At 39.6% G+C, this 126,088-nt stretch overlaps 2 protein-coding genes across 3 annotated transcripts in view; both read left to right on the forward strand.

Moving 5' to 3' along the window:
- LOC101879343 (tumor necrosis factor receptor superfamily member 1B) overlaps nt 1-3,769 on the forward strand; it is an 8,342-nt gene extending 4,573 nt beyond the window's left edge. Inside the window, 7 exon segments of the mRNA XM_034068403.1 lie at nt 1-151; nt 901-974; nt 1,966-2,003; nt 2,280-2,296; nt 2,468-2,723; nt 3,296-3,360; nt 3,363-3,769. The exon segment at nt 1-151 is cut by the window's left edge and continues 43 nt beyond it. Coding sequence (XP_033924294.1) covers nt 1-151; nt 901-974; nt 1,966-2,003; nt 2,280-2,296; nt 2,468-2,723; nt 3,296-3,360; nt 3,363-3,586 — 825 coding nt within the window. The 3' untranslated portion in view covers nt 3,587-3,769.
- A 5,882-nt stretch (nt 3,770-9,651) lies between these two features.
- VPS13D (vacuolar protein sorting 13 homolog D) lies at nt 9,652-109,437 on the forward strand. 2 transcript variants are annotated; one of them, XM_034068220.1, is made up of 69 exons: nt 9,652-9,748; nt 10,606-10,683; nt 10,919-11,109; nt 11,448-11,528; nt 12,716-12,832; nt 13,632-13,736; nt 14,070-14,240; nt 15,208-15,308; nt 15,924-16,092; nt 17,488-17,580; nt 18,079-18,289; nt 18,798-18,977; nt 19,431-19,561; nt 20,342-20,406; nt 20,717-20,895; nt 22,035-22,165; nt 22,957-23,089; nt 24,576-26,798; nt 27,156-27,301; nt 28,036-29,070; nt 29,951-30,041; nt 30,576-30,702; nt 31,571-31,751; nt 32,740-32,922; nt 35,477-35,693; nt 36,147-36,357; nt 36,491-36,662; nt 37,088-37,200; nt 37,776-37,985; nt 39,997-40,262; nt 40,427-40,560; nt 41,152-41,307; nt 41,836-42,061; nt 42,877-42,951; nt 43,676-43,882; nt 44,310-44,399; nt 45,604-45,744; nt 46,957-47,079; nt 47,717-47,791; nt 50,173-50,278; nt 50,949-51,101; nt 51,703-51,838; nt 52,808-52,855; nt 53,706-53,856; nt 54,488-54,698; nt 56,374-56,621; nt 57,258-57,449; nt 57,603-57,729; nt 58,692-58,834; nt 59,391-59,521; nt 59,757-59,932; nt 60,060-60,183; nt 61,011-61,246; nt 61,971-62,079; nt 62,470-62,630; nt 63,075-63,183; nt 63,857-64,036; nt 64,300-64,416; nt 64,746-64,895; nt 65,760-65,909; nt 66,712-66,808; nt 68,498-68,646; nt 71,127-71,261; nt 71,597-71,764; nt 85,152-85,284; nt 87,101-87,296; nt 104,074-104,205; nt 107,900-108,140; nt 108,914-109,437. In XM_034068220.1, the coding sequence occupies exons 1-69, from the start codon at nt 9,652-9,654 to the stop codon at nt 109,043-109,045; spliced, it is 13,176 nt and encodes a 4,391-aa protein (XP_033924111.1). In that variant the 3' UTR covers nt 109,046-109,437. The 2 variants fall into 2 exon arrangements, with proteins under 2 accessions (XP_033924111.1, XP_033924112.1); XM_034068221.1 differs by lacking the exon at nt 47,717-47,791.
- Nucleotides 109,438-126,088: the final 16,651 nt, after the last annotated feature.

Consider the following 126,088-nt stretch of genomic DNA (forward strand, 5'->3'; position numbering starts at 1 on the left):
GTCTGCAGGGACTCGGTAACAGGAGTTGTCACAGTTCTACCTAACACTGTTTTGAACCTGCTCCTGACCCAGAGCTCAGCTTCTAACAGACCCGAAATAATAACTCGACCTGTCACTTTGAACTCTGCATCTGACAACTCTCACATCATTGGTGAGCTATTTACACATCTAAAGTCACTTTGGTCTGCCTAGGAAGCAAGTTTATATTTAGTTCTGTTTCTTTTCAAGACCTGTACCCAAACAGATTCTCAGAATAGCTGAATTAATTCAGTATAACAATGCCTGTAGTGAGTTGCATAATATTTACCTGTGCATCTGTGCAACCCCAGTGCATTCTATACGCCTTGTAATTCTGAGGATATTCCTAAAAAGCCCCAAACTAGATTAGACAAGGCATTTCCTGAGAACTGCTACTATGAAGGAGTTGCTAGAAAAGGTCAGATCTCTAGATTCTGGACTGAGGCAAACTTGACTTCATAAAGGTCTTGGTGAGAGGTTTTTGGAGACTTCTGCCAGCCTTTCCTGAGACAGGAATTCCTTATAGCATCCACAACTGTGGATGTGTTCTCTCCTGTTTACAACCTCTCCAGAAGGCATTCAGGAGTATTCTGGGCTGCCTGGTCTTGTATTTAACAAACTGTTGCAACCCTAGAGAGACTGATTTAGTGATTGAGGCTGTCTTTACTTATCAGGACAGGAAAATTCCATGTTATAAAGTGATAGAGACTGAAATGAGAGCTTGGTATCTGACAACAGAGGCATCAAATCTGGATGTCAGACACACTGATGCTTGCAAATTTATCTTTTGTAGCCATAGAGAGAAAATTACAAAACTGCTTCTTTCTCATTGGATCCTTTGTCAGATCAACCTGCTAATTTATCTCTTTCATTTATTTTCAGGATCAGTAGCAGGGCCATTGTTATTGGTCCTGATAATCAGTATTCTGGGGTATTGCTTAGTCTCCCCAAAAAAGGTAAGATTCATGAAGTGAAAACAGCAGTTCTGTAAATACTGGAAGGAATGTCACTACATTTCCTACTAATTTAAGGCCTCTGGTTGACTGACGTTAGTGTCTTAGAAGATGGTGGCTTTGTTTGAAGCTTTTCTTGTGGCTGGATACGGATGAAGTATCATTAATGTGGAGATTATCTGATGTCGAACAATGTATGAGTTTATTCTTTTCCTAAGGGAACAAGGTGATGAGTTACAGGTTTCTGCTTCACTAGCTGGCAGCCCATAGCTTCATGAAACCCTGAGGAGCTTTGACACAATTCCTCTGTTCCATTGGGGTGAAACTCGCAAAAAACTTCACAGAAGAGACCAAAAGAAAACTCATACAAATCAGCTTAAGCACATGAGCTTTGTGGCTACAGAAAAACAACAAAAAAAAAAAAACCAACAAAAAAAAAAAACCAACAAAACACTCCAGGAATTAACATTTTAATTTTTCATAATGTAAAGTATCTTTGTTAAGTTACATGTGGTGAAATTCATCTCAATACAGGGATACAGTGAGGCAAATGTCCCATTCAGATTTCTTTCATTCCTCAGATTTTAGATAATTGTCTAAACATAAAACATCTGAGTGGAGCTGGGCAACTGTACAACTGTTGTACTGCTACTGCAGCTTGGTTAAATATGTTGCACTTCCTCATTTAAATATTAGATGTTTTCATTACCATTAAGCAGTCATGACTAGTTTATTGTCATCAATACCTTTTCCCTCTGACTTCACACTAGAAAAAATATTAATTCATGCAGGGTCCTCTTTGCTTGCTGGTTAACTTTAAACCACTGTACAAAATTAATAAAATACAGCTTTCAACATTTTCAAGCAGTGTATAATAAATGTACATTTGGAGTTTATTTCAGGAGCATAGGGTGTCACTCAGACTAGTTAAGAAAGTAGCTCTTGCAACTGAAACAAATGTGGGTGCTAATAAGCTGTCCTACCTTACTTGCAGTCCCTGTATACTCTCCCCCAGCCACAGAAGCAGATTTGGTGAGTGTCACTCCTTCTTTACATCTTTTCCATTCCTTTAAAAGTTACACAGAAATTACGTAGTCTTGTCTAATTACAAGTAGAAGAAAACTGCACAGCAGAAAGACAACTGTAATGAGAAGAGGCTGATTTGGTCCCCAAGTTAGTGCTTAAGATGTACCTTAAATAAATGGCATAATGTACTATTCTCACTTATGTGAGGCTCTATCAGCAACAAACCATAAGTGTGCTTCAGAAGACCATGACAGGGCCTTTTCTCCCAGTGTAATCCTCTAGGTGCCTTCAGGAAACAGGTTAATTTTCTTGAACAATTAATGAGCTGGTGTGAATTTTACTGTCATCACAAAGCAAATAACAACTATCAGGGGTTCCTTCAGCTGCCCAAGTACTGACCACTTTTAGGTTTTTTAAAAGATTAACGTTTTGCATTTCTCTTTGAATGTTCCAGCCTTTCCCCCCCACAGAAAAGCAGTGTGACAAAAAAGTGAGAAATACTGGATCACAAAACGCCAGTAGTTCCAAACATGAGGAACAGCATCTCCTGCAAACTTCTGGGTTCAGCAGCAGTTCCCTGAATAATCCAACTGAATCTGCAAGAGTCAGTGTAATAAGTAACACGAACAATGAAAAGAAAAAAACTGAAGGATTTCAGCAGCAACATTCAGCTGCAGAAGGATGTAAGCATCACAGCAGAGACAGACACAACTCTGTGAGCTCAGATAAGAATGTATCAGAATGATCTAGAACCACTTGAAATTTGATTATCAGTTATGAGTCTTTTAGCAGAAGTTTAAATAGGATAAAACATCAAACTCATGTTCAGCAGAGAGAGTATTTAGTAATTGAGAAGAAAAAGTGATTGCTTTGTCAGCCTAAAGTAGCGAAGAGTATCTCAATGGAGCAAAAACTGTTTGCAGACTAGGGGATCAGTGTGATCACAGGCATGTACCTGTGCACGGAAGTAAGAGCTGAAGGGAACAGTAAAAAAAGCACATTGCCCAAGGCAGCTGCAGTAGCCCCAGATGGGTAGAGAGCTGGCTCTGATCCAGAGCTCTGTATTAATTTTTATGGCTTTTTGTTTGTTTTTTTTATTTCTGGGATGATTTTATGGTCTCAAAAAACCCTTAAAATGGTAGAGAATCAACTTCAACAGCCTCCCTTAAATGAAGTGAAGCAAGAAGGTATTTAGTATCTATTTTAACATTACATCAAAGAACTGGATAAAAGAATCCAACTGTCCTGTTCTGGGTTTCATTCTTCCCTTTGAATGTGTTTTCTGTTCATTTGACAGGGCATTCTGGTAACGGAGGAATGCAGGTGAATGTGACTTGTATTGTTAAAGTATGCAGTACAGGCTGCAGTTCCCAGAACAGACAAGTTCAACTAGCATGGATTATGGAACCACTCCCTATTATTCCCTAACAGGGGAAGAAATTCCCCTTTCAAGAGAAGAACACCTCTTGAAAAAAGGAACTGAAATGCAGGCCTCAGTGGAAAATGAGGACAATTTACTTCAAGGCTCACTGCCAGAAGAAAAGAAGTTTCCTCTGGGTATTGAAGATGTGGGGATGAAAACCAGTTAAAGGAAATCACAGATCATACACTGACTGACTGATAACATTCACCAAACAGCCCCTTATCTTCCAAAATAATCATTACATTAAATGTAGCATTCCTACAGAGACCTGACATTTCAGATGAATATAGACACTGAGGTTTGGAGGGGTTTTGTCTCTTTGTCAGCTTTGCGAGTCATAGAATCATAGAATAGTTAGGGTTGGAAAGGACCTCAAGATCATCCAGTTCCAACCCCCCTGCCATGGGCAGGGACACCTCACACTAAACCATGCCACGCAAGGCTTCATCCAACCTGGTCTTGAACACTGCCAGGGATGGAGCATTCAGTATCTCCCTGGGCAACCCATTCCAGTGCCTCACCACCCTAACAGTAAAGAATTTCTTCCTTATATCCAGCCTAAACCTCCCCTGTTTAAGTTTCAACCCGTTACCCCTTGTCCTATCACTACAGTCCCTAATGAAGAGTCCCTCCCCAGCATCCCAAAGTCAAAGGATGATCTTTGCAGTTTAAAACACTTGAATGCCTTTTTTTTTTAAATTGAATGGCCAACTCCTCCCCTTCTGTGACACCCTAGACAGATTTGAAAATTAATATTTTTTTCTAGCTTTATGCTGTTTATTTTTCTCCTGAGGCTCCTTGTGATAATAACCTGGGTTCAGGTATGCCACCTGGCAAGAATATGGCTGTGACCAGCACTTCTAAGAAAGTGGAGTTAAAGTTTCAAGCAATGAATTATACATTGATTTTAATTTTAAAAGTACTGTACTCAGTTTCCTATCCCATATCTTTGTGGACATACTTTCCCTCATCATCCTGGATATTTCTTTCATTATTACAGTTTGCTTGTGCTCATTATTGGACCAAACTTCAAAACAACCTTAAGTATAAACCAACATATTTTACTAGATTACAACTATTATGTCTGAACAATGGCATTTCATTAGCTATACAGTTCCTTTTATTTCAGAAAAGAAAACCTAGATTAAATAGTTGTAGAAAGTATTTTTTTCTACAGAGTAAGAGAGTAAGAAAGTAAGTTCCTTTTCCTGACAGCTCTGAAGTATATCATCTTTGTGTCCTTGCTGATTTAATGTGGTTCCTTGATGGATTCTGACCTCATTGTTCATGTTAACCATTGTCCTGGGTTTAGCCCACAACACCATAAACCCAAAATATTTTTCCCTGTGTTCTAGTGAATATTAGAGGAGATCCATGTGAATACATATGCCAGATAGCTCATGCCCATTGACCTCAGGAAAAGAACTCTTGATGATGGCTTAGCGTCATCTGTAAGAGATTGATGCAAGCGTCGGAACCAGAAAATCCTGTTCTTCTTGTGTGACGCTGAAGATCTAACTACCTCTTACACAAAATTATTAAGGTTCTCCTTGAATCAAGTGGGAGTCTTTTGGTTTTGGAAGTCAATTTTCAGGATCCCAATTCCCATAATTATATATTACAGCTGTGACCTACCCAACAATTGTGGTGTCTGTATTCAACCAGAATTTGCAACTTGGCGTGCAATGTCTGAATTATATTGGAGTGAAGTCATAGAGTGGGCATAACTTTTTTCTTTTATGCCATAAACCCTACTGTTGGACTAGATGATCACTGTACTTCCAGCTGAACTAGTGTACCTCAAGAGGAACTAAATGCAGTAGTTATTGCTGAGGCCTTAGACTGAAAAAAGGCATTTTAGAATAGCATTTATTCTACAGCTACAGAGGAGATGCAGGTTTTAAAAATACAAATGTTAAACTTTCACAACAGCTATGAGGTTTATTAATATTACTGCTAGAACTGAGAACTGGCAAACAGGACTTTAATTCTACAGTGAAGAAACCTTTTACAACTCTATATTGAACTTGAAGGGAATATTTAGAAAAGACTTTGCAAATGCACACACTGAAACTATTACAAAACTGAAAGACTTAGGCAAGAACCAAGTTTTATATAGCACTTTCAGCCTCTTGCACTGTGCTGAGTATTCTCATGTCATCTTCCAGTATTAGGACCACACTGAAGAAACAGTGGAAAGTATTTTTAAAAACGTTTAAAAGGAGGATCCTGTTACAGCAGTTAATTTACTGGGTTCCCCAAAATTTAGAGCTGTGTTACAGAAGGAAAACCCAAGTTTTATGTCAAAATAGGAAAAATGTGCTTGCATCTGCTTATAAAAAGGTTGCGTTTTTGTTAACTACATGTGCCTTTAACTTTTCTGATGTCTTCATTAAACTAAAAAAGGTTGTACTGAGGTGGGAGTTGGTCTCTTCTCCCAGGTAACAAGGACAAGAGGAACCGGCCTGAAGCTGCACCAGGGCAGGTTTAGATGGAGCTGAGGAACAATTCCTGCCCCAGAGGGTGCTCAGGCATTGGAACAGGCTGCCCAGGGCAGGGCTGCAGGCACCGTCCCTGCAAGTGTTCACACACAGCATACACAAGGCCTCAGTGCCATGGGTTATCAGTGTCATTGGCAGTGCTGGGCAAAGGTTACACCCGATGACCTTAAAGGCCAAACCAACCCTTTTGATTCTGATTGTATTCTAGAACGGGTTCTTCTGCCCAGGTTAAGCTGCTCCTTGCCCAACGACTGTATCTGATCATGCGACGGCCTCATCACAGGAAGGCTGAACCGCTGAAGCCTGCGCAAGGACGCCCTGGTCGCCATCACCACCACCAACCAGCTCAGCTCCTCCACCTCGGCGCTGGGGAGCACCGCCGTGCCCAAGCCGGCCGTGGCAGCAGGCTCCGCCTCTCTGTTTACTCGGCGAGTGACTGCAGCCCCACGGGCTCCGTCAGCTGAAGATCCCGGCCCGCCCCCCGCTCGCTCCACGACGCCTCGAGCGGCAGCGCGCAGAACTGCAGGGCGACAGGCCCCACAATCCTGCCGGGCCGGCTCCGCCTCAAGGAGGCGGGGAAGGTGCACATCGATAGCTCGGCGTTCCCCTGTCCAGGCGTGCCCCCGTCGGTCGGCTCGGATCGATTGGCGTGCGGCCCGCCGGCCCCGCGCACTGTCAAGGAGGCGGCTGCCACCGGGAGCCCAGGTAGGTGCCGGTGGGAGGGGGGCACGGGCAGCGGAGCATTGGCGGCGCCGGGCCGCGGCTGTCGTTTTCTCCTGCGTCAGCCTCGGCTCGCAGCTCTGCCGCGGCGGCAGGGAGCGGGCCCGGCCCTGGGGGGCCCCTCCCTGTCTCACGCCCCTTGCAGGGCTCCGCCCCGCCACCGGAGGGGCGAGGGGCTGCCCTGCAATGCTTCATCCTGTCTGCTCGGCGTTGGGGTTGCGGCCGGTGGCGGTCACGTTCTCCGAGGCGTGCTGCCCCCGCGCCGGGCCGGAGCCTCTTGAGTCGCCCCTGAGGTTCCCCCACTCCTATCGCAGGCCGCTTGCCGCCGGCCACTCCGCGGTTCTCTCAGGGCTCGCTCCCGCCTCCCCGGGCAAGGTGACCTTTCGCTTGGCCTGCGACCCGCGGTGCGTGCCAGCAGGTCTCTTCCGACACCTGGGGGGTTTGCTTGTGTGGAGAGAGAGAGAAGGGACTGGGTCCTGAAGGCTGCTTCCCACCCTGTTTTGTGAGGGGCCTTTAGGAAAATCCCCCCTCGCTTTGCCCTGACAGGCCCAGCGCGGTTGCTGCGTGCTGGGCAGCTCTGGCCCCGCTCTTTCAGGGCCTCCTCTTCCTCCCTGTTGGAAAAATTGCATCTTTTTTTTCAGAGAAAATGAGCCAGCTGTGAGCGAGGTCCTGGGTTGGACTTCGAGTCTCATCCTGATAAGTGGTCACTGTGACTTGTACTATGTATGCCAAAGAAATAAAATCGCTGCTGTAGAAAGTGTTTTGTTTTGTTTACCATTTGTATAGAAGTGGACTAGGAAGTTACACGGGTAAAAGCCTTAAAGCAGTTAGAAGATTCCCGATTTAGATATGTATGTTCCACAAGTTTAGGTTAAGGGGATGATCTACTTTATTTACAGTTCTTCTGATGACTTGAAGCATGGAATTGCTCATGCAGCAGAGGGATGTTAACCTGCCCTTCTGTTTCTTCAAGATGTTGCCTCTGATTTGCCTCCTAACAGTTGTAGAGGACTTGCTTTTTTCACTTATTTTGTTAAGCGTGACAATGACAAGGATACCTGTAATTGCTTTTGTTTGAACTTCAGCTTTCTTGTCAATTTCATTAGAGTAAAATCTCATGGTGTAGGGTGGTGGCTCCAGTGTACTCGCTTGGTCTTTATCATGTAGAATAATACTATTCTTTTTGAACACTTTTGAAAAAACCTCTTGAAATTTTACAAGGACAAAACTGTTACACTTGCTTAATGTGAAGATACATCTTTTTCAAATGTAACATTTCTGTGGTTTTGATGTTTGTCTTTCTCTCTGCATGACCTCACTTGGAGCATTGTGTACAGTTCTGGTGTCCTCACCATAAAAAGGACATGGAACTGTTGGAACAAGTCCAAAGGAGGGCCACGAGGATGATCAGGGACTGGAGCACCTCCTGTATAAAGATAGGATGAGAAAGTTGGGGCTGTTCAGCCTGGAGAAGAGAAGGCTGCTTGGAGACCTCGTAGCAGCCTTCCAGTATCTGAAGGGGGCCTACAGGGATGCTGATGATGGACTCTTCATTAGGGACTGTAGTGAGCAAGGGGTAACAGGTTAAGACTTAAACAGGGAAGTTTAGATTGGATATAAGGAGGAAGTTCTTTACTGTGAGAGTTGGTGTGGAATGGGTTCCCCAAGGAAATTGTAAATGCTCCATCCCTGGCAGTGTTCAAGGCCAGGTTGGACAGAGCCTTGGGTGATAAGGTTTAGTGTGAGGTGCCCCTGCCCATGGCAAGGGGATTGGAACTGGATGATCTTAAGGTCCTTTCCAACCCAAACCATTCTATGATTCTGTGACAGAATAGTTTCACTTTTGATCTTTAGATAAAGCCTTTAATTATTTGCTTAATTCTGGTCATTTTATTTAACTATATTAATTAATTATTTCCACTCTTTTTTAAAGAAACAAAGGCTTAAAAGAGGCTGCCAAAAATCAAGCAACCATTGTTATGTAAACCCCTTGAATCTTAATATAAAATAGAAAAATGTAACTCTAGAAGTTGTTGTTTTCTTCTGCCATCAGATGTAAGTGCCATACATAACTTGCTTTTTTGTTCTGTAGAACTCAGTGTGATGTACACTGGTTTAGGGGCTTAAGTGGAATTGGACTTTTCTAAACATGGGGCTGATACATTTACTGCATCCTGACCACAAGATACGGCCTGTGTTCTTTTTTCTTTACTGTAATAACATGCTTGATCCTGCCCTTGTGGAAACTAATAGTAGAAGAGCATGAAGGGAAATGTTTACATGTATAACACATGCTTCTCTCATGTGCTTCTTGTCCTTCCTTGATGCAGTAATCTGTGCTGTCACTTTGAAAACCTGTTAAGACTAATTGCTGAGGAGCTGTTTATGGGACTTCGATCTGATTACTTCCTACACTGACAGCCTTCCTGAAAAAAAAAGGTTTAGGGAGGTTGAGTTGTTTCACAGATGTTGTGTAAGAATTCTGCAATAATCCAGTCAAAGGCTGGGCTGTTACTTTAGCCCAGGCTTCCAAAACGAGAATGCTGGCGACTTGAAGAAATTGCTGACAGCAGAAGTCAAGGAGGCCAGTGCAAAATTGCTTCATATGAATGTGGAATTTTAATCTTACCTTTTCTTGAAGAGGACTGTAGATTGGCCTTGTTGGTTATTGCAAGAAGATGTGGTGTCTTGATTAGAAAAAGGATGGAAAGATAAACTTAATTTTCAAATTAAGTGGTCTGTAATTGTCAAAGATCTATATGAAACTCTGATTTGAGACTTAAAGGGCATAGCATAAAGTATTTTTTTATGGTGGAAATCAAACTTAATGTTTTTACTGCTTTTTTGGTCAATTACAGTAAAAATTACAGTGATAGTAGTATGTGAACTCTGCTGAGAGTGTGTGTTTCAGGCAATCATTTTCTTCATGTTTTTTCTTTCAGAGTGAGACTATGGAACAGAAATACAGAAAATGACAGGAAAACATTAGTTGCCCTCTTCTAGGACAGTCATGTTGGAAGGATTGGTAGCCTGGGTCCTCAACACTTATTTGGGCAAATATGTCAATAACCTGAACACAGACCAGCTTTCGGTCGCTCTTCTGAAGGGTGAGGCTTTGGAGTATTTTCTGTAGTATTTGCATATTGTGTTTTGTTTATTTTTTATTTTTTAATTGTTTATTTTGAAATAACTGGAAGGTGGAACAGAAACAATCATCTAATACTGTGTTTAACATTTATATAAACCTTTTTTTGTGCTAGCACTTTACATGATCAGTCAGATCTCTTCTGTGCCTCTCTGTTGCTTTTTATCAACACTATTAAACCAATTTATAAAAAACATTCAAAAGTATGCTTAGCATATTTTATCAGCATGTGTAATTTATATAATATTTGAATGTAATTTTTCTTAATACTGTTCAGTAATTTTCCTGCTAAGGGGATGTGGCACTATTCCATAGTCTTTACCTCTTATATTTTGGTGCTAGTAGTTAAGTTAGTAATGAACACTTCTGGTTTGTCATGTTATGTCCACAAGTCTTGTGCTTTTACAAAGTCCTCAAATCAGTGCTTTTTTTGCTACTGTTATCTGTTAGTTCTGGCAAGAATGTAACACTTCAAAATGTTCTTTTCTGGGCATGCTTTTTGGAGTATTGAGAAAATTCTGTGAAGTATCTCTCTTCAACAGACAATAAGGAGGTTTTTTCTTGGTTACAATAAAGTGCAGATCTAAAACCTTGCAGAAGACGGCTTCTAGATGGCCTCATCAAATAGTTTGAGCACATGGCATTGGAAAATTAACAAGTAGTATTATTAAATAATCATTGGAATTGTAGCATAACTTGAAGTGGCAGGTTGCTTGTTCCCATCCTATTTGGTGATTATTTTTTTTCTTTAAAACAATCATTTTTAGAATGTTCAAGTTGACCATCTCTAACATAAATGTGTTTTTCTGCTTCGTGTAGGTGCTGTTGAATTGGAAAACTTACCACTAAAGAAAGATGCCTTGAAGGAACTGGAATTGCCATTTGAAGTAAAGGCAGGTTGGTATTTTGCTTATGTGTGCAGGACAAACATTTATGAGCAGGCAGTATTGCATAATTTAGAAGAATGTTTACCTGTGAATCAGAAGCTTGAACAAATGAGGTAGCCTGGTTTTTAGGTTATCCAATTCTATTTTAGTTTGTTTGTTTCTTGAACCACTTTTTTCAGTTTTTGCAAGGGTGATGGAGTACATTTACACAGGAATCTAATAGCATCTCTGTTCTGTATATCTAGGTTTCATTGGGAAAATAACACTGCAGATACCTTTTTATCGTCCACATGTGGATCCATGGGTAATATCTGTCTCAAAACTGCACTTAATTGGGGCACCAGAAAAAAAAGAAGATTTTGATGAGGAAAAGGAGAAGTTGCAAGAGAGAGAACACAAAAAAGCCCTTCTCCTAGCACTTGAGGAAAAATGGAAAGTGAGTCACACATGTCTTTCATGATGAAGAACTGCTGTGATAGATAGATTGCATTTTGTCTCTTAAAAAATTCCTAGGAGTTCCTAAAAAATTTGTAACAAGTTCCTAGGAGAACAAATTCATAGGAAGCTAAGTAGAATTTGATTCATACATGCTAACCTGATGCAGTTTCTGCCCCACTTCTGTCATGCCATGTGTCCCACCTGTGTCAGAAATAACTCAAACTACAGGGTTTTTATTTTCTCCTTGTTCACAGTGATTTCAGTGTAACAAGGTATATTGTTTCCAGACAGTTGTTACAGTGTTGGTTAATGCTTTATCCCTATTTTCTGTTTCAGAAAGAGCAACAACAGAAAGGGGAATCCTACTGGTACTCAGTTACTGCATCTGTAGTCACAAGAATTGTAGAAAACATTGAAGTAAGCTTTTGCATTGTAGACCTTTTTCCACTTGTTAAGAATTATCTGTGCCCACTGTGCTTTACATTGTGTAGTCCTTAGAGGAGAAATACATAAATCAAAGGTAGGTATTTGGCAGAGGACAGTCCCTTTTCAGATTGAACCTTCATAACTTCAGTCTTAAGCTAGTCCTGATGGGGACTTCTGGAAAGGAAATGCCCTGCATCCTGCTTTTACCAAGGGGAAAAACAAACTTTTTCCTTTTTTTTTTTTTTTTTTTTTGTTTAACAGTAGGTAGATAATGAATTTGCATGAAATATGATGGCTTTTGCTCACATTTTAATTCTTTGGTTTGTAAGTGCACCAAAATAGTTGAATTGTTTATGAAGCAGAGGAGCATGAAGTATTTTGTTAAAAAGATAATTTGTAAGGAAACAAATCTCTGCTGGTCCATGATTTGGATTATTTCACTGCATGTTGTCGCTCCAGTTCTTATTATTTTTCTACTATTATAAAGATCTGCCATGTATCTCCTAAGTTTCAGAATTACTTGAAAGTATGGCTGTTATACTCTATTGCTTTTTCTAGTGGAAGTCCTAATGTAGTTAATGACATTTTTAGCAACATTTGCATCATTAATCATTTGTGTTTAAGAACTGGAAGCTGTCTAAATATTAGTTGTTAAAGTTTGTCTGCCACCATGAAAGGATTGTCCATCCTTTCTTCTTACATGCAGATAGACTTATTATATTATTTGGTTGCATTTCAGCTCACTAGAGGCACTGGTTTTACTAATGTAAAATCAGTTTGGGTCACCTGGTATTGTTAATAGTTTGTAATTCTGGCCTGTGTTGATGATTCTAGTACATGATTTTAGTCTTCAGTTGGCAGCTACACATTGAATTACAGATGTAATTCAAATTTGCCTCTAAGATGGAGAATAATAGCATAGCAAAATAAAGTACACTACCTTGTGAAAGTGGCTAGCTGTTTTTTTGGGAGAAGGGCGGGGACTACTGGTATCTGAGGAGAAGGCAGAACCAGAAAGTACCAAAACAAAAGTGAGAAATAGGATTTCTGTGAGGTCTAAACATCAGAAATTTGTTGTAGAATTGCAGAAACTAAATTGCTTTGGTATTAATGGATGGTACTACTGTCTGCTCTAATGATGTAAGTAGATGTCTCTAATGGGTTTTTTTTCTGTTTAGTTAAAAATTCAGGATGTCCACTTGAGGTTTGAAGATGGTGTCACAAACCCTTTGCAGCCATTTGCATTTGGCATATGCATCAAGAAAGTATCCATGCAAAATGCAGTATTTGAACCAGTGAGTATAACTATGTATGAACTCATGGCAGGCTGCATCAAAAGAAGCATGACCAGCAGGTCAAAGGAGGTGATCCTGCCCCTCTACTCTGCTCTCGTGAGACCTCACTTGGAGTATTCTGTGCAGTTCTGATGTCCTCAACATAAAAAGGACATGGAACTGTTAGAACAAGTCCAGAGGAGGGCCTCAAGGATGATCAAGGGACTGGAGCACCTCCTGTATGAAGACAGGCTGAGAAAGTTGGGGCTGTTCAGCCTGGAGAAGGCTGCATGGAGACCTCAAAGCAGCCTTCCAGTATCTGAAGGGGGCCTATAAGGATGCTGGGGAGGAACTCTTCATGGGGGACTGTAGTGATAGGACAGGGGGTAACGGGTTGAAACTTAAACAGCAGAGGTTTAGACTGGATATAAGGAAGAAATTCTTTACTGTGAGGGTGGTGAGGTACTGGAATGGGTTGCCCAGGGAGGTAGTTAATGCTCCATCCCTGGAAGTTTTCAGAGCCATGCTGGACAGAATTCTAGGTGACATGGTTTAGTGTGAGGTGTCCCTGTCCATGGCAGTGGGGTTGGAACTAGATGATCTTAAGGTTGTTTCCAACCCTAACTATTCTATGATTCTATGTGGTGCTCTATTTTATGGGTGCTAGTAAATATTTAGTAAAACGGGGAATTTTAATAATCTTCTGGTTATTGTAAGAAATGGATTCTGGGCATTTCATATTGTTGATTGAATATGTAAAAATAAAAACAACATGGCATGTGGTGTGTGTTCTTGACTTTATTCCGCTTTTCTTCTTCAGGTAGAGAAGCTGATGCGTAAAAAACAGTTGGATGTTGCTGACTTCAGTGTTTATTGGGATACCAACTGCACTTTACTGGGAGACCTGCCTCCTGGCCAGCTACAGGTACAAGAGGGAGATTTTGCGTATGGAAAAGGCATTGTAATTTTTGTTAGTCTCCTTCCTATTTTTGAGACCTAATTGACTTAGAATTTGTTGGATCTGGTGCTTTTAAGAGCAAAAGGAGTTTATGGTTCCATGGTATGATGATAGAATACATGTGCAACTCACAAAGGCTCTGCTGTGAAATACCTTGTTTTACCTTTGAAGAGAGAACATGTTTAGGAAGTTTTTTAATGGACTGGCATCCTAATAAAGTATATTCTAGTTCATGAAACCAATACATTCTAGTAGGTATTCTACACTTTTTTAGAGAATAAATTTGCTTGTAACCCACAGGAAGCAATGGATAAAAGTATGGAAAGTCATGATCATAATTACATCATGGAACCTGTATGCACTTCTGCTCTTCTTAAGAGAAATTGTTCTAAGGAGCCTTTAAGATCACGCCAGACTCCACGTCTTGAGTGTGACATTCAGCTTGAGACCATACCCTTGAAGCTTTCACAGGTAAATACCAACTGTTCATTTTATTTTCAGTATTTGAAAAAGAGACTGTTGAGAAGGAGGGTAAATGAGGCCATTGTGAACTCTGTGCTATTAACTGCGTTAGGCTGCTTTGGGTGTCCAGACCAGTTGGTCTCAAGATTTCTTAACTGTCTCTGTGCCGTATTGCACACTGCTCTATGTCAGTTTCTAGCAAAATGACCAATTAAAGAAGGTAGTCCTTCGTGTTTTGGTTACCGCAGTCTACAAATTCAAATTGGTTTGACACAGAGTGTATTTTTTACCTTCCCACATGCTTCAGCTGTTGTATGTATGTCAGTGTTTCTGAAGATTCTGTTGAAAAAATGCCATCTTGTATTAGTTATCTCTAAGAAAACAGATACTGATTCTGACAGTGAAATACCTGTAGGGATCATAAAACTGGGGTAGTGTTTGGAACAGCTTAAATACAAATTACTGTAGTTTAAGATTAGTATTTTCTTAAAGATTTAGTTTTAGAGGCAACTAAAAGGGACATGAACAAATAACAAGTTGTTTGTATGAAACCCAAGCATTCAGAATCATCTTACTGCAACTGATTATTGCAAAAAACCTTACATTCTTATTTGTTCATTATAGTAATAGGAGGGAAATATTTGGGGGTTTTTAGTCTATAGAATATACAATAGTGGCTGATGTTAGGTTGATAAATCTGACATGGAAGGAGATTTCGTTCTCTGTGTTTGTAAATAAACTTGTAAATTGAATGTCACACGTTAGCTACTAGCTACTGGGAGAAGATACGTGATACTAGAGAACCAAATTATGAATTATAATTAACATCAACCTTAATTCTGAAGCCATCTGCAGGTCATTGGTGCAGATAAACCAAACCTATGCTTGGGGGTTTGTTTGTTTTGTTTTTTCTTTCCCTTTGCTTTGGAAAACACTCCAGTATTGCCTAATTGATCTGTGTACTGTTTTCTAAAAGATGCAGTACCAGCAGATCATGGGATTTCTAAAGGAATTGGCGAGAAAGGAACGACAGCTTAAATTCAGGAAGTGGAGACCAAAGGTTCCTGTAACACAGAAGTAAGTATATCTAAATGTGGTAGTGTTAATATGATCTTATAAACTATGCTAGGGAGCCCCAATGAAGACAAGTATAAAAAGGCAGATAATAATCATATACTATAGTTTCAGTTTTCATGTTTTGTTTCCATACCTCATGAATCAGTTTTAAATGTTCAGATGTAATTCAGACTTAAAATATAATTATTCTTACCTGAGGTTTTAAATCCTCTGTCACAGCTTCCCAGAACTGAAATGAAGTTGGAGGTTCTACCCCAAAGCACACATTGTGGTGTTCTGAAATTTTCTTTCTGCAGAGCTTCTCTTAAGATTCTTCTATTGCTAAATAAGCAAGATAGTATCAGTTCAGGCTAGAGGTCTGTGTAACTTAACCTTTCATTGTCTATGCCTGATCCATGACAGCTATACTAAATCCCACTGGATTGGTGGCGACTTTGTAGAGGACCTTCTCTGCAGCTGGCAGAATTGGTCCACATATACTGTCTCTAATGCTGCTGATTTTCCTGGCTAGTTGCTCTCTGTTTTTTCACTGAACCTCTCCTGGACCTATCACCAGTTTGACGTGCATGTGTTTTTTTTGGAAATATTGGTAATAGTCATTCACAAATGTTTCAGCTGCCAAGAATGGTGGATCTTTGCTTTGAATGCCAATCTGTCGGAGATCAGGGAGCAGAGGCAGCGCTCCACCTGGGAGTTTGTATTACATCGGGCCCGAGATGCAGTGACTTACACAGACCTGTATTACACCAAGTTGAAGGGGGAACCACTGTCTGCCGCAGAGCAGGTATTTAGATTTGAGTGAGTTTTCTACAGTGTTGATTAATCATCTTTGATTTGATTTGTTTCATCTTCTCAAATTTTAGATCTGTTCTAGTTTAGACACATCTTTATTTTTACTGCAGGCCATTTTCACTGAAGAGACTGTGCTTTAACTACAACTGATTTTTTAATGTGTGAAACCTGGGCTTGTGGGAGGTGTGGATTCTTGTGGTTTTGTTTTGCTGTGCAAAACACTGTCTTTTTTTTTTTTTTTCAGCTGTCACTGGTTTTCACCAGAAATAACATTAACTGTCACAGAATGCTCATACCAGTCTGTGACATGCTTTCTTAACTCATGTTCTCCATAGACTCAAAAATATTCACACATCTGAAGTGTGTCAGATCACCTATATGTCTGGGTAGATAATATGGAAGAAATTGTGGCTAGTTGACAGTGTGTTTAGGGGTGCTTTGTTGTTTGGTTTTTTTTGTTTGTTTGTTTTTCCACAGTTGATTTTAGGATGGAGGATGTAAAGTGCCCCTAGTACTGAACCTGTGCCCTACTTCAGAACAAGAAAACCCCATGACCTATAATTAGCTGCTTTTTATCCTTAGGAGTATTGGGACTTTTTAGTTAAAACAGCTCAGGGCAACATGTACCTCACCTGTCTCAAATGCAGGTGTGATTCTAATGGTACTTTTATGTAATCTTTACTTGTGCTATTTAGACATGAACTGGAGTTCATTAGGAGTTGGTCAATGTACTGGAAATTTTCTAGTACCTGCCAGAGCAGGAGGCTTCCTATAGCTTGTGTTGTTTGCAGCAGAGCTGTGAAATGTAACAGGGACTGGAAAAATGTCTTTCGCTTTCTTGTTCCATAATATGTTATTTTAGACATGGGTGAATCATAAGCTTCCACAAAGAACTTCTTAATCAGTACAAAGAGAACAAAATGTCTGAGTACCTGAGTATGAATACTACATTGTCCTGATTTACGCAGTTCATTTCCTCTACCTTCTTCACTCAAGACAGAAGCTTTTTTTGCTCCTGGCTATGCTAGGCATTCTGTTAAGTCAGGTTATTTTCCGTGGCTTAAATTTTGTGCTGCCAACTTTGCTTCTGATGTATGAGAGAGGGATATAGTTGGGCAAAGAATTTTTACTAAGAAAATTGTTAAAGTATTTTACAATGCAAATAAACTTTATTTGTAACACAGGGAATGTCAGTGTTACAGTTGCCCATGTGACTTCTGTTTATTTATTCATATGCTGAGGCACTTAGATAATACCATGCATGACATGTTGAGGTTTTTCAGTGAATCTCTAACTTACACAGTGCAGAGATGATGTTTGACATGTTTGTGTATAAGGTGCTATATTCTTTTAATTCATTTACTTTATCATTTTTTGTCTTTTTTAGGCAGAAATGCATCGTATTGAAGATGAGCAAACTTATGAAGAGTTGAAGATACTATATGAGATAGTTCATGATAAAATTCATGACTTAGCTGAGGTGAGGAACATTCTGCATGCAGGGTAATATTTGGAATCTTTATGAGAATTATTCTGAAATTTTTTGTTCTTTTCTGCTAGAGTATTAGCATGCGTTTGCTTTGATTTAGAAGTGTGTCATTACTCATGGAATCATAGAATAGTTTGGGTTGGAAGGGACATTCAGAGCACATCTAGTCCAACCCCCCAGCAGTGAGCAGGGACATCGTCAACTAGATCAGGTTGTCAAATGACTTACTTGATTTAGTGTTTCTAGACTAAGATTTAAATCATGCCATATGGCTTCATATGTGAACATGCAGCAGTTAACTGATAATAGGTTTGCCATTTCTTTGCTGCTGCTCTCCTAATAGGCTAAGGATTGATTGAAAATATCACTGCTGATATACTGCAGAATGCTGAGTAAATAGTAGATAGAACTGCATTTTTATTGTGATGTTTTTGTACACTTGTGATATTCTTACCAGCAGTAATGTGTCTGTCTTCAATGTTCAAACAGAGCATTAAAGAGCCCTTGCCTTATTCCCCTGGAGGGTCCCCTACAGCAGAATCTGCACATGGCAGTAGCACTGGAATGCTGCAGTATCTTCAGTCATGGTTTCCTGGCTGGGGAGGTTGGTATGGATATGCTCAGCAAACATACGAAGGGGAACCATTTGAAGGGCTGCTGACAGACCCAAAGGAACAGTGGAATCCAGAGGACATACTGGGTATGGAAATAAAGAGCTTTCTGTTTCTTTTTAAGGCTGTGAACTGTACCATAGTTATATACCTGTCACAGATGAGCAGAATCACCTCTTTGTTTCTGTCAACTACCTATTTAAAGCTTAATAATTTATTAGAAAATCTTAGTACCTGGTGTACCTGCTTATTTATAGCAATATATCGTATACATTTTCTTCCAATATTATAGGTACTTACGGCAAAGAGCTTTGGGACTTTCTCTGTTCTGGTGACTGGGTATAACATTAACAGTACTGGATTATTGAGGTCTTCATAAATTTAGGTTCACATTACCTTAATTGAAATAGAAGAATTCTCCAGAATATTCAGTTTTGTTAAAGAAGAAATGTTACCAGCTTTATCTTTTGTTTCTATTTTTCTTCCCTAGAGCTGGGAAAATCTTTATTTTCAAATTCAGAGAAACTTTTTTGTTCTTCTGTAGCCTTCCAGAAACTTGGCTTACTTAATGCATTGTTTTATATTTTATTTAACTAGGTACAGATGAGTTTTTTGACCCTGCTGCAGATGCTTCTAGCATGAATACCTTTACGAAGAGAGATCATATTTTTGCTAAATTTAATCTACAGTTGCAGGGTGGCTCTTTCACTCTGTTGCATAAAAAGAAGAAGTTGGTGCACGCCGAGGAGACTGCTTTTATGCAGCTGGAGTTTTCAGGTATTAAATGAATTTCTGTTCTTTCTCCAAAAAGGCCAGAGCTTTGTCTGCCTTCAGTCCTTCCTTTGACTTTTTGTTTCAGTTCTTTAAATGACTATACTGAAACAAAATTCAAACTGAAAACATGAAAACAGCTTGTGGAAATCAATGTGTTAAGTGAAAATAAGTTTTTCCAGATGTATGATTTCAACACAGAAATCTAACTTAAGACACTGTTATGTGTGAAAGAATGGCAACTATAGCAATATATGCTTCACAATCATTTCATGTATTCCAAATGTCCATGTTTAATTATTTTAGTAGAAATAATATATTTTTAATATATTTATTTAATAAATATATATAAAGCTCTTCCAAAAGACTCATTTGTTGGGTGATTTATCTGTCAAATTTAAATAAAAGCTATGATGTGTACTAAAAGAAATAAAATTATTTTATGTGTTTATATTCCAGGTGTAAAGATCTTAGCAGAATCCCTTCCTCGCAGAAATTCTTCCCTTCTCAGAGTTCAGCTTGGTGGTCTTTTTCTGAGGGATTTGGCAACAGACGGAACCATATTTCCTGTTCTTGTTTTCCCAAATCCTGTAGGTGAACAAAACCACTTTAAGTTACTACGTGAGACACATATGTATTAAAATGGTTATATTCCAAAGCTCAACACTTCTTTGTGTCTTGTCCCAGAAAAAAAACCTAAAAGTCTTGGAAGAATTCCACTTAACTTTTCTCCTCCCTTTCCAGAGATCATTCACAGAACTCATGTTTGCTCTGTATGCTTTTAACGTTAATGTTACAGTTAATATGTATTGGGAAGAAGATAGTTTATTGAATGAGATTTGATATTTGGAACTATCAGCATTGCTACTTAATCAGTGGTTGTTCTTTTTCATAAAACTTTTTGGTCCAAGTAAGGTTTTACTTCACCTGTATACTGTTAAACTAAAAGCAGAAATACAGAACTCTTCTTTTTAACTTCTGAATGACTCAGTGAACAGGTTTCAAAGATCTGTCCTGAGCAACCAAAATTTTAATCTAGTTCCATGAGAGTTTCCCATATATTCTGTACTTTGTACTTTGTAGACTGGTATCTGAAATCTGCCCTTCAGACTTAGGCTCTCTCTGCTACAGAAGTAGAGAGTGTTAACTACCTAGTCATAATTCCTTCTCTCGTTTGGCTGCATCAGGGGAAAAAATGCATATAATAATAAATGAATAATAATAAAATAATAAAATAATATAATAATATAATAAATGAATAATTCACTCATAAAGTGACCATAAGACTAATACAGAAAAGACTTTTGTGCTTATATCAGTAGCTTGGTTGATTTTATCTAAACAATCTTTTTCTTTTAAATTCTTTTCAGCAGAAAGAGGTTGGCTGCATGTCTTCCTTTGGACTCCAGAGTTTGTCCTCAGAAATGACTACTCAGAACACTGGTAAAGATTTCGTTATGTGTTTGATGGTAACAAGCATATCAGATCATTCCTACAAAGCACAACTTCAAAACTGAGTGCTTAGGGTTTGAATTCATGCAAATGCTCTTGCAAATAGTAAAGATAAAATCATAGAAGCTTTGTTCAAGCATAAGGGTGCAGGTAAGAAGAATTTTCAGACACATACTGCTTTCCTGGTAGTTCAAGTTAGAAATTAGTTACTAAATTCTGTGGGGTTTGGGTTTTGCTTTTGTCCATTTGTTTGTTTTGTTGTTTGGTTTTTTTTACAACTACTTTTTGTAACTCTATTTGGTTGCAGATCCTGATGCCCCAGTATTTGAGATGCTTTATGAAAGAAATCCAATCCACAGCACTTTTGAGAGGCGCCTGGAAGTCAGTACCAGACCTCTCAATATTATTTACAATCCACAAGCCATTAAGAAAGTAGCTGACTTCTTCTACAAGGGAAGAGTTCATACCTCAGGTTAACCTTTAGTGTGTTTATTTTTGGTGGGGTTGGGTTTTCTTATTTTTGGTGGTATAACATCTTTTACTGTCTTTGATTTTTATTTGTTCTCAGGAAAGCATTAATCTAAGAATCTCCATTTCAAATTAATGCACTGAGTCTTTGCTGGATGTTTTTTCCTCCTGTTATGGCCGTTTCTTTGTTTAATTGAATCAGAGATTTCACTTGGGCAGACCCCTGAAACTTCAGCTTTAAAATTAGAAGTTGCTGCTCTATGCATGGTGGATGTTCATGCTACCTAAATTAAAATGAGTATATAAGGAGGCTGTTTCCATAATATCTCCTAGAAGTTGATGGAGAACAACAGAGTTTTGAGAGGACAGTTAAAAGCAGAATATTTTTTATAGTAATGATACAGAAGAAATTCTGTTTTAACTCCTGTTGTATCCTTTCTGATAGTTAAATTAACTCTGATCTTTGAGGAACATTATTTTTAGATATTAAACATACTGGTTCCCTAAGCTTCTAAGGACAGCAAAATTTAGGAGTTTAGTACCTGAGTGTGCAATGTAAAGTGTCTGCTTTTGGAGTTTTAGTTGTTAAAGTTCAGTTTCTGAGGAGGCAAGAGGCGAGAACAGGGAACATCAAAATATTCTTGAAGTACCAAGTCTTTTTCTGTTGATTTTGGCAAATACCAAAAGATTTAAGTTACCTAGCATAAAGGCTGGGATGATAGTTACCCTTTCTCACAAGACGAGAATATTCTCTAAATGTTAGAGGTTAAAACAAACCAGCCAACCAAACAAGAAGACTTCTACAAACTTCTTACTGTTTAGTCCGAATTTCCTCTGTTGCCATACTTGTGACCTTTCTGTCTCCCTTAAATTAGAATTCAGATTGAAGGTCTGTAAAATAAAGACCAGAAAAAGGTTTGGGAGTGTTTTTTTGGTGGATTGTTTTTTTGTACTTAGATGCTTCTTTTTTCCTCTTAGCCTGGTGTATCAGTACAGCCAGTGGCATTCAGCTGCTGTGCTTTCCTGTTCTCTCTTTCACTACTAAAATTCTAAATAGCTATTTTCTCTCTTTATTTTTTTCTTACCCTGTTCATTAACAGATGAACAAAATTATACTAAGTCAGTTTTGTATCTCTTGTGCAGGTTTCGGATATCAGTCTGAATTAGAAGCAAGAGTGGCTGAAGCTGCCAGAAGACAGTACAACAAACTGAAAATGCAGACAAAAGCTGAAATCAGGCAAACTATTGATCGTTTACTCGTAGGAGACTTCATAGTAAGTTTTTGCCTCAAATGCTTATGTACACTTTTTTGATTTTGCTGTGTGTTTTAAGACTTTGAAGCTCTAAAGAGTGTTTTTTTTTGTTGCTGTTTGTTTATTTGGTGTTTTTTTTAAGTAACTGGGGAGATTTACATGTGGTGTTGCAGTATTCCTTTTGCTGTCAGTCCATTCTTGTGGTGCAGACCTGTGCCGATTAATGGCAGAAAGGTATTTTTCTGTTCTGGATCCCCACATGATCTGATTTCATGCCACTGTATTGGCTCCCGTGTGCACTGGAGCTCTGTTACATCAAACTTATTAAATTTCTGTGTAACTTATTTAGAGATTATTTTCTAAATGAAAAAATTGTTCTACTTTGTTTTTTGCTCATCTGCAGTTCTCAAGTGGTATTAGTATGTGTATCAGTATCATTAATCCCTAGCCTTGGAGTTAGCTGTATTGATGCAAGATTCCTGTTCCAGTGTCAGGTAAAAGGTAGATGCCTTCTTTTAGCTATGCAGGTAGATTATCTTACTCTCCTTGGCTCACAGATGGTGAGTCCCTCTGGAAGGGCTTCTTTGAATCTCTCTTAGGGTGAGATGTTTCACCTACTGAAAATATCTCTTCATGGACTATAATTGGAGTCTCTGGTCTGACAAGCTACCAAACCATAGTATGGCTCAATTTGTGAAGGTTAGCTCTTCAGGTGAAAAAGTGGCTAACTACATTGATTTGTCTGATATTGTTTTTCTTGCATGTGAGGGGAAACTATTTCTTACAGGTTATTATGTCTTCTTAACTTCCAGGAAAACAGCAAAAGCTGGACTGTGTGCCTTGATATTTCTGCCCCTCAGGTGATATTTCCCGATGATTTCAAATTTGTGGATCCAGTGTTAGTTGTTGTAGATTTGGGAAGAATATTGCTTACCAATTCTCAAGGTACAATTTAGAATTGTTGCAGCTTTCCTCTTCTTTCAGTCTTCTTCCAGGAGCTCTTGTCTGTGTAGAAAGTAGAGATGTCTTAAGGTTATTTCCCCTATATATGCCTAGAGTTTCACATCATAATTCTGCTATTGTCAATAAATATTGTAGTAAGATTGGTTTTAAAAATAAAATGGGGGTGTGCAGGGGTTTTTTTGTTTTGTTGGGGTTTTGGGTTTTTTGGTGATTAACTTTTAAATTAAAGGCTCCCATGTGGTATCTTCTACTTCATGAAGGTTGTTGAGCAGATGTGAAGTTAGAGCATCAGGCACTTTACCCTGAGATGAATTTAAGCTTAGAATGGTGTAAGTTGTCAAATGCTTCTGTGGGACAGTGAACGTATCTTTGAATAAGGCCTCCAATTTTGAGTTGCATGGATCTCTGTTCTTAGGATGTCTATAGCTAGCTGAATGACAGTGAAAGAAAATTGGTGTCCTGTGTCTGTGTCAAAGGTTAGATCATTGCTTCTTAAATTACTGCTTTTTTTCCCCTGTTCCAGTAGGAAAACATTGCAGGAAGATGAAAAAGAAAGTACAGTGGAACCTGTAAATAAAATTAGACCTACTTAAAATATAGCTGGACTATATAGTGTGTGAGGATATGCTAAAAAAACCAATGTGGAAGTGATATCTGTGAGATATGCAGTTCCTTTTTTAAAAGTACAGCTGTAGGGTGAGCTGCTCTGTGGTGCAGTGAAAAGCTGAGGTGTGAAGCCCAAAACTGAAGCAGTGGAATATTGTTACTCTGGATGTCTCTGAATGATTTGATCTTTTCTTGCCTGAACTAATCTTTGCAGGGATTCGGTAGCTTCCTTTTTAGTAAATTCTGTCTTATGGCACACTAGAAAACATGCCACAAATTGTTTATGCAAGACTGGTTTGTATTTCCCTGTGTAATTGAGGCATTGGGCTATTCAGAGTAGCTTGAGCTTAAAAAAGAAAAGAAAAAAAGATAAAAAAGATAGTTTTGGAAGGTATTCCTGCTTTGTAGAGCATGATAACATGAAAGTTAATATTAGGGAATAAAGTTAATTGAACAAAACCTGATGATGAAATATATTTATTGTAGTTAAGTTGCTCTTACTTTTCAGTTGGGTTTGAGGATCAAAAGAATTGCATAGACAGAGTAAGGGATTTTATTTTTTAACAGCTTGGATTAAAAGTAAATGTTACAGTTCGTGGGTTAAAAATGAGGCAATAGTGTCTAATAGATTTTGTAACACATTGTGACTGACATCTGCATGCATGTCAATGAAGTGTAGTAGATTTTCTGTTGAGAAAATAAAAGGGACAATGGAAGGAGGGAAGGACTGTAGTGGATATGCTTTGTGTTTAAAAAAAACACAGCTTCAGCCAGGATGATCAGGTAATGATGAGAATTAGCAAGGAGGGAGGAGAATACTTTTGTTTACTTGTTTGTTTACTATTACTTTTCTAATCCACAGAAGAATCTAAAAGGAGTACAGATACTTTTTCTTCAGAAGTCAATGAACTGAGTGATGAGGAATATAAAACACCTCTTGCAACTCCTCCCAATACTCCACCACCAGAATCTAACACTAACAGTGGCATGAAAATGTCTGAATTTACTGAATTAGAAATAAGTGAAGAGCATCTACAAGCACACTTAATGAGTAAAAGAATGTATGAGAGATACACACTTTCATTTATGGACCTTCAGATAATGGTGGGCCGAGTGAAAGACAACTGGAAACATGTTCAAGATAGTGATGTGGGTCCAACTCATGTGGTAGAAAAATTCAATGTTCACCTGCAGTTGGAGCGCAGGTTGATTTACACATCTGACCCAAAATACCCAGGAGCTGTCTTGTCTGGAAGTCTGCCTGACTTGAAAATCCACATCAATGAAGACAAAATACTGGCTCTGAAGAACTGTTGTACGAAGCTGAGTACATCTGAAACTAAGTCTTCTGATGCCCTGCATTTAGGGAAAGACAAGATTTTTGCAGAGGTAGACCAGCTTGGCAGTTTACATGATTCTGTGATGAACCTAACCCAGAGTGTTGTGATGCTAGAGCAGCACACCAGGGAAGTTCTTGTTGAGTCTCAACTGCTTTTGGCTGAATTCAAAGTAAATTGTATGCAGTTGGGTGTTGAAAGTAATGGACGATACATCTCTGTACTCAAGGTTTTTGGCACCAATGCCCATTTTGTGAAAAGGCCATATGATGCAGAGGTGTCCCTGACTGTTCATGGCCTATTACTAGTTGATACTATGCAAACATATGGAACGGATTTTGATCTTTTGATGGCTTCTCATAAGAATCTGAGTTTTGATGTGCCAACAGGAAGTCTTCGAGACAGCAGGGCTCAGTCTCCAGTTTATGGACCACATGATTCACGTCCCGTTGATGCAGCTAGTTTGGCAGAGAGATGCACTACAGCTTCAAGTACTTCATCTGTTAACAATGGAAAAGATCAAGAGTCCCTGATAAAATTAGAGTATCAGTTTGTGAGTGCAGAATGTCCATCAATGAATTTGGATTCCAGTTTGCAGGTGATCTCTGTACAGGTGAACAACCTGGATATCATCCTTAACCCAGAGACTATTGTTGAACTGATTTGCTTTCTCCAGAAATCTTTCCCGAAGGAGAAAGAAGATTCCAGTCCTCAGCCTTTAATAACTGACTTGGAAAAAGATTGGAGGGAACAGGAAACCTTCCAGTCAACTTATGTACAGAATACAGAGGTAGCAGTTGATATTCACTGGTTAAATATACTCCTCCTCAGGACAGTTGGCATGACAAATGGAGAAAAATATGGCAGAAAAATTGCAACAGCCAGTATTGGTGGCACCAAAGTCAATGTCTCCATGTGTAGTAAATTTGATGTAAATGGCTCTCTGGGATGCCTTCAGCTGATGGATCTAACACAAGATAGTGTTAAGAACCAGTATGTTGTCAGCATAGGGAATACAGTGAGGTATGAAAATCTAATTGGTGATGTAGATTACTTGGAATCTTTATTCTTCAGGCTTGATGATGGGAATAGCCTTCCAGATGCATTAAGTTTTACTTTCACAGAAAAGTCAAAAGAGGAGTGTTCTCTGAACCTCAAAATGGCCTCTTTACACTACAACCACTCAGCTAAATTTCTGAAAGAACTAACTCTGTCAATGGATGAATTGGAAGAGAATTTCCGCAGCATGCTGAAAAGTGCAGCTTCAAAAGTGACCACAGTCTTGGCAACTAAAACTGCTGAATACAGTGAAATGGTTTCTTTGTTTGACACAACACCACGATCAAGAGATGTTGCCAATTTAGAAGATAATGAAGGCTATGCCTTTGGATTACAGCCACTCAAAATTGATACTATTAAACTTATATTAAATGTAAACATTGAGTCACCGATAGTTTCCATACCTAGAAAGCCTGGTAGCTCTGAACTGCTTGTAGGCCATCTAGGACAAATATCCATTCAGAATTTTGTACCAGGAGAAGATGAATCTACAAGTGATAGACTGCAGGTTGAAATTAAAGACATTAAAATGTATTCTTTAAATAGCAGCCAGTTTACAAGCAAGAAGGAGCCTGCAATTGAAATATCTCATAAGCTGCATTCTTCTTCAGGTCCTGCTAGTATTAGTAGCCAGGAGGAACCCCATTTTACTCGTCATGACTTCTTTGAATCATTACATAAAGGCCATGGTATGTTAATCAGAGAACATTTAATTATTTTAATATGAGTAGTGGATGATACTAAAAATGTGTATTGACCATAGGTCTGTTGTATATTCTGTCTCACCCATCTTCCTAGAATACACTGCTCAATTTTAATTACAAAGGACAAGTTATTTTATTTATATCCATTATTAGTCTTCTAAACAAAAATTAGTGTCTTTCATGCAGAAGTTTAACATAACATAGTTACATATACTTACTGTAGCATTTCTAAGAGATTCTTAGCAATTTAAGTAGGTACTGTGTTACCTCTGTTGCATAGTCTTTACAGGATAGTCAATTCACTTACTATGATACTGTTTTAATTTGACTTTCTCTTAACAGCTTTCCACATTCTGAATAACACCACCATCCAGTTTAAATTGGAAAAGATACCACTAGAGAAAGATTTAACTTTTCCTCTGAGTAATGAAGATTTGGGAATATCAAGCATTATGAAGATTGAAGGGAAATTTGTTAACTCTCTTCAGGTATAGTAATGTAGTATTTCCATTATCAATGCGTAGAAGATAAGTAATTTTAGGCAAATATCTTCAGGTTTTATATGTTGGTAGCTGAGAAATCAGGTCCTTATACATGTGGATAGAAGAGATAGTCTTAAGTGATAACATCAATGACCAAAATTTAATCTTGTTTTGGAGCATTTTAGACATCTTTATAAGTTAGTCTAACTTTTACTTACCATGAACACCTATCACAGAAGGAAAATAATTGTGTCACTGTCCAAATATGTTTATTTGCAGTTCTAGTAGAAACTAAGAATTAAAAAGCCATTATCTCTAAAAAAGTCTCTTCAGGAATAGAGATTTTAAATAGACAAAACTGAAACTTCTAAAGCTAAGGAGACAATGGCTAAGTAGAATCCATGTATTTCTTCATAATCTCAGCATGCTAAATTAAGGCTAGTTTCTATGAGGAGTTATTTTTAATTAACACTTTCCCTGGGAATACAAGCTATCATCTTCTAGGGTCTTGTATTGTATGTTTCCAGATTGTCATCTTGCAGAGCTAATACAAAACTGGTTTGATTCAGTTTTGCATTGTACCTTGTTCTGGATTATTTTTTTACTTCTGGACAAATTTAAGATTTGTCTGGCTTGAAATTCCATAGTCTTCTCACTTGTGAGTTTCAAAAATAAGAGGTACAGATTTTATTGAGAGCTGTAATGTGAGGATGATTTATTTTTTTTTTCCTACATTGTAGGTTGTGTTAGCAAAACATGTCTATGAGCAAGTCCTTCAGACTCTGGATAATTTAATCTACAGTGAAGACTTGAACAGATTTCCAGCCACTTCTGTATCTTCAGCTTGTCAAAGTTCTCCTTCAACATCACTTCCCAGTACAGGCACAGAATTCTCAAATGAACGGAAAGAAAATGGTTTATTCAGCCATTCTAGTTTTAATTCTGTTCCAAACAAGTTGGTAGCTGTCAGGGAAACAAAATCTTTTACTCAGATTCAAGCAAACTTTCATATCTCAGAGCTCCAGGTGCAGTTAAGTGGTGACCTTACGCTTGGTGCACAAGGCCTTGTCAGCCTTAAGTTTCAGGATTTCGATGTTGAGTTTGCTAAAGATCATCCTCAGACTTTGTCTATTCAGATTGCCCTGCGTTCTTTGCTAATGGAAGATCTTCTGGAGAAGAACCCAGACTCTTTGTACAAGAATCTCATGGTGTCCCGTGGAGCACCCAAGCCATCCAGTTTAGCACATAAAGAATATCTTTCCCAGTCTTGTCCCTCAGTGTCCAATGTAGAGTATCCAGATATGCCCCGTTCCCTACCTTCCCATATGGAAGAAGCGCCTAATGTCTTTCAGCTGTACCAAAGACCAGTTTGGTCCTCCCGTAAGAAGCAAAAAGAAGATGCTGATTCTGAGTATCCTCTGACTCCACCTCCTTCTCCAACAGCAGACAGATCCAAGTTGCCTTGTGGAAAAAGTAACTTTGATGATTCATTGGTTCATATCAATATATTTCTAGTGGATAGGAAACATCCTGAATTTTCTTCACGCTATAACAGACTTAACCGTAGCGTAGACGTTGATTTTAATTGTCTAGATGTCTTAATAACTTTGCAAACTTGGGTAGTTATACTGGATTTCTTTGGGATTGGATCCACTGCTGATAACCATGCTATGAAGCTGCAACCTGAAGATACTCAGCAGGCAGTCAAATCAGAAATATATACCTTGTCAGCTTCTGAAGCCCAAGAGCCTGTAAACACTAAGCTGGATCTGAAGGTATACTTGAGATGCAAAATAGTAATTGGATTGTCTGTCATAAAACATCTGGTTTATAGGAACTTCAGGTGACATTTAACTTAAATGTGTCATAGTCTTGTGGAGAAATGTGCATAAATTCAGAAACAGTAGACTTAAAGTGTGTGTAGATGTAGTTTAAAAACAATTGTGCAAAAGTTACAGAAAAGCAAAACCTTTGCAGACTGCCTCCCTTGATCTGTGACCCTCAGACCTGTGTATAGCACTTGAAGGGATGCTGAAGTAAGGGTTCTCCATGTTCATCAGTGGAGCTGTTATGGGTAGAGTTTGACACCCCCCATCCTCATCCTGGCTGCTCTATGCCTGAGAGTCTGGGGAGTCTAAGTCTGTGACTCTTCTTTCTCAGAGTCATGCAGGGCATAGACTAATTCGGATCTCTTAAGTGAGATGGCTGCTTCAGTGTTACAGACATGACAACTGAAATTGGCGCTGTGTTGTTCTAGGTACTGCAGATCTTATTTTTATTTAAAAGCTATATGTTTTAATAAGTATATAAGCATATGCATCTATATATGTATGTATAAATGTATATATATACATTTAGTTATGTGTCTTTGCCAAGAGGTCTTGCAGTCTAACATAAAAATGACAAGTCTTGAAAGAGAAAAGGATGAAGTGCTAAGATTTGTTGATGACAATTCTGAATTGTTTGGGAAACCTGTTAATGTGCAAGCAAGGAAGTATAAAGGTTCCCTTCCTCCAGTGTCTCCCAGTCAGCTGATTCTTGTTTGCCATTTATGTCTTGAAATGCAATTGTCTTGGAAAATACAAAAGCTAAAATGATTTTCCATCTCTGAAGTCACGTTGTTTAACACCAACCTGTTCCTTTCTGTTTGCACAGGTCCATTCTTTATCATTAGTACTGAATAAGACAACTAGTGAGCTTGCTAAAGCCAGTGTGTCAAAACTTGCAGCTCACTTGGAAGTGATTGGTGAGTAGGTTGGAGGGCTAAGGTTTTATGGAGCTTGAAATAGGAGGAGGTGTGCACTGGTATTGTGGTTTGAAATGGGGGCTTTTCTAGAGCTGATTGGGATTTTTGTGTGTTTCTGGGAAAGAGGCACATTCTCTTCCTGCTGCAGCTGCTTCTGCTATTTCAGGCTTGATTTTAAGTCCTTGCCTCCTTCTCAGTTGTCAAATCCTTGATCATTTTAGTTGAGGTTGGCCAGAATTTTAATACTTCACTTTCACAGAGTATATTACTGTTTTAGAGGAAAAAAAAGAGTTCTGTTTAAGTTTTCACGTATCATAGTGATGTAATCACGTTTTATATGTAAAGCATAGAGTTATGTTTGGGTTAATACAATCTTTGTAGCAAAAATACATGATTTTCTTTGAACATGAGATTTAATATTTCATTAACGTGATTTCATTACTTGTAACATATTTATGCCACTAATAGAAACTTTAGAGTTTTAATACCTTATTTGTGCTTGAAGATATTAATTGCCTGCCTTTTGTTTTGCAGAGGGAGATTTAGCCGTGCAAGGAAGTATTGGAAGTCTGTCCTTAAGTGACCTTACAGCTCATGGAGAATTTTACAGAGAACGTTTCACTACAAGTGGCGAAGAAGCACTCATTTTCCAAGTCTTTAAGTATGAATTTAAGCTTCTTGTTACTCAGTATTAGCACCATTAATTCCATGCTCCCCAAGAAAATCAAACCAAAACCCAGAAAACCCCACTAAAAACCAAACCCATAGCTGTCAGGTCTGCATGATTCTGCTTCAGATGCTTGTGACTGAAATGAGGCTTTGAACATTTTCAGTCATAAACTTCAGACTTTTTAACTTTTCTTTATCCTGCAATGTACATGGCTTATCAGGAAAAATAGTTTTTTATTTTGTCTAAAGCTGCTCTTGAAAGTATTTAGTTGATAGTTTGTTCCTAGATAAAATACTAAGTTGTTTTTTAAGTTGGAAAAGGTTTTCAACCAATGAAACAGATTTTCCATTGCTCCTTAATTTTGGAATTAAGGGTTTGCTGTCATCGTAGCGCGCTCTTGAAGTTCTACTTCATGTAAAGCAATAGTTCTTACCCTGTGACATTTCATGCTTTTCCACCCCCTCCTTCACCCCCTGGAATTAATCAGATTAGAAATTATCCAAGTAATGTTAAGGAATTTAATTCAAATGTAACAGCACACAAATTCAGAGTGGAATCTACGTAGTATCATGCCACTCTTTGGATGTATGAAATTACCAAAGATATATCTATTAGCTGTAAAGATTAGAGGTACATTCCAAATGTAGAATTTTTCTGTTTGCTTTATTAAAACTCAGTAGCACTTAAATGTATGTAATTTAGAAATAATTAATATAAACCCAGGTTTTCACACTTTGAATTGGGATAGTTTTGATTCTACACTGTGCACATCAGTTACGTTCTCTGTATTACTATCGTTAATAGCACTATTTGTAAAACCTGGCTAGGATAACTAGAGTTTGCTTTCAACCTTTATCAGATATGGGAGGCCAGATCCATTGCTGCAACGGGAGTGTGATATTCGTGTGACGCTGCGGATGGCGTCTGTTCAGTATGTGCACACTCAGCGTTTCCAGGCGGAGGTGGTGTCATTCATCCAGCATTTTACTCAGCTTCAGGATGTCTTGGGGCGACAAAGAGCAGCAATTGAGGGACAAACAGTATGTCTGGTTTTTTTCTGTTCTTTCCTAGCCTGTTTTTCACAGTTGAATTGCAGTATAAGATTTATCTTAATGCATCAACTCAGGTGAGTTGAAATTATGAGGTTTTAGAGTTCTGGTGTTGGTCAAGATTGTTAATACCTATCTTGTAGTTAAAAAGATCTTATTTAGGAGTGTCATACTGCTATTTGAAAGCATAGAATACCAGTTTGCGCATTACTGAAAACTTTGGCACTTGGGTCCTGCAGCATGCACCCACACAGGTATATTCCTTTTTTGTGATGCTGGACAAAAAGGGCTTAAGATTTTATTTTGCCTTTTTCTCCACTGTTCACCAGGTAGTTACAATACCTAAGGAGAACCGAATGAGAAGTCTTTCTTTTATACTCAGGTGTATATCTTTGGTCAAGGGTGATGGCTGATAGACTGAGAAAATCAGATGCCAAACTTCTGGATGATAGATAAATAGTCATGACAATCATAGCCTGTTTTGTACAAAACCTAATGTGGCAGTGATGAATATAGTTAACAGTCTTGTTCAGAAAGTCACTTCTCATAGTTGGAAAAAAAAAGAGTTAATACTTGCCTGTATTAGAATGCTTCATTGTGCATCAGGAAGTTTGATTCTGAAACACCTCTCTAAATTATGCTTTTACCCCCTTTTATGAATATTTTGACTTAAGTAGTCTTTAGGTACTGAGCTAAGTAGCATCAGTTCTGCCTCTTTGTGGTGATGTTATGCTTCACTCCATATCGCTGCACATACTACACAGGTGTGTGCTGTTTGTGTCATCATGTTTTTCTAATTAGCTTATACTCTCTGCCTAAAACAAGAGCTTAAGGAAGTTTTGGGTTTTTTTTGGGGGGGTGTAAAACCTTACTTTGTAAATCAAGGAATTCCTGAACTCAGTGCTAATCACTGTGAAATAATCACCTACTTCCTGTACTTTAATTTTTATTTTTTGTACTGAATTTTTGCTCTTCCCAGGTAAGAGATAAAGCACAGCGAGCTTCACGAGTTCTTCTTGATATTGAGGCTGGTGCTCCTGTGCTGCTTATACCTGAGAGCTCAAAGTCTAATAGTCTTATTGTAGCTAATCTTGGAAAACTGAAAGTCAAGAACAGATTCCTGTTTGCGGGCATGCCGGGCACTTTTTCATTAAAGAACAAGGTAAGAGCATTACTTCTTAATTTAGCAGCTTGGGGTTTTTTTTCTAGTTTTTGTGCATTTCATTCTTATATCAAAATGGGAAATGATTCTTACGCTTTACTGTATATATACACTTTGTGCTACTAGTCATTAGCAGTCCATGCAGTGTTCCAGGTAAGCTGCTGTACCCAGCTGCTCCCTTCTGCACCTTGGCTGGCTCTCTGAAACCATCCAGACAAGGGAGATGGTTCTGTGGAACTCAGTAGAACTGGCCTTATAAGGAGACAGGACCCAGCTGGGTGCATGCCTAAAGGTGGGAGCATAACGGGCTTTCAGCTAACCCTATTTGGAAGCTGCTTCAACTCTTCACCAGTGATATTTCAGCACTGGGAATGGCAGAAAATAGAAATTTGTAGGGGGTGAGACTTCCTGGAACACACTGGAGAGCAGAGTAAGTTTGAATTGTAATTTTTTTTATACTTTTTTCTACTTTTAATGAAGCTGAGCTTGTGTAGTTGCTTTGACTTTTGAAATCTAATGAAAGGTTTCCACTGAATACCTGAAGGTAAGGCTAGGCGCAGGACAGGGAATAGTTGGTGTTGCTGGTGAGGGATGCAGCCATGAAGTTTGGGGTAAGGAAGGTCCATGTTGCTGGCTTTCTATATCTAACCTATGCAACAAAATGGGTAGTCGTTCTGGAAACTCCCTAATCCTGTTTTAAAGGGGGACAGAAATTAGGTAGACCAAACTGCTTCAGCAGGTGTGTGGTGTGTCTGTTACCTCCATCTGGTTTAAATATACTGGTCTTTGCTGTAAGGAAATCTTGGACTGTAATATTGAGTGGTCTTCTGTACTCTAGTGTGCCAGAGTGATTAAAGGTTTGTGGTAGATTCTTGAGTTAGAAGAAAGGATGTATGCATAGTGATTTTATTGCAACTTTAAAATACTGTGTTATGTAGCATTGTGAAAATGTCAGGGTTTGAAATGGGTGGCATTTGAGGTGGTTTTGTTTTTTTTTTTTCATTTTTTTCTCTGTCCTATGTTTATTTTCAAGGATTGGATTTTACAAGGCAATGCATACAAGGATGCAGTTTTATTTGAGGTATTTTATGTCTTTAGAGTAGCTTTCAGGTGATCCTCATTCATTAAAGAAGGAAATATTCTTGTGGAACTTAGCACTTCAAAAGTTTTTTTATACATTAAAAATGATGTTTCTGTTCTAAAGAATGCTGAATTCTATAAGAATAAGATTTAAATTTGCTGTGGTGTGCTCTTTATGCATGTCTGAGGAGCTATTAATTTGTATTTATTGCATAAATTGATGTATTTATAGATGATCTGGTGATTTTTCTTTGCACGTACTTCTCAGTCTTGTCTTTAGAGTGTAAACTTAAACGCTAATGTCTTCAAATTCTTAACCTTAAAATCCTTGATCATGGCTGCAATGAATTTTTCCAATGAATAATACTTAAAAACCACATCAGGCAAGTAAGATTAGTAATTAAAAACCCAAAGGAAAGTTTATGGGTAAGGATTGTACAGTGCCATCAGAAGCTGGATACAGAAAGAAGGTGGGAAGTGGCAGTAACAATACTAGTGGGATGGGTAAAGGGAGCAATCCCAGAGTAAAGCGGCAAGTGGAACACTGAAGCCAAGTGAGTTACCTGCTGGGGCGTGTGAAGCTGAGTAAAATTGAAACATAAAGTTAATAAATTTAAATCAGGACAGACTAAATGAACCCTGAAACTGGCTTCAGAGTATAAACTTAGTGTATAAACTTGTTCCACAGATATTTTTTGGTAAAATAAATTCCTAACGTTGATGGGACTATTTTACTAGTGAACTATATACTCTTTGTAGGTTTTTGCTGCTGGACAGCATCATGAAGGTGGAAAAGCTCCTAAGATTTTCACTGGATGTGTGTGTGTGGGGAAATGTCTAAAATGTTATACATCTATAAATGAGCTTTTCTTTTTTTCACCTGTGGGCATTTTAACAATAAGGGTAGAGATTTGTTCAATCTTAAACTTAGCTACTGCAGAGAAAATTTGGGACACATTTAGGTATGATGATGGAAATATTTAAAGCACATAAAATAACTACATGTATAGAAGTGTTTGTTCCCTTATTCTAATAAAATACCAAGTTGCTGACATGATCTTGCAGAAAAGTCTTGTTTTCACCTTCTGAAGATGTTCTGAAAACCAGCTTTAAATATTTAACAGTATGCTACAGAAATGCTTGACATCTTGACAGCTGTACCTTTCTATTTTGTGTTAATTTCATTTATATGTTTGGAGTTTCTTTAATTTGTTCAACCCCCACTGGTTTTGAATTAATTTCTTATTGAAAGATTTCACAGGATTCTTTTTAAAATGTTGCTGCAATAAACTTTTTCTTCTGTTAAGGTTATAAGAAAAAACTTTGGCTGTCTTTCTACAGTAAAAGATACTGGCATTCAAATAAAATACTTGTTCTTTGACAAGAATTTTTTCAACTTGAACCTGGGTTTATTGGTTTCTTAGTTTTTAAATTAAAAATTTATTATTAATTACAGAACTACTTTTATTAGCAGGATTCAGTTCAATTTTCATCTCCTTTGGGAACTCCCAAACATAGCATGAAGAAAACAAGTGCTGATGAATCAAAAGTAGCAATGGAAGGACTGTTCATGAAAAAATCATCAGGATCAAACATGTCTAAGCTGAAGAATGAACCTGTGCTGAATATACTGAGTAAGCAGCAAGGGCAGCAACCAAAGCTCCCTGTTGCACCCAACCCTGACAGCCCAGGTGAGTGGCAAACACTAGAAACCCTACACAGCTGCTCTTTTTTCTTGTAAAATAATGCAGTGAAGTTTTGCTTGTATCTTATGTGGCACTGACAAAGTAAGGTTCTGGGTCTAAAAGTTGTAGGTTTAAAAAGAAATTACTTGTTAGCTTCAAGGTTGATTTTTGCAGCTTAATGGGTTAGGGAATTGTAGTTCAATTTCTGGAAGACCAGTTCTGCAGTTGGGCCATGTTTTGAGATGCATATTGCAGACATTTAAGGGGTACAGTTGGACTTTTAATTAAGAGTTTACATTTACCTTTGAGTGAGCTTGGTGTCTGGTAGTTACAGACACTGATGAGTGTGAATAAAAGAGATTAAAGAAATGGATTAACTTCCAGGAGAAACTGTATTTGTTTTGTACAGAGTTGTTTGTTTTTATTTTTCTCAATGTGTTATCTTCTGTGCACTTGCAGAGGATCACATCTGCCTCCTAGACTGCATTGTGGTTGATCTGCAGGACATGGACATATTTGCTGCAGAAAGATATCACAGAGAGTGTTCAAAGGCTGTGGAAGGTACTAATGCAGACTTGAGCTTTCCATCCTACTTCGTGAGGCAAACAGGAGGAAGCTTATTGACAGAACCTTTCAGATTGAAGTTACAAGTAGAAAGAAACTTAGACAAGTGAGTTTAAACATGATCACTTTATGCTGTCAGCCTAAACGCAGTATTTTAGTTGCCTGTTGTTGTATCTTGAATGTGTCACCTGCTGGTTTATACCATCTTAAAATACTGATGTTTTTTTCCTTTGCTGCAGAGAGTTAAGTCATGCAGTTGCAGATGTATCAATACATGGCAACCTGTCATCAGTCCATTGCACTCTGGATTTGAACAAGTATAAGCTGATAAGGGGACTGCTGGAGAACAACCTTGGGGAGCCTATAGAAGAGTTCATGCGGCCTTATGACTTGCAGGATCCAAGAATTCATGTAAGAGGAACCTTATGCAGTAGAAATTCTGTCTTGAAATGTCAGGGGTATTTGTTTGGTGTTCATGGCAGGCTTCTCACCTAAAACTTAAAAAAAGCACCCTAAATTTTAGAAACTACTTATCTATTTTAATAATAGAAGGTACCAGAAACAGTTTGAAAGAATTGTTGGCTTTTTGGAGTTTTTTTTGGGAATAATGATGATGATGTTTTGAGAAGAAAGAAACTCTAGAACAGTAGTGTGAAAATGGATTAACTTCATGTTGAAGGCCACAATGTTGTGAAACGTAACTTTGCCCCAGCAATGGTTAATGAAGCTCTTTGAAGAAGATACAGCAGCTCTTTGTCTGAAATAGCAAGATTTAGTTGAGAAATGAAAGTTAAACAGATGGGTTTAAAAGGAATGTGGGTGTTTTCCACTTTCAGACAGTTCTGAGTGGAGAAGTGTATACTTCTATGTCATTCCTTATCGACATGGTTAATGTGAGCTTGGAACTCATGGATCCAAAAGGGAAAGATGGATGCAGCTCTTTAGCCAGGTATGAATTTTGTTGTTACTGAATACCTAATCTTGAATAATATGCCTACCTAATCTTGAATAATATGCCTACAATCTGAGAGATTGTAGGACAGAAGTTAATGTAATACATGAAATTATGGTTTAATAATGCAATGAAACTGAATTTTTTAATCAGAGTCCAGATTGAGAGTTTCAGATGACCTGAAGGATGGCAGTGAATAGCACTGGTCAGAAGATACTGTGCCTTTTAAGTTGTCCTTCAAATCAGAGTTTAATTATCATTTGATTTATACAAGACAAATGGAATTACATTTAAGAAAATGTTGAGAGAGAAACTTAAAACAACCCAGACTTCTGCTGTGTTGTTTTGTTGGGTTTTTTTAATCCAGACGGTTCTGTATCAGTGGGAAATATTATTACCTACAGTATAGATCTACTTTCTGTCTCTGACATGAGGTGTGATTGTAGTTGGTTTAGAAAATATGTAAATGAAAGATATTGGCAGTATACTATGTGCATTTAAAACAAGGGACTTCTAGAAGTAAATGAGCTAGAGGACTCTTAAATGCATTGTTTTGCTTTTTACTCTCCTAGGTTTGATTTCAAGAAATCCAAGTTGCTTTTTGAAAGTTCTTCAAATGGAACAAAGTCTGTAAATTTGGTTTCTCATTCCATGATGGCATTTGACACACGTTATGCTGGACAGAAGTCTGCTACAGGCACACCAAATGTATTCAACTGCATCTTTCAGTCATCAAAGAACACCAGTAGTCCAGGAGCAATCCAGATCGAATTACACTTCAGGTTGGTAATCCTGAGATTTATGTGTTTGTTTTTAAATAATGACATACTTGATCAAGTTTGTCCTGTTCTTAATATAGCAGTTATTAATATAGACAAGCCTGCTGGCAATGTATTAAAATCTGAAGACTCTTTTGGGGTGGTCAGTGGTGCTTGATGGACTGAAATCTGCAGTTATTCATTATCTAAAGGTTGTTGTATTTTTTTAATCTTTTTTTCCCCCTCATTACATAACCTTTAGGTTTGAATGTGTAGCAGATCAGATGAAGTTCTGGCCTACTAGAATCAGCAGTGCTTAAAGTCTGCCTTATCACGTATATGCTTGCATATTAAAAATAATATGATTTTATATGTTTCACAAAAGCTTTTTCCCAGTGGGTGTCATAGTTGTCTTTCTGAGAGAACTGATTAAATACAGAAATGGCACCTCTTTCACAAGACGGTCTCTACATTCACTTCTGTATTCTGTCCTACCCTGTTTGTTTTTCCTTATCCAGATCCCTTAGAGTGCTTAAAGGCACCACAGTGGATATCTGTTTTGTTCTAATTTGTTATTGAAACCAGAAATACAAAGTATAATGTCAGTATTTAACTGTAACAACATGGTGTTCTGTTGGAGGATGTTAACAAGCAAAGAAGAGGGGGAAGTGATATGGTTAGAGACATTGCTTTTGCTTTTTATTACTCTCAGTGACCAAACTCAGGACTCTAATTCTTTTATAATACCTTCTGAAGCAGTTGCAGGAGTAGCATAAGAAAAAATCTGTGAACTATTTTAATCCAACAGAAAATCTTGGAAGACTTTGTTCATAAAAAAACAACCAAGGAAACTTCAGGCAATTTAGGAAAATTTGTTGTAAAGATTTAGAGAATGCCTGATGGTTTTGAGTACTTCATACATGTGTGTTCAGAAAGACACCCAAGATTTTTATTTGAATGAAACTAAAATGCAATGGGATTAAAAAAACCCCAAACAAACAGGCCAAAAAACTGGAATGGTTTTTGTGTAACTAGTGATCCAGTAGCTGCCTAGATTGGAGGTTAGTTTGCCTAGTACAGCCTAATCTGGTTACAGGTGATAGTTTCAGAGATTTTCTTCCTAACTGTTATGTTTTCAAATTTTAGCCACATAAGCATGTGTTAGGTTTTTACTGGTGAGAGCATCCTTGGCACTAGATGTAAGCTTTTGCAGAGCTCAGTGATAGTGTTATACTGGCTTGTGCCTTTTGGAAATCTCCTGGAGAGCCAGGGAGGTTAAAGGCTTTTACTGTTGGAAGCAGTGCAGGCAGGCTGCTTCTCACAAAGGAACCGCAGTCTTTAGAGATTTTATAGTTCAGAGTGTGGTGGATATAAAATTATTTCATGGTATTTAAGCACATAGGTTATTTCCCAGTTAGCATGACCAAGTGTAATTGGTATTCTATGTAGAGAATGAAACCAAACTCTTTTATCCCCTCTAGCCAGATACTCAAAACGGGATGCTAAAAGTTTAGTAAGGCTGGCTAGCATTTTTTCTGGATGACAAAGCAGCTTGCTGTGCTGCACAATGTTGTCAGGGTGTGAGAGGAAACACATTCTACATCTAATGCTTTAGCGGGATGTGGAGCCAGGCCTGAATCTCACAGGCAGTACGTTAGGTTTAATACTGAACAGATGTAAAACAATACTAAAAAGATCAGTTTTAAAACTGGAGGCTTTGCAAAGTAACACTGATAATGTCAATGTATTAAAGGAACTTTCATAAGTTAATTTCTTGTTGCATGGCTTTTCAGTTTATCTTTTGTATAATTGTTTTGAATTCATGCAGTTAAGATCTGTTGTGGTTCTGTGGGTACAGCGACTTGATGTATTTCAATCTGTTTAAATTATATATGGTTTCCAAAGGCCAGACACTCTGTAAATTAAATATATCACTATGATGTTCTGTGTAGTTCTTACTTGCTAGATACTGATAGTTTTCTCCACCAGTTTAAATATATGCAAGTTCATGTGTATCCTTCTCTCTTCCTAAAAGGTCTACAAAGGATTCCTCCAGTTTCACAGTTGTTTTGAACAATCTTCGTGTATTTCTGATCTTTGACTGGTTGTTACTTGTTCATGATTTCTTATATACCCCTGGAGATACCAAAAAGTGGGAAACTCACCATTCTTCCCGGCAACGAACTTACAGCAGTGAAACAACTGTAGTTCCCAAAGCAGTGAAAAGTGGAGTAGTTACAAAACGTTCATCACTGCATGTGTCTACAGAAAAACAACTGGAAGTAAAGGTTAATGTGACAGGTAAATGCATTCTTTTCTAGTGCCTTTCTTAGGGAGCTTTTCTGATAAGAAGCAATGTGCTAGTGGAAAAACAGGTCAGTTAACGGACCTGCTACAAATACTTAAAATACCTTAGTGGTATTTCCAATTGCCTTGTTGATTATTTGTCATTTTGTTTTGTTAAGGGACTGAATTTGTGGTTGTTGAAGACATGTCTTGTTTCGATACCAATGCTATTATTTTGAAGGGGACAACCGTTCTCACTTATAAGCCCAAGTTGTTGGATCGTCCTTTCTCTGGTAGTTTGTTTGGCATTGAGGTAAGAAGAAATAATTAGGTTTTGTAAAACATCTAAAATTAGTGGAGATTGTGAAGATACTATAAGTATATAAGATGGCTTTTGAAGTTTGTTATTAGCAAGTTTGTGAGTAGGAATTCTGAGTACGCCAAGTGACCTTGCATCCTCTTCAACAGAGCAGGATCACAGTTGGAGTGCTGCAGCCAGTCCTGGGGAAATGGAGCTGAAGAAGCTCTGAACAGCTGAAGAGAGAACAATAAGAGCATTCAGAATTGAGGGTTACATAGTGTGTTTAGGGAGAGTTTAAAAGAACTTGCTTGGAAGAAGAGGCTGGGCAGAGATAGAATGGGGTTAAGTTTATCATTAAAGGGAATATTTGGTTGCATATCAGAATCTCTTTTCCAGAACTTACAGCACAGCTGGGCACTAGAAGAAATTGTCTGGAGAAGTTTTGGAATCTGCTGTCTTAAAGCTTGCAAAGGCATTCTCTGTAGAAAGCAGTTTGTTCATGGCTATAGTCATGTTTCGTGATTGTCAGTCTTTGATTCTGAGGTTCTTGCTAGGCCTTTTCTCTCACTTCCTAATTTTTCTAAACCCATTTGTAATTTGTAGGTGTTCTCATGCCGGTTAGGAAATGAGCAAGAGACTGCACTGTCAATCATTGATCCAGTACAAATTCAGCTGGAGCTTGTTGGGAATGCTTCCTACCTGAGTGGTTCAGGTCTGTTGGATGCTTTCAATAGTGAGGATTTCCCTCCTGTTCTAGAGGTGAGATTAAATACCTGAATAAACTGCATGCAATAGAGGATACTAGACCATGATCTTGCACAGACTACTTTCAAATGCATAAGAAAATAGTAAGACAGATTTTTGCTCAGGTGGAAAAGGCAAAGAAGCAAACATGCAGAAAGTGCACTTAGTGGTAAGGAGCAAGGGATTTCTGGGATACATTATGGAGATCAGTAGTGGGGAAAAAAGTAGGCTGACATGTTAGATAGTTACTAATACCTGAAAGAAAAAGTTTTGTGGTCTGTGTCTCAGTGCTTAGAGGGGAGTCTCTTTTTACCATTACACCAAAAAATTTTTTTATTTTTTTTTTCGCTCCACTGACACATGCTTTTAGTTGTTAGTAAGTAATAATAAGCTTGGTAATTTTATTGCTGAAGGTTTAAAAGAGTGTGGTCATCAGATTCTAATGCTAATTTTTTTTCCTTTGTGAAAAACTGTTAATATTTGAAGCATAAAAGAACAATATGTAGAAAAGGGTAACTGAATCCTATTTAATTTTCCATTTAGATTCACTTGCAAGCACTGGATATCAGACTGTCCTACAATGATGTTCAACTGTTCCTGGCAATTGCAAAGTCAATTCCTCGACAGACTAGCACAGCTATGCCTGACACAACTGTATCAACTGCTGAAAATACTGCTAACCCTTCCAGTTCAGCACTGATGAATGAAACTTCCTCCTTGACACATGAAAACAGAGATACATCCAAACGTGTGTTGGATCCTGTTCTTGGTATGTTTATAACTGCTGGAGTGAAGTTATTTTTTATATCTAAAGGAGGTTTCTGCTGTGTGAAGCTAGACTATATGTTTAACTCAAAAGATGTTGATATCTTCATGTTCAAAGGCCTTCATTAATTTGAATTATCAACGATAACATTATGATGATACTATTTTAAAAAGTAGGGGGTGTTGTTTTTTTTTGTCTTCTCGCAGCATGACACTGGCTTGTTTTACAGTTTATTTAGCATTGCTTGTCAGTGTAAATCATCATGGAGTACTTCATATGTAGCAATGATTTAAAGCAGGAGAAGGGTTACCTCTTCAAACACAATAAACTGATAGTGAAGTGGAAAGCATCACAATTACTAGTCAACCTCTTTAGCAGTCTTTGTCATGCTTTTTTACAAACAAATTTACAAATACTGTGTGTGGTCAGAACCACTGACAATAGTGAGAACACCCACTAGTGAAAAGGCTTCTTCTCTGTTACTGCACTGGAGAGTCATGTAGGGAGTTCCAGGTAATGATGTTCTGAATGAAGGGTTGGTTTACAAAATTGTAGTCCCAGCTTAAATTCATGGAGTACATTGGCTTCCTGTAGGAGAATAAAAATAGCTCATGTACTCCAGAATATCAACATACCAGGTCGGGGAGTTCTGTTTTAGGTTTATTTTTTTTGAAACAGTGCTGACTCATATGCTTTTTCTACAATTGTAATCTTATACAAACAATCCCTATTTTTCATACAGATGTGGCTTGATTTTAGAAATGAACACCAGTAGGTAACTGTCACAGATTTATGGTTATTTAATTGTTCAATTACAGAGGTGCAGCTGGCTCGCCTCCAGGAGTTGGGATTCAGTATGGAAGATTGTCGTAAAGCTCTTCTCATCTGCCAAGGTAACTTCAAATAATCTCAGCTGGCCTTGCAGACTGCCTAACTTCCAACTAAGTAAAAACTTTCAGGCTGTAAAGTAGCTGATGCATAGGCAGTATTTCCTTCTCCTGTTTACTTTGGCTGTGTGTTGGCATGTAATCTTAAGCATTCTCATTTTTCCGTTCTATTGCTGTGTAGAATCTACCCCTGAAAGATTCTTCTTGCTTTTGGGATGTCATATGTGGGGTGTTAGGTTTTTGTCTGGGGGGTTGGATTGTTGTTTTGGGACTTTGGGTTTGGTTTTGTCTTTCTTTTATGGTATACCTATTTCTTGCTATCATCACCTCTTCCGCCTTAGAGCATGTGTTTTCATCTCTCTTTTCTGAATTATATTTTTTATCTACTTCTACATGTAATATGTGAAAAGAGATGGAGCTTTAGTACAAGTGACTTTAGCACTGTCGTATGTCCCACCTTGTTTATAGGCATTCATAATATTAATATAACTTTATATTATGTTGCCACTATGTGCAAACTTGAAAGCACATTTCTTATTGTTAGCAAATACTAATGTATTTGTAATCTTCTCATATATATGTTAGTAAGTAGAAGACATTCAGGGTACTCTTGGTGTCTTGCTATACTTCTGAAGAGAGAGAGAATTAGGTTGCTTACGTATGTTTTTTAAATAAGTACTTTTGTTGAAAATGTAGATAATGACTTATGGCTTGTTTGTTTTTGTCTAAGGTGACTTGAAAAAAGCAGCTACTTGGTTATTTAAGAATGCTGAACCTTTGAAATCAGTTTCCCAGACCTCTTCTGGTCGAGATAGCCAGGGGATTTTGCCTTTTCAGTTCATCTCTGGAGTGGAAATAAAAGCAGAAATTATATGCATTTGCTTTATTGATGACTGCATGGACTGTGATGTTCCCCTTGCTGAGTTAACCTTTTCACGTGAGTATCTTGTTTTGCTGAGCGAGCTGCATAAAATTACTGCCAGTTACTGTGTATGTTCAGCATCATGCTCTAGTTTCTTAAGGCTCGTGAAATTTTAATGGAAGGTATTTTGGTGGTAGTGGTTGAGGGTGGAGTGGGGGTTGTTTGTTTTTAGTTTTTGTTTGTTTGAAGTTTTGGTTTTAAGAAGATTACAGCCTTTGTAGTGGTAAGTTTCTTGTTTCAGAACATAACAAATAGAATCTGTCCTGAGCATGTTGTAAAACATCGCTGGCTGTAAATGTTATCTGAAGCATATTGTGATACACTTTTTGTACCATTTAATTTTAAAAGACAAGACAAAACCTTCCATAGCTTGCTTAACAGTTCATGAAATTGGGAAATTTGATTGTTTTGCATTAGTGTAATACTCAGTGTTTTTTTGCAGGTTTGAATTTCCTCCAGCATTTGAGAGCCAACCCCGAAGGTTATGCTCGTTTTACCCTCTCTGGAGATTATTACAATCGTGAGCTTTCAGGTGAAATACTGGGGGGGGGGTTGTTGTTTTCTTTAGTCAAGTTCAGGAAAACGGCCTTGTCTACTCTGGTAGCCTAAACTTCACCCAAAATGCAGTGCATGTAAGGGAATGTGAAGGGTTGAATTTTGTGGTAGTATGTGTGTGTGTGTGAGAACATGTGATCCTAGACAAAATATCCTGACTTGGTATTAGATGGAGGGATGTGAAAAGTAGGGAGATTGCTGATATGAAAGTTCATAGAATCACAGACTGGTTTGGGCTGGAAGGGACCTTAAAGATTATCTCATTCCAGCCCTCTGCCATGGGCAGGAATACCTTCAACTAGACCAGGTTGCTTCAAGCCCCATCCAACCTGGCTTTGAAAGTTGCACTGAAGCTTTCAAATATAATGGCATAAAAAGGTTATCCAAGAACATGACAGCTGGGTAGCTAGCTGTCTCTGCATTCACTTATCTTTTAAAGTATTTAATTCTTTTGATGCATTCAGTTTGTTACTTATTTCAGGAAGGAAAAAATGTGATGGTAGGTGAATAGGCTGAAGAGGTGAATAGGCTGAAGATAATGGATTAATATAATACCATCATAATTTATATTTTACATATAAAACAGCAAGTTATGCCTTTATACTGGTCAGGCACAAAAGAAATAATCTAGTTACATGTTTTCTCTGAATGTTTTTCTGTTACAAAATTGGTGACAACCACCTCAAGAATAATCTGTCAGTAACTAAGTTACTGAGGTTTTCTTGTTTTTTAAAATACATAGGATGGGGTTTTTTAAATAGCTTTTAGACCATTGTGTTACTGAATATATAGCCAAATGGCCAACTTAGGTATAATTGTGTTAAAATCATTTTCAAAACTATGTCAGAGAACCTAGTTTCAGTTAACTTCAGTACGAAGCTGTAATTGCCTTCTAATGCTTTCCTTGGAATTAAGATATTTCCAGAAGACCAGACATCCATTAAACACTGATTCAAGTGGAGGAGCTGTAGCAACTTTGTATTAACAATAGGCTTACAAGTTCATCTTGAATGCAGATTGAAAGGGATCTCATTATTTGCATTATTAAAAAGTTAGGTATGTAAACATTATTAAAAAGTTATTATTAACAAGTTGCATTATTAAAAAGTTAGGTATGTAAACAACATTCCAATTTGGCCTTCAAATGTGTAATACATGTGACTGTTTCTGTTCTTACTCAGGCTGGGAGCCATTTATTGAGCCTTGGCAGTGTTCAGTTTCTTGGCAACAGCAAGCTTCGAGCCGCCTCCACCCTTCCCGACTGAAGCTGGAAATAAAGGCTGAACATCGTCTAGATATAAACATTACTTCTGTCTTTATGGGTATGTATGAATATTCTCTGGGAGCATCACTGTAGAGTCTAGTTTTCAGTGTTGCAGTGTACTATGACAGGCACTTCTGATTGCTGGTGTCCCAGAGATAGAGGGAGGGAGATTTGGTGCCAGTCCCTACATACTTCCCATGATATTGTACACAGGTGTGCATTTAGGCAGCCTGTATTTTATCAGATATTGTAGAAGTGAAAAGAAACAAGCTGCATATTTTAGAGGATAGTAGGAATTCTTTCTTTGGTCATAGGAATTCTATCAAATTCATATGCCACTTGAAATTTAGTTTTAATCAGAAGCAGACTTTCATCTAAAGCTTTCCCTGCTTTACAATACTTAAAAATACTTTTATGAGCTCAACTCATTTTTCAACATCTTGACAGGTGTAGTGGGTAGCTACTCATTTCAATTCTGTGGTCTCTGAAAGCCTGACCTGTCAATTTCCACCTCAGGAAATCAAAATATTTTGTTCATCATTAACTCAAACTTCATGTAAGCTTCTGTATTGTGAGCATGATGTGGTGTGGTGTGCATTTACCAGAAAGATCATTGCTTATGGAAATCTGAATGTAATCTCACATAATAAGAAAAATGTCAGTGTCTGAGCTTGCAAATGTAATAGAAGAGCCTTCCTTGATCCTTGACTGTTCCTTCCTTTCTCCTGCAATCCTGTGGCAGAAAGAGGGAGACAAGGTGGGAGGGAAAGAAGCAAGTCAAAGATTCCTAGGAGTTCCCATCGTGCTTTTTAATACTAGTGACAACAAGTAGTAAGACTAGTTTATGATTAAAACTGTGCAGAGGACTCTTTTGGTGGCTAGATATTTATTTAGGTAGGAATGTGCATGTACCTCTTAAAAAGAGTAAAAAAATAAATCAGAAACTGCTTCTACCATGAAAGTATTTAAGGTTAATTGCCTTCTCAGGGAGAGCTCTGAGACTGCCACAGGAGTGTCTTGAGAACATGGAATTCCACTGAAAGTTTTAAAAAAGGAAAAAATCTTAAGAATATAAAAATACTTGGCTTTGAAGACTCTGCTGTGATTGCTTGTTTTTGACTTATGTAAGTGGCTCACAGAAAAAGCAGTGAAATAAAACTTCTGCCATTAAAGTGAAGTTTCTTCAGTGTTAAGAATGTAACATGCTTTGCAGTTGCTTTGTTTTCTGCCACCTTGGAGACATATACTGTCTATACTTATATTCCTCTAGAGCAGTACACGTGTACCAAACAGTCCTGGATGGAAGATTACTGTAAACAGGACAAAGAGGTGAATGTAATCAGTACAGAAGACTGGATGGATTCTTCGGTGGACCCACCATGTTTTGGGCAGAGTATGATCCTCATTAATCACACTTTATTAGAAACAGTCCTGATATACACAGTCAGCTATCTAATGTATTACAGAGATTAAATATTTGTTGTTCATAGTATACAATGAATGGCTAGTGATATCTGGCAAAAGACAAAAAAGCTATTTTCTGTTCAATTGTGTTCCATCTTTAAAACAAAAAACCTTTCTGGCTACTTAGCTTTGGGTGAGAACTTTGCATGGCTGCTTCTGCTTCCTTTTTTTCCTCACACTTTCTCAGCTAATGAGTGACTGTCAAAGCTTAAATAGTGTTGACTTTAGGGTGTGTACAGTTCAGAGGTTATCTTTTCCTTTCTCTACCCCCAAAGACCTGCACGGCTGAATATCTGGAGAAAATGCTGTTAAATTCGTGAAACAGTTCTCTAAGTAATAGCTCTTGATATGTGGCAGGTCTTTTCAGCTTCTTTCTCCCAGTGTTACTTCTGGAAGAAATTTCTGCAATTTAAATGCCAACTTAGTGTAAGCACAAGGGTAGAGACTTACACTTACTGACTGCATGATGCCAACTGTCTGTCTCTTTCCTGATGCATGATGGGGAAGAGTCTACCTGTTATAGGCGGTTTTCCTTACATGCTAACTTTGTCTTTCCTGTCTGCCAGGCCTTCCTCTTGTCTACCTTAGAACTAGGAGTACAGCCAGTTTGACTAACCTAGAGCATCAGATCTATGCTAGAGGTACTGTATAGCACAGAGAGACAAAAAAGTTATTTTTTCTTCTTTGGAAGGCTCTTGTACAATAAATACTGTGTTATATTTGTGACTAGCTGATCGATTGGCCTCTAAAAAAACCCTAGATGTATGAAACCCCAAAACCAAACAACATAACTGCTACTTGGCTTTTAAGCAGCTTAACTTAGAATTTCATGCTGCCTTTCTGTTCCTTCAGGAAAGAAGGGAGAGGTATAACTAATCCTGAATAGGAAGAGTGTCTTTCTGAGGAAGGTTATAAGAATTATTGACTGGTTGGCATCACTTTTCTAGAGAGACAATATAGTATGATTAAAAATAGTGTCATAAAATCACAAGGTTTTATTTTATATTCAAAAAATAACCAGCAGTATGTTCAATATCGATACTTATGCTTGATTCACCATGTTTATTTAGCTACTTAAAACTTTAAAATGCCTTCAGAAGGGACAGTCTGTTTTCCATAAGCCTTCAGAGTAAGGCATTCCTGAAAAAAAACTGGTTAATTTGTTCTATAGTTGACAGTATGGTCTTCGGCCAAAACCATGCAGTTTAAGGTAAGATTTCTAAGAATTTTTTGACATTATGGAAGACCAAAAAGCATATTTGACGAATATGTTGCCCCTGAAGAAAAGTTGCTGCATGGAAGGACAGAAAGCAGTCTATAAATCTACATCTGTGGCCTGTTAGACTGTCCCTTAGGAACATTTTCTCTGAATGGTTGCAGGCAGTTCATAGACATTAAAAAAAAAAAAACAACAAAATGGGAAATGATAGAAGGATTTATTTTTCTGAGGTATTTTTCAGGAAGGGTTTTCTTTGTGAAATCAAGTGGACAACACAAACCTCAATATTTATTTCTTGGCTTTTAGTGGCTGTTACAACTAAATTACTAAATAAATTATGAAAAAAACCATCCTTTTAATGGTAATATTTTCAGGAAATAGTCTCAAAATGCAACTTTTACATTATGTTTTCTTTGGAAATTCAGGTGATGGTCCCAACAATTTAAAAGTCTCAGTATAGTGGCAGTTGATAAAATGCCAAACTAGAAGTCCATTTGGTTTCTGATCTGTAATTTTGTAGAACCTGGGCTAGCCAAAAAAATTGTATAAAGGCAAGTTCAACACTGAAAAGATTTGTTTTATTTGTCAATCAGTGACAACCAGTTTTCATTTTCGAGAATTCCATCTTCGTGCCATTTAACTGGAAAGAGCTTTCCTTTAAGCTTCGAGAGATCAGATTCAAGTCTCCACTTGCAGTTAAAGTTATACAGGAATTTGTTGTCATCTGTTTAGAAGAAAGTTGTATGTGATCATCAGTAACTCCTTCAAAAACGTACCTACCCACTACCCCTTCTTGCCTCTGTAGACCTCTGCTTAAGTTACTAGTTAGACATGTGGGGGATGGATGTGTTTCAAAACATGAAGTACTTGAACTTGGTATCAGTCAGCCTCTGGGATGACTGCAGATAAATTCTGTGGAGTAGATTTAATTTCTGTCTTGCCTTTAGTTCAAGCAGCTGATTTATTGTGTGAGCCTTCTTTCTACTTCTGTCATTCAAATGGATGTATGTACTTAAGTAGCAGCCATTTATCTCCCTTTTTAAGTAAGTAACTAGAATTTGACAGGCTTTTTTTTTTATCCTGTCCAAACACAGTAAGTATTTTCACAGGTACTGCAGTACAGAAGATGAGAGCAACACTTGTGTGTTTGTTAGTATAGTAGTGCATACTTGGAAGAAGTCAAGCATGATAGGTGAAGTTTCTTCTTCTGGGGTTTTGCTGTCCCAGCATTTTAACAAAGCCAGATAACCTTTTAGTTGCACAAATTATTTTTCATACTTCGTTTTAGTAGGAATTTTCATGGATAGGGAAATGCTGCTACTTATTCAGTCTTTGAGGATAAAAGTCACATTTAAAGGGCATAGCAGATAGTCCTGTATTTGTCATGTTGAATAGAGCATTATACATTTTATTAATCATAAGTGAATATGTGTTTAGTACTTTATGAGCCTTTGGATGTACCTGAAAAGTTACTGCTTGTGATTGGGTTTTTAGTTAGGTTTTCCACATGTTAGAACTGGAGTCACTGTGTTTTAAAAGACTTCGTATGAAGAAACAAAAGAATATTTATATTAAGCTCAGTTCCTGAGAGGGGTGATGTAGAGGAAGGTTTTGCTTTGTACCATTATTGTAATAGTTACTACATTTTAACATTTTTAGTAATCTGTTATTCTGATTCTTTGATCTGTTTTTCTTTAGTTAGTGCAGGTTGTGGTTCTGCAGCCATTGTAACTCATCCTATATTGACATCTGATGAATGCTTCTCTCCTAAGCATTTAGACAAATCTTTATTCTGTTTTATAGCTGAAATGAAGACTCCAAAACGCAGGCAGCCATTTGTCCCATTTGCTCTAAGAAATCATACTGGATGCACACTCTGGTTTGCTACCCTAACTACAACTCCTACCAGGTAAGAAGCTGTTGCAGTATCACTGTGACTGTCTGGTTTCTCTCCCATGTCAGCCAAACCATAATGTTTTCAGTACTTTAGTTTTCTTCACTAGAAACATAGGGAACTCCCAGTCTTTCTTCATTAAGAGCCTTTTCTTTGGCAATAAAATAGCTTTACAACTAAAAAAAAAATCTTTTTTTAAGAGTCTCAACAGAGTTAGAAAACCCATCAGAGACATTCGTAGAATCATGGGATAGTTAGGGTTGGAAAAGACCTTAAGATCATCTAGTTCCAACCTCCCTGCTGTGGGCAGGAATGCCTCACACTAGACCGTGTCACCCAAAGCTGTGCGTGGCCTTGAACACTGCCAGGGATGGGGCAGCCACAGCTTCTCTGGTCACCCTGTATCAGTGCCTCACCACCCTCACAGGGAAGAGCTTCTGCCTTATCTCCAACCTGAACTTCCCCTGTTTCAGTTTGAACCCATTACCCCTTGTCCTATCACTACAGTCCCTGATGAAGAGTCCTTCTCCAGCATCCTTGTAGGCCGCCTTCAGATAATATAGGCCTCCTTCATGGTATGTATGTGTTTACTGCAGGAATGTATAGACTGAGGCAGACTAAAAAGCACTTGTTACTTGAAGTTGTTACTTTGTCAGTTTGTGAAATGATGTGATTCTCTTCTCAGGGCTGCCCTGTCTCACAGTGGGAGTCCAGGTGTGGTTCCTGAGGAAAATGGGACATTGCTGGATGATGCCCACAATGTCAGTGAATGGCAAGAGGTTATTACTGGGGAAGAGATTCCATTTGAATTTGAAGCTAGAGGAAAACTCAGACACAGGTGAAGTGACCAGGCTGTGAGATGTGTTTTGACACACTCATGTATGAAACATATAGGATCATAGTTGTTGAGGACACTAGCAGATGTTAAATAAAAAGCAGGTATTTTTTAAATCTCCTGTTAATATTTTGGTTTTAATAAAACTCAGGTATAGAGTGAAATTATCAGCTGTCTAGAAACCAGCATATATTGCTGTTGGTGGCAGCTGTTCTAGATATGAGTTGATCATCATAAGCTTTTGGAAAGACTTAGGGGCCTCAATTACAAATCATATGTCCTTTATTCTAAATGGGGGGGAGTGGGCACATTGGTTGTTGAGCATTAGTGTTGTCAGTGTTAAGAACTAGAAGAATGTGTTAGCAAATATGTAGCATGCTTTTATTTTTGCTTACATGGTAGTTGTACTTCTGTATGTTCATTAGGGAAGGTTGAACAGATATAAAATCATGTCTTGATCCATGAGATAGAAAATCTCTTGAGACTGTTTCTGGTTTTTTTAACTCTTCAGGGAGATTCCTTTTTTTGGAATCTAGGGGATATTCTTGAACTGTTTGATGTATAATAATGCTTAATAGTAATTTAACTTGATCTGACTTGGTAGGCACACTCACGATCTGAGAATTCACCAGTTGCAAGTGAGAGTGAATGGCTGGGAAGAAGTCAGTCCAGTGTCTGTGGATAAAGTTGGAACATTTTTCCGATATGCTGCACCAGATAAGAACTCATCCTCTTCTACTGTAAGTTCGATTTTGAGTGTTAGTTTTAAAAGAATATGTGATCTGGGAGTAAAGATGTTTCCAAGATTTTGATCTTAAAGCAGCTGCTGTACGAGATGGTCCTCTTCCCAGTTAGCTTGGGTTGGAACAGTTTGGAGATGCTGTGTTCCTAACTGGCAGTTTTATGAATAACAAAAAAACAGAGTAGTTGGTGGTTAGTCTGTGCTTTGCAGTCAGAGCTCCCAGTGACACACTAATATCATGAACTCGTGGAGACTGTGCTTTAAATTGGTACAGTATCTCAGCAGCTATTTTTATTTCTTCTACTGCAGGAATGCTTTTCATGTGATTAATTTACTTAACACTGGCAATTTCCTGTAAGCTTAGAGATTGTTGAAATATGTGGCTGCTTAGACAAAATATACTTACTGTGAAGGAAAAATGCAAGTGTAATAATTCATAGGCTGGCAGTTGGTGGTTCAGGCCCAGTGATCAAAATGATCTCATGGATTGCAAAACTAGTTAAATTTTGAGCTCAGCTACTGAAAATTGTTGAGCACCGGAGAAGTTGGAAGTGGAGATCTTTTGGGTATAAAACAGGATTAGCATTTAGTTTCATGAAACTACTGACAGGAGCTAGTAGTCTCTGATTTGAATTAGAGATTTCTGATGCTTTCATATTGACGCATAAAAAGCATCATCTCTCTGTAACTTGATTATTGAAGGGAAAGAATGCAAACCAATGAGAATTGCTGTTCAGAAACATCTGTAGCTTCTTTCTTGTTTTTCAACAAACCTTCTTTCTTCAATTCTTTTCAAAGCAGTATTACAAACAGTTTTTGCTAATAGATTTCTGAAATGTTTTCCAACCTGTGTTGAAGATAGCTCAACGAAAAGCGATAAAAATACTGTTTATTCTTCTGTATTACAACTGAGCATAACAGCTGAAAAGCTGAACAACCTTAACTTTCTTGTTTACTATTTTCCCAGCTTGGAAGCCCAATAAGTAGAACAAATATAATACATCCACAAGTCTACGTGAGTATATATTTTTATTATTTGAGAGCTACTTAAATAAAACTAGCATAATTCTACAGTGAGTTGGCTTTTCCATCCTTCTAGAACCTTATCAAAAGTGGAAGTCAGGCAAACAGAATGAACTTTCCAATCAGTATGTGAATTCCAGCATGTGAGCCCATATGAAATGTGGATTTCAGGATATAAGTGGACTTTGTTTTATGCAGGAGATAGAGCACCTCAGTAGGAAGGCAGCAAAGAGTGAAGGAAGTATGAATATTCTAAGGCAGCGTCACCTTACTTATTTTAGTTTTGACAGATAGGAAAGATGAGTGGCTCGTAATTATATGAGTCTTGGAGTTCAAACTCCATGAATTTATGTAATATAATAGAGAATGTATAAAGTGTTCTTTTAGGGGCTCTATTGCTCTTATTTGAACTTGCATCATTCTGAAAATGATGAGAGTTACTAGTACATAGAATTACTTTTTCATAGTTAATTTTATTGTGTTTTGAGGAGGAGGGTATGGGATTATAAATCATTATTATCAAACTATATATACCTTAGGTGTTGCACGCAGCTGGACTCAGTTGGTAAGCTTTTACTCCAGCAGTTACTGCTTCAAAATTGAGGTGTCCCTCTTAGAATCATAGAATAGTAAGGGCTGGAAAGGATCTTAAGATCATCTAGTTCCAACCTCCCTGCTATGGGCAGGGACACCTCACACTAAACCATGTTACCCAAGGCTCTGTCTAACCTGGCCTTGAACACTGCCAGGAATAGAGCATTCACAACTTCCTTGGGCAATCCATTATCTCTTCTAGACATAATCATTACCTGAGCTTTTTAATGCTTTTAAATATCTTCCAGTTTTCTTCATTGCCTCCAGTTCGTGTGGTATTTGAAGTTACCATGGAAGGTAGTGCTCGGAAAGTGATAACAGTGCGCTCAGCCTTGATGGTGAAGAACAAGCTGGAAACACCAATGGAACTAAGGCTAGACAGTCCTTCTGCTCCTGACAGTAAGTGTTGTATATTTCTTACATACTGTGGGGGATCTTTAGCTTCCCCCACAAAAAGATTCACCCATCTATACAACAAAGTAGCCCTCCCTGGAGGGGAAATTGGTAATATTAAGAAGAAAATGATCAGCAAAGTAAGCTAGAGAACCCACTAGGAATTCTGCTTATTGTTCAGGTAAATGGAGAAAGCTGGGACTCTGCAAAGACTGAATCTTATTTCTGTAGGTAGCATGTTGTATCTTTTATCAGTAGTCTAGAAGGCTTGGGGAATTACCATGCAAAGGAACAGTCTAAAAATGTAGTGATAATTTAATGATGTACCCAAACTGTAATGAATGAGGTCCTTTTGAAATAAGCATTTTCACTAAAGCATCCAATCAAGAAGAATTTGAATTCTAGTAATTTCATCTGGCTCCTTTCTGAGGTTTACACACCTAAGTATGTCTGCTGACAGATTATTAATAGGACTTGAAACAATGGATTGGGGTTTGAAACATATATAAAGTACCTAGTGTTTTATGTTAAATCCAACTGGGTTGCTTCAAAAATTTGGGACTTACTATATGAAAAATTTTATCCTTTCCAGTTAAAGGGCCTGTTTTAATATGTATGTTTTCCTCTCTGGTTGCAGAACCTGTAGTTCTTCCAGCAGTTATGCCAGGACATTCCTTTGCAATTCCATTACATCTTACATCTTGGCGTTTGCAAGCCAGGCCAAAAGGAATGGGAGTCTTTTTCTGTAAGGCTCCAATTCACTGGACTAATGTTCAGAAGACAGCAGAGATCTGTAGCAGCAAACAAGAGTGTCATTCAATGGAGTCTGAAAACAGCCGTTTTTTCAGGTAATTAAGACCTAATTGTTTTCCTGTATTATCTTCTTCTAATAAATGAAATCATGTGAAAGTGAAAAACAGGAAAGAAGATCCTTTAGAGATGAAAGCTGCTGCAGTTTAATGGGATGTTTTGTTTGGTTTATTGACTAATGAGAAAGCATTGAAGCATAAATGCTGAGTTTCCGCAGAGCTCCTAGGAAGCCCCTTTGACAGTGCCATTAGTCTGCGAACACAAAGTAAGCATACTATTAATATTTATTGTAAAAAGGAAAAGGTTAGGAGAGAGAATGTGTACTGCTGTTAAATTATCTAGTCTGTCTTACCGAGGATAACGGTGATTTGCCATAGTGTGGTCCCAAATACTCATCCTTTGTCATGAATGTCCTGTGCTCTGTTCTAAGCTCCAGAATGTCACTGCATGGTGAGGACTTTAATGGAATTTTGTAGATATGTGGTATGATGGATTTAGGGATGCTCTCAATTTAGGAAATACGGAAATTATGGAAGTTGTTTCAGGAAAAGACCTTTACATAATGTTTATAGTTACTGCTGTGTGTCAGTTCCATAGTTCATTTCTTAATCTGCTGGCTTTGAATGTATCACAGGGAGGAAAATTAGCAAATTATTTAAAATGGAGGCTTACTTACTCATTATTTTGCCTTAAATAATGAAAAACTAAGCATCAGGTGGCCAAAGCAAGGATACATCTACTGGGAAGAAGGACATATTCAACATGTATGCTTAAGAATATGATTATACTCTGTTGTGGTTTAAACCCAGTCAGCCATAAATCACACAGACTCTTTTATTCCCCCCTTCTTGCCCTCCCCCTGCTCCTGGAGGAGAATCAAAAGAATGCAACTCCCACGGGTTGAGATAAGAACAGTTTAGTAACTAAGGTATAACACAAATCACTACTGCTACCACCAATAATAATAATGATAAAGAAAATAACAAGGCAAATGAAGAGAATACGACACCTCACCACCCGCCAACTGATAACTCGCCTGACCCCTCCCGACTGAGCACCAACCAATACCTTGTCCAACCCCGCAGTGATCCAGCCCTTCTGGGTAACTCTTCATTACATCCTGGGCATGACGTGCTGTGGTATGGAATACCTCTTTGGTCAGTTTGAGTCAGGTGTCCGATCTCTGCTTCCTCCTGGCTTCCCCTCCTCACCGGCAGAGCATGAGACTCACAAAGTCCTTGGTCAGTCTAAACATTTGAGCAGTAACTAAAAACATTGCTGTTATCAGTGCTGTTCCCAGGCTGAAAGTCAAAAGCACTGCACCAGCTACTAAGAAGAAATAAAAATGACTGCTACTGCTGAACCCAGGACAACTCTAATAGTTAAAATCTATTTAGTGATAGTTGATAATGTTTTTTTCAAATTTGTGAAAGTTGGTAATCTGTAAAAGCAATTTTCTGTTAAGCTTTTTCAGTTACTAAATTAATTCTTTTGATTAAAATCAGAAAACTCTCATTGTCTAAATGTTAGGCATAAATACAAAATACTTTATAACGAAACTCCAAAGAGCTTATGTGGAGAATGATTCCAAATGATGGTTTTGCTGTCAGTCCTGAAAGTACAACATAATGTGGGATTCAATGCAGTACACAAAGACAGGGTTCAATTATTCTGTCAAGTTCATAGACTTCTCACGTGTGTTTGCCTTCACAGGTTTTGTGTGGCTATAAAGAAAGAAAATTATCCAGATTACATGCCTTCCAACATATTTTCTGACAGTGCTAAACAGATTTTTAGGCAGCCTGGGCATACTATTTATCTATTGCCAACGGTGGTAATCTGCAACTTGCTACCTTGTGAACTTGAGTTCTACGTTAAAGGAACACCAATTAAAGGAACACTAAAACCTGGCAAAGAGGCAGCATTGCACACAGCTGATACATCTCAGAATATTGAGCTTGGTAAGGTTCTTTTTCAGATCCCCCTTTCTCATCCTCCTGGAGAGGTACCTCTATATAATTGTTTCTTGTCTAAAAAACCATAGTGTCAAGAAGATTGACAGCATTGGTATGATTGTCTCATTGGGTTGCAGTGTTTCTTATAGTTAATAACCAAGTGCCAATCCCAAGAGAATTAGGAATATTGCCATCATTCCCCAGATCTGTCAGCTGTCTTGATCTGTTCCTCATTCAAGGTCTTTTCTCATTTTCCTGAGAGTGGAAGCTGTAGAGAACAGCAATAAAGAAGGGGATAAATCAAATAAGTTCCCAAAATTTTGGGTGATTTTGTTGTTCTTTCTGACAGAAAAAGTTGGTGTTGACAGTGTGTATGAAATTTCTCAACTCTGGCTGTGCTTCTGATGCTTGAGGTGGTAATTAGCCCTAAGCAGGGTTCTTCATAGAACTTTTTGTTGATGCTTGTGACTTAAATTGGGGCATTTCTTTGTGAGGTTGGAGGTTACTATGCTGGAGCGATTTTAAAGTTAATCTGGATAAGCTATTTGAAATACTCAGGTTCAGCTGTAAGAAACACCAGCCTGTCTGCTCATGAAGAAACCAATGTGCCTGTGTAGGTGATGTTTGGTTTTATTTTTGTAGGGATACTGCTAGAAAACTTCCCAATCTGCAAAGAGCTGTTAATTCCTCCTGGGACACAAAACTACATGGTGCGGATGCGGTTGTATGATGTCAACAAACGACTGTTAAACTTGACCATCCGGATTGTGTGTCGTGCTGAAGGTTCTCTAAAAATACTGATTTCAGCACCATACTGGTTAATCAACAAAACAGGTAAGTTTGCAGTATTTTCTGTAACCATAAACTGGGAAATAAAGATTCCATGCAGTGTTAGGGTATTTCCTAATTTGTTTTTACCATTTTCATTTTAATTTATGCAAAGGAATAACACAGTTTAATACTCCATCTTGTTGTGTTTACTTAAAGGATTACCACTCATCTTCAGACAAGATAATGCAAAAACAGATGCTGCAGGTCAATTTGAAGAGCATGAGCTTGCTAGAAGCCTCAGTCCACTTCTCTTCTGTTACGCTGATAAAGAACAGCCAAACTTGTAAGTAGTACTGTAAGAGCAGCAGACAGGAGGAACCTTACAAAGTATGAAAGTAATTCTCAGAGGATTGAGTGCTGATACACTATTATGAATATTGTGTAGGAAAAGTCCATGTTAAGAGAACCTGTTAAATTTTTAAGATTCTAAATACTAAAGTAAGCATACTGGATAGTTAGACATTGTGTACTGAAAACTTCTTGGTTGGCTAATTCTGTTGTGTCTGCATGCTGCTTTGGGTTTATTTTGTATGTTTTGAACTCACACTTCTTTGTAAGAAAATCAAAAACCTTTTGAAGAGAATTCCCAAGTTGTATAAATTACTTTGTTACCACTGAAAACCCCCACCCCAACCCCCTAATCCTAAAATCTGACTGTTAATAGAGAAGTAGTAGCAGTCACTTAGTAAACCATGTAAAGCCACATGCAGCAGAGTTACTGTGATTCTGATGTAAAAGGAAATGGCAGGATTTTGGAGAGGAAACTTTTCAGTTACTTTATCTGGCAACAAGGAGAGAACTTTCTTTTTCCATTAATATAAGAATATGATTTAAAACAAACTTACTTGAAGTGTTCTGGAATTCTTGCTCAAATGAAGAATGGTTTAATTTATCACAAAAAAAATATTTAATTTTTTTTTCCTTTCAAACTAAAAGACACACAAATGTTGTTGTGGTTAATCAGTCTGAAAATTTCCAAGCCTTTTACGTGACATGGTCACTGAATATTTGCTTTTAATTGAATAATTGCTGAATTATTGCGCTGAATTTAAACGTATGTTAAAAGAGCTTCTGGCAGAAATGCAGAATGGATTACTCAAGAAGAGATTTATTGTGGCTTCTAATATTTTTATATTTAAACACAGGTGATCTTTTGTACCTGGGTATGTGTTTGATCATCAGTATTGTGTTGATACCTGATCCTTCATTTAAATGAGTAAATTTGTATTTTCTTCTCACCCTTAGTTGTACAATGCGGGTTGGAAGAGGAATCCATCCTGAAGGCATGCCTGGCTGGTGCCAGGGTTTCTCCCTGGATGGTGGTAGTGGTGTGAGATCCCTGAAGGTGATTCAGCATGGAAACAGGCCAGGCCTCATTTACAGCATTGGTATGTGCTGACGGGAACTTTTGGGAAATATTGTAGAACTTGAGAAGATATAATGTCAGTGGCACCAGAAACAGAACGATTGCAGTAGGGAAGCATATGTTGTTATAGGTTTTTGTGGGTCTGGAGAAAATTATTAAACTAGAAAGAGTATTTTAAGTGGGTTTATGTCTTTATTTTTTTATTTCACTAGCTTAAAAATCAGTTTTGAGTTATTTTCATTTTCACATTTCATCACTGAGTGTTAACTGCATTTACACATTGTTCTGTTTCTGTGTCTTTATTCCAACATTCTAATATACTTAGAAGTATGTTGGATATGCAGTTTCTGCCATAGTACTGCCACAGAAGTAGCACATGACTGACCAGTTACAGTATACGGACACTCTAAATAATCAAAGGCAGTAATGCAGTGGGATTTTAAACCTACTTAGAAAGTAGTACAGCCATGTGAACTTCAGGAGTCCAAGAAAAAGAACCTTTGTTATGTGAAAGGTATTGTGGCAGATGTCTTGTTTTATAAGTAATAGCTTTATTTTTCGCTTGTTTCTATCACTAGGTATTGATATTAAAAAAGGCAGAGGCCGTTATATTGATACATGTATGGTAACATTTGCACCCCGTTACCTGCTAGACAATAAATCAACCTACAAGCTTGCTTTTGTCCAGCGGGAGTTTGCCAGAGGTCGGGTAAGATGCTTCCTGTTGTTACTTGTTAATAGAATACTTGCAGTCAGTCACAGCATCTTCTAACCAAAAGGAACACAGGGGTTATACTTGAAAGTATTGTTGGTTGGTCATGGAGATCTTTCTCATTACTCTAGTACTAGCATCCACAGAACAGAATAATTGCTGTGTTGATATCTGAGGGGTATTGTAATTTTTAATACCTGTAGGATATGTATTTACCAATTTCTGTTACTAGGGAACATCCAATCCCGATGGCTACATCTCCACACTTCCTGGTTCCAGCGTTGTGTTCCACTGGCCACGTAATGATTATGATCAGTTGTTATGTGTGAGACTAATGGATGTCCCAAACTGCATTTGGTCTGGGGGCTTTGAGGTCAACAAAAATAACTCATTCCATATTAATATGAGGTAACTATTATATATAAATCTTCTGTACCATGCTTCCCTTTTCTGATAGAAGCAGCTGTTGAACAGCTGGGTAAAGCAGATCAGAAGCCTACTCTTACCTCTCTTGCACTTGTTTGTTCTTGTTCAGGGACACTTTGGGAAAGTGTTACTTCTTAAGAGTAGAAATTACTCTTCAAGGAGCCACATATCGCGTTGCATTCAGTGACACTGATCAGTTACCGCCACCTTTCCGCATAGACAATTTTTCCAAGGTAAAAGAGAAAAAAAAATCACTTTTCTATTTCTTAATAAAAGAAGAAAAGTAGGACTTTCATGTTTGTTATAAGAGGGAGCCGACTATCTTATGTAATGAAATAAAATTAAAGTATATGTAGCAAGAGGTATCTGTAGATAATAATTGTAATTTTCTGAAGTTTTAGTAAAAATTGGTAATACTCAACTGGCTCTTCATGTTCAAATAATAGCACTATCGTCTGGCTTTCATGAGTGCATTAAAAGACATACAAAAAGAACATCATTACTGATGAGAAAACTGTGCTAGGGCGGTAGTTTCTAATCTAACCTGTGTTATTCTCAGCACTTGGATAACCTTTAAAAAGAATTCAGACTATTGCTACCACTCCCTTTATTTCTGTTTTTAGGCTTCCCTGTTAGTGATTATAAAAATAAGAGAATTTACTTTGTGACTTACTGACTGTCTTGTGGTCAGAGCAAGAGACAGAGCTTGTAACAGTTACTAGTTCTCATTCTGGATTTTGGTACTGAACTGTTAAATGGAAGTGGTCAAGTCTCCTAATTTTGATTAGGTGGGTTTGAGATACTGCTATGGTACTAAAGACATTCTGTACCATGGATGACATATAAAAGCAAAGATGATATTTCTCATCCCTTTGAGACTCTCTTTAATTGATGACCGAACGGAAGAAAATGCATGTGAAACCACTGGGGAGGGGAATGAGCAAGCTGAACATGTTTGTGATCAACTCCTGAGAAGTGAACAAACAACAGCAAAACACCAAACAACTGTCTGGTTAACAATTTCTGTGTGAAACCAAATCCCCTCTCATAACTGTTGCAGGTCCCAGTTGTTTTTAATCAGCACGGTGTTGTCGAGCCGAGACTGTACACTGAGGTAAAGCCCATGACCTCTCTGGACTATGCCTGGGATGAACCTATTCTACAACCTTTCATAATGCTGACAGTCAAAGGGGCTGGCTCCTCGGAAATCGTTTGTAGCATGAATGACTTCCAAGAGAGCAAGCAGCTTTACTACGAGAACTTCATCTATATTGCTGCTACATATACTTTCTCAGGGTAATTCTGTCTATTAGATGAAAATATGTTGAATGTTCACCATGTTCTTTAGGCTTTACATTAATATTCTCTTAATGGTTGCCGCTGGAAAGTTACTCAAATTCAGAAGTTAAGTCTTTAAGTCTGGCAGTTGATGAGCCCTGTGTCTTACCTTGTTTGTGATAACTTGGTTTTATAGGTTCAGCTTACCACTGTTTATCACATAATGAGGAGAATTTAGCATAGGGCATCTGCTGTGCTCCTACTGTCTGATCTTGGAAGAACAGAGATATTTATAGTCACATCCAGGGGCTTAATTTGATTTGGTGTATAAAGAACATTGACTGCTGGACATACCTACTTATAACATGCCTGTCAGTTGTAAACTTGCACTAGTTGATAATGCTGTTGAAAACAGCTATGGAAGGCTGATACATGCTTTTTTGCTTTCCTCAATATAAGGCAGAAATTTTTCCTTGGAATCCATCTGCTTTGCCTGAGAAGTTCCTAGTTGCAGTGAGAAGTCAAAGACCCTTTTTAGACTGTACCCAAATTGACAGCTTGCAGTGGTAATTCCAGAAATACCAAGAGGGGGAAAAAAAACCCCAGACAATACAGATTTTAGTCTGATTGGCTGTATTGGAAGCATAAGCTTCCTCAGTTGGATTTTGGTACAGAGGTAATCCAGTCTCCAGAAGCAGCAGCTACTCTGAATAAACAGGGTGGTGTTTTCTTGGTGTTCTAGGTTACAAGAGCCAGGTGTAAGACCAGTTGCTTCGAATAAGGATGCTGCATATGCAGAGCTCGTCCTTGATGTTTCTCCAAAGACTCAAAGAGTTGTACTGAAAAAGAAGGTATATGTTGGATGTTCTAATAACGTTAACAAAGTAGAGCATGCTTTTTTTTGGTACATTGTAAGCTAAGTCTTCTATTTCTAGAGCTTTTAAGAAATAGAAACTGTATTTAGTTATTGCTGAGATTAAAAATAGCTTGTAAATACATCTTTGTATCTAACAGTGCTAATGTAGGATGCATATTCATTGGCTGTCAGAGTTGAATTAGAAGGTTTTATGCAAACTAGTTCCTAATTCTAATTCAGGGCTCAGAACATAAATATATACAACTAATTCCAAGAACTGTAATTCAAAGCATCTGAAAGCAAAACAGAACAGAAATATTGCTCTGTACTGCTGTGTTCACTTAAATGTTGATTTTTATTTATTTAATTTTTTTTTACACAACAGGAGCCAGGAAAAAGATCCCAGCTTTGGAAAATGACAAGCACAGGAATGCTTTGCCATGAAGGTTCATCTGTTCCCCAAAACCCCCATAAAGCATCTCCTCGGAATGTGGACTCTTGTATGATTTTAGATATTGCAGGCCTGGCGGCTGTTACTGATAACAGGTATGGACCATGTCTTTGAAAGCAATATTAACATGATGTTCCACAGGAACAAGTTGCCCAGAGAAGCTGTAAATGCTCCACCCTGGCAGCGTTCAAAACCAGGTTTGACAGAGCCTTGGGTGACATGATATAGGGGGGCTGAAACTAGATTATCTTAATAAGGTCTTTTCCAACCCAAACTATTCTATAATTCTGTGATGCTCTCTGAATAAAGGAAGAAATTATTCTGAAGGCATGTTGAAGAGTTAGATTTTATCTGTCTTTGTGAACAGACCTTGTGATCACTTCTGTGACTTGGGAATAATAAAAAGTGACTAATGTATTTGCAGCAGCACAAAAAGAGCACTTCAGAAGTAAGATTAGGGAAATGAGCTTGAACAAAATTTAAGTGTCATTAACGCATCTCAAGCCTAGAACTGACAAGTTGGTGTGTTTTCATTGCAGGTATGAGCCCCTGATGCTGAGGAAGCCTGATCGACGGCGCAGCACTACCCAGACATGGAACTTTCGTGACGGAAAGTTGACCTGTGGTATTCATGGACTTGTTGTCCAGGTCAGTACCGATTCTGTGCTGAACTTGTGTTGACTGCTGCTGACACAGATGACAGAGTCATTTGGGTTTAAGACTGAAATGAGCTAAAAGCTTTGAGGCCAAAGTTCAGATTACAGAGGAAATCATGCTTGAGCAAACAGCTCATGTGGTTCACATTCATGGTTGAATGTTCTTACAAATTTCAGATTATTAAACATCTTGCACTATTAATTTGAAAGTAAAAATTATTAGTACATTGTTGAAATATAACAGTGCAGGGAGAAATAAGGCCTTGATATTCTCATGCATACCAGATGCTGCAGATTGTGTCCATCAGTGCTCCTGATGGAGTCAAGATTTGTGTATAACCAAACACTTCTTACAGTCATGGTTCTGACACTTTAATAATAAGAATTTTAGAAACAGTTTGAACTGTTTGCTCGCTTTGTGTTCCAGGAGACTCTTGACTTGCAGGCAGCTAACTCTTGCAAGCTATTTGATAAATCTGCTTGCTGATGGTAGAATTTATAAGCACAGGAACCTGGATTGCTTTTACAGAGTAGAGAATTAAATATCAAAAGAGCTTTGATGCTTTTTTATTTATCCACACACAGTTTTAATACATGTAAATAATTATCTGAAGCCTTTCCTTATTGTTTACTTATTTTTTTTCACCTTGCTCTTCTTTCTGCAGGCAAAGGGGGGAATAGTAGGCCTTCATGATGGAGCAGAAGTTGTTCTTGGTCCCGATACTTCACTTGATCTTCTGGGGCCAGTTCCACCTGAACAGCAGTTCATAAACCAAAAGATGAGGCCTGGGTCAGGAGTACTGGCTGTTAGAGTCATCCCGGATGGGCCAACTAGAGTTCTACAGGTGAAAACCCTTCATTAACTAAAATCTAGTTTCATTATTTGCTTGTTCTTGAAATACCTTTTTCTGTATTGCATCTCTGACTTCCTACCAAAAGTTCCTTTATAGTGATACAAATTGGGAGGGGAACATCATAAACCAGAAATAATTGCAACAAAAATTTTCACTGTATTTATTTGCTAGAACATAATTTTATAAGGTAGGACAACATAGTTGTTATTTGTAAATGAGAAAGTGCTCATTTTAGTAATGTATTTATTTATCAGATAACGGATTCTAACCAACGTAGAAATGATCGTTTATCCAGTGAAGGAGATGAACTTCCCATCACAGAACAGGATCTACGCAAGTTGAAAAACCCAGATACAGAGCAGGAATTAGAAGTAAGATAGTATGATTAGTATCTGTCTCTCTTATTTATCATTTTCATTATAGATTTTAGAGGAGGCTGGGGGGAGCTCTTAAATTTCCCCATAGTTGCTTCTTGTTATGAACTTGTAGATTTTCATGCTAAAACTCTTCATGCTTAGAAGTTGGTTTTATACATGTCAACACCCCTTCATTCAAAGATGAGCTGTCAATGAGCTGCTCAGACTCTGGAGATGAATCTAAAAAAATTACTTCTTTGCAGAAGTGTGTATTCAGTATCACAGTTTTTTTCAGTGTTGGTTGGTAATGGGATTTTTTTTCTGTTCAAATACTCTTTTCTCAGGTGCTTGTGAAACTAGAAGGTGGAATAGGATTGTCTTTGGTCAACAAGGTTCCTGAAGAGCTGGTGTTTGCAAGCCTCACGAGAATTAATATCCACTACACAGAGCTGTCAACAAGTCAGGTGCTGGAGCTCAGTGTGCAAGACATACAGGTATTTGCTGTTTTGAAACCAGTGTATTTGCTCATGGGTCTTCTGCAGGTTTTGTTATCATAACAGGTTTGAAAAATGTTTAGAGCTGTTAAGGATTTCAAATCTTATATATCATAGAAGTTTCAGTTTGCAGTGGTGTTTCCTTTTTTCATGTCCTCTGCTTAGTAGTAGTTGAGATGAGGATTGTATTTCACGCCATAGATTTCAAATAGGCAAGTTAGGATTTTTTTTTTAATTATTTTTATTTTGCAAACAGGTTATTTTGAGGTTTTTCTCCCTTCCTGGTATTTCTCATTGTATAATGAAAAAGCAGCTGTTGAAAGCAGGAATTCTAGCACTGATACTGACACAGTATAAATGACAGATCATAGGCAGATAAGACAAATATAAACCTCTTATATTTTGTTTACAAATAGTTGTTGGTTTTGACTTCGCAGAATTTTACCTTAACCTCTGTTTTCTGTTTAGTCTTTGAAACTGAGAAGGTAAGCTGAAGGGAATTGTGGGTCCTGATGTACATTACACAAGATACTTAATGTGCATCATACAAACTACAGTGCAGGAGTAGCTTAACTCTGGGGGTGTATAATATTTTTGGCTGTGTTTTTTGAAATAGAAGAAATAAATCAGAGAATACAGAAGTTTTGTTACAGGCTTTGTTGGTAGTTACAACCATTTTTAAATGGAGGGCATTTCTCAGTATTTCTTTGATATAGTCTCAGTGTTGATCAGTAACCAAACCAAGTATATTCAGTACCTCCCTGGCTCAGGGACTAGGTATTTCTGAAAGCTTTTAAGTCCTTAGTTAAGGAAGATCACTCTTGTTATTTGTTGTCACTTATTCAGGTTCTCTTATCTCTGTAGGTGGACAACCAGCTTATTGACACCACACGGCCTTTCATGCTCTTTCTGACCCCTAAGACAAGTGAAAATGAATCCATGGAGACTGGTCCTGCTGTGCAAGTAAATGCAATGAAATTTCCCAGTAAAAATGCACTGACTGATATATACAAGGTAAACAAACCACCACCCTTTGATTGTGCCATAAGGGTGTTAATCTGTTTAAATGAACTTTCCTGTTCCTGATTTTTACTAATACTCCAATAATGTGAAAAATATGCTTTGTTGAATTAATACTGATGCTTAAAGGAGGATACATCCACCTTCTTATGGTCATAGAGTTTAAAGCTACAGTACAGTGATGAACAAGATAATAAATATATTTTAAAATAAAAAAGATTAGGCCAGATTTAGTTCATGTCTGTGACTTTTCTCAGGGGAGAATAACTGGCTTGAAAGGTACTGATAGTTACCATAGAGAACCAGAATATCTGTGTATGGTTTTTGTAAGTTGTGTACAAGGTTATTGCTTCTCTCTGATAAGCTGTTATCATGCAGTATAAGCCCTATTCTGTGTACTATAGCTGTTCGGAAATGTATCCACTATCTGTGGTATGCATTGTGAGAGCAAACCAGAATTGTGTATCAAGACCTATTTCCTCACTTGGAATCTTCCCCGTGTATTTTGACACTGATTTGAAAACAGCTGATTTCAGTGTTGGAAAACAGCAAAGCATCAGATTCTGAAGTGTTAGTATTAGGTAAGGAAGCACAATACCTTCCAAAAAATGGAAAAAATTTTCGGTAGTCATAGGTAATTTTAAATGAAGAAAACTGCCAAAGACATTTTATAGGTGGGAATTTTACTACAGATCCATTCCAATGAAAATACTCTGTTGAAGTAGAACATACCGTCCTATTTAATGGCTTACATGGAGTGTTAGTATTGTAAACTAAGACCTGTTTTTCCTCATAGCACCTGATGATCACTGCTAGAAAGTTCACCGTTCAAATTGAGGAGAAACTACTTCTGAAGCTGTTGAGTTTCTTTGGCTATGATCAGTCTGAATCAGGTACCCTATGAAATTACAAAGACCAGTTTTACAGTGTACAGGGGTATTATGATCTTTGCATCTAAAATAAGGTCAAAATACCTGGTAAACTCTTTGCTGGTTGGAAACTACTGTTGAACAGAAAGCTGTAAAGCTGATGTCTCAGTGGCCCCTGTAAAACTCCTAAAGTACATGGTATTCAGGTAGTGACCCATGTAACGTGCTGCTGTCCAGTACTCAGTGATTGAGCTGAGCCCCTGTGGGAAGGAGTTTAGTATTTGTTTTAACTTCCTGTATCTGGATTCATCTAAATTGGGGTAAAAGAAATTGTGTTATTAATTTCATAAGCCACTTCGTTTAGTAATGTTTGTTTATTTCAACCCAAGGCTAGAAATGTGATCTCTGTTCATTTGTTCTTGGGCAGTCCTCTTGCTTAACAGAAAGAAAATTTTGGCTGCCTGACCTTTGAGTTGTGGCATCCTTACCCCTGGCTTTGATTGTAATAGGGATTTTTTTCCACTCAGTGAGGCAAGACAGAGCTCTTAAATCTTCTCATAGCTATCATTCTAATCCTTATGTTGAAGAGTTTATCTGTTTGATGAAAACTTTCTGGAATGTCTGTTTTGGAGTGGCAATTGAAAAAGTCACTTTTATGCAGTGGGATGTGTAGGGTTATATAGTAAAGTAACTACTCCAGGAAAAAACTATTTTTGTCATGATTCCAAATGGGGGCAAGCCTACAAAGGATGCTCAAGAGTACTGTGTCTTGCTAATACAGTATCTTCAGATACGTCTCTGGGAAAAAAAAAAGAGTATTACATTCCCCAGTTTCACAGATCATATAATAACTTGGAGCTGTCGTGATGAAGATATCAAGATTTTGAGTTTTGCTCTTTTGCTGTTTACTAACCTGTCCTTTGTTTTGGTTTACCCTGATGCTTTTGCTGCTTTTAATTTCCTTACTACTGTACAGTCTTTGTAGTCTGTCCACTGATGGTGATGATGTCATCCAAGATTCAGACAAAAACTATTTTGTTATTTACACTTGGCACATTTAATTGTTCAACCTGAGTTTGTAAGGCTTTGTTGTTTTTCATCTTCCCCCTGCTTTCTCACACCACCAAGATGCTCATACAGATAACACATGGACTTGTTAGTGTCAACCAAGTTTGGCTCACTCTGGACATAAATTGATTGATTTAATGGTTCCATGTAGGCATTTTGTCCATTCTGTGTGATAAATTAAAAGATAGTCACCTTTGCTTGCTTTGTACATTATGTTGGTAGTTGAGCATATAAGGAAGTATAGAGAAAGTAGAAAAAAGTATTTTAAGACCATGACTAAAGAGTAGGAAACGGTGCATAGTTTGTATCTCCTGGTTTTTCTATGCTGACACAGATAAATTAGAAGCAAGATTAAAAGCTCAAGTAACTTCAGCTATGCATTTGGATGATTTCTCTTTACCTAGCTACAGATACAGTCAGGTTTTAAAGATGCAGGCAGATCTGAAAAAAACATTCTTAAGCCTCAAAGGTCAACCTTGTGTCACAAGGCATGAATAATTCTGCTGGCTATAAAAGCAGTTGCACATACTTTTTATTTGTACAGAGAATCTATTAACTCTTTATAAGTATGTATTCATAACCCCATATTTATTTATGCTTAATCTATTCAATCTATTCTGATTCTTGTGTTTTGTCTGGATGCAGAGGTTGAGAAGTATGATGAAAACCTCCATGAAAAGGTTGTTGAACAAGGTGGAGGACAAAAGCGATACTACTTTGAAAACCTGAAAATTAGTGTCCCTCAAATCAAGTTGAGTGTCTTCACTTCCAACAAGCTGCCTCTGGACCTCAAGGTAACACCAGAGCATTCACAGAGTATGCTTCCAAGGAAAGAGACTCTTTTGTAGGAGGAAAAAGGAACAGCAGCTTTAACTAACTGCTGTTAATTTCCATTTACTCTTCCATTACTTAAGTTACAAATAATAGAAGTTCCAATAGCTTCTGTTATTTAATGTGCATAATTTACAGTCTTTTCTGGATATTCTTTCATTTTTTGTAATTTCAGTTGAAGCACAGCCAACTTCACCTAACTCACTACTTTTCAAAGGATCCTAGTTGCATTCATGGTAGTGTAAAGAGCTTAAAGGGAGCATCTGTCAAACAGAAGGGCTGATGTGAAGAATTAAAATAAGAAGTTACTCAACATAGGGAGCAGAAATATAGGACAACTCTGAGTGTTTTCATCCAAAAAACGTTGCAATAGGAGGGTTTGCATGAGCACTATGCAGTTTGGTTCAATATCGAATTGAATTCAGATTGAGTGTGGACTTAGAAAAGTGGAAAATCCCGTGTCCCTTTTACATGGTAATACATGTTGTGGCGCAATTGTTCAAGTGAACCAGGGATTCCAAATTACAGCAAAAAGATAATCTCACCCAACTTGTATTACCAAGCTGTGTGTTGGGACCTTCCTGGACCTAACAAGGTGGTAACAATTGGCAGTATTTCAGTTCCCTCTGAACTAATGCAGCCGATTTCCTCTAAGGTGGGGGAGCTGAAGCAAAACCAACCAACCAAACCGTAAAACCCCTCTCCACTATAGAGGAGAGCTCTCTAAATTGAGAGCTGCTCTCTAAATTGAGCTGCTGCCTATTCAACTTTTGCACTCCAATCCCAGAATTGAGACACTGGCTAGGCTTTTTTGTGTCCTTGATATTAAAGACATTGGGGTGTGCAAGCTTTTAAAGAAGTTGAGTTTTATGGAATGAATGTAAATCATGGAGTCCTGCCAGGATGACCCAGGATATCATTAGTCCTGCATTCCTGTATTGCTTTTACCAACTCCTTGCGCAAAGGAGGAACATTCAGTAGCAGCAGTAATACTCCTTACCACTGAACATCAAGAGTGTCTTGAACGTGTTTGCACTTGAGCTTTAATTTCAAAATGCTTATCATCTGATTATCACAAATTTAGAGAGAGAAAACAGTGTTAGTGATGAGTGCCTTTAAGAACCCAGTAATGTACGCTGTTCTGTTTGGATTTCCTACAACCTTGGGTATATGATTGCCTCTAGATGTGTCTTGGCAGCCTCCAGCAGTGTTCCCAAGAGAAGGCTTGGTGTATACATTTTTCCCCTTCCCCCAGTCACTGACTGCATTCTGGATATTGACTTCCACATAAAGAATTCCATTCAGTTTTGTAGCACAGCAGAGTTTAGGGTGGGAGGGAGAGAATAATCACAGTAGAGCCTTTGTAGAAGTTTTTCTAACTACCTCTAATATTCCTGGCTTGGACATTGCTGTCTGGTAATTTGGTGTAGAGAGACTATTTTTATTGGGTACCAATATTAACAAAGTTGCCTTATAAAATATCTGATAGTTAAACAGGAAATTGCTTGCTACCCAAGTGAATACCAAGGACTAGTCTAGTTAGTCATCCATTTACTGAAAAAATAAATAGGCCCTTTCTTACTTGCAAACTGAACTCAGACCTATAATGTACGTTAAGTGCCTGCAGATGGCAGAAACACTCACATTACTTACAACCAGGCACACTTTTGTGGTGAAGGTAGGTATCAGGCTTCTTCCTTCTCCAGATTTTTTGATGTTGATGACTGTGCAGATGTGATCATCAAGACCTAAAATAGAAGGGATCCCTTTCTTTCTTAAAAGATTAGTTGTCTTATTTTTCCAACATTATTTATATGTTTGCGTATAAATACATATACAGCTGTACAGTTTGTCCACCTTAAGTATGGGGTTTTTTATGTATAGGTTGTACATACAGATGGCCCATGGGCTAATTACTGATTTAGTTTCCTTCCTTGAAAATTACTGAAAAAGCTGCTTTAAAGAATTTTGGTAAAAAACATAATGTTAAGAAATGAGCCTCAGGTTTGCAAGAAATTCCAGCTCATCCTGACACTTAATCCAATCATAGAACTTCAACAGGTGGAAAATACCCAGTTTTTTCTTCACTGCATATCAAGGAAATTCATTTAAGGTTCTGTTTAATTGAACATTAGAGTAGTTAGGGCAAAGTGCTAAGTGTAGAATCTTAAAAACATTTTGTTTTGAACCAGATTGCCTCAGGAAGAGTGTTTAATGACTGTGTAGCTACTGAAGAAATGCAGTTCTAATAATGGATTGTTGCTTACAAGTCAAAGCTTTTTTGAGTGTTTGCCCTGTATATCAAAGCATCTCCATGGCAGTGGTAAACTGCTCTAGCAGCTTCAGTTAATTTTGAGTTGTTATCCATTTAAAGACTAATTCGCTTGGGTGCTGTGGATGAGAGACAGAAAAATTAAAGTAGCAATATCTTTTATTTAATTAGGCATTGAAAAGCACACTGGGATTTCCTCTAATCCGATTTGAAGATGCTGTGATTAATCTGGATCCTTTCACTAGGGTCCATCCATATGAAACTCAGGAGTTTATCATTAATGACATTTTGAAACACTTTCAAGAGGTAAGTGTCTTACAGACTGTATTGTACCAGAAGCTGAGCTTCTCTTGCTCAATGAGTTCTATCCTGAGGGTGTGAGAACCCTCTCTTGACTATTTACTTCAGTGTTAGTGCTGTGTTGCTTTGGTACATGGAGAAATAGCATCACATGCTTCTAAGAATACACTGCATTTTAGAATTAAACTGTTGTTGATCTTACTGGTATTTGTGTGTTCATTTCTTCAGTAAAATAAACATGGGTTTGTATATCCTTTTATTGTGGGTGGGACTTTTAATCAACTGTGCTGCTGGTAGTGTGATCCATAAGTGAAATTTCATTCTTCCTGTTAATTTTCCAGGAGCTGCTTAGTCAGGCAGCAAGAATTCTAGGCTCTGTAGATTTCCTTGGGAACCCTATGGGTCTGTTGAATGATGTTTCAGAAGGTGTTACTGGACTTATAAAATATGGCAACGTTGGTGGTCTCATAAGAAATGTCACACATGGAGTATCAAACTCAGCTGCAAAGGTAATAATTACGATATTGGTAAGTTTGATAAAACAATAAGCAAAAAGTAGTAGGGAAACAAGTTAAACAGAATTATTAACCATTTTAAATTGCTTTATGTCCTGTTCATTTTGTAAAAATTGATTTTTGAACTATAGATTCCTTTGGAATCCCTTTATATGTACACTGCAGGGATGCCAGGGACCTTGTGGCAGTCAGGGAAACCACTCAGGGCCTTACTCTTGATACACATGTATTTGCAGGTTAAATGCACAGTGAAAACTAAAATGTTGCTCAGGTGTAGTGTCATCTCCAACATGCAGATGAAGAATGTTATGTACATTTTATAATATATATATACATATATATATATATAAAGAGATCACTATAGCCACTTGGAATATTTGAGGGGTTTAGGTGAACAGAAGTTGTTAACTTTTGTTTTTTATGTGAATATCAATTATTATGCTAACACTTCAGTTAATGTTTTTCTGTGCCAAATAGCAACAAAGAAGGGACTTTCTAGATTGCTAAACATTTATCCTTAGTTTAATTCCTAAGTCTCTGCATCATGAACATTCTTTTGTCCTTCCTGATAATGACTGAGAGAATTCAGTTACATATGTGTTACTAGTGAAAATAACTATCTTTAGTACCTGAGAGTTACAATCTGTGACAGCAACAATAAAGAGGAAGTGGGTTTGATCATGGTTGATACTGTATTTTATAGTGAACAAACATATGTTCTTGAAATAGCTTTCATTGCATACATGGTGTGTCAACATGTACCTTAAATGAACCTTGTGATCCCAGGTAGAACTGGCATAATGCTTTCTTCACGTAAGGATGTAGTGTTAAAATTGTTTTTTAAAAAATTCTTTACTTCCTATTATTTTCAATTTCCAAACTGGTAAGTCTGTACATCTGTATTATCAAGGTTTATCCTGTAAATTATTTGTATACAAAGAAATCTACTTTCTTGCCCATGTTAGTGGGAAAAAGCAATTCAGAAGATGAAAAATGTGATGTGTAGAGTTTGCGTAGTTACAGGTAGCTCAAGACTAACATTATCAAACTGAGTTAAACTGCCAGAGAGACCCCCAGCCCATCACCACGTGCAGAGCTGTATGTCTATCCCAGTCACACCACAAGCTGAGCCATGTGGAAAGATAACACACCTCCTCTATTGTAATGATCTTGTTCCCAGCCTTAGCCCATTTGGGGCAATTCCAAGAAATTCAAACAAAATACTGTTGTGTTGATATTCCTGCCCTAACCCACACTAGGTGGTTGCCCATACTTTCTACTCGTGGTTCCAATATCTTGTGACACATCCACCCCACCCAATAGAGTGTGTTTCTTTAGGGTTTCCTTTCTATAAAGTGTTGTTTCCTCATCATGGTCACATCTGCAGCAACAGTCTCATAAATCTTTCTTTAAAAGGCACGAGCCTTCCTGTTTCCCACAAGGGCAAGGTCATTCTTTGAACTTTGGAGTAATTTGTAACCAAGGGGTTTCTGAAGGAGATTTTCAAAGGCAGAAGGGCAGTTGGATGCTGAACTCCCTTCAAAATTCAAGGGGAGCTGAGGGCCTGCTTTCCATTTATACCTTTGAAAATCACCCCATGGACTATTTATCTGTCATTTTCCCAGGTATTTTTTTCTTTCTCCTTATTATATCTGAAATGTCTGTGATGCAAATGTCACATAGTTCCTTTTTAAAAGCTTTTTTGGATGGATTATGGATTTGTCCTTTCGCAGAACAAGGAGAGAATTAAATCATTTAGGAAAGCGTACTAGTACATTATGGAATTCCTTGATTAATCCTTCTTCCAAAACATGGATCTTAATTCTGCTACATAGAAAATAACAGTAGAAAAAGGCTTAAATGATCAGAATAATTCTTCCCTTTATGTTGCGCTACTTTAGACACCTAATTCTGCTAGAAAACTAAGCCAAAAATGTCCCTATGATAAGAAATTGATATTTCTAGTGCAGTTTGTGATGTGTTATATATGTAGTACAGTGTAGAACTTTGTTTTTTACTCCCTTCTGCTGTGTCTTGTATGTGCCTTACGATTGTGTCTAGGACATGTGAAGCTTTGGGAAAGAAAAAAAGTAATTCCAGTTACTCAAGAGAAACATGACTGAAGCAATAGATCACTTTTGTCTTGCTGCTGGTGCTCTGTAGGAAAAGTATCTTAAAGTATGTTTTCACTGCATGAATTTCCACCTGACGCAGTGGTGCTGCAGGGGCTTCCCTCACCTTTAGCTTGCTGCTGTGGCTGCATAGGCCAATGTTTTGCCCAGAAATTGGTGCCTGGAACACCATTCATTTGGGTTGGCTTGAGTACCTGACATGTAATAGATTTTAAGATGCGTTAGCTTCTAAGGTGTGCATAGAGAGATGAACCTTAATATGATAATCGTCACCTTAAAAGAACACTGCTTGCCTGAATTGAAAAGGAAGCTATGGGAGTTGTATCTGGTTTTGTCATCTTACTGCTTTTCTATTTTATAGTTTTGCTGTTTAGCCTTATAATGGCTTTTCCATGCATTTCAGAACACGCAGTGGGTAATTCTTTCAAGTGGAGAGCTGCAGCATATTTAAGTTGGCACAAAACCTTAGGTTAAATAAAGTTCACTACAGTCACTTTGGTAATTTTGATCCCTCAGAGACTCCAAATTCTGTATTTTGAAAAGTTCTTTGATCCTAAATATAGACACCTGAGGGAATTTCATTCCCTCTGAATGGAGACTTCTGTAGTTGCCATATGCATTGAAATGTCTTGCATTCTTGGCATCCGCACTTTTCTTTTATATTTCCCGTTAGTCATGATAGCACTAAATCCTAAATTATTCCTGGTTCAGAGGTGATAATTAGAAATTAATTAGCATTGGAACAAAAGTGTTCCATAGCTTGTGTTTTCCACATGGAAAGTTAAGTGTGGTTGTATGTGTTACTGGCAGTTAGGTGTTGTGCTGACCTAATGAAATAACTGGTAGTAAGAATTGCCAGTAAGATTAATCAGCTTGTCAATGCTGTATTTAATTTGTCTGATCCTTTCACTCCTTACAAGGAACTCTGTTATCTTTTATGAATTATGAGCACGTAGTGATGTAGTTGTCATGATTCTGCAGCTGGGCTTTGTTTCTGCATGGAAATAATTGCTGTGTCCCTTCCTCACAATAAAAAGAATCTAATGAACTTTTTTGAAAGAACTTAATTTTCACATTGAACTTTGGAGTTTCCAGTGAGAAATTACATTAGGTTTCTTAAGGGAAGGTAAAACAACAGCCACAGTTGCATTTCCTCATTAGGTTTTTGTGGAAGCTTGCAGAGTTCTGAGCGGTGCAGGCTTCCTTAGGCTTGGAGCAGGCATCCAGCATGCCAAAACGTACATACACAGAGAGAGGATTTGCAACATATTGTATGGTGGGTGTTTGTTTTCTTTTATTGCTGAGGAGGAAGCACAGTTCTACTTGGACATGGATGCCCTGCACTTAGATTCTGTATCTATTTTAATTCGGTTCAGAGTGCTGGCAGAGGTGTTTAGGTGTTTAACAGAGTTAAGAAAAGAGAGGTAGTGTGTTAGAACCAGGTAAGAAAATTGTAAGCTTAGTAAGGGAGCAGATACTGCTCCTGGCAAGTGTTTGACATGGAAGCATCTGTAGAGAAGGAACATGAAAACAACATGCAGGGAAAAGGGAGTTTTAACCCTCATTGAAAGATAAATCAGAGCAGAATCTCAAGTGGTTGGCAGTGACAGAAGAATAAAGATAACTGGAAAATGAAGAGGAAGTAATAAAGAGATTATTTAAAAACAAATCATGAACAAGTGTTTGCCTTGTACAAATGTTAGCTGTAACAAAATTGGCAATAAATAAGATGAGAAGTGGATGTAGTAGAGCTCAGAAGGTAGGTACGATTTATGGAGGTTCTGCAAAAGGAATAGACAGAAATGTTTCCAGAGCAGTCAAGGGTGATGGTTCCCTTTTGTTTAAAGCTTCTTACTTCATGTGACTAACCACTTCGTTGGTACCATTCAGAAGCAGGAACAACTGCCACTCACATATTTGAACACACTGTGATTTAGTAGTTCAAGGAATATTAGCTCAAAATGCAATTCAGGTAGCTGAAAAAATAAATCATATCTTGGTGAGAGGGAGCTTGTGACAAAAGCCTTTGTATATGAGGCCTGAGGAAGATGTGCTTGGTAGTATTTTCCTCAGGAGAGTATTAAACCAGTCAACTGATAATGTAGAAGGATCACAGTGGCATTCAGGTTCTGAGTTTCCTACTGTTCTATATGTCATTATTTTCTTAGACTCACTACTCTTCTGTCTAACTGCTAACAGCAGAAGGTGAGTCATCACTGGCAGCCTTATACTGGACAAAAATGAGGAAGGCTGGAATACATGTCATCCTTGGGGGCAACTCTAGAGATTTACACTTGGGTTTTACTTGGGGAAAGCTGACAGTTGTCCTTTGCAAGGGAAGTCCAGGTATTGAAGTTGTGGGATTTAGTAGCAGTGGGCATAAATTTATTTATTTTTTCTATTCCTAGAAGTGGTTTATACAGTTCAGGTCAAATGTAGTGTTCCCTGTGGTTCCTTCTGTGTAATCTTCAGGTTTTCTCCCCGTGTCTTCCCCAGTGATGTGTAGGGGCTGCTGTGGTTCTGGTGACACATCCAGGTGGCACTGCAGATTGTCTACTGTTTACCCAGCGCTCCAGTCAGAGAGGAGCAGTTCACATGCAGGTTCAAGTGCTGAGCAGTGAGAATCTGCATGAAAATGTGTAGATGATGAGATGGAAAGTAATTGACATTCCCAGGCAGAAATTTTCAGTGCTAGGAGTGCTATGAGGCCATTTCCCCATTTCCTGGCAGTTTTAAAAGACAGCAAGTTTTATGGCCAATTAGTGACAATCAAAAGCCATGGAAAGTGTCACGTTTTATGTGCAGAACATCTGGTGTCTGTAATCAGTATCTTTGAAAAAGGTTTTAGGATAAAGGATTGTCTTTGAGAAGTTTGAAGTATTATTTTGTTCTTCCTGTGTTTCATTTGTATCATGGGATAAAATGTGTGTGGCCAGCATCCAGGCTGGGAGTTTCCTTCACAGTTCAGGTTAAATTCAGCCTTTCTTTTGCAAAGCTGCTTATACAAAGTGTTTGTGAACAGGCTTTGCCTGCAGAGTATTTTTATGTGGTGAAATGGACATGAGGAAGATCAAATGAACAGTGATGAGTTCTGTGCGAATAACTCTTTTGATCTGGACTTGATGTCTTAAATGTGCCCATTTGGGATCAAACTGACAAACTGGTGGTGGCTTTGAAGGAGTCTTTTCCAGGAGAAATTACTCAGTCAACAGTGAGGATCCTGCAATAGTGCAACAACCATAAACAGCAAGATGCTTGTCTGTGTACAGAAAACTTCAAGTGACAGGACAAGAAGGAGGTTAGAAGCTGTAAGTTTACACATGCTTTATTTTGAAGGGTTTTGCCAGCTGATCTTCTTGCAAAATAGAATAGAATGTTTCTGCTTTGCTGACTCACTGGGGAATTAAGTGAAAAAAGGAAAATTTAAAATGTGGTATGCAAAATGTTGCCAAATCATAAGCTGTGAAATTAGAAAAAGACATTTATCATGGAGATGAAATGAAATTTGATCTTAATCTACAATTTTGGAATGATGAGCATGTCATGAAAAAGGCACTTAGATCCTATGTATCACCATTAGCATCTGAAGGGGAAAAATGGGGTGTGGGATTGAAATGAATGACTTCAGTCTTGACAAAAGGCTAATTATACTTCCCTACTGTATAGATAACATTACATAGAATATATTAAATAGTGCAGATGTAAACTTGAAATTGCTTGGCTGTATGTCCCTGGGGAAGGAAAATAGTATTTATATCCACGGGAAATGGCCAAGTTACCTTATGAAGCTGTAACAGTAGATGACTGACAGATCCAAACACATCACCCCTCAGAGCTGTTCACTATTTACACTGAACATGGGATGGCAGGGTGGATTATCAGGTTTGCATTTAGTTTTGTTTGGAAATCTAGTGGAATGCAGGAAACGGGGGAGGTTTAATGGGAGGGTCTTTGAGACCCCAAGCATGGTCACAGGGGAACATGGCAGAAAAGTGGCTAGAAGGAGACTGACCACTGGGGTTTACTGCGGGTGCAAATGCCCCATGAGTGTAAAAATTAGCAGAGTTGGTAAAGATGATGTTAAAAACCAGCCCTGCTATGCTAAGTATGTTGTTGTTAGGTGTGAACTCTGGGAACTGAACTAGATCCCTCCAAGCTTTTTCCTGGGTTTTCAGTGTACAGAAGGGCTTTTAAGGAGGGGGTTGGAGAAGGGCAGATAATTCCATTCCCCCAAAATAAACAGGAAGACTTTAAAGCTCTGTAAGAGTTAAATCTGGGGGGAGGGGAGTTATCTGTTAAGAGTATTAGTTGTTTAATAAAGCGCAATTGTCCTCCAGATGAACCCGCCAGTGACTCTGCAACTGGGGTCATTCCAAGTTCACGCTGTGGACTTTTGCTGCCTTCTGTGTCTGTGAGAGCAGCCGGGGTTCCCGCAGGGATCACTCGCTCAGCTCTGTAACAGGAGCCCATGGCCAGAGGCACCTGCTGGTGCAGCTCTGGGGGGGCCCCAGGGAACCTGCCAGTCTACAGTATGGAGAGAACCACAGGATTTGGGACCCTGGCCCATTCTGCATCCACACAGCAGTGTGCTGGGGGCTTCAGAGATCACCCAGCCAGCATGCTGCTGTCAGGCTGCATTAGGAAGATTAGTTAACGATGGGATGTGAGATAATGAAAGCTTAACTTGGGTTATATGACATAAATAGTGGGGGAGGTTGCGGCACAGAATCTCAAGGAGCATATATTTGTTCAGTTGGAAAAACTGTTGCCTCTTCTTGGTTGTCAGTAATTTAGAGGGGGTCAAAGTTTATGTCTCCCTTAAAATGAGAAGCTTATGATAACATTTTGTATGCTCTAAATTAAGTTTGTCAGTCCTAGACCCAGCTCCACTATACGTTTCTGCACAATTTGACTTGATTAAAAATGCATTTTGGACTCAGTGTGAACTGTCTTTTCTGTGCAGGACTGGGTTTAATAGTTGACCTAGGTATGTGTGCAAGTGTAAAGGAAAGTGTAAAAGTCTATAGCATCCCAATTCAGCTGAATTCATGAACTCCTGCTTAAATATCTCAGTAACTCTTAAGAGACCGACTGGAGCTGTGTTTGAAAGTAGTTTGTGGTACAACTTACACAGCTAGGCCCTGCAGATCTGACAAACAGCTGCTGTTGTTTCACATACTTAAAGCATTTCATTTTTCACTCCTGGTGTAATGCAGAAATGGCCACCGTGATGTCAGGGAGGAAACTGTTGTCTGCTTACTGACATCCAGGTTGTAAAATTAAGCATGTAAGTGCTTCCATTCCATCTGAGGATGGCCGACTGCTCTAAAGCCCTTTTCTAGGCGCAAACCCTAACAGCATGGACACGTATCACATGTACACTGTGATGATTTTTTTTCTTCTATACAGTGAAATAAATGCTCAGTTTTGAATTTTATTTTACTGTTGGAAGTCAGCATAAAAACTGTCTTCCTCTAAAATAACTGGAACAGGTTGGAGAGATGTACAAAATTAAGGTGATTTTTAATGATACTGCTACAAGGCAAGTAGCCACCAGGGATTAAACTTACATTTAGATTTTGAACATTCAGACATAGTCCATTGTATTTAATCACTTGGCTGAACAGAAACTGACACAACTTCTGTTCAGCAGGGAAGGGAGTAGGATACTCAAAGTAGCCTCTAGTTTCTAATACCATCAATCTACTTGAGTTCATTATATAATTTATAGCTATGCTTAATGTTAACTGTTTTAAATACATATAAAATAAATGTTGTCTTTTTATTTTAAATGTATTCAGAAGTTATACCTAAAGGAACAGATCATTGTTGCATGGAAAGGCAGTTTACTAGTTTTTGGTTTAAAACTTGAAAAAATAATGGCCTGTAAATCCTTTTGTAATATATAAGAATATATGTTGTGGGGCAAAAGTTGACAGTATTTTCTAGCTAATATTTACCGTGTGTATAGATGTATTTATTTGGGTTTTAATGTTAGGTTCACAGTATGCACTGGTTTGAGATGTTATTTCCTTTCAAGTCATCTGAGATTCTTGTTGCTTCTGTTCGTAATACATCAAAAGGAAGGTAAATGTCAAGGTAGCAGAGGGGAGGAAGATGATGTTCCAAAACCAGTGTTCCTGCTAAAGGCTGCAAGGAAGAATGTGTTAACAGAACTCATTCAGATATCTGATAATCACTGTTGTTTCTTTACCTATCCAGCCTTTCTTTCCTGCTATGAGCAGCTCTTCTCTTTCATGTGGACAGTTAATTGCATTTACAGGAGTTAATGTTGAAACTGTGGAATGATTTTTAATCATCATGACTAGGGATTTTCATGTTTGGAAAGTGTATGAGTGTGTGTGAGAAGCAAAGATGACATAATTCACAGTTTACATTAGACTTCCTAATTTAAATAAATTCTAAGTACTCTTATCTTACCTTGTTGAAATAACTGTGCTTTAGTCTCTGAGAGTCAGCTTTCATTACTGAAGATAACTGTGAACATCATCAATACATGGTGTTCAAGGTCTCTTTGAAAGGTGCTTGGTTTGAGTGACAGTTGAATGCAGTTCAATAAAGAATGAGTTCTGCAAAGCCAAGGTGAAAACTGAGTAAACCCTGTGATTTCTACTTTAAATGCAACTCCTTGTGAGCTTTACACAGAAGTTACAGCTGACCTGTTTCATCACTTTCTCCCTTAGGAGTCCATCGTGGAATGTTCTGATTTGCTCAGTCAATAATATTTGTACCATTCTCTGATGTCAGAATTATAATGGAATGTTTGGACTAAAGTCACAATTGTGTATTTATCGGTCTGGGATGTCCTTAGAGGACCAGGGAGTGCCAAGAGCTTAACAAGACTTTAGAAGATTACTTAAACCTTATTTCCATGCTGTGTGTTTCACACATCTGGCATAGAGGGAACATACAGTACAAAGTCTAGAATTAGTTTTCATTTGCTTTGAATTCTTCCTGTGCCCAAAGAGCCTTATTGTTTGGTACCAGCTTTGATTCACAAGCACCACACCTGGCTGTTTTTGTTTTTCTTCTATTGCTTGAAGCAGTGGTACAAGTCATTGTGGCAAAACTTCCTTATTATTGGGCCTTTAAAAATAAACACCAAAAACCCCCAAAATATGAGATTAGTTTCTTGTACAGATGCTATTTGAACTGCTTTTGCAGATCATGGTGGATGAGTCATATTCATTGGTGACACTGTGTAAATGTAAAACAAGGGATGATGATTCTCCTGTTTACTGGAGTCTGCAGAGGTGGTGGCTCAGGCCAGCCTGCCCCAGGTTTAGAGCAGTGCAGTAGCATTCCCAATAATCATTAAATGCTGAGAGTGGTTTATATGTTGTTCCAAAGATAGTGCTCACAGTAGCATAATGTCCTGGAATTTGGAGGGAAGTACTTCACCTGCCTCAAAAGGATCATTTTATGTTAGACCCTATGGGCTTAAGTTCATAAAGTGCAGTGGGGTGTATTTTCTGCTTGCAGTACATTACTAGTTGGTAGCGTCACATCATAAGTGAACCCATGTGGGATGAAAACCAGTGATCAAGTGTCTTTAGAATATAGACCTGGAAGAAAAGATCAGTGTCTTTCTGCAGAGGGGAAATGCAGGAGAGACCCTCTGCTCTGGGGACAAAAAAAGGGAACAAAAAAGGTGGCAGATGGTGGCCAAATGCTCATAGGACTGGAGGTTTTTGGAGAGCTTTTTCTGTCCAGGTAGAATGGATGAGGCAAAGCATTCAGCAGTGCGTCTTAATGATAAGGTGAAATATTTTTAGTACTTGAAATGACAGAACTTTCAGTGAGTAGACCCACACTTTGTTTGGAGATGCCAGGTTGACAAGTAAAATACCCACCTTCATGTACCTGATGTGTGGGCTGGCTGCATCAGTAATGCTGTCATGTGCTTTTTGGTTCAGAAGCAGATAAATTAGCTGATACTGAGGTATCCTGATGGAATTTCATTTCAAGGAAAAGGATATCTGAAACAGGGAAAAATGCAGAGGTAAAAGAGCAAGTTGCTAATTTTTTTTTTCACTGGCACATAGACAGAGAACTCATTGTGAAAATTAGGATAGAGAAGGGAGATTGGTTTTTAGAAGTCACTTGATTAGTTTCATGTTTGTTTGGCAGACTGTTGTATTTAGCTATGTTGGCATTTAAGTGGTCTTAAGTAAGCTTTGAAGTTATCAGGTCACACCTTATTAACAAAAGCTAAAGAAGACAAGGGTGGATGGCACTTTTGGAGTCACCTTTGTTTATCTGGAGACTATCTTCTGCATGCCTGGGTTAACAGCTCAATAAGCCACAATCACTGCTCTTCCACAAGGCCTTGTATCTCAGTATTTAATGTTGCACTTCTCAAAGGGGGCATCTAAAAGCCAGACACATCTGAGGGGAGAAAGGAAAGTCTGCCTTTGTACTTTAACATGTTCAAGTCTCTCTTCAAAGTTTAAGTTGGACTTAAACTGCTTAAATTTACAATGGTTGGTTGGGTTTTTAATCATAAAAACCTTTATTTTTCTTTTTATATATTTCCTTTTTATATAGAGATATAATCCCATTGGCTGAAATAGGCTTCAGAAGCCATTTCAGGGACAGTATTTCTGAGGTGCACTGAAAAGGATGGTTAGAAATTTCTGGTACCTCCATCAGTTATTTCACTCATGGTATTATCTCTGTTGGACAGTACAAGAGGTGGTGTAAGTCTTGTTATGATCACGAGTGAGGGTAACACTGACACTACAGTCTGAACCTGTATTGTTCAGGAGGGACCCTTCCTGGGTGCTCACTGAGGGAACCCGCTGGGTTTGGTACAAATGGAGCACATGGCTGGGAAAGTTTGTTAAATGAGGCCAGAAAACAAACAGTACCTGAGGAGGAGGGGTGTCAAAAAGTGATTCAACATGAAGTTCATGTTTCGTAATTAATGTGTGTTGAGTTTAGATTTTTTCACCTATGTCAGGGCAAAATGGAAACATTTTCTGGTACATTAGAATCATTAAATTGTTCTATTTACAGCTACAATTCAGTGTTACTTCTAAGTAACAGAAACAGAAATGTCCCCATTTAACTTTGGTTTTGCAGTTAAAGGAGACAAGGACTTTAAACCATATGCACATAATTATTTTTTTTCCTTCTTACTAAGAGAATAATTTACTATTACATTAAAGTTCTTGCTGTACACTAAACCAGATTATTATTGACTATTAGGTGTCATATTCTTCTTTACAGAGGAAGGAAAGTCTTAGGAAAGACTGGACTATATTCATTGGAAAACCTGGTGTGGTGGATCTGGTGAATTTAGGCAGGGGAGGAACAAAAAGATGCAGCCAGAGCTGTAAGGAGAGCTCACCAATTTTGACCACTGTTAGTCGGTTTGTTCTTGCTGACTGGCTCATCATACACTGATGTAACTTTTAAAATGTGTTGTTGAGCACATTCCTTAATGCAGTTTGAATTTTGAACGCTTATTGAGCCTTTTAATTTTTATAGCGACTACTCTAATCCTCTTAAAGCATTTGTCCAGAAACCCACCCTCCTTAAACATTGTTAAAAGGTAGCTTCAGGTTGATTTGTATTTCCAGGCTAATTGTAAACAAACTAACATCTACATGAGGTTCACAAAGAGGTCAGTAGTAATTCTGTCCCTGATCACTACATTCTGGTTAGTGTCTGTGTGATCAAGTCACAGGAAGGGTCATGGGATTTCATTTTCATTCCTGTTGTCTACTTGTTTAGATAACTGGAGCCACTAGACTAGTTTGTCTTCGAGCTGCAAAGAAAGATCTAAACCCGAGACATGGTGTCATCAGTGAAAAAGAAACACAGTCTTGGAAAAAAATGGCAGAAAAAGGAGGGGAGCCTTGTTGCATGGTGCACATTAATTAACTGTTTTTTGTTTCATCTTTAGATCTATTAGAATCAGCATTTTAGTTGTCTCCTAAGGTGGCACACACCTTAATCACAGAGGGTTTTTTAATACTACTAATAGCAATGCAAAGAAGATAGTACCTGCAACAGAGCAGAGGAGAGCTGAGCAACGGATAGGGAAGAGTCTGTACACAGCCTTTATGGCAGGGGAGTTCTGATCACACAGGACAGTGATGATTTCACCATTGCTGCAGCCATCGAGTACCTTGGACATTCCTGTGGCACCTGGAACTTTCCCCAGCCCTAGTTTAAGACACAGCAAAGCATTAAATTATCATTCCAGCGGAAGTCCATTTGTTGATAGAAGCTTGGAAGAAGGCTGCTGGTTGAGGGAGGTACAGAAGATGACCACCTACATAGAACAAAATATAGCTGGGTTTTGGAGGTTATTTCAGGAAAATGCCTGCTAGGAGTTCTTTTCTATAATAATAATATCCTGAATATGAGGTAAGGTTTCAGGTTTTCTGTCTCCTTTTCTTGCCTCCCTCCCTCCCTCCACCAAGCTTCTGGTTTGTATCTGATTACATCAAACCAAAGGTCAACACATCACAATAGATCATTTTTATTTGGTGCTTTTTCATTGACTCATACTCAGTAATGGTCGGAATTCTCAGAACAAATCCTGTTTGGACTTCCATGTTCTCTTTCATCTCTAAGTATATCTCAGGTCTTCCCCCACATTGTTTGACGTAAGTGTGAGAAGTAAAAACGCTTCCCACACATACATATTCAGGATTCCCCTTAGACTTTTGTTTTACAGTGTGTAATACCCATGGACACTTACCAAGGGAGCTCTCTTTAACTGGTTCACCCCATGTGCTGCAGTGGGCATCACTGTGCTCTTCCAACAGCTCCTCTCACAACAGAGCCACTTCTACATTGTGTTACTAAAAATTATTTCATTAACTCTTGCAAATGTTTTAGTTTCATGACAGGTATATTTGCCTTGAAGCTTTTGACATCTTTGAGGAGAAAAGCTTTGTCTCTAAATAACATTCTCATGACATTTTGGAAGGTTACAGTTGGGTCACTGGCACTTCTTTTGGTGCAGGATTCGTTCATTTTGGCTTGACCACTGCAGTGGGCACCTACTCAGTTTTTCCTGTCACCTCAGGATTTGAGTTGCAGCAGCTTAATGTATTTCAGAGCTTTTTTCATTGCGTAACTGAGCACATGTAACAACAGAAATTGTATAAATCTGTGTTTCACATCTAGAATCTGGGTGTTTTCTTCAATAAGTGTGTGTAAGAGAAACAACTTTTGTTCTTTTAATAACAGAAAAGGTTCATCTCTTGCAGTTTGCTGGGACCTTGTCAGATGGTTTGGGAAAGACAATGGATAGCAGACATCAGACCGAACGAGAATACATCCGATACCATGCTGCAACTAGTGGAGAACATCTCGTGGCTGGCATCCATGGACTTGCACATGGTAAGCCTTAGCTGCACTTTTAATTCATTTCTTTTTTAAAAGCCATGATGAGACTGAAAAGTTTGCATTACCCTTGGGGGATTATTTGAAGCCAGGGACGTGGAGCTGTTGCAGGCTTTATGTTTGAATTGGTATGCTTGCAGAGTGGGGCAGGGGGGAATTCTTTGGTTCTTATGTTGACAGAAACTCCATTTAAGAGAGAAGTCTTTTCACATGTAACCGAGTAAGAGCTTTTTTGGCAAATTAAAATGAAGTTTCAATGAAAGTTCGTCCAAAACTTCAGTTTCTTTGTGGAGGCATAAAATACCCATGAAAACAGGTTTCTTGAGGGCCAGACATTAAATTACAAATGAGTACAGCTGGACTGTAGCTGTCTTGTGTTTGTTTTCAGTTCCAGAAACCTGAAGTTCCTCAGAACCAGTAAATCAGCTTAAAGTAGCATTTCACCAGTTGGGTTGTATTGTTGTTTTGTTTGGGGGTGTTTTAAGTCTACTAATAACAAAAGAGATGAATTTGTATAAAAGGCAGTGGACTAGTCTTAATTTGGCCAGCATCTCACATCAATTTAGCTCATGATTTATCTGTTGAAGAAAGTTAAATCAATACAAGCCAAGTTTAAATCAAATATTTATATTTTGCAGCATCTTGACTCAGTTTGTTTAAATGTCATTCTTTTAGTGCAACTGTTGCGGGCTGTGTGAAGCTAATCTGGCTTTCACTAAAGCAGCAGTCTTATCTGTGCTGAGCAAAAGTCTTTGTGCTGGGCTTTTGTCATAAGGAGACACTGTAGGTATTTAACTGGATCATGAGAGGTTTCTCTCATAGCAGTGTGCTATAAAGGCTGGTATCAGTTATATTGGAAAAATGCTGAAATTGTATTACCCATTAACTAACAGGACTGTTTTAGTCTTAATTCTATAGAGTTTTTAAATGCTCCTTATTCAGTTTTGTTCACTGTTTGTTTTTCAAAAGAGCAAGTATCTGCTAAGTTGAAATGTAGGAATTAGCCATAAACTGTAGTTACTCAAGAGAAGTGACTTAAATACTTTGTGCTCCTCAAGTTTGGGAGTAAATGTGCTGTCTGGTCTGTACTTCAGTTACAGATCATAGGAGAATGCGTGGCTGCTGGAAGCTCAAGAGCCGAGTGGTGGGAAGTGTTTTTACATGGGGGCTTAAGCTAGTTCACTAAAAACAACACAATCACAGCATCCCAAGATTGGAAATCTGTAAAGCACGTTCTTAGATCAAGTGAACTGTTCCAAGTCTTTTGAAGCCTCAGTAGGCTCTTGATTTCTTCAGAGCATGCAGGTTCCCTGCAGTGGAGATATGCACAGAAATGTCTCCGCAGCATCACAGCTAAAATCACGTGGGGCCACTTTAAATTCACTTTTTCCAGTGGAGACATGCACTTTTCTGTTTTCTGTCTCAAACTGTATAAGCTTTTGTGGTAACAGGATGTTGTCACATTGTAAGTGACTGCTTCACCTCAGGAATAGATGAGGACTGTTTGTGTAAGTACAGCTGGGAAATAAGACAACATAGAAATATTTTAAAATCCACATATTTAATGATTAATTAGATCTTTTTCTGTGGGTTATTATTGTCTGTGCCTACATGTGTGTGTATACAGAATATAAAGTCCTGAGCTCATGTAATTCATTTTGACGCAGTTTTTGCGTTACATCAAATGCCCAGTATGTTTCCATCAGGGTGCACAGTAGATGGTTGGGCCAAACAGAATCAGCTGTGCAAGGAAGGCTCTCTGATGCTTTGAGGCAGCACTTGTGGACTACTGTGCTGTTCTTGTCTTTGCTAGGAATCATTGGAGGACTGACAAGTGTAATAGCTTCAACTATGGAAGGTGTGAAGACCGAAGGAGGTGTCAGTGGCTTCATATCGGGCCTTGGCAAAGGGCTGGTGGGCACAGTAACCAAACCTGTAGCTGGGGCTCTGGACTTTGCATCGGAAACTGCACAGGCACTGCGGGACACAGCAACTCTGAGTGGCCCCAGGTCAGTGAGCAGTTTATATTTCTGGTGAATAATGCTGTGAAAATGTGTATTAATACCTGCTGCAACTTCTGATCTGGTTATCTTTCTTTACCCCAAAAAACAACAGCTTGATCAAATTTGCTATGAGCCATTATTAGAGATGTAGCCCATTTCATTCAGTTTGCTTTTTTTGTAATAGATAGCATTACTATAGCAAGAGTGAGATTTGAACAGAAAAGCTACAACATAAAATAGGAATTATTCAGCTACAGCATTAGATGAAAGCAAAATTTTCAAAAGGCTATAGGGAATGACATTAAACTTCTACCATGAAGTCCTTATGCAGAGTTGAAATTGAAGAGTTCTCCCTCCTCTACCTCCAGCTTCCACTTAGGTGTGTAGAAAAACGGTTTGAAGAGTTCTGGTATCAATACAGTGTTACCTTCCAATTTTCATTTTGTACAGTGGTTCTCACTTCTAGGAAGCATGGCTAATGCGCTTATGTCCATAATAATGTCCTGTTTACCTCTCTGTGTGTGGGTGTTGTGTGTCAGCAGATCAGGACAGAGGCTTTGTCCTACTTCCTGTAGCTTCATGTGCTCTCTACAAAATACAATGATTATGTTTACAATAAATGGATGTTCATTAGAACTGACTGTGGATGTGGAAGAGGGAAAGGGACAAGTTCCCGAAGGGCTTCTCTGAGAGGAGATTCTTCTTACTGTTTGTTGCCAGGAATTTACTCCGTATGACACTACTATGCCAGGAAGTCCTGATGTATGTACGTGAGATCTTGTGTGCTGAAGAAGTGAAAGACAATCCCAAGTACATTTTATTGTCAGAAAGTTAGAGAGGAATGCTCGCAAAATGTTGGGGTTTCTTGTCTTCCCATTTGGCGTTTCCATTTCCTGTGTTTTATTATGCCTGGCTTGGAGTCCTGGCATGCCCATTGTCAGCCTTTCAGTAATGAACAATGAGGTTGATGAAGTGTGAGTGAGGTGCAGGAAGCTTTGAAGAATGAACCTAAGTGTACTTTGCTGTGAAAATGGATGTGTTCACATGTGTACGTGTTCTGTATTTGGTACTTAGCTTGATTTGTAAAACCAAGAGGTCAAGGATACAACTTGGTAGGTACATGTGCATACAGGGAGTTACACAAGAACTCTTAAGTGCATCCCTGAGAAACCACATCTACTGTTTTGCTCATATGTGTCTTAATTTTGTGACTGTACAGGTAGGTTGATTGATTGATTCAGAAGTGGGGAGAAACACACCTGGCTGTACTGTTAGTTGTCTTACTATTTGAGCTGTGGTTTTATTATTGTTTGTTTCAAGACACACACACACTTGAAATTCATGTTTGACATACTTGTGACATACAGCCTCTACATGGTACCAATGACGTTATCAGCAGTTGACACATTAGACAGCAGCTGGGAAAGGGAGAACCTCCAACAACCTTATCTCTTGTGTTTGCCTGTGTGACACATTTCCCTTTACCTTGTTCACTGTCAGTTAAGAAATGAGGGTAAAATGGATGAGCTGAACCACAGTTTTGCTTCTACTAGATTCTGAAATACTGTTGTCATACATGAGCATAGTGAACTGATTTTAATGTCTGCACATGCCCTGCAAAAAGTTTCTAACACAGCAACCTTCTACAAGTGGAAACAGAACAAAAAAGAAAGAAAACCCATTTTCAGTTACTTCTCCAGTCTACAAAATCTGATGAAAACATTTCTTTGGATAAACAAATGTACTTGAGAATATGTAGATAATGTAGGAAGGGGGGAAAAAAACAAATCCAAAGCCACACCACCACCTGTAAGCAACTTTGTGCTCATGTTTTGTTTAGTAATGCGTTTTGGGTTTTTTTTTTATGTGCTTATATAATGGAGCAATGAAATTGTTCTTTTGGGGGTATAAAAAAACCCCAAACCAACAAAGGATTTGTACGTGTTTCAGGCTGCTGTGTACCACTATCCCCCTGCCGCATTTGTTAACTGTTCAAATATGCGTGGTTTGGAATCAAAGCCGAACAGTGTTCCAGGCCCAAGCTGCTGGCTTCCGTTGAACAGAATGTTTTTGCATGCTGGGCTGTGTAGGCTTCTCCAAACTAAGTACGCAGCACCAGCTAACCCTGGAATGTCTGCTCATGGTGGTAACTGATTCTCAGGATCATTTTGAACATTTAAAGAACCTGAGTTTTAAAAGTGTGGTATGAGCGGCCTGACCTTGTTGGAGGCTCTGTGCAGGTTTCCAGTATTGGCACGGAGTTGAGTCAAACTGTTAATTCCAGTTGCATTTAAATAGCATGATGCATAACCCTAAATTAGAGGCCCCTTGCAAATCTCTAATGACATGGTTGAATTTTTAAATAGCCCTCAATTTAAGCTGCTTGACTTCAACCAATCAGTTTTGGGCGAGATGAAGAATTTTAATTGACATTGTAGGTTTTTCTAAAAGGCACATTCTAGTTCCAGCTAAGTTACTGAATTGAACAGAACTCTGAGAAAGACGCTGTAGCTGGTGTTACTTGTGATGCTGCTATGAGGGCACGAGTCTCTTTTGGCTTCAGAATATGCTGGTTTGTGTTGCTTGCACAATCCATGTGTGTGGAAAATGGAGCCAAACTAACAGGACTGAGATGCAGACAATGGCTTTATAACTGATGGTGGTAGTAGAAAAGGCAGTGTGTTTACAATGCAAGAAAGTACTTTTTAAATGTGACTTTAGGCTGGGCTTTTTCAAGGCTAATCTTATAACTTATTATGTAATCATACAATTTATTATGCTTGTTATTTATGAGTAAAGCTGCCTTAATACTTCTCAATTTTAATGCAGAGGGGAGCATAAAATAGTTGTGACAATGCAGTGTACATCTAAAGACTGGGACTCAATACCTTTATTTGAGTGGGGTTTATGTGTTCCAAGTGCTCCAGTGTCACATATGAGAGTTCTGATTATTTCCATATTAGTCATACACTGCCAAAAGTCTTAAAGGCCAGTTCAGAACAAGAAATCTGTTATGTCTCTAGATATGCTTGGAAAGCTTGCTCCTGGAAATGTGTTTTAAGTTCTAGTGCAGCACAAGGAAAGAACATTTATATTTAGACATGTGTCTAACTTACCAAGTAATGCAGGAAACTGCCATCACAGCTTTCTCTCAGGCTTCTGCCAGGTCAGTGCAAGTTTAAGATTAGTCCTGAACTGTTGCAGCAGTTAGTGGTGTTTTCTGATAGTCACAAGGTGAAACTTAGAAGTAACTTCACAACCTACCTAATTTGAATTAATTCTGTCAGTGAACTAGAATGTATTAGTAAAGAACAGTTTGGGCTGGCAAGCCATGAATGGGCACAGAAAATTCTTACGTAAATATTTGTTTCTTTTAGCTGTACTCCATCTGGAAAGCAGTAGCCTGTGCTCATTGTTCTTTAGTTCCCCACTTCCATGTCATCACTCAGAAGTGTGCAACCAGGCTGCAAAGTCTGAGACCATGTCAACAGCATGTGTTTTTTTGGTTGGTTGTGCATCCATTTCTCTGAGCTGTGACTTTGATTGCAATGTCAAAAGCAGTAGAGTTGAGAGGATGAGCATCAGTGGTACTCAGAAGTAGAAAATCTGGACCTAATTATATGGAACACCAGCTCAGCTTATATACTGCACAGTATGTCCTCAAGGTTCTCAAGTTTTATAGATAAATATGGTTTGAACCTTAACACCTCTGTATGTCTCACAAACTTTGTCCTGACCACTAGCCTTGATCTAGATCTGACTTCAAGAGTCTTCACAGTAATGTCAGATGTGTATGGGCCACGACTCTGGGGAAGGAGGTATTTTTCTCCTGGTAAGCCCTTCCTAAGATTTTCATAGTAGAAGCCAGAGAGAAAATGTATGAGCTGATACGCATTGTGCTGTGTAAATCTGGAAATGCTACACAAGACATCTTGGCTGATTCATCGCTCTGACCTGTGAATGACTTGGGCAGTATGATTTCCTTGATATCCTCTATCCTCTTTTCCCAGTGGGATATCAAGTTTTTATAATGATCTGTTTTCCTTTGAGCAAGTTTGTCCATTTCATTCCTATGGCACTCTGTCAAATGGCTGTAGGTGTTGGCTTTTCCTCAGTGTTGGCCCCACCTTTAGTCACTGTCAAACTTGCCTTAATGGTTTCCATTCGATTCTTCCATTGCTGCTGTTGAGCTGCTTTGAAATCCCCCCAGTCTGTAAGTTCCCATAAGCACTGCATGAAAAGTGACTGTCACATCCCTGCTCTGTGACAAGCTGTGCTCTGCAAGTCATCCAAGCCTGTGCTGGCTGGGTTTACTGCCATATCACATTGCAAACCCATACATACCCAGTTGTCTGCTCACTGTTTTCCTGCATTTTGTTCTATTTTACTGCTTTGCAAGTATCTCCTTGTCATTTCATATTTGTGTACTACATTATTTTTCCCCAGATTAACCAGGTTGCAGTTTTGTAGGTTGAATCCTATTTCATTTCCTGCCATATTTCTGACCTCTTCAAGTCCTTTAGTACTTCACTGTCCTCACTGGAGTTTTAAAAGCCTCTTCATTTGTCCTCTCTAAATATGACCTTAAATGCTGCCTTTACTGGAGCCCTGAAGTTAGGCAAGCCTGGGTTTGTGCCCAGACATTTTACAGCACTTCAGCAGACACACGTCCCCCTTGAAACTTTAACCACTTTCTGTTACCAGTTTTACCTGCTCAGGAGTTTTCTATTCACTTTTAATTTATCACTGATAACTTTCTGTAGCTCTGTTCCTGAAATGACCACCCTGGCTCACTGAGGAAGAGGGTGTAGATGTGCTTGGGGGTAAGTTGTTCCTTAACCAGAGCCCTGAACCTCTTCAGTATGGACAACTTAATCTCAAAACTTTAAGGGTTTTTCTTCTTTCTGAAAATGCACCTCAGCTATTTTAGTTTCTTAACTAGAAAGAGGTAATAATCCACCACCCAGAACCTGAAATGATTTCTAGGTAATAGAAATTAGATTGGTTGTACAGAGTCTTAGGTGACATGGTCTAGGCTGAGGTGTCCCTTGCCCATGGCAGAGAGGTTGGATCTATGTGATCTTAATGTCTTTTCCAACCCAAACCATTCTATGTTTATATAAATAGAGTTACCCTAAGAATGAACAGAAATGCTTCTCTGTTCCTTTTGCCTCTTCATTTGTTCCTCACTGCCATTTGACACATCTGCCTTGTAGCTGTGACTGTGGTTTTCTTTCTTACAGCTTTCTGTAAGAATTATTTGATTTTCTTCTTGCTTTTCCCCAGGGTTATTTCCAAAGCAATGACTCAGGTTAGAGAAGTATGGTCTTTCCTAGACTATACAGCAGTAAGTCTTATGTACTGTATGTCAGGGAACTAATAGGGCTTTTTGTCAGGGAAGTCTCAGGTAATGATTATGTGTGACTCGGGCTGGAATCCTGGCAGGATTGCTTTGCATACTCACTGCACCAGTCTACAGCCCCTCAGAACTCTGTGGAAAGAATCCAAGCAGTTAAGGCATGTGGTTACTTTTCTGGAGTGCCTAAAATCATAGGAATTGAGGATGGAGTGTGCTGCCATCCCACACTTGACTGCACTTCTCAATCTCTACATACTCATACAGTACAGCAGAATTTGCTATGCATGACTGGAGAAAATGACTCTGTTGCATGTAGTTTTCATGACTAGCAAAGTAAGACAAACCTTTAAAATATTCATTTTGCTTAATAATATTTTACTGCAGAGTCTGTAATTCTAGAACCATACGTATAAAAGTGTCACTGTTTCAGAACCAGACGTTGGTTCATTGCAGGAGAGCACAGTTAGCTGCTCAGCACCCCCAGGAGTCCAGATGATGTGGAGATCCAAAGCTCTGTGCCAGGAGAGCCCATTGCCTTTCCTTTTGGCATCTGTCACAAAACAAAACTGTAATGCTTTTTGTGCATGACTACAAATACCTTACTTTAGGCCAGAGTAGTGTTTTCAGAAGCTCCTTCCTAGGTGTCTGCATTACCAGATACCTTTGATATTTGGAGTTTTTGTGAAATAAGTTGTCGTTACAGTTGGGCGTCTTTGTCCCCTTATTTTAACTTGACTCAATTGAACTATTTGGAAAAAGTGGAATTAAAAACAAACAGTTCGGACCAACAGCATACTTCATTGATGTTGTACTGCTGTGGTTGCTTTCACATCTGCTGTATATGACTGTTCTAAGTAAAAGGAGGTTTTAGGAAAAAAAATATCTATTACTCGCCAGTGTTAGGTCACGTTTAATTGTACAGGTCTTTCATTTTACATCTTAAGTAGATGTAAAGTATTTACATACTTACAGATCTATTAAGTAGTATCTTACAAGCAGGGACTGAGACAGGAAAACCTGGAAGCAAACACTTTAGCTGTTTGTAGAAAGACACATTCCAAAGCCCAAGGGTTGCAGTTGCTGAGGTTCATAAGTGCTCCCTTCACACTGTACTTCTGGGGTTTAGCACACCCTGCATATTAGCAAAGAAGCTCTGGATGGTTTAAATTCCAGTAGGGAGTGCTAAACATTTAGTTAAAGCTTGTGCAGTTTCTTTGGTTTAAAGCCTTTTTGCTTTGCCATGTCAGAATGTATTCCTACTGCTACAACTGAACAAAAGCCTGGTTTAAGAAAACTACTGGGTTCACCACTGGTAATGTGTGTAATATTAAAAAGGAAGGCTTTATGAGGGACCAAACTGTCATTCCAAATGTCATTATCTGTTTTGTAAGAAAGAAAGATTTTTCCACTCAAAACATAGTGTTTAACTTGACATTTGAGGGCAGAAAGATACCTTGGATGCATTCAGGCTGTTAAGGACTGAAAGGGACAGAGGCACTGGACTGGAACGTTTTGAGGGGAAGAGTGAAGACTCAAGTGAATAATGGTGCGTAGTCAGATTAGGATAAAATGTGAAATTGCATTTTCCTTTAGATGTCCACTCATTATTAGCAACAAATAAAGAGAGGAATGAATGCAGAGTTCCCACTGTGATAGTGGACACATAACCAACATATTTACTAGTGCCTTGGTAAATTACAACTAGAGGCAAGTATGTTCTTATCAGTGGGTTGAAGGGACTTGCCTGGCTTTGGTGTTAATTGGGAGTGCTGCTGTGTCCGAGTTCAGAACAGGAGCCACATAAGCTCCTGTTACTGGAAATGGACAGTGTGGGTACAGCACTTGCCCACTGTCAAGGAAGTCCACTAGCCACTGACTCAAAGGAATGCATCCAGACAGGAAGAAAAACATATTTCCCTTGAAAATACTACAAATTTTGTCAAATTATCTTATATTTCAGCACAAGCTTTTGGTCACCAAGGCAAAAAAGTGAAAGGAACACCTCTTTCTGTGCTGTATGTTTCCTTGTTACTGGCATTCAGGTACTTTTTAGATCCTTCTTACTTGGAAAGCCCTTTGCTAAATGGTGTTGCTGTTTTGGTGTATTCTATGGAGTAGTTTTCTTGGGTTGAAATAATTGGAGTGCACTGCAGAATAAACAAGTTTGCAATGGCATCTCCTAGAGTGGAATTGGAGAGATTTAGAGAAAGAAAAAAACTGAGGCTTATGCATTAGCATCAGCAGAACAAACTGGAAAGTCACCCAAGACCTAGCAATAAAGTATCCACAATTTCCATTCACAAATCTACTTGCTTGGAATTAGGTGGGATAAGTTGAAAGCGTATGTGGACCAGAAATGAACAAAAGCTTTATTCAAAACAGACGTGGCTGCTGGAATGTACCAGGACAAATCACCAGTCTACACTGAACCAGTTGGACTTGATCCCCAGACCTGAAAAAAGCTTAATGCACATTCTGTGGGTTTTTTTTAGTATCTTTTGGTCCTCTTACTTGTATTTTCAGTTCATAAAAATAGCAGAAAAGATGAAACTGGTGTAGTGGAACAGGAACCGGTATTTGTCTATTTGCTTCTTTCTAAAGCAGCAGTGGCAGGAGCTGCTGGCCAGGGCACTGACCACATCTGTTTGTGCCACAGGGGTGATGGGGCTGGGCAGCCTTTTGGGCATTGGTTTTATTAGTCCTAGTGGTGATGAAGGTGAGCACAAACATCTGTACTGAGGAGCAAGGACACGGGTACCTTGTGTCATGCATATACCCAGTAAGAGTCCTTGGGAGGGTCCGTGTATGTGTTTGTTTCTCTTGCATGTATCAGGAACACCATCTTTCAAGTTGTCTTTCCATTTGCTTTCACTCCACATTATTTTACCTGAGATAATGTTAAAAGGTTTCTTTACATCCTTAATTTTCTGACCTGTATCAAGGAGTGGCCTTGAATTACCACAGTGATAAAGCTGGGAGTAGATAGTGTTTGAGCATGCTCCCAAGTGAGCTTTTTCCATTCTGAGACCAAATATAAAGATGTAGGAAATGTTTGTTATATACAAAATGAAAATCTGTGCTACATATTGTATTTCTACTAGTTTTGTGTCTTACTAGAATTACTTGCCATGTCCTCCTCCCAGGAATAAATACCCAGACATCAGGTTCTTTGAGGTTACTCCATCTGTTTAAAACAGTAGAAATACTAAACCATGTGGTTGGTCAGGTACTGTTTGTCTACTGACAGGTTTTATTTTCAAATTAGAAGGTAAGGCATTGCTTTAAAGCAAATACCACTTCTAAGCAGTATTTCAAGGCACATTAGTTGAGGTTCATATTTATGTAGTAATTACAGGCTTATGTGAAGCGAGGGACCTTGTGGCGAAGTACGTACTAAGGTACTGCTGGGCTCTCTGCCTGCTTCTAGACAGACCTTCCCTTTGTCATTAGTGGTGAGGTTTTCTGCGCAGCCCTAGTCCGGTGTCTGTAGATGGGAGCCCAGGGCCTGCTGGGATGGGGTTTTACACTTGTGCTGTCCTTTTGCCCTTCCACTGAACTCTTTTCATTTCAGTCATGAGCAAACAGTCAGTGCCTGAACTAACAACCCTGCAATCCTCCAAAGCACGCCTCGCTTACAGTACCAAACAAAGGGAGGCCCGCGTGGGCCGGCCCAAGCCAAGGAATGCAGCTTCGAGGTTCTGCTCCATAAATTTAACCAGCACGACAAAAAGGAGATAATATGAGCCTTCGTGATGATCTGAAAGGGGGAGGTTTGTGTCCCATTGATTGCGGTCTGGCCTATTGCCAGGCCCCAAGCCTGACCGACAGTTGAACCATATCGTTAAGGCGTGTAATACAGCTCAAGTCTTGTACAGCAGCCAATGAGTACATATCCAGAGGGCAAAAGTTTATAAAGAGTTGAGGCTGTCCTGTTTAACCCTCTCACACTGCATGTAATATATACGGCTGCCATTCAGAAATAGTCACATTGCTATAAAAATGTAAACCTTCAACTTTCTTTACTTGGGAGAAAAAAAAATCCATGTGTGTGTGATTTGGAGCATGCAGCAGATTTATAAAGTGATCCAAGAAAACTGAGTTTTATTTAAAAAAGAAAAAATCAATCCAACCCATTTTTTTTTTTCCAGTACTACTTCACCCATAGTTACTTCTTAGTTCAGAGATGTCTTCTGGATTGTTCTACGAACTGTTTCATACAGATGGAGCTATTTATTGCCTTGATGTCACCTCATTTAGCATGTGGCTGGTATTTATATAGATAATTTTTTCACCTAATGTTGCTGTTAACATGTGGAATGCTCTGTATCAGTTCTTAAGTACAGACAGTTGATTTGAATTTTCTTGCAACTGCTAACTTTAAAAATCAAAACAACTTTGAATAGCTTGGTTAGGTAAAACTTGTGCTGGAGGACTCTCCTGTGCTGGCTGCAGCCTGGCTGCACTAACTGAGAAGTATGTAAGAGTCTGAAGAGAAAACACCTGGAGTCATCACAGTTCCTTTCACACAGCAGCTTCATGCACACCTAGCAGCTGATGTCCTGGTTTGATTGTTTGCCTCCTTCCCCAAAGTGGGGAAAGCACAATGCTTTCCCAGGAAGGTAGAAGTACTATAAGGAAACATTCCTGTTACTCCAAGTAAAGTGTCTGTGTTTGCATTTACATCACATGGCCATTAGCACTGATGGGTTTTGAGGGGACCTTTATAAAGGGGACCATTATAAACATCAGTACAGAAGTTAGACCAACACTCCATCTATTCCACTGCCCTGCCTGCCAGCAGACTACTCAAGAGTTTTAAATCCTCCTTGCCTTATGCCCTGAGGCACCATAATAATGCCATGGCCTTGGGCACTTTAATCTTCACCAAGGCATGTTGAGCTCCTGGTTTTCAGATGGGTGTTCCGAAGAAATCCCTGGTAGGAACTGTACCTTTTACACTGAATCAGGAGGTGAATGGAAACATTTTGCAACACATTTTGAGACAGGAAACTTGAAGGTGACAACTCTTGTCATCACTGCAAAGACAGGCAGAGTCTGGGAGAGAGGGGTAACAGAGATTACAGCGTTATATTTTGTGAACTCCTTCAGTTTGATGGTATCAAAGTGCGTGAAAAGGTGCTTGTTTGCTGCACAGCCATTAGTCAGAGGGGGAGGAAGTGCCAAAGGATGTACAGGGTGGCTGGTGCCATGCAGTTGGCTGGGATGCAGGCACACACAACTTACATCCTGGATGTGTAACACAGACACTGTAAGAATGTGCTGTTTGGGTGAGTCCAGCTGCTGCTCTGCTGGTTTTAAAGAAGTTATGCTTGAGGTTGCAGTGAAGTTCCTCTCATTTCCTTTTGAACTTGAAGCCCAGAGAGGTTGTACACACTCATACACCCGAGGAAGTTTTCAGTATAGTTTTGACCTTGTATACAAAGAAAAAGGGGACAGGGAAGAAGAGCTGCATCCCTGTGTTGGCAGGAATGGCCTACATGATAAACAGTTGCTTCCTCAGCATCCTGCAGTTCTCCTGAAGGTGTATTGGGTCAAGTAAAGATCTTGAGCATCTGAGCTGGTAGATCCTTCAGAAGAGGAGGGATTTGACTGTAAGTGGGAGGTTTTAACCCTAGGCACCATTTATTTGCATGTTTCTGCCTGAAACTAGCATTTTGGGAACACATTTAACAAGCACAATATATTCCGTGCATTTGCTGGAATAAATGCATATAAGCTTCCTCAGATATGTGGTCAGCAGGGAGCTGTCTGGCTTGTGATTTTACACATTCTTGCATCTAACTGAGACATTCTAATGCCAAATCCAACACTCAAGCTGCCTGTGCTGCATGTGTGTTTTTAACACACCTCAGAAGCATCGTGTGTCCAAGACAGTGACTGAATTCTGACAGAGCTCTGGGTTCAGGAGCCAGGTCTTCCAGAGATTATCTGCCTGGTGGGAACTGCTCCCCCAAAGTCCAGTGCTGGGCAGGAGGCAACTGCACTTAACCCTTTGCAATGCATAACCATCCTCTGCCAGCAGAGCCACATGAAACCTACATAGTCATGGGGTTTTTTGAGGTTAGGCCCAAGTCACTTAATGCTCTCAGATGCAGACAACTAGCACATAAACCCCAATGCTGCCTGTTCCTTTATGCTCAGTAAATTCAGGGGGTGTTCCCTCTTACTGCAGAGGTTATTTCTGTTATTTGAAATAAAATAATGGAAATAGTGGGTTTTTAGAAAAGGGGTGATATGAAATCTAGACCAAGTTAGAAGTGGCATATGTTTGTTTTCATTTTTTTCCATATGCCCCTGTGGTGTGACTGCATCAGGTGTAGTTTGTTGCTGTGATGGCTGAACTCTCAGGTTCATTTTTAAGGTATATATTGTTTAGCATTTAATTGATTGTGGCACTTCTGAGTATGATTTACACTGAGCCCTCCCACTACATGTCTGTGAGACAAGTACTGTCTTCGTTCTGTGTTCTGTGGACATGACGTGCATGGGATGGTGGTACTTAAGGCTGCAGGTGCATTCCAGTTCTGAACTCCAGCAACTGCAGCATGTATTTAGTTGCTGCATATCTTGTGATAGAAGACGTAAGGCCATTCCTCCTTGAACTTACTAAGGCAAGTCCCTTCTTAAGGTCTGAACTGCAGTAAAGCCTTAGGCAAAGCAGTCCCTCTATTTATGAAGCAGGTTTTTTCCAGAGCCAAGTAAGTAACAGGTTTGATATTACGTCTTGAAAATACTAGCAGCCATGGAATTGTTTCATAGGCTTCTATTACCTGCCAGGTTTCCTTTGTTTGAACTAAGGTTAGCTTATAATTATTTCAAGGGATAGAAATTGTTCCCAGGCTGACAGTCTGTACACCAGGTTACAGCCCAGAACAGCCTTTCATCAATAAATTTGATACAAACCTGAAAAAACAAGTTTGCAATGGAAACCCTGACAGAATCTGAGCTGTTCCAGAACCACTAAGTTACTGTTTTGAATGGGCTGGGGTGATGAGGTGGCTAAACTGGAACACCTTTATGAACGTGATGTGTCAATGACAGTTGTTGGAAGCTGTGGCAGTAAGAACTAGGTCTCACTGGAGGACTTCATTGCCACAGAGCTCTTTGGAAGGCCCATGTGGCTGATCTGCCTGCTGGTGTCTGCAGATGGAATGGACTTGAAGCTTGGTGCCAGACATGCACAGACAGGTACAGCAGGTGAAGCCTCTTCAACTAAATACTAGTGGCAGGCACCAGAACTGCATCTCCTGGCACTGACAGCTGTTTGTGGAGAATTTGGGGTGTCCTTGCACTCTGCTGATCATGGATCAAGGTCTGTACACATGCTCAAGTTGGGCTCTTTGGTCAGGTCTGTAGTTGCCAGTGCTGCTCTCTTACCAAGGACAGATGGGGATCCCACAGACACATGTTTTAAATTGACAGTTGTAGTGATACTGTGTTAGACATCAGAATTTTCTTGTCTGCTTTTTCTTTTTTCCTCAGGAGATGTTGCTAAATTTCCTAAAGTTGCTTTATTCTGAATAGTTATTCTGGGTGTGATACTGGGGAAATGAAAGACAGACATTCTGAATATCATTTTAGAAGTGCAGTGTTTTGTTTCACAGTCATCTTTGCTAATACAAAGGTTGATAGCTTCTCATTTTCTTTCGTTTAATGGTTTTGTCAAAAGTACACTTTGAGAAAATTCTTTAGGTCCAAAACACCTAAAAGATGAGTAACAGTTACTGTTCTCAAAGCCACTGTGTATTTATGCATCTCAGCAAGAATCACATCTGTAAACCTAACAGGGTGACATTAGTGAAGGAACAAGGATAAGCAATTCTGCAAAACATGTCATGTCTCGTGTAGTTTTAATTAGGACTGGTAATGCCTGAACAACTTCCTTACCTCAGCAGGTTGTGATCTGCTTGATTACAAAACAGCAGAATCACAGGAGTTGTGTGAGGTGTTATACAGGAGGCAGACAGTGAACACCGTGAGCTGCCTGGAGTTATCTGCAGTGATTCTCCAGTGTTCAGCTTGGTTTGAACAGTGGAGAACTGAGTGTGTGCCTCAACATTCTGACACCAATTCCAATCTCTTTGTGTCTTCATTCAGCAGCACTCTACCCTGCTGTGACTAGTAGACATGAGGGCATTTCTGTCTTGTGTTGCGTTTGTGTGCTATTAAAAAAGAATCAGCAAATCTGGTGAGTGCATGTTTAATGTAACACAGATGTGGGCACACCACCGTCTGCTTTACAAATCTGCAGCTCTTTTATTTCATCAGTGTTGCTTATTATTTACAGAACGTAACTTGAGACAGTAGAACAAAGTTTTAGATTAAAAAAATCAAGTTGTGTGGAATGTTTTTAGCTGTCCAGACCAAACAGAGCAGTTTGCCAGAGGGGGTGATGGACTAAATCAGTGCAGTTTATGTTCATGCTAGTGGCACCTGGTTGAAAGCAGCTGACCTTATCACTAAGGTGAGGATTATCTTTTATCATCAGGGTGAATACTTAGGCACAGAGGAGCAGTGGGGACAGTAAGTACTATACTCTTTAAGTACTTCTTCCTTTTAAAAACAAAAACTAAATCTAAACCCAACCACAACCAAACCCACAAGACAGAAACTGCCAAAGCTGCTGTGGTGTCGTACATTTGTAGGATTGCTGCTTGCTCTCTGACCTGCTTCTGAGCCAGACATTACAAACCAGTGTTCGCTGATGTTCTGGTTTCTCCAGAATAGGTCTGACCAAAAGGCCCTGTTCTTTCTTCATTTTTACAGGAGTCTTTTCCTGCAGTGCTTCAGATACCTCTTCTCATGGTACTGCAGCACAGTTGAGATTTTGTCTGGAAGATGGTTAATGTAAAACCCATTCTACAGCATTGGTGCTAACTCCTATATGGACAGTTATCCAGCTTTCCTGAATGCATCATAGGAAAGTGTCCAATTAAAAAGATATTGATTGGCCAATAGTTAATTAACAACTACATTATCTGACCCACTGTGGAAGGGAAACAATTGAGAGAGAAACCTGATGGGTTAATGGCTGGACTCTATCTTAAAGGTCCTTTCCAACCTAAATGATTCTATTACACTTCAGATACTCGCTCTTGAAGTTTGTCAGTAGAAGCTACAGGTGCTGTAGAGGTTTAACAGCCTGTGGGGGCTTCTTGGCTAGGTGAAACTGTGCCATTTTACTGCTTTTGGAAGTTAGGACGTAGAACAAGCAGCAAGAAGTGAATTACACTGCTTGGAGCCCTTTAATTTCTTTGGACCTTTGCCTCAACATTTTGCATTTCATTAAACAAGCACATTTATTTACAACTTTGTAAGAATCCAATAGGTAAAACAGGCACTTATTCCTCTCTGGTGTAGGTTTGGAACAATACCATACAACTGTACCTGGCACAGCTGGATCCTCCTTATAGCTAAAAAAATCTAAGGGGCAGGAGAGGTGACTTGCTCCAAAGTTGTAGTACTTACTAATGAAGTGCTAACCACTGCACACAGCTGGTACTCAGCAGAATAATCTGAAGTCCTACCTGGGTTGTGGAAATCGTCTAGTGTTTAGGTAACCCTGATTCAAAGAAAGGCTACAAATGGAAGAATACAAGTAATACTAAGTGTGTTTATGCAGCAGGTTTTTTTAGCTTAGATGCATAATGTTGTTCTTAATGAACATCTAGTCAAACGCAAAGTGGTGCAGTGGGACAGGCAGAACAGCAAGAGCATCTTTTAGCAGAGGGAAAACTGAAAATTTGACTAACAACATATTGCTGGCACTATTAATGACAGCATTTGTTATGGGTTTTAAAGCCTTTGCTCTGTTCCACATTCTTTTAGTTGGAGAATTTCCACTTTTCAGTTCATCCTCCCTGCTGACAAACCGACTTTCTACCTTAGCATAACCATAGCTGAAGTCGAAGTCAAGAGTGTTCTTGTCTGTCCTGGTTTCTCCCAGAGGATCAGTGATGAGTGCTGCTTCTGAGCTGCTGAGGTTTGCTATGCAGGTCAGGGGTGCAATAACATCATTAACAAAATCAGAACTTACCAGATAGTCATAATGTATTAAAAAAAGAAACTGGCTGATGTTTTCCTCTGCTGTGCTGCACAGTCAGTATCTTTGGCTTCTGTACCTTGTTTGCAAAATGCCTTGTTGATACCAGACAGAGCCGGGACAGCCAAAACACCGAGAGGCCCATCTTGCAGGGGGAGAGCAGCAAATGTGATGCTAAGTCATGAATGACATGTAAGAGATGGTGTTCCAGTAATGTTTACTGCAGCCAAGAAGGGAAGGGGCAGACCACCTCCACCCTCCCCCAAGTCTGTTGCCATTGAAAGGCAAAGGCAAACAAATTGTAAAAGGGTACCTGGGTTGCAAGTCTGGGACAGGGCAGCTGAAGGGGAACAGCGACACAGAAACAAGGCTCCCGAGGAAACACCAGCAGAAAGCAAAGCTCAGAAGGCAGCTACTCCTATGTGCTAGTGCCAGGCAGCTTAGAAAGAAACACGTGACCTAACATGGGATTTCTGTCCTGTCTTGTGATGGAAAAGGAGTAGTTCACTGCACAGGGTTTGTACAAAGATTCAAGATGGGAAGTGGAGAGCACTAATCATAACTGGTGCATTTAGCTTGCAAAGTTCCTAACACCAGTAGCTTGACAGAGATAAGAAAAAGCATGCAGCAGCTCCAGGGTGATGCTGTTTGGAATGGCCAGAGAATAAAGCAGGGCTCAGCAGCCTGGAACACAGTTCTTCAGAGGTAGGGTGCTCCAGAAGCTTAAAGGAATTCAGTTTTTAACAAAATACTGCAAAGGGAGGAACCCAGCCTGCAGTTCTTCAGCACCGGGGGCCAGTATGGACCTCTCATGTTTGTTAGGCCACACATGTGTCTTACTGTCATTTTTAATAGATGCTCAAGAAAGGTAAGTTATCCTAAATCCTACCACAGAGCCTCTTTTTAATGTGGATTTTTCTTTTTTGTCTTAGCTGCATGTTCCTATTTCTATAACCCTTCAATGCTTTGAAATAAACATGAGCTTTATTGAGGTTGATGCAGTCTTGTTTTCTGTAGAGCACTGAGAATAAACAGATCAGTAAAACTGTGCTGATAAATCGATCCAAATCTGCAGACAGTGGACTCAGCTTAGGTTACTCCTTCCTACTAATTTAGCACACTGCCCCCTTACCTGTGGAACTAAAATGTGAGACATTTCTTTGAAATGTAAAACCAGAGGAACAGACACCATGTCTTCCACATCAAGTATTACAGAATCTATTTACTGTATTTGCAAAAACCTGGTATTTCTTTGTCACACTTCATACTTCAGAGTAAATAAAACTGTGCTGCAGGTTTGAGTGGAAGGAAGAGTGCTGCTGTGGCACTAAGTCATTTTTCTGCATCTATTTTGCATGCAGGACACGAGCAGAGAGAGTGAGGAAGCCCCGCTGCTGCAGGGGACCACAAGGGCTCTTGCCTCGCTACTCAGAAAGTCAAGCAGAAGGACAAGAACAGCTCTTCAAACTGACTGACAACATCCCAGATGAGTTGTAAGTACTGACTGGCAAAGTTACTCTAAGTAGTTCTGTTTGCTGCCATTGTATCTTGGTGTCTTTGGGGAAGAGGGACTAAAACTGTTTTACACACCCACATGCACATGCATGTTGTTTGGTTTTGGTTGATACCCATTAGCTGCACAGCAGGAGCACAGAGGACACTGCAGGTGCCATAGGACTCCTGCAGTTCACATAGAGGCTGGGGAAGAAGCAGAGCTTCAGTTTGTTGACTCCTGCTCTTATTAAAGTCCCTGGTCCGCTTCTATCATTATAAAAGATGAAATCTCAGTAACTTTCTAAGTAATCATTAGTCCATTAATAAGCACAATGGATGTCCAACCCTCCACTGATAAAACAAGTATGTGTTTCAAGCCTGTGCTCTTCTTCCCCTTTAACATTTATCCAGGCATTACCAGTATCTCTTCCCTTCTCTTGTCCCTTACCTCCCATTCTACACAGCCCAAGGCTTAGGGGAGAGGCTAGTGATTGATGACAGAACATGGACCACCACTGACCAGCACAGTGCTCTCTAAGGTGGCTCTGATTTAGAGAGACACTAACTTGGACACCTGTGGTACATGTTACTCCTGAGCTGTTAACAGCCAATGACCAAAACAACCTGCAGCTTTATTTATTTATTTGTTTGGTTTGGTATCTTAATTTCACCAGTGTCAGTGATCAGGCTCTGACAGGCTCTTGCAGGCATCTGAAGGTAGAATCCAGTCTGCTACTTGCTTGCAGCCCTGTGATCGCACACCCTTGTTATGCTGTTTTCATCTCATTTAAGTAAGTGTCTTTATGCATATACAGTCTGGGCCTTAGGTAAGGAGAAGTGAAAGAGAGCCAGTTGTGACCAAAAGTATTGCCAGCTTTTTAGCAAGTGCACCCATGAGCAGATCAGTGGGCTTTTGTCATCGAGTCACACTGTTAATTCACTGTGACTTTCACCATTAGGAACATCATTCAACAAGAACACAGCATTTCTTGTCAGGAAAATAAGTACAAAATTATGCCTCTTTTATCCTAGCATCATAATCAGAAACACATTTAAAGACGTGATTATTTGCATATTTTCCTTCAGAGTTAAATCCATAAAAGGAGGTTTAATACCTTGCTCTACTGTTCTAACTAAATGTTTCCACATTTTTTTCCAGTTAGGCTGGCTGTTTCACTTCTGGAAAATATTGTGTAATTACTTCCTGATGTTGTTAAAAAACCCACAAATTCTCCAGAGATCTGGTTGCTTCTACTTTGTTCTACTGGATCATGTTTCATTTAATTTTTTGTTTTATTAATCTGAGATATTTTTAATAGTGTAGAAGTATGGGTTTTAAAAAAACCCAACTAGTAGTATCTTGAAGTAGTATCTTAAAAGGTTAAATACCAATTTTGAGAACTAGACACGGAGAAGAAAGAAACAGTTGGCAAGAGCAAATTGGTAATAATGCATGACTCAAACCTGGGACAAAATGTAGAGCCTGAACACAGATCAGCTAATGTTTCTATGCTTTGCCATTAAATCAGTGACCTCTGTTTCCATTCCTCAAAATACATACATGACACCAGTAAAAATCTTGTATGGAAAATTAGATTTATAATCTGTTGTTCTTACAGAGAACGTACAAACCCACAGCCCAATTACCCAGTCACTTCCACTGAACATTACAGTAGCTTTGCAGGCTTCAGTTCTCCTCATGGATGTCCCTCCATCCATCAGGAGAACAGCTGTGCTGCTTTTGTGGATGTATAAAACCACTGCAAGCTTCTCAGCCTCCCTGTGACTGTAGCAAAAGACAGAGACACAGTGTTCAGGGTGTCTGGTCCTTCCTCTGCTAGAGAAGAAGCAGAGCAAGTCAAGTGTGCCATGAAGTTGCCTCTGGTTCCAGCTCTTGTAGAGGCCTGACCCTTTAACATTTAACATTAACAGCAGAGCTAGGACCTCTGTCAGATGCTGTACTTGCTTTTGTATGTCTGTCCTAAGGAACAAGCCTATTACTCTGCAGGCTATAATGCTGCTCTCTTTTAAAATTAAGTTTTCTGCAATACTTCATAAAAAATACCACTCTCCATCCTACTTATTTACAAGACAAAAACTTTACCCCAAAGTGTCTAAACTCCTGATGGAAAACTGAGGGGCAATTGCTAGTTTCAGTAACTGTGTTAACATCTTCCACCTGGCGTTTTTTTGAAGCTGAAATAAATGGGTTTGTCCATTTTGTTTTACTTAAAAGAGCGCAATTCATTTTTCCTATTCCATGGTTTTATCTAAGGCTAGAGCTGGGCACAGTATATTACAGGCCTTTTTTTAAATTAGGCTGTGCTCTTCTCAGCACTTCACTGGCAGTGTAAGTTGTTGACTTGTGTGTGTTTGCCTTTCCCAAGTTTGTGGAAACAAGGGCACTTGTGAGCTGACAGGGCTAGCAGGCATAGGGCAGGAAAAATACAAGGTCAGTGCACAATACAGTCTTTCAGAGAACTAGCAATAGAAAGTTAGCGGAATTATTCTTTTACACCACAAAGAAACCATGATCTGACCTTGAAACTTTTCTGGCTATTGAAATTCCATTTGTAGTAATGGATTTGTTTGGATATGGCTCAGAGTAATTTGTGCAAAGTGTTACTTAAATGGTAGAGTTGGCAGTAGCTTCAGAGATAGTAAAGATTTTTTACCTACCAAAACCTCCTGAGTAAAAACAAAATTCAGTGATTTCAGAGCTAGTGGAGTATTTTGCACACGGTATTAGGACAACAGCAGTAAGCAACGGTTCAGAAAATGAGTAATTTTAAACCTACCTGGCAGCAGCAGAATCTTTGTTTTTACAGCTATGCTTCTCCTGCTGTGGATGGAGCATTATTACTCTAGGTAGCACTCTTCCATAGTTATAATTTTGTATTTGATTTTGTGAAACTTTCAGCATTTCAAGAACCCCACTAATGAGGTTCATTTCAGTAGTAAATGATAAGCGGGGGAGAAGCTTGTGTGTCACATACCTACTTCACTTTGTGGTTACTTTTGTTACGCATTATTTTCATTACCTTTCCAGCCATCATAATTCTCAATATTCTGAACTCACTTTTTTCTACCTCTACTATTCATCACTCAGACTAATCTCTCTGGGGAAACCTGCTTGCTGCTTAACCTTTCACCCCTGTGTTAAACAGCTAATTTCTCTTTTCTAGCTACTGATCCAGGCAGCAGGTTAAACTTGTTTTTTGTTTTTAAAGGCAGGGGAGATGTGTGGTAAAAGGAAGCACAGCAGGTTTACAGTGTGTAGAAGGATAATGCTCTTGTTATAAATGTCTGCAGACCTTTCATGTATCAACACTGGAACTGAAGTTAGTTACAATTAAGCTTCAGTATGAGGACTTGCAGTGTTCTGATGTGAGGAAATGACTCTTCTTAAGCCTTGTTAAAGGCTATTTTTATATGCCCTTTTCATGTCCAGAGCTAGAAGCTAGACATTTAGTACTAATATTTGATTTACAGCATGATCGTTTTTAACTGAGAGTGTACTTCATCAGCTTGATTTTTTTTTGGAACAGTTTAAATTAAATACAGATGAATTGTACTTGTTAACACTATTTATTTTTCTGAAAGCCTTTCAAAGGTCACAACAGGTGAAGACATTTGTTAGGTTACTATTTTTAGCTTTAAGTTACTAATTTTTCTTTTTTCTCTTTTTTGCAGCTTTATAGCAGTGGAGAACATAGACAGCTACTGTGTTCTGATCTCATCTAAAGCTGTTTATTTCCTGAAGAGTGGTGATTGCACAGACCGTGAGGCCATCTTTCTCGAAGTCAAGTATGATGATCTCTACCACTGCCTTGTTTCAAAAGACCATGGGAATGTGTACATACAGTTGACGAAGAAAGCTGTTAACACCAGTAGTGGTGTAGCTATGCCAGGTCCATCACAACAGAAACCAATGGTAAGGATCTAGCACCTATTGTTTCATTCATGTGGGGCTTTCTTTTCCCCTTTATACCTGTAGAGGTGCCCAGGTGTTTGTAGTCCTTAGTGTTTGGTTTCCTGTGCTGCTTAACAATGAAAACCTTGTTCTGCCAGCAGTGAAACCAGTGGCTGCTGGAAAGGTCTGGGTGACAGTATGACTTGCTCCCCAAAGTCCTGAGAATAGCTGAAGGCACAATCTAAGATACTTCTGCAGGCAGAAAAGTTACAGTAGGAAATGTGAATTTACTTGGAAAAGGCTTTTAACTTTACAATATGTACATGAAACTTAAGTACTTCCCTGCCTATTTAGTCTTCTCTTCCTATAATACTAAGATTGGAGAGAGTGTGTCATGCATGTCCAAGTCAGCCAGAACTCGTGTCACACCCACTGCAGAAGTTGTTTGAGGGTCAGTTTTACAGGCAAGGTTACAAGCTCACCCCTGACCCATGTCAGTTTACATTCCAAACAGAAGAGCCAGATAAAAAGTAGGAGGGGAAGTGAAGGAGGTAACTTCAGATGTTGCAAGATGTTTCTGCTCTCATCCTACAGTACCTATCAGTATTTACTTGTCTCTCCCTCTCAGTTCTTCCTTACTTCAGCCTGAGAAGGAATCACCACAGAAACATTTCTGTTCCTCACAGGAGACTTCAGAGCTAACCCCTTTGGTTAGTGAAGTGATAAAAAATATCTGTATTCTGGTTTAGGTGACAGCAGTACCTCATTATGAAAAATCGTGTTTCTCTTTGCAGGTGAATGTGAAATCTGAAGTTCTTGCAGTAAAGCTGTCTCAAGAAATAAACTATGCAAAGAGCCTTTATTATGAACAACAGCTTATGTTAAGACTCAGTGAAAATCAAGACCAATTAGAGCTGGACTCTTGAACCTCTTCCTACTGCCAGACTGAACTGCAATTACTGGTCTGGAGCTGATGGTATTCTGTCACTAGAGAAAGTTCTATATGGTAAGGAAATACGTATGATTGATTGTAGTATTCTGCTAAATGGATCACTGTGTGATGTAAGATGTGTGTGTAAAAGAAGGGAGGTGGGCATGGTGGGCTTTCATTCTTTTTTTAAGCTTTAGTTGTGTAACAGAGGTATAGCTGAAATGAATTTGGTTCTGGGACATGCCCTGTATTTTGCTAACATGTATATATGTAAAAGAGTTCCATGTAAATAAGAAAGTACAGACCAGGGTGTTGGTATAATTAGAAGTCTGTTTACTGTGTAAAGAAATTAAAGGAGCTATCAGAATTTTACTGCACTACCTGAAACTAGCCCTTGTGTCTCTTTTTTGTCTCTTGAGAAAGCTGATTTTCACAGTGCAGGAATGTAGATAAATGTTTAAAAGGTAAGTTAACAGTTAATTGCAACCGTTGGTGCACAGATGTCCTGTGGTTTGGAGCTTTAGCACTGTGATCACGGTGCATTGGTTGGGTTTTTTTTTTTCTTAAATCACTCATACACCTAAATGTACATCTACCTGTTGCTCACTGAAATGTCATCCTCATTTTTAACAATAAACCCTTCGTTTTGTTAAATGTTGCAATGAGGACTTGCTAATTCAGTCACATTTTCAAACTATTAGACAATAAAAAGCTGATTCTGCTCCAAAACCAGCAGTCATCCCTTGCAAAGTCACACCACTGAAGACCCCTGCTCCTCAGCTGCTTTTACAGTAATTCAAGTGAGCAGCCTTGGCAACTGAAATCTTTTAACTCCAGTTTTCCCCTTCACTAGGACTAAGTATTTATAGTGTGGAATTCTGCTAGTATTGGGAATGCTGAGGATGGGGGGTGAGAAAACCACTGTGTCATTTGTCTTCATGACAACCTCTTCAAAGTTAAGCTTTTGAAATAATAGAAGTAACATAAAAATAACATGCTTTTTCAAATGTTGTACATCCAATCACTATTTGTCTCATCAACATGAACCAAACAGAAGACTGAGGAATGAATTGTACTTACATACCTGTATCACAGAAATAAGGAGATCTCATCCATGTGTTTGCTCCCTGGAGATGGTTCAGGACTGTGTGCAGGACAGTGTTTTGCCCTGCACAACACAGCTGTCCTACAATGCCTGAGTAACCTACATTCCCTTTGACTCAAAGTAAGAAGCCCAACATAGCTTTATGCTCAACTTTGTTTAGCTTTTAATATCCTTTTGCAAAGACATACAGAAATACTTTTAAACTGCAAGTTAGAATGAAACCAATTCCCACCTCCTGTAAAGTGAAAAGTGGAAGATTGTGGTGTAAGGAGAAAATGTTGCATCAGCAGATGTGTGTTTAGTGTGTGACTGGAAATTAAATCCATAAGGTCCATTACACAAACGAAACTGGTTTGATGAAATACTTCTCCACATAATTTTTGAGTAAAATGTAGAATTTAACCAGTGCATTTGCTCAATAGTGCTTTAACGTGTCAGTCTCATTGGACGCCACTGCCAGAGTCCCTGCTTCTCTCCCCTGTAATATTCTTTTTTAATGCAGCAAGTATCAAGCTGCTAAAGATGGTAGGTAGATGGGAAAGGAAAATAAAAAGTAGTTTACTGCTCTGTGTGGAAAATTTACAGGCAAATGGCTTGAATACTTAAGTTTTGTAACAATTGAGTAAGGAGCTGATGTGCAAACATCTGACGAACAGTGTGAGAGTACACCCTTTGAGCTACCTGACCTCAGGGAACCACAACACAGAATGGATCTAATTTGTGCAGTTGTTTATTTCTTTTGGACTGTGCTTAACCTGTTCTTTTGACTGCTGGAAATGATTAAGCACAACATTTAAACCTCTGAAAAGTCTACCCCCAAAACTAGAGTTTATGAGTACCATGGTCATAAGTGGCTGAGGTTAGCCCAGTACCTTAGGATCCTGCTCCCAGTGCTGTGGCTCCTCTCAATACAGTGGATGGAGTTCCTCACTTAACTTGCCTATGGACAAGGCCAAGTTTTTCTCTTAATGATACAAGCCTAGTCCTAATGACAAGGAGTGATATACAGGCAGAGCTGGAAGAAGCATATTGCCTCACTTAGTGTTCCAAACCAAACTAAATCAGAACCATTGTTTTTTTAAAAGTGCAAATGCTGTTATTTATTGCTGCAACCCAACTATTTTTATATAATTTCAGAACTCTTACTGTGGACTTCCTATTGCTATTGGCACTACTACCATTATTACTCAGTGAATAAATACAACTTTCGGATTCCAGGGGCCATACTCAAAAATAGTTTTCAGAGGATGTAGAGAGCAAAGTTCAAGTCTCCAGCTCAAACACAAGCAGTAAGCAGGCAAAGAAATGTAATAAATTTACTTAATAGTGCAGGTCTTCAGGGTCTGAGTCTTATGTATGCTTATCATACTGGTTTCATTGGAGGAGGTGTGACTGCTGCAGCAGATTCAATCTTCAAATTGTAGAAGCAGGGGAGGAAAAAATTCCCTGATGAGAGACAGAAACAGCTTTCTGACCCTGTCCTCCATCCTTAGCACATAGCCAGTATAATTCAGAGAGGACAATGCTTCCTCATGCTTTTTTGCTCAGGTCTTTATAAAAAGCTGTTCACCTTCACACTCTAATAAATACCCCATTAGCTTTGCTTTTACCTGCATTTTTTTGAGAACTGTACAATTTGTTCTCTCTCTCCCCTGCCCAGCTTTGCTTTCTTGCTAGAGTTGCTACTGAAGAAATGTAAAACAAAGATTATTGACATAAGAGTTATTTCACAGTAATTCTGGAGAAGTGCAGTAAATTGATTGCACCCCCACTCTTCATGTGCCCTTGCTTACAAAACCATTAATGGTGTGCAGGAACAGAAAATGACTGCAGAGAACAGGAATGAGTAATTCTCTGAGAGACTGGAGTGGCAGAACCTTCAAGACTGCTCTTACATCCTCCAGTTCTGATGTCTGAGGTAAAACCTGGACAATGCCCTGGAATGTTGTCTGTCACTGTAGGTCAAACCTAGACTTACTTAACACTGCATTGCTCTGACCTAAACACTTAGGTGATCTGCCTTTGAGATGGTTTGATTCATCCAAAAGTCATTTCAGAGTGGGAAATCAGATACTAAGGTACTTAAACTTCCATGAAAAAGCACATCTTATGAAATAAAATCCAGACATCTTTTGTGCCAGAGTTAAGGCAAACAAGGCATTTCCAACAGAAGGGTACTTAATTTTACCTGGGAAAAATGCGTCCTAATATTCCTAACACCCAGCCCCAGTGTGCTGCTGTCACTATAATGAGATAGACTTGCAACTGAATTAGGTAAGCAAGTTTTTAATATGCAAGATATGCAGAAGAACACAAATGGCAATGTCATTTTAGTCTAGAAGCAATTCTGGACTAGCAGAACTATAGAAGTCCTTCCTGATCTGACCTAAATCCACAGCAGCGGCTGCAACCTTGTATTTTGTTGCCCTGTGTCTGACAAACACATGACAACATGGAGAATTACAGTTCTGGATCATACTGGCTTTATCTCTATGATGTCCTCATGGCTAGTGGGAATGCAACAAGGTCAATTTTTTTGCTGAGGAAACAAGGTATTACTGGGAACCAGGCTGATTACTGGGAACAAGCTAATACTGGGTACCGCAAAAGTACAGAGGTACAGGGCATGCCTGCATACTACAGCTGCTAAAATGGCAAACCCCACACCTCTCACCACTACATCATTCTGTAACCAAATGTAATTCCTGGAGACAGTCCTCAGCCGGTAGCAGGATCTGGCACTGCAGAGGTGGGCTGAGTGGCTGAGGTGGTGCCCACCTGCTGCTTCTGGAAGAAGAGCAATTAATTGCTTTCTGAAGCCACAGAATAAACCGGAAAAAAAGTGTGGCACCTTTTAGACACTTTACTCCAACCAGGGGTGAGATTCTACCTGTACATACACATTTTAGTGTGGTATGGCCAGGCTGAAACATTCTTTGTTATAGCTGTGACTGGTTCATTTGTGAGCAACCAGGTGCACGGCGAACAGGGCGGGCAAACAGTGCATGGAACGGCAGTCAGGGCATGGCAGTTTGTGCAGGCAGGCGAGCGGGATGGTGAGCGCTTGCCTTATGAGCAGGGCCCAGTCTGGGAGCTCTGCTCTGGCTGCCCCACCGGTGGCCAGCGTAGGCACCCAGACAGAACCAATGAGAGGGGAGGCTGCAGCTCAGAGTGTAGAGAGAGCCTGCACTGGTCTTCGGAGGGGAGGGTGCACAATGGGCAGGGCTGCACTCGCTGCTCCCAGGTGGAGGTCCTCCTGCGTGGGATGTTGTCAGTAAGCTGAAAGATGTCAGGGAAGCTAAGAGGAAGCAGGACTGCTTGCTCCAGGCCCAAACAGCACAGGGGCCTCATGGAGGAAAGAAGGAGGCCATTAACCCAGGAAGCTGGGAACTAATAATGAAGAGGACAATTAAAAGCAAGGGGCTTCCTCCTAAATCTGATGTCCCCACCCAGAACCACTTTACAGTTCTGCAGTGGGCTAATGAGGAAACACACACCTTGCAACATGAAAAACTGGCTGATGCACTGGTAGAGGAGATCACTACTGGTGCTCACAGGAAAAAGCGGCGGGTCATAGTAGTAGGGGACTCTACTTTGAAATGGACAGAAGCACCCATCTGGCCTGACCCACACTCAAGGGAGGTGTGTTGCCTACCAGAGGGGTCAGATCAGTGATGTTGCAGAGAGGCTGCCTGCTCTAGTAAGCCCCACTGACTATTACCCACTTCTAGTCATCCACGTGGGTGGTAGCAATACAGACAGCAGTAGCCTGGAGAACATTAAGAAAGACTACAGAGCCCTGGGAGAGGTGTTTAGGGGCTCTGGAGGTCAGATAGTCTTTTCATCAATTCTCCATGATAAAGTAGAGGACATTAAAAAGGCTAGGTGGATTGGCCAGGTTAATAAATGGTTAGAACACTGGTGCCATAGTCAGCGGTTTGGGTATTTAGAACACAGGACTCAATTTGGGAGGCCAGGTCTACTGGAGGCTAGTGGAACTGGTCTGACAATGAAGGGAAAGAATGGCTTTGCTAGGAGGCTTGCCAGGCTGGTCAAGGAAGCTTTAAACTAGATGCATTGTGGGGGAAGCCTCACTCCATCCCAACACACCCAGTCAGTTGCCAGCGCCTATAATAAATGCTCAGAGCAATGTAGTAATATTCTAGCCACTCCAGCCACTGAGCCGGCTTCATCTGGAGCTCAGCTCAGATGCCTCTATACAAATGCCCGTAGCATGGGTAACAAACAAGAGGAATTAGAGATGTGTGCATCAGAGATATAATAGGCATCACAAAACATGGTGGGATGCCTCCTATGACTGAAGTGTTGGAAGGGAAGGTTACAGGCTCTTCATAAATAAAGACAGGCCTAGCAGATGGGGAGGGTGAGTTGCTGTTTATGTTAGGGATAGGCTGGAGAGTATGGAACTCTGTCTGGGGACAGGTGAGCAGTCAACAGAGAGTTTGTGGGTCAGGGTTAAAGGGAGAACAGCTATGGGTGACATTACTGTGGGGAACTGTTACAGACCACCTGATCAAGAGGAACCTGTGGATGAAGCACTCTGTAGACAGATAGGAACAGCCTCACGCTCACAGGCCCTTGTTCTCATGGGGGACTTCAACCATCCTGATATCTGTTGGGGTGACGGTACGGCTCGGCACAAGCAATCCAGGAGGTTCCTTGATTGTGTGGAAGACAACTTCCTTCTGCAAGTAATAGAGGAGCTGACATGGAGAGGTGCCCTGCTTGACCTCGTGCTCACAAACAGGAAGGGCTGGTTGGAAATGTGATGCTCCAGGGCAGCCTTGGTTGCAGTGATCACGAGATGGTCTAGTTCGAGATCCTCAGGACAGTGAGAAGAGCATGCAGCAAGCTCACTGCCCTGGACTTCAAGAGAGCAGACTCTGGCCTCTTCAGGAACCTGCTTAGTAAAGTGCCATGGGATATAGCCCTAGAGGGCAGGGGGGTCCAAGACTGTTGGCTGATATTCAAGAATCACCTACTGCAAGCTCAGGAGTGTTGCATCCCAACTAAAAGGAAGTGCAGCAGGAGGGCCAGGAGACCCCCTTTGATGGATAAGTAGCTGCTGAGGAAACTTAGAGGGGAAAAAAGAGGCTTATGAAAGGTGGAGGCAAGGACAGGCAGCCTGGAAAGAATACAGGGATGTTGTCTGGGAAGCTAGGGACCAGGTTAGGAATGCTAAGGCCCAGTTAGAATTGAACTTGGCTAGGGATGTGAAAGATAACAGGAAAGAATTCTATAGGTCAATTGCAAATAAAAGACAGACTAGGGACAACGTAGGCCCCTTCCAAAAGCTTTCAGGAGAACTGCCTACCCTGGATCTGGAGCAGGCTGAGGTTCTGAATGACTTCTTTGCCTCGGTCTTCACTGGCAAATGCTCTGACCACACCAACCAAGTCTTGGAAGGCGGACACAGGGTCTGTGAAAATCTAGACCTTGGTCCCACTGTACAAGAGGATCTGGTTCGAGACCATCTTAAGAACCTGAACGTACACAAGTCCAAGGGACCTGATGAAATCCATCCGCGGGTCCTGAAGGAGCTGGTGAATGAAGTTGCAAAGCCACTGGCCATCATATTTGAAAAATCATGGCAGTCAGGTGAAGTTCCTGGTGACTGGAAAAAGGGAAATAAAACCCCCATTTTCAAGAAGGGGAAAATGGATGACCCAGGGAATTACAGACCAGTCAGTCTCACCTCTGTGCCTGGCAAAACCTGGGAGCAGATTCTCTTGGAAGGCATGCTAGGGCACATGAAAAACAACAAAGTGGTTAGATAAAGAACTGGCTGGATGGCCACCCACAAAGAGTTGTGGTCAATGGCTCAATGTCCGGCTGGAGAAAAGTAATGAGTGGTGTCCCTCAGGGATCGGTGTTGGGACCGGTCTCATTTAATATCTTTGCCGCTGACATGGACAATGGAATTGAGTGTGCCCTCAGCAAGTTTGCCGATGACACCAAGCTGTGTGGTTCTGTTGATCCACTGGAGGGAAGGAATGCCATCCAGAGGGACCTTGACACGCTTGTGAGGTGGGCTGATGCCAACCTCATGAAGTTTAACTATGCCAAGTGCAAGGTCCTACACCTGGGTTGGAGCAATCCCAGGCACAGCTACAGGTTGGGCAGAGAAGAGATTCAGAGCAGCCCTGTGGAGGACTTGGGGGTCAATGAGAAACTTAACATGAGCCAGCTTCAGTGTGCACTCAACAGCCCAGAAAGCAACTGTATCCTGGGATGCATCAAAAGGAACGTGACCAGCAGGTCCAAGGAGGTGATCCTGCCCCTCTACTCTGCTCTTGTGAGACCTCACTTGGAGTATTGTGTGCAGTTCTAGTGTCCTCAATATAAAATGGACATGAAACTGTTGGAACAAGTCCAGAGGAGAACATGAGGATGATCAGGGCACTGGAGCACCTCCTGTATGGAGACAGGCTGAGAAAGCTGGGGTTGTTCAGCGTGGAGAAGCTGTGTGGAGACCTCATAGCAGCCTTCCGGTATCTGAAGGGGGGGCTACAGGGATGCTGGGGAGGGACTCTTCATGAGGGACTGTAGTGATAGGACAAGGGGTAAGGGGTTAAAACTTAAACAAGGGAGGTTTAGATTGGATATAAGGAAGAAATTCTTTACTGTGAGGGTGGTGAGGTACTGGAATGGGTTGCCCAGGGAGGTTATGAATGCTCCATCCCTGGCAGTGTTCAAAGACCAGGTTGGACGAAGCCTTGGGTGATATGGTTTAGTGTGAGGTGTCCTTGCCCAGGCAGGGGGATTGGAACTAGATCTTAAGGTCCTTTCGCAACCCTAACTATTCTGTGATCCTATGATTCTTAGTTTTAGTAAATCTAAACCTAGGACCAAACCACTTACAATTTCCCACTTATATTCTGGATTGAGCTTTATTATAGCCTATTTATTACAGCCTACTGGTAGCTGGCCCATGCTCTGACAGCTTTAGAAAAGGAACTGGAACAGCACAAAGACATCTTCCTCAATAATACCATAAAGTTACCTACCTGAGAAAAGGGTTCATTACCAGAGGCCACAGGTCAGTTGGACTGAACCATAAGCTTTATGTACCTCTCTAGCAGCAGATTTTCTGAAGCGGGAGAATGTGAGGACAAAGCAGCTATGTACGTACTTCTCATTCCTCACACTGGCAAGAAGGGAGGCTTGCCAGAAAAAGAACAGTTACCCATTAACCACTGGCAAACACCGGGGGGAGGAAGTAAATGGGGGTTTTTTTCTGTTTTCCTCAGTAGAATGACATCACATTTTGCACAACCATAAAAATAATCTTGGAGCAGTTGCTGTTGCAGAAGAGCTGCATATACCTACTGCAGTATACCAGTGCTGGCAATGGCCTGGTGTGCGCTGACGGTGCCTCAGTGCCATCAGACTCCAGTATCATAAGAGAGGTTTGCTGGGAATTTGGGGTGGGGGGTTGCCTTTGTGTTGGGTTTGTTTTGGTTTTTTCTGTAGCTGACACACAAGCAATTGCCCCAGCAATGTGCCCAGCACAAAGATTTCTCTCCATGGACAAGAATAACCTTGCACCTCAGGCCTGCTCTTGTCTGACTCAGAAGTACTGAAAGGCCACAAGAAAAGTAAACAGCTTTCATGTGCATTTACATTTTGGGTAAATGGCTGGGTCACCCAGAGGACAATGACTGTGTATGGCAGCTACAGAACAACTGTTTCTGCACACTGAAAATGCCAGCAAAAAGTCTCCTGGATACTGTAGCTGTAGAGAAATTTTAACAAATGAAATAGAAATCTATCATACCAACCATCCCACAACCCTTCAGACGCAGCAAAAGCAAACATTTGCTTTGACCTGGGAGGGTGACTGACCATTCCTGGGGACTTGCTCAAGGCCCTTGGCAAACAATCCACAATCAGGAGTGCAAACCACTGGGTATTGAAATAATGATGGAGTGAGAAATTTGTGTCTGCATGTAGTTGTGGGGGGAGGGGAGGACTGCAAACCACCATCTGGAGGACCAGACTGCCCACACACCACCCAGCCTTCCGTGGTAAGGTCAGGACCCAGAAACAGAAACTCAAGACACCAGGGAGACCACCACCAGCAATGGTTGCCCCCTACCCATGTGCAGTTCTAGTCCCTCTGAATAATCCTCTGTGTGCCAATCCATTTCTCAGGTTTTCTTTTAATCATAAAGCATGGAAGGAACAGTATTCGAGGTAAACATCCTAGAAATATGAAGGCTATATTTAGCACTACCATCTGTGCCAGAATACATCTTTATTTGTGGTGTAACAGCAGTTGCAGTATGAGTCTTCAGAGGATTAAGCAAAACCAGCATATTTACATACCAAGTTCAGACAGGTATATGTAAAATACATGAACGCCAATACTGTATATAAATTTTATAAGAAAATAAATTTATAAGAATATAAATATTCTTCTTTCTAACTTAGCTCAGTATAAAGCTGATCTCTAGTCATGCTGTTTATAGAATCATAGACTATTTTGGGTTGGAAGTGACCTTAAAGCTCCTCCAGCTCCAGCCCCTGCCACAGGCAGGGACCCCTTCCACTGGAGCAGCTGCTCCAAGCCCCTGTGTCCAACCTGGCCTTGAACACTGCCAGGGATGGGGCAGCCACAGCTTCTCTGGGCACCCTGTGCCAGCGCCTCAGCACCCTCACAGGGAAGAGCTTGTGCCTAAGAGCTCATCTCAGTCTCCCTGTTCTGGCAGGTTCAAGCCATTCCCCTTGGCCTGTCCCTACAGGCCCTTGTCCCAAGCCCCTCTCCAGGTTTCCTACAGCCCCTTTAGGCACTGGAGCTGCTCTCTGGTCTCCCCTTCAGGAGCCTTCTCTTGTCCAGGCTGCCCCAGCCCAGCTCTCTCAGCCTGGCTCCAGAGCAGAGCTGCTCCAGCCCTTGCAGCAGCTCTGTGGCCTCCTCTGGACTCTCTCCAACAGGTCCATGTCTTCCCTGTACTGAGGGCTCCAGAGCTGGATGCAGTTACTTGCTACCTGTATTAACTTCCTCTAATGCTTCTTGAGGGCTTCCCTAATATGTACCAGCCTCAGTATGCAACAGTATGTCAACATGAAGTTTGACCACCTTGTTAGTTTTGTGGCAGAATCTCCTGCCGGTAACAGTAGTTTCTCCTCCTGTAACACTAGTTACTAACTGTATATTTTGCTTCACTGACACTAATTCCAACTGCTGATGCAGTATATAAATACATATATTAAACCAAACCAGTATCTACCTGGAGAAATCACCTACTGAGAAAACATGAGCAAAAATAAACAGCTGCCAAGTCCATAATCACACTGAGATCACACCAAAAGCTGACATTTAGGAGCAGGTTAAAGAGCTAACTCCCCAGCTCTGAGCTTCCTGATTTCAAATGCCAAATCCACATAGCACACAGACCTTCACCCACTTTTCTTTCTTTCCAATAGCAACCTTTATGCCTTCTCCTTCAAGCACACACCAGAGGGAAGCTGACATGCAGAAGAACACGTATTTATACACCAGAAGCCCAGAAGGCATCATAGGACACCCAGAAATTCACACAGCATCTGTTGGATAAACTCAGCATTTGAAAGACAAGCATCCATTGTCAAAGCAGAGGTTAAATGCCTATTTGAATTTTAACCATCAACAACAGGCAGCTTAGCACTGAGCCTTCTGCTGTACATTCACCCACAGATTATGGCATTACTGCAAGATCTCTCTGCTGTGGGTTCCTGCAGAGGTTTGAAATAACCCGCACACAGCACAAGAGCCCACTTTCACACCTGGCACACATGAGCAACCCTTCTAGACTCATGCTGGTAACTGGACTGCTCTGGGGAAACCATGCAACTGACCAGCTGATGCCCAACACAAGCACAGCACAATGCCTGCATATTCCACAGAACAATCATCTGCATCCCTTCTGGGCTGCATTCAGCAACACTTCTCACTGCCCACACCGAACAGGCAGCAGTAACCAACAGGTTTCCACCACAAGCAAGACACCCAGAAGAGCCTCTGCACTTGTTTCCCCAGAGACACACAGAGAGGAGGCATTTCTGGAGGTCTGGCTCCTATTCAGGAGAGAAATGTTTCCCTTGGCTTGTGAAAGTTGCTCAGGCTGAGCACAGCAACAGGCTGAAGAAGCCAGCTTTCCATTCCCTTTTCCATTACTCTTTTTGATTGGCACTTTAATGAGGGCGCCAGGGGTCGACCCCTTGCCAGGGGGCAGGTTCATGCCCCGTTTATCTCACAGTCCATGTAAGACTAAAATAACACGCCAGGCTGAGTTTCACTGGCTTGTGATCCAACAGCCCACCATGATGGATTGAGTGACTGCAGCAAGTTGGCAGCTAAAGTGTGTTGTAACAGTATCTTTCTGTCAGCACAACACAATGGATTTGCTGATTCCTGGGCTTTCCCAGTGTTCACCCCTACCATCGGCTCAGAATTTGCTAAAGTTCATTTTCCAGGGGGCTGCAAAGTGATAATAAATAACATACCAAAGGTTACGCCAAGCTTTTCTTCCCCTCAGCTGTCCTACTGCTGACAAAGTAGGGGTTGTGGTGCCAGCTTTACTACACATACAAGAGCAGCCGTAAATCCACTCGCTTTTCCAGAGAGGAGGCAGCTATATTGCTCTTTTTGTGTTAGCTTATCCTGCCAAGCCAACACGCTACACAGGACGTTTCACCCCCTCACACAACAGTGAATACAATCCAGCACCAGAGGAGGTTGCAATGTAAAGCACTCCTCTTCAGAAGAGCTGTCGGCTTATCGGGGAACTAAGTTCACAGGCAGTAGAAACATGGCCAACAAGCCACAGTCCTTGTGATCCTTTTACTTATCTGCATGGCTTAAAACCATTAAAATAACCCACAGTGAGCTAGGAAACACAGGAACCCTATGTTTTAGATCCCTTTCTTTAGTATTATAAAATATCCTCTTAACTCCTCTACAGGAAAACTCCAAACAGGGTGGTGGGGTGTTTGGTCGGGTTTTTTTTTCCCTTTAAAAACTTGGGAATACTAGGAAATAGACTGAATTTTATCATCTGAAGAGGCCCTCCATGGCCTCTTACTAAGCAAGACTTTGTGTCTTGATACCCTTCTGATTTTCCTTGCCACTGCCAGTGAAATGAGCAACTTGCCTCGCATACTGGGGAGAACATTCTTATTTTCAGTTGATGCCATCCCAACCCCTCCCAGCAAGAGCAAATAAATGAGCTCCACAACAGAAGTGGTTTTTCACTTCCTCTATAAGGATTTTTGACTGTCCAAATTTCAAGCTACAACTTTCCCACTCTCCAAAGTCAGTTAACACCCTGCCCCTGGGGTTAATAAACAGGGAGGGTGAATACTGTTCTCCTTGCTTAGGGGAAAACAACTCCATACATTTATCTGTACCTCTACAGTTGTTGGTTTCTTTTAGGCCTTGCACAAAACAGTCTAAGACAGCCACAAATATCTCTAAAAGCAACTTCAGCTGCCCTAATGTCAATGTGTTCTGAAATATTTCATTGTGGGCATCCAGAACTGGTTCAGCCTCACCCTTTTCCATCTCTGGGACTCCAGATCTGACTCTGGCCAAATCAAATGTGTTCCTGCCAACAAAAATTACTAGGAGAGAAGAGGACTGAGGAAGGTAAAAGAAATGAGCATACAGATGTAGAAAGGACTCAGGTAAGATCAAGGAATAATGCATAGGGATATGAAAAGAACGTGATGGGAAAACAGGGTCAGATGCAGAAGCTGCTTGAAGAAAAAACAGCTGCTCTCAAAAGCAGCTTACTGTTTACATGACAATACAAATCACTGCACAATACAGATGTCAGTTCACAGGCCTGGAGAAACAAGCCTCATGGGTTGAAGATCTGTTTGTGAGAGGGAAGAAACAATCATAACTATGAACTGAACAGCAGCAGCACATGGGGTCACTACTGCTGCAAGTCTCTGCTAGTGCAGTGTGCAATTAGTCTAATTCTTTGCAGGATTCCTCTACAGAATGCAGTTTGTAGTCTTGGGCACCCCAGCACCGCAGCCTGCAGACACATTACTTGTCTAGCTTTGAACTAGGTTCCTTAGAGACTGCCAACACCACAGCCACAGCACAGTGAGGTGAGGGAGATGTGTTGTGAACACGGTTTGAAGCTTTACTGAAGCTGCTCACTATTGACCTTGCTAGCTCAATTACAGCTCTTGTCTGTCTACATAAGCTGCTGTAGCCAACCCCTAAGTGTTCCTCTGGGAAAAGGTAGATACTTACACCTCAGCACACAGAAGAGGGCATACAGAGCCTACAGCCAGAAAGTCTGGGAATTATTAGGACAAACGAGTGGGTGGGAGAGCTCAAGGGACCAGTGGGAGGATGCGGGAAATCAGTAACAGTGATCTGAATAACTGGTAACAATTGTTAGATCTTCTTTGGTATGAATCATCTCTCAGAGACTCATCATTTAAATGGTGTCACTCAAGGGGCAGTAAAAAATACAGTAGAAGGAACAAACTTGCCATGATACAATGGCTTCAAGCCACAAGATGAATTGCCAAAGAGGTCTAGAATGTTTCACCAACATGACTAAAAAGGAGCAACTTTTGTGGAGGATACACTCTAATTGACAGGTCACACAAGCCAATTTGTCTTTAGACAGATTATGATGCAGCTTGGAGCTTTGCCAAACCTGCTTAAAGGTGTGGTCCCACTTATCTGATGGCCACTGAACTTGTCCTTGCCCCATCCCCTTCCCAGTGATGGTATTTGCATTTGAAACTAGGGGTTATAAAATTAGCCAGCTAGAATCATCCCAAGGGAACAAAACCAAACCAGAACAATGAAGCAAAAGCCCAAATTAAACAAACAACAACAAAGTGAGTTTTAACAGAATCCATCCTCTGACTGGGCTCAGCAAACCTCGAGATGCCCCTGTCTTTGCAGGTGAAGAGGTAGCAGAGAGCAGAGCTGCCTTATACAGGTTGTCAACTACTTCTATCTTTTTAAACAACTGCATGAGAAAACCTGTTTGATAAAACTAGTACCACTGGCAACAGGCAAGCTCAGGAACCCAACAGCAACCACAGTACAGTTCACACTCCTTTAACTCCACACTTTCTGACCCCATCTTCCAAATCTACAGAACCATGGCCCTCTTCTGTCAGAAATACTGAGCTTCTGCATCCAATCCACATCTGTTTCTCACCTGATGGGCAAAATACCAGACTATTAAAAAAGCAAATTACATTCTCACCCTCTGGTACAAGAGGTGTCTGCAGACTGCACACAGTAGCAGTAAGCTCTGCAGTAAGCATGGCCTTTCTTCCCACACTTCCTCCCCAGTTTTCCTGTAACCTAGAGTGGCACCACAAGATAGCTAACACCAGCTACTGCAACACAGGGCTGACCTGGATCCACATCTGGACAACGTGCTTCTGTTTGTCTGAGCTCCTGTTGTTCCAGGAATCTGGGATACCAACGGAGATGCTATCAGTACTACTTTCCAGCCAATCACCTAAGCTAAACCTGAGGAGCTGTAAGTGAACTGACATTTACACATGGTCAGCCCCAGTAGAACTTAACCTTCTTCCCAGGTCCAAAATGGGGGGTAGATATCATCACTCTGCATTTAGCATATAACAGGAGGCAAACTGAAAAACCTTACTGCTCCAGGAAGGCTCACAGCTCCTGAAGTCAGAGATTATCTCTAGGTTTATATAATGCTCTTCCCTTTTTAGACACAGAGCTCCTGGCATTCAATACCATCACCAGTAGTGAAAGTGCACTACCGGTAAAGGTTTCTTAAGGGAGTGTTTGCAAGGACCTGTTTTACAGAATTTAGGCACACAGAGGACTTAACGCCTGGAAATACTGTGCATTAGACATGTTTCTATGGGTTTCAGACTTTCTTTACCTATGATAAGTGAAAAGGAAAAAGTAAGATCAGAAAACTAAAAAGTCACAATTTCAAAAGTTATTTTTAGCCTAGGTCATAGCGCTTTACGGAGAGTAACCATGTGTTACTTCCCAACAAACTTACCACAGCTATACAACAGAAAAATGGTCTAAGAAAGCATATCAAAAACTTCAGTCTCACCACTATGCAGACTGTGGTGGAGCAACTACTTAAAACCCAGGGACTTTAATTTACTTGGAGCTTTCTTGAAGAGAAGATGAAGCAGCAGGGATTTAGGAAAGGGTCACCAGAACAAAGTCAGCTCTTGGTCCCATACTGCACCTCTGGAGCAAAGCCCACTAAACAGAAGTGACATAAGAGGCCAAATATGCCATGTCTCCTTATCAATATATATTAAGAACAATCATGAAGCTTAATGGTTAGCATAATGCTATGTTTTTACATCTGTCAGCAATTATTTGTATTTACTTGCCCTGCAAATGCAGAAGTCAGAGAAATATAAACACCAGAATTCGCTAAATTTCCACCAGTCTTGCGTTTTCCCACAAAGAATCTCCAGTCATCACAGTTTAGACACTGTCATTTGTTCCTGGCCGTCTTCAGAATGGAATTTCTTCCCAATCCTCTATGATGAGAATTATTGGTCCTTGTTTTAAACTAGCCCTCCTGCAACTAGTGGTTTTAACATCAGTGCTCTTAAGACAGCAATTAGAACTACAGTATTTCTTGGTCTCAAAATAGCAACTCAAACTCTTTTCCGTTCCTGCTCTCTTCTTGGCCATGCTTTATGCTACAGCACAGAAAGGCAGCAGGGAGCATAAGGGTTGTGCTCTACTTGACTTGTACTCCACCTGTGCAATGCAGGGTGAAGAACAGGTTAGCTGGGTGAAAAGTTCACTGCAAGCTGAGCTGTCTGTTTCTCTTGCTTAATTTATCCGGTATTTGGCTAACCTTGCTCTGAACCCAGCCTCCAAGACCCCCTTCCTCTCATCCCTCCCCAGTGGGTTCATGTCAGCCAAAGACACCGCCTCTTGTTCCCTTCTCCTGACCCTGCTGAATGGAGCGGGGGCTGGGACAGAGGGCCAAGCACAGCCTGAGAGCCCCTGCACTGGAGAGATAATAATTATTTATGCTCTACACTTCAACAAGCCTCATCCTCAGGAGCAAACAGAAAAGATCTGCAGTCAGCAGCTTTGCCTGAAACTGTGCTCACGCTTATCAGTTTTCCCAAGGCTGGATGGCACCCACTCTGCACCCCCACCTCCTCTGCAGCCCAGAGCTCTTCCAAGGATGCAGCACTTCTAAGGTAGCCTGAAACAGATTCCTGAACCACTCTAGAAGCCCTTGCAAAGGGGCTGTCACACAGTTCCTACGACTTTCATGATTTCCAAGATACCACGTCAGTCCACTATGTCCATTACCTCATTTCTGCAGCTCAAGGTCCTCAAAAGGAACACAACAGACATACTTAAAATGCTGCAAAGAACGGAGCAGTAACACAGAGCACAAGCAGGAAGACCCTAGATGGTTTTAATCCCCTCACATCCCATAAACTCAGTGAAGACTGGGGCAGTGAGACATGGTACTGCTGCTCTTTGGAGAAAAGGATTCCTGATCCATGGACCTTAATGCATCCATAGGCTACTCATCCTGCATAATACAGGTTCTGCTCAGAAACTGCCTTTCAGTCATTATTGCACCGCTTTCCCATACATCCTCCCCCTGTACCCAACAACAGTGTCACAAGATCACCCTGAAGTCACCCGCACCGTGCCAGCAGTAAGCAGGGCAGGAGTTTCACTTCCTAGAAAACACACTCCATGCTACCTCTTGATTTACGTGTCAGACCTCCCCATCAGGTGAGGCAAACTAGTGAAAAACCTGCTCAAGAACCCGCATTTCTGGCGGGGTTTCATTATTTTCCTGCTGTGTCCAGGACTCTGGGGCAACACAAGGTGTGTTGGCTTTCTCAATAACCAGATACATCACCAGGGAACAGTGTACAAACCCGACCTGCTGTGCT

Source organism: Melopsittacus undulatus, chromosome 12 (genome assembly GCF_012275295.1).
Source record: "Melopsittacus undulatus isolate bMelUnd1 chromosome 12, bMelUnd1.mat.Z, whole genome shotgun sequence".
NCBI lineage: Eukaryota > Metazoa > Chordata > Aves > Psittaciformes > Psittaculidae > Melopsittacus > Melopsittacus undulatus.

Bases quoted from the DNA above. Each gene is read 5' to 3' on its own strand.
- VPS13D (XM_034068220.1), top strand. From the start codon at position 9,652: ATGTTGGAAGGATTGGTAGCCTGGGTCCTCAACACTTATTTGGGCAAA. The intron at 40,263-40,426 runs GTAAATGCATTC...TGTTTTGTTAAG, and splicing joins AGTAAAGGTTAATGTGACAG to GGACTGAATTTGTGGTTGTT. The intron at 104,206-107,899 runs GTAAGTACTGAC...TCTTTTTTGCAG, and splicing joins GACAACATCCCAGATGAGTT to CTTTATAGCAGTGGAGAACA.